Source organism: Grus americana, chromosome 1, assembly GCF_028858705.1.
Source record: "Grus americana isolate bGruAme1 chromosome 1, bGruAme1.mat, whole genome shotgun sequence".
NCBI classification, from domain to species: Eukaryota; Metazoa; Chordata; class Aves; order Gruiformes; family Gruidae; genus Grus; species Grus americana.
The window spans coordinates 185,946,706-186,068,601 of record NC_072852.1 but is presented as its reverse complement, the minus strand read 5'-3'; the positions used below and the strand labels follow the sequence as shown (position 1 = coordinate 186,068,601).

At 40.6% G+C, this 121,896-nt stretch overlaps 2 protein-coding genes across 6 annotated transcripts; one reads left to right on the top strand and one right to left on the bottom strand.

Moving 5' to 3' along the window:
• Positions 1–8,166: 8,166 nt before the first annotated feature.
• Positions 8,167–39,391, bottom strand: DNAJC15 (DnaJ heat shock protein family (Hsp40) member C15). Of its 4 annotated transcripts, none has more exons than XR_008578995.1 (8): positions 39,218–39,391; positions 32,060–32,111; positions 29,926–29,999; positions 23,221–23,297; positions 18,682–18,752; positions 14,814–15,548; positions 12,960–13,138; positions 8,167–9,921 (listed from the first exon to the last, which is right to left on the bottom strand). XR_008578995.1 is itself a non-coding variant. In XM_054839589.1 (6 exons), exons 1-6 carry the CDS (start codon positions 39,317–39,319, stop codon positions 15,478–15,480), a joined length of 447 nt encoding a protein of 148 aa, XP_054695564.1. In that variant the 5' UTR covers positions 39,320–39,391; the 3' UTR covers positions 11,042–15,477. The 4 variants fall into 4 exon arrangements, 1 of the variants encoding a protein (XP_054695564.1); XR_008578996.1 differs by having other exon boundaries at positions 12,960–13,133; XR_008578993.1 differs by lacking the exon at positions 8,167–9,921 and having other exon boundaries at positions 11,042–13,138.
• A 10,794-nt stretch (positions 39,392–50,185) lies between these two features.
• Positions 50,186–101,494, top strand: EPSTI1 (epithelial stromal interaction 1). 2 transcript variants are annotated; one of them, XM_054839564.1, is made up of 12 exons: positions 50,186–50,423; positions 60,823–60,881; positions 63,721–63,804; positions 67,543–67,616; positions 68,252–68,335; positions 74,906–74,979; positions 85,750–85,843; positions 89,092–89,175; positions 91,977–92,050; positions 93,573–93,678; positions 99,413–99,445; positions 100,905–101,494. In XM_054839564.1, exons 1-11 carry the CDS (start codon positions 50,227–50,229, stop codon positions 99,431–99,433), a joined length of 951 nt encoding a protein of 316 aa, XP_054695539.1. In that variant the 5' UTR covers positions 50,186–50,226; the 3' UTR covers positions 99,434–99,445; positions 100,905–101,494. The 2 variants fall into 2 exon arrangements, with proteins under 2 accessions (XP_054695539.1, XP_054695547.1); XM_054839572.1 differs by lacking the exons at positions 74,906–74,979; positions 85,750–85,843.
• The last annotated feature ends 20,402 nt before the right edge of the window (positions 101,495–121,896 follow it).

Here is a 121,896-nt window from a genome sequence, read left to right as displayed (position 1 = left end):
CAGCCCTGTATCTGGATTTTCTAGAGGATTTTCCCTTTCCTTACAGGTGACAGAGCAGAGAGGAGGTCTCAAATCACTTGCAGAGGGGGCAGCATGACAGCAGATGCAAGGTCAGTTGTGGGGAAAGAGGGGAAGGTTAGAGGCCACCCATTGCTCTTCCCGCTGACCAGCTGGTGCTGGCCCGTGATGCTCTGCCAGGGCATAGGTGATTCTAGTTGCATGTGGATGAAGCATCTCCAGCACCAGAGGCCTTCAGTGCTGGAAACCCACCGCATGCAGCCTCCTTGTGCCAGTTGCAGAGAGGGCAGCAGTGGAGAGGATGTTTCTAGGACCTAGAGACCTAGGTCTCAATGCCATTCAATGTATCCATATGGTAGATACAGACCTTTGCTCACATTTAAATCAGCAGTAGCCTTGTGGGATTTTCAGTGCATTGTACGAACTACAATGTCCTTCCTACCCACCTGTCTTATCTGGGAGGGAAGAGCTCTTCTCTTGAGTATGATACACCTGATCTTTCCCAACAGCTATTGATTACATTTTTGTCTTCCTTCAAACAGTCACATGCCAGCTGATGCCTGTGCTCTTTCAGTTAAGCAACAACAGGCTCTGTTGTAAGCTTGGTGACCTGAGAATATTAAAATATGTACTGGCAAACGGTAAGTTGCAATGTGTTGCCACCAAGAGCTTTATGATACTTATTTCCAGAGAAAAACTAGGTCTCCCACAGTCTTCATCAATACAGTGATACTTGCTCTTTTTATGCCTAAAGCTGTCTTAACACGTACTCACAACTCCCCAGTTAGGAGTTGCTGAGGGCACGGAACATGAGTGACTTTCTCAAAGTCAAAGAACATGCATATCAGGCTCATGATGGCTACACTTACCTCAGCTTTCTTTCCTAAATATAAAATCATCTTTGCAAGACAGTGTATGTAGAAGCCACACCACACGAGGTAATTAGAAGTTTACAACCCATATTTCAGCCTGTTTCTAATCCAAGACTGTGGATAATACTTCAGTCTCTGAAAATAAACCATCCTTTTTTACCTTTGTCTTTAGCTTGCCAAGTACAGCAAGTGTTTGAATTCAGAAAGCCACCTCCTTTACCTCTTGTGCTCTGCTTCTCTGGATCCCTAAATCTTGCAAATGAAAAGCTACAGTTTTCTTCTCCATCTGAACAGTTCTGCAGGAAAGGATAAGGAGGTTAAAATTCACAAGATAACCATTTCATACCTGAAGCCTTGAAAAAGACTGCAGCATCAGGTTTGGGGAGCAGGGAAGAGAAGGCTCTGGAGAGTGATATTTCCTAAAGATTCATCTTAGCAGTTGCAATTAACTTCCTCAATACCCTTTTGGATAAAAGTTATCAGATAAGAGATCAAGAGAGAGAACATGATTTAGCTCTAGCAAGTCTCGATTTACAATCTGTCTTCCCTGATCTGAGTTCATTTTGTGCAACTCCCGTGTCATGTTCCTCTCTTGCAGAGATGGAAGAAAGAGTTTAAGTCAAAATAGATAAGTGTAGAGCCTCCGGAGGCCAAAATGAAATGTCTCTTAATGGCATCTTTATGGCACTCCCAGGATATCACCATATCCTACAGGGCTATTATGAGGGGAATTTCATCTGCTTTACTCAAAAAAGCTTTGGTGACATTCTGAAAAAATGCATAATGCAGCAATTTAAAAAAGCTAAAATATTTTGTTCAAGTTTCCTGGATTTCAGCCCTGCCTGAGCAAAGACTGTGTGTGGAGGGAGGTGCAGAAGGCAAAGGAGAGAATTAGAAATAACCCTCCCTCCCTTTCTCCTTTTTGCTCTCTTTTCCCACCGCTCTCCGACGTTCAAAATCAACGTGAGGATGGAGGGGGAGGATGCTGCTGTTGAAGAGCACTCTCTGCCAGGCTTCTCTGTGCAGAGGTCTGATTTTCATGAGCATGAACAGGAGACCTCTCCCTGATCATGTTTCCAGGCCTGGATTATTAATGGTTGTATTTCCAGCCCTTTAATTGCTTCCTCTTCTGGCGATGTCTTTTTTAGTCCTACTTCAGTTAATACACGCTCAGTACGTATTAAGTAATGAAAATGCACAATCAAGGCGCACATGCCTTGCAACTGCTGTTTATACTCAAGGATTTAAAACTGGCAACAAGGGAGGTTAATGTTATTCTTAGGAGATAACACGCGTTGCTATGGTGAACACGTCTTCTGTCACTCACTGTTGGGAAGATGGCGCCGGTGCTATGAATGCTTGATGGTATTTTTGCTTTTGAGAAGAGCCATGGTAATTATTCCAACACAGATACTAGCCCGTCTGCTCCTGTGCGGATTCTCATATAGATGCTTTGTATCTGAACAGGCTCCCCTCTGCCTTCTCGGTGGGCTCAACATGCCGGTATTGATAGGGTTTTTCAGTGCCCGAAGAAACAATGGAAAACAGCAATAGCTTGTGTCTGAAGATAACAACAGTCTTGCAAAAAAAAAAAAAAAGTATCAGGCAATTTAATTTTTTTTATTTTTTAATGTACGTTACCTTTTGCGTCATATTCTGGAGATCCTTCAGCTTTTTAAAATATATAAAATTTCATTAGGCCTGATCTGCTGATCACAACTTCATGATCTGCACTTCCTACTAAAATTTATTCAGGCAATAATCCACAAGAAATTGGTTGTTTTCAGCAGTTTATGACTTGTTATTTAACATTTAACAGAATGGCAGTTTATTTTGGAAACAACCAATACTGAGAGGTTTATTGCCATTGTAAACCACAATCAACTGTTTGTATCATTACTAGTTTTTCAAGATATAAAAATGGCCAGCTGCATTGGAAAATTGTTTAGCAGCTATAAACATTTGCACTGAAGATTATGTATGGGGTTATTACACCTTAAAGGTCAAAAGTATTTAGAGAAAGCACTCACTTCAGTGGAAATTATTCAACAGATTGGTAAAACCCAATCCCAGAAAGACAATACTGAAGCAATTCCCAGTAATTTTTTCAATTATGATCATGAAAAAGGAATCTGTGGGAGATGGACAATACAGAAGATTGCACTTTCTTTATCACAGCATCAGGCCAGAACGTAAGGCTTGTTGCCTTTATAGATGTTGCAACTGTTTTGTTGAATAATTTATTGTACTGTACTCACAAATAGCTTAATCATCAAGGTTTCCCATTTCTCTCTTAGCATCAGGCAATTGGCCACAGATTTCATAACTGACATGTTTACAAAAATTCAAAATACTTCCATTTTGATTGGAATAGGTTTCAAATGAGAGCACGTGTTTTATAACAATATATCACTTCTTCATCTTAATACATTATAGTGGGCCAAATCTAAGTGAGTAATTCACAATGAATGATTCAACTGTGCAAATTAGTTTCTATTTTTGCTCTCAAAAATACATCTACAAGCAGACTGCAATTTCCTTTCTTCTACTTATTTCACTAATATTTCTTCTTACTCTAGTTGCACAAGTAGTTACTGCAGAATATTTGAGCTGAGTTTAATCACAATAGATCTTCTATTGCCATTATCTCAGTGGATATAGACGTTTGCACAGTTCATGCAAATTTTCACTTATGAATAAGAAAAATTGTTTCCTCTTAACGCTTGTGCTTGGCTGTAAAGTTCATTTTTCCAAACCGTTTGTGCTAGTAAAACTTTCAGTAAGCAAAGCCACCACACAGAGAGGAAAAATGGATGAAAAACTTCCATTTAAACCTTTGAGCAGGTAAGAGGAAGGTTGGGGTTTTTTAAAAAAAATTATATTTAGTGGTATTCATTCACCTCTTCAACGCTGATTGGAATTTCTGGCAGAAAGCTTTAACTCATTTTTTCCCCTCCAGTCTTCCAACGTTATGAAGCAAATTAATCCCTACTATAACTCCAGTGAATGTGAGGACATTATAGCAGAGATGACTTTGGCACTATATTTCCTGTTTAAAGTGCTTACCTGCTCATGCACCCTTTTTATACAGTCAAGAGTGATGGTTGCTGGTTTTCATTATTCACATTCAAATGATATAAAATACGTGAGATGCCACAGCTTTAATTTTCAGATAATTTTTGTGGGGTTTGCCTTCTGTAACTTGGAGTGGGTTTTTAGGATTTCCAGATATATGCAGCTGTTGCCACACTGCTTAACTGGAAAAAGAAGTTTTCTGAACCTCCACAGAGGTGCGCAGCAGGCTGATGAAGAAAAGAAAACTGAAGAGACATCCCCTAGGAAGCGTGGTTCACCATGTCAATCCCTTTTGAAGGGAGAAGAGAATGTCTCTTTAAAAAGAAATATCAAAAGAACAACAAACACTTATTTTTGCCTCCCTCCCAAGCCTAGAAATAATATATGACATGAAAGAAAGTGAAACAAAGTCCTCAGGAAAAAAAAAAAAAATCCAAACCAAAATCTACCACCTAGTCATATTCAGCCTGTCTTTCATGCTGTTTAAAATTCTCTTCAGCCCTGGGCATGGGTAGCAGAACTGCAGCAATGAGGATCAGGCAATCCTGCCTGCCAGTCGGAGGCATTAGCAATTTGCTGGTTGCAGAAAAACTAAAAATAAAAACAGAGTATTTCATAAAGCAACAGAAGCAAGGCAGCCTTCTTTCTCCCAGGCTGCTACGGTACAGCTATAGGCTACCAGGTATCAGAGATGAAGAGCATTTAGGCCTGGTCAATGCTTTTTCACACGTGCAGGCGGGGATACAAAAGCAGGCACAAAGGTTGATGGAAAAAAAAAATCTGCATTCTTCAGTTTACCTTTACTGACTAAAGTAAAACTAGATATTTGCAACCAGAATCATTACCAACCTCTGCTGGATTGATAGAGGAAAACGTGAATCAGAGGCTTTTCCAGGCATGGATGAGTTATTTAATTGAAATGGTGCCTTTGTATTTTATGAAGTCATTTTCTCCTCCATAATTTTATGAAACCCTCCGCCCCATTTTTAAGCAGTCACTTGCTATGGCTTTCTTCTTCTTTGGTCCAGTATCACACAAGCTAGCCACTGGCATCATTAATAGCTTTCCAGTTTTGAACTTTTAAATTGGGCTTTAAAAGATTATGCTTGCATATTTATTAAGGGCTATTGGTAATATCAGCTTGTATCAGAAGGTTCATTGTCCGGGATGTAAAGTTATCTGCTTACAAGTTCAGCATCCTCATCTGGGGACATCCCGAAACCATGAGCTCACCAGGCAGCAAGGACACCTCAGCAATCTCTGCTTTTTCTGTTCCCTTGTCATCCATGAAAAGGCTTTTGAAATAAGACTTTAACGATACAGAACCAAATTATGTGCCCTCCCCACCTCCACTCCCAATCTAACAAAAAAATGGGTCTTTTTTCAGCTAAGCTTCAAGTCAACTTGAATAAACAGGTCAACTTTCCCAAGCACTGGCTGCTCAGCAGCTAACGCTGAAGTAGCATAAGCTAATTTATATTCTGTAGGGTCACTTAAACTCTCGAGTGTTAAGCAAAAGTGTCAGCCAGGTCCCAGTGGGGCAAGTCTCTGCAGCTCCAGGAGCACTTTTTCTTAGGAGGAGAGTTTTGTCCCTCATTAGAATTCGTTTCGTATTATGGATTCCTTCCTTCCTTCCTCCCAGAAGTGGAAGGACTAATTAGGAATAGTTGTCACTGCTGACATTCAAAGCATTATTAGAATTGCAGCCCACTGAAACAAAAAGGGAATTCATATCTGTTGTAGGAGAATCTGACAATTCAAGCATTGTTAGACTCTAGTAGGGTCACCTTTAAAGCTTTTCTCAGCTTCAGCTCCGGCAACCAGGCTTTCGTTACAAACCAGTGAGACTGGAGTACCATTGATGCTGTCTGGACCTCTGGATTGGGTTTTTTTTTGGGGGGTGGGGCAGAAAGCTGTTTAAATGAGTAGAAAAAGCCCTGGCAAGCTTCTGTGCTTCAGAGCCTAACCCCTCATGCTATTCTCACTACTGCTGCCGCATTGACAGCTGCAGAGGTTCTTCATTTGCTTCGGTTACGTGGCTTTTGTAAGGTGCTACCTACCTCAAGTTTTGTCATGTAAAAATTCCAAATTTCAGCAGAGTGTAAATAGGCACGCATCCATTGCTCTGGTGGAGGACTCAAGTTCCTACGCTAGCCAAAGCGCTGTCACGAAGCAGAGGGAGGATGCCAGTTTGTGATTGGCATAAGCAGATCTAAGAGCCACTGCCAAAGGCTGCTCCTCTCCAGCACCTGTGCGTGCCCCTATTCATTCACATCCGCGCAAGCCAGAGACCGCGTGGTTACATGGCTCGTTGAAATTACAGCCCCATCACAAGTGCCAAGGCAAGGGGGGGACCACGTGAGAGCCAAGGGGACCTTCAGACTTTATGTGACATTAAAGTGGTATAAGCAGGTCGCACTGCTGCAACCTGTGTCCACAGAAAATCTGACAGAGATTCCTAGTCATTTAGGAAGAGGTCAGCTGTTTTCATTCTGCCTTCAGCCTCTGACTGTGCCAAAAGCGTCTAGCTTCACGCCTTTTACGCCATATTCCTTTTGGGGTGGGGGTGTTGCTGAGGGGAAGAAGAAAGCCTTTTCCTATTTAATTCTCAACGGCTGGTAATCTAATCAACTTGCTAACCAGCTTTACATATGCAACTTCAGTGCCTAGCAGTAGATAGATTCATAAGTGTGATGAAGGAAAAAAAAAAACCCAAAACTGAAATAAATCACATTTAGAGATTCCAGGCAGATACTAGTATCAAAATGGAAACACAGTTAAAGTGTCCAGAAGCTTAGGAGGAAAAAAAAAAAATCCCTCTGAGTGTTGCTGAAAAAGATTTGCAAAGTCTACAGAAGTCTTCATTAGAGTGTAATCTTTCCTTCCATCCTCCTGAATGTTTTTAAGTTATCTTTGTTCGTGATTGTCTTTATATTGTCATTGACATTGCGTTGCATTAACTCAGTCTCTAATATTAGATGCAATTATGATACGTGACATTGAAATCGTGCTTAAAGTAAGATTCCACTTGAAGGAGTCACCTTAGATCTATGCCTTTGTAAGGCTGTTTATTGCTTTTGTGATTGCGCTATCAAGTATTCTTTGTACACAAGTTCCAAGGTGCTAACAGCCAGATCCAAAATAGATAAAAGAAGCCAAACATTTGAGTAACTTGAATTCTGATGTCTGCAGTCAGATTTGTACTCTAGAAACCCCTCCACAGCTGCTGCTTCACCTCAATTTTGAAAAGTACTGCAGCTATATTTTCACCTGATTTAACCTCTGGTTCCCCATAACTATGTTTTGCCAGTGCACATTGGTAGGATTAAGTCTATCAGTGCTAACTGCCCCCATGCCCAACAGAAATTAGACGAGCTGCAGATGCTGTTGGAGTCGAGATGATTCTGAACCCACCACTGGGTATGCTGGCACCTACAGTTATGTCCAGTGGAAATTAAGAGTTTAAGACATTTTGTGGATTTATCTCAGTATTCTCAGTTAACATTTTTTTCCCAGACTTACAAATCTGGACCACAGCCTGATCTTTTCATCTGAAACAACACACTCAAAAAGTTTCTGAGGTCAGATCGTGCCATGGGTGACAAAGACTGGTGCGTTCTGTCTTGAACAAATGCCTGTAGCACTGCCTCATCGGTGGCAACACACATGTGTAACTCACTGGCAATTAACTTCACTGGGACTAGGATCCAGCTACCTCATGGTTAAAATCATGACAGCAATACAGTTAATAGCAGAAAACAAATTTAGAAGGAGAAGAAAAAAAATCAACAAAAATAAGATGTGACAAGTGCTTATTTACGTAGTCATTTTTCAGGAGTTGAGCTGCACTTTAATACATAAATGCATTGTACCTTTAGTGAAACCTTCCTCCTGAATAGCTAATAAGTTATGTTTAAGTGCTTTCACCAGTGAACTGACTTACTTTAGTTACTGTGAAATCATTTTTATTATCCTTCTGTCCAAAAAAGTTGGAGGTAGCTAAAATCATTTTGGTGCACCTCCTGCAAGCTTATGAATTATTGAAGACTGGAGGTAGAGTGGCTGCATGGAGGAAAAGATGGATAGCTAGTGCATTTTCACCGTCACTGAGAAGGTGGCTTGAAGGGAAGGCAGGAGCCTCAGAAACATCTGCAGGATTGTATTCTTAACGAAGGAGGTGGTGGAAAAGACTGAAGCTGACTCATGAAACATTGAAATGTTTAATTGTGTAATACCAGCATCTGGAGATGCCAACCGAGCATGTAAGCACGTTGCAGATGTTGCTCTGTGGCACAGCACCTGGCTCCCAGCTCACTCTCCAGGTATTTAAGGCCCCTGAAGAAATGGTATCTATGCACTGTTGAGAACGATGTCAGCTGACGGTTAAATAACACGCTAAGATCAGGAGAAACATAACAAACAAGAGCTTGCAAAGGACTCTTTTCCCAAAGGGGAATCCCACTGCTTCTTCCCAGCTGTGAGTAAAGAAAACCTAACTGGGAATCTTGTAGCCCTCTACTTAGTTCGGGAAACCTGAACTGCTGTCAGTAACTTCAGCACTCAGATCTTTAAGCCTCTCTTAGCTGATCAATTTGTCCCCTACAGCAATTCCTACCGCAGTTAATTCCCACTGACGCCAGCGAGGGAAGCACTAAACAATTACGGGCTGGCCGGCTGCTGAACCCGCTAACTAGGTGCTCATGATTTGAGGAGATATTTCTGTCTGTTTAGGCCACTGGCAGTTTTACAAGGCAGAATGTCTTTGCTCTCGGCCCAGTGGCGACTAGAAGGCTTCCCACCACCTGGTGTTAAGAACAAAGGCCTGACCTGACCAGTGACACCAAGACTGGAGTCAGAGTCTTCTGGAGCGTCAGCTCCAGGACACCACCATGGAGCAGTACTAAAACACCAATATTTTGTTTTGTGCAGCTCTCCAAACATTCAAGACTACTTTAGCTATGCTTCTAAGTTCAGCTGAGGCCACAAATGTTGTACTTTGGACTTTATAAAAAGCAAGCAAACAAAAGCCACTTAAAGAAACTATTACAGGATACTTCCCCGATACAACTATTCTGCTGTTATACCTCTGCCATCTGACTTTCCTACTGAATCTCACAGCACAGGACAACACAGCTTGGGAGGGACCTCAGGAGGTCTCTAGTTGTACCTGCTGCTCAAAGCAGGGCCACCAGTGGGGTCAGAGCAGGTTACTCAGGACTTTATCCAGAGGGTCTTGAAAGACTCCCAGGGATGGAGAATGCACATTGTCTCCAGGCAACCTGTGTCACTGCTGGACTGTCTTTGCGGTGAAAAAGTAGTATATCCAGCCTGCACCTCCCTTCTCAATTTTTGTCCGTTTTCTCCCAACCGCCCACCACGCATGAGTGTGGAGAGCCTGGACCCATATTCTTTATGACCTCCCTGTAGATGGTAGGGAGGCTGTTGCGAGGTCTCCTGGCAGCCCTCTCTTCTCCAGGCTGAACAAGCCCTGCTCCCTCAGCCTCTCCTCAAAGGGTGAGTGCTCCAGCCCCCAACCATTGCGGTGGCCTTTGCTGGACGTGTTGTGGTTGGCCAACGTCTTTCCTGTACGGATATCCCAATACTGGTTGCAGCAGCTAGATGTGGCTGGCCAAGCAGAGAAGAGCAGCCGTTTCTGTTGACCTATGACCATGCTCCCGTTCATTTAGCCTGGGAGGTCCTTCTCTGCTGCCAGAGCATGTGGCTGGCGCTTGTTCTTGCTGTAGTGCTGCAAGGGGCTCTTCCTTCCCAGGCGTCACGCTCTGCGTCCGTCCTCATTGAATTTCGTGAAGGGTTCCTGTCACCCCACTCGTGCAGCCTCCCCAGGTCCCCCTGAAAGTCAGTCCTGTCCTCCAGCATATTTGCAGGTGCTTGCCATTTGGCATCATCGGTAAGCCTGATGAGAGTGCTCTCTGTCTCCTCCAGGTCACTAACAACACTGTTAAAGAGAGGTCCCAGGACAGATCAGTCTCTGGGTTGAGTACAACCCTTAATCACCACCTCCTGATCCCAGCCACCCAACCTTTCACCTTGCCCACTAGATTTTTTTGGACTTGTCCACTGGATTTTTTTTAAGGTTTCTCTCATGATATTGTACTCACTGCAGTGCTTATCATCTCTACTATTCTTTGTAACACAAACTGTTCACTCACCAGCCAGATGTGAGGAACATCCAAGTTGCCCACAGCAATTCCAACGGAGAAATCACTACATCCAGATCCAGGCTCTATGCAGTGTTTAAGTCATACAACTGAGAGGAACCATTTTGGAGCAAAACTTTGCCACTGTTTAAAACTAGAGATTATTAGATGCAATATCTGCTATATTAAAAAAAAACCCAAAAAACAAACAGAAAAAACCAACCCAAAACAACTAATTGACCTCTCCTTCTGTAAGGTAGTATGTAAATAAGGAAACTGTAATAGCACAGTAGGGGTGTTTTAATGTCACAATGTACAGCAATTATTCTGCGTACCATGACTAACTCTTGAAAAATCTTATCGGATGATGCTACCTTTGTCAAAATGGTATTTCTCTTTCTAAGTATAGTTTCGTGATTTCTTAATATTAAAGGAAGTAGGTGTATTGCTATCTAGGCCAATAATTCAAGTTATTCATGAAAGGAGTTTCTTACCCCATGGTTCATGGATCACCAGCAGTCAGTAAGACAGCAGAGAATGATCTAAAATTCCCTCCCTCCTACCCAATGCCCTGAGCAAGTGAATAAACTTACAAAACAGGAGAAAGTAAAATACAAAAGCGTATGTTAAATGTAGCTGAAATTTTAATCATTTGCAAATAGAAAATTTTATTTGGGCAACAACCCAAAAAGCTCTAGCATTTGTTTTCCAGGAAGTTTTATATTCTCCTCATTTCAAAAAAGTTGGGAATGTGGATCTTAAAAAAATAGCTTGTACAAATACAGTGCAATGGTGGCAGAAGTACAGTGCCACTATTTCTTTAAAATACTCATAACTATGTTGTATGTACTCATATCAGAGCAAAACTGGGTATAAAGAAACTCAACAAAGAGCATAAATTGGAAATGTTTTGGATGGTGTGTGTTTTTTTTTTAAATTGGCTTCCTATTTATGCAACAATAATTAAATTAAGACCTGTAATTTAATTTGGCATTATTTTTTCTGTCTTTAAAGTATGTCACTAATTGCATACATCCATGAAGAGGAAAGCTTTTCTCACTCTCAAATTGTAATTTGGAAAATTAATGTTAAGTCAAAAAATTTAAGAAAAAACATTATTTCAAAAGTGTGCCCCAGTACAGATACAAAATTCCTCACAGGATCCTGAAAAGCAATGTGAGTGTGTATAAACACGTGTGCTTATACACACATGTGCATACACATACCTTCTGTTGCTTGAGAGCAATCGTTCAAATGACAAAACTCAAAAGTCCCAAGATTGTGCTGGCATCACTGATGATGCTGACTGGCAAACAAGGATGTCTTAGCAACCTACATGCCAAATGCTGCTGTTGATGACACAAGGAAAATGTTTTATCACCATTCAGCTAAAAAATTCTGGAAGCTGTAGCTGGGAATTTAGTGCCAGTCTACCGTGCTGCCGGTCAAAGACAGAGACACGGACAGACAGACGCACACTCATAGAAGAGCGTGAATGAAAGGAAAGACTCTAAAGCCCAACATGAAGAAAGCGATGCTCCTAAAGAAGTCAGCAATACTTTCGACGGTGGACTTGTTGTTTTGACAACATTTAATCTTTTAAACTGATCCAGAAGTGGGGACCAGAGCTCAGTACTCAGGCCCTTAGATCTCACAGGCTTTATGAACCTTCCATTCTGCAGCCAGGCACAACTTCAGCAAGAAGCAGGACAAGTGCCATTGCCCCCTCAGCCCAGCTTCATCACCAGCCTGATTTGAGTACCAGGACAGATAACAAGGATTTTCACACCATGGCTGCAGATGCGTTGGCCTGTATGAGGCACCCTACAACCACAGCTACCGGACACCAGACACCTAATCTGTGGACTTATGGATGAGAAAAGTGTTAAAGCAAGTGGAGACCTGGCAAGAAGGAGGCAGTTTTGCACCTATGCAGAAATCTAAGTACACAGGAAAGTAAATTTTTAACTTTTAAGTTACCTAGGCGATCAGACAAAGGTTTTGGGAATTGCACCCTTGTATTTACGTGTCTCAATTCTACCCAAGTCCCATTCTAGACCAGCAAAGGTTTTGCAAGTTGCACTTGTGCAGGCTGATAACCAGACTTCACTGGGACTTTTGGTGGACCTGTGCCTAAATCTGCTGTGGTTAGGGTAAAGAATGAAATTCAGAGAAAACTCCCACAGCCTAAGAGCAAAAACCAGGCAGATGAGCAAGGTGTGGTTCATTAAATAAAGTGGGAATCGCCCACAGCAATGCCAAACAAACGCACTCAGTCTTGCCTGACATCTGAAGTTAGAGAAGATACCTGGGCCTGGTTATCATGTGAGTAGGAAACTACCTGGGAATTCCCGAGCTAAGAAGTTACAGATGAATGCTTTCTGAACGTTAAAGCACACACACACACAAAAATGACTTTGTTTATTGCTGCTGTTATGGGTGGACAGAAATTGCACCAGAATAAATCAACCTCTCTGCAGTTTTCTTAAAACAAAAAAAGTTCTGCATCTGACAAGTAAAGAAAATAATCTCAAGAACCTAAATATTTATAAGGTTAAATTAACAGGCTATGCTATTAAAAAAGTAGTATCCTGGTCTTCCCGGTCCGGCTGAGCACCAAACCAGGTGCTGCTCTGCGAGGAAGTCTCCAAGGACATTGCTCAGCCTGCAACGCTGACTACCAGCGACAACAATTTGAGCAGTATTTACATGACTTGCTTGATGCCATCTTTCCTTTCACTATCCTATCTTCATCCTTCCAAAGATCAGTTAGTGGGTAAAGCAAGCTTTGCCAGTAAACACATGAGAAAAATTAGTTGCTTCCACGGATACATACTTCTGCTGTTGTACGTGTGGTTACAGCACCAGATATACAATAATGATGTTTTCACAACTGCTACTCATTAGCTTCACTCATTTTACAGATTTTTCCAGAGATCCTGATGGCCAAAGTTAACTTGTTGAATTTTTTAATTTGTTAATTTGTCAAATTTGTGAACTGGTCAGTAGTCTGCTCTGAAAAAGATGGGAGAAAGCAGAAATAGAACTTGGTTTTATTTCTTTTTATTAAGAACAATTTCTCTCATAGCTGAAAGCAACACAAAACCTGTTTCTTCCAAAATAATCAGATATAAATAGTTAGATCAGGAAGAAAATTAACACAATCTCACAAAAATAAAACCCGTATTTCCTTCAAAGGTGTGGGAAGTTAATTTTTAAGAAGAGAACAAGTAGCCATTTTTAATGCATTTGTTTCAACTGATACTTTAGAACAGCTATTTTTGCCTCATTTTACTCAGGAAAAAAAAAAGGCAATCATATGACAATAGCCAGTCAGTTCAAAATCATTAGAGGGAACATTTTTGCTACCTACCATACACATCAATTTTGCTTTTGAACGACAATTCAGATCGCTTACAGACTCCACTTAAGAAAATTAAGGACAACCCCACCACCCTGCTTCTCTCATCCCAACATAAAATCATGAAGGTTTTTTTATTTTGTTTTGGTCTGGTTTTGGCTAACACTTAAATGTACATTAGTTGCTGGCTACTCCTTTAACAAAACCCAATTAAGACTATTCCTATGAATAAAGTCCATTGTCTTTAAATTAAACATTTTCTTGTATTAGAGCATTAGTTAAGTGACACAAGCATGTAGTACCCCTATAGCGTATGCCCCTTCCCAGGCAGATTTTTCCCTGCAGCCTTTTTTGCTTTATCCAGTCGTGTCCTATGTCCTGCCACTCTAATTGTCAACAAGTCTCCAAACTACCTAAAGTTTGTATTTCCTTTCGGGATCAACTTTTTAAAATCTCTCTTTAATGAAAGTAGGGGAATTGTGACAAAGTGGGAAGAACGTGATAAATATATATATATATTTTCATATTTCTTCCTTTCAAGGAAAAAATCCATATAATCTGGACATCTACCACTGGATGAACAGACAAATGCACATTCTGATGGATAACATGAGGTTGGATGCTTTAATTATTTAACTGCTCTTAGCCACTTTCCTCTGGTTAAATAACCTAGGAAATGGGATATCTAAATATTATATTTGTAGCACTTCAAGTTGTTTCTTGTACCTCAAATTATATGAGTTTGAATGGATACTAGAAAGCTTTTCAGTCTCGCACTGAATCCACTATGTCTCATGTCATCCTTATCCTCCTCTCAGGAGAGTTGATTCATCTACAGTCAACTTGGTAGGAATTTGCAGCAGCCAATTGCCCCAAATAGCATCTACTCACATCTACTGTCAATTAAAACTTGTTCACTTTAAAGTCGGAGACCCATGGCTTCAGCATTCCCCAAAGCAAGTTAACAACCTAGTGCTGGCTGCACAAGGAGGTACGTATGATACTGTAGGAATGTGAGACTCACTGGAGAACTAACCCAGTAAGTCCATCCAGAGTCATAAGCAAAGCAACTGTCATTAGGGGTAGTCATGTTTGTTCCCTGCTATATCAGTCTTACATCAGGCTGACGTGACTGGACTGACCATAAAGTCCTATATAAATCCATCTGACTCCATGCCACAATGGACCTAGCTTCTTCAGTTCCACTGCCATGAAAACCCCTGCACCACCCCAGTTTCTACAGAGTAACGTACTCTGTGACTAAGTAAAAGTGTGTCCAAATAACCATTTGACAATTTCAGAGATCTTTTAATATGCAAAAGAACTAACCAAAACCAAGACTCTTCCTTTGTATCTCCAAGTCTTGCAGATACAGCTAATGGAAACTGCAGTCTGTAGCCCGTCAGTCATTTTGTTCTGAGTTGCACCTCTCAAACTGCATTCATGATCATAAATGAAGAGATTAAAGTGGAAGGTGATACTGAAAACTTGCTGTACAGGGTCTGCCATACTTCCTGTGACACAATACATTGTCACAGATTTTCTGACGATGGTTAAGTCTTCATCAATGAAGAAAAAAGTCTATATTTAAGACTATTTTTTATATTTTAAAAAGCTCCAAAAGTTACCAAAAGAAGCAACTACTTCTGAAGAAAAACACAGACAGTAAGAGAACATTTTCAAAGCTTGGAATAGATCATAATTCAGTAAAAATACACTAAAAGTGAGACATAGAATCATAGAGTATCTCGAGTTGGAAGGGACCGATAAGGATCATCGAGTCCAACTCCCTGCTCCTCACAGGAGCATAACTGTACATAACTTTACATAACTGTAAAAGATTTCAGTTTGTTTTTAAATAACCTTAAACTTTTAATTAAAACAATAAATAGGAACAGTCAATGCAGTTGTAACAAACTGTGCAGAGCAAGTAGAGACGAAAGCTGTTGCACAACGTATCTGCTGAATCTCCCATGACCCAAGGCTTCGGATTTCAATTTTTGGTACTGGATTCCAACAAGTCTTTTGCTTCATTAATTTTTGTTGCTAAGTAAGGTGATCCACCTGAGAACAAAAAGGGGAAAGGAATACCATTTACACATCAGTATGAAGTACCCAACTACTTCACTTGCAGCATTCCCTATAACTCACTTTTACTAGCTCTTCCTTCCTAAATAGATCCTTTTTATGTAACTGCTTAAAAAAGACATTGATAGGAATTAAACTAATTGATAAGGAAACGTGAGAAATGTAATCAAAACTGAAGTCGCTGAAGAACAACGCTGAACAATTTGCCTCAGAGAGAAGACTGAAATCACTTTACATCAGTGTGATTTAGACTTGCAGTGCAATGCTGCAGCCAACGTATGCAAGGTCAGCTGTCTTGAACATTCATCCACAGCTAATAGCTATTATTTCCACCTACCCCAAAAACTATGAGGTAAAATTTTATAAATAATTTTGACAAAGAATCATTAAGCACATGCACACACCCCCACCCCCCAAGCCTCTCCTGTGCTAGATGCCTGGAATTACCAGCCAGAAACCATCACATTAAAGTTATTTAAACATGGTATGCCTTCTAACTTCTAGTCCTGAACACTGTCATTGCTTTACGCTCCATCTAACAATCTGATTACAGTTCAGTGGTCTTTTTGTGTTCAGGTTTTTTTTTTACTCTCCCCTTGAGTGCCAACCATCTGCCTACAGTCACCAAAAACAACATCACAAGGTCTGTATCAGTAACTTACCGCTTACTATAATACACATATTTTTTACATGAAAATGTGATTCCAGCAGTACTGTGCACTGAAAAGCCTTTTCCAAGGCATTTGTTCAATTGTAATTTTTCATTCATCATTTCATTCATTCTATTCATCAGAAAATATAATGACAGAAGAAACACGCAGAACTAGTTGTAGACATACGTAAATAAAAACAAAAAGGCAAGGCTTGCTTAAAGACTTCTTTATGACATTCCTGCAGGAATCCAAATAATTTTTAAGTCATTTCATAGTGTAATAAAGCAACTGGAAAAAGTAATGGAGTTCTCTTGTTCACGTTTTGGTTTTGTTTGAATGTAGCCCCAACAAGCAAGACACACTGGAGGAAAGTGAGGCAGTGCAGGGGAAGGGTAGCGAATTGGCTACTGGAAAATGAATTATTTTCTTTATTTAAACCAATTGGCTTTTTAGCAAGGAATAGTATTTACTACATTGAGTACCGCTTCTTTCAAACAGTAGACAAGAGGATCAAACAAACAGTAAAGACTACAAACTGCAATAAACAATGCATTCCAAGTAATTTTTAAATGTGCGTTGATTTTATACATGTCTAGAGTGCAGGATCTTAAAGTAAATTCCAATCTGCTGGAAGTGTTTTCACTACATTTACATCCTTAAGTGCCATATTAATTTTGTAGCCCTCCAATAAGAGAAAATTCAATCTCATGATTGCTTAAGTGTTTGTTTATAATTAGGTCAAGTCCAAAATGCTTCTCTTCCTTGTTTTCTGTGAGCAAGTATTCTTTCATAAAATTAGTAACTGATAAATTAACATAGAATGTATCAATATAAAAACACCTGAAAACTGAATTGTAAAGATTAATAAGCAACCATTTTAGCAGTGCTCACTGGGGATGTTGTTATGCAGATTTCTATGTATTATTTAATTATTTATAATAATTCTCTTTTCAAAATTTTGGATCTCAGATAACATATATAACTTTTAAAATCTGTAATTATTGCCCTTTCTTCTATCAGCTCCAGCTGGTAAAATATTATTTTAAAATAACATTCGAATGTTGAATATTATTTTAAAAGCACATCTGTGCTACCCACAGCCAGAAGAAATCAAGATATATACATAAGCAAACAAGTCTCTCTGTGACGCCACATGTTCAAGATTACTCCAGGCCCTCGCTCTGCAGCTGAAGACATTACACAAGGTTGGGTTTTCTTTTTTTCCATGGCCATGCCAGAAGAGCTGCAGGGGCAGCACAGAGGCACAAATCCCTTCAACTGGTGTTCCTACTGAGAAAATGCTCCATCTTAATAGCACACAGGAGGGCTCACTACATCCATCCAAACCTACACCATGCCCAGCTGCAGGTGCATTACAGCTGTAAGAGCGAGTCATTAAAATGTACGATCTTCATCTTCGTAAGGGGAACTGCCTCTTTAGGTCTACTCAACATCCACGTGGAGATTCACTGTTCTGGCTCATGACTCTAAGTACTGCTACAATAAACTTTGAAGTTCATTATTAAAAACATTTGACCTAATAGGTACTCTAGTGGTTAAGAGGCCTTTGACCATCATAATATATTAGGAATGCAGAAGAGAGTTTATTTTCTATGTCTCTGCAGCTTATACATTATAAAAAGTATAAACAATGAGAGAGTGAAGTCGTATAAGCAGGACAACTTTAGAATTAAACTGAGGGGTGAAGACAGAAAAGTATCGACTAAACACTTCCCGTAGCCAGCGGTCACAGTTATTTTTTCATTTTCTTAAAATGGGGTGCCAGCAGGGAGCCCTGTAATTCTGTCAAAAAGATATAAAAACCCTCCGATTTCCCCTTTTGACTTCTGAAATACAGTGCAACTCTTCACCATCTGTTATTTTAAAGTAGAAACAGCAATGAACATATGGGCTTTCTTTCTCAACCAGCTGTAGTGTAGTTAAAGTTATAATAATAGCCTTTCTGTAAGATAAATTTACATTAAAAACCTGGCCAGTAAAGCAACAGTGCCTAGCATTCCATTTTCTCCAGGAAGTCTGAAATTCGTCAATGATGTACTTAGTGACTGCAGAACCTTTCCCCACAGAAAGTTACTGTCATACATGTGACTGTCCATCTCAGTTCAAAACAGGAATATCAGTTTAATGTAAAAATGTTATAGCCAATTTTTTAAAAAACTTATTCAAAAATAAGAAAAGTGTGGAACATTAGTGCCTGAGCTCGTAGTTTTAACTGAAGCTGCACAAGTCTAGAAAACAACATTAAAGAAAGACGGGTAAAACTGTGGTTCATAAAGCCTAGTTTATCTGAGAGAAGACACACAGAAGCTCAAGTCTATAAATAAACAACATATATTTGCAATCAGTGTGGTTATTTACACAATCAGTACACTTAAAGGAGCTCATTTAAGATTCTTCCTATCCAGCTCTGGTTAAGAAAAGTAATGATTATTTACCTTTATCAGGATGATTCAAAATCATGATTCTTCTATGGGCTGTTCTGATTTTGGCCTTGCCAGCAGATGGACTGCAAAAATAAAAAGAAGTGCTTACCATAAATGCCACTGCACTCAGGCTATAAATTAACAGTTCATACCAGCTTCAAAAATAATTAAAACTTGAGATTTTCACCATCTTGTGGACAAAACATAAAACTGCATCTCTGAGGAAATAACAATAAAGGCATGTAAGACACACTGAGGAGGACACCTTTAAAAGCCTGCGTATTTGACACATACAAATATCTTTCGGATTTTTTTAAAATGCAATACATCCACTCATTTAAAATAAACAATTTTGGAACAAAAACCCCCAAATAAACCCAGCAGCTCTAGGGTGTATCTAGCTGGTTATTCTTACTATTAAATGCAGAAAACATATTGTTTTCCTCCTAGAAAATAAGTATTTATATGACCAGTGACAAAACAAAAATTATTTAATATTATCACATTTTCTTCTACTCTAAGTATTTTTATAGCTGTTATAAATAATTCTTCTTTCTGCTGGGACCGGAAAAAAACCCCTGTATTTGTTATTTTTGCAAAGCTGTTCAATGTGTTGCATTCAGGGACATGCTGATTTACAAGTGCTACATAATGTTGTTTCCTTCAATGACAGATGCATAAAATATGTACTTGGCCTAAATTAAATATGTACCTTACCAAACAAATAACCACTTATGGATGCAGTATGCCAACACAATAAGGCTATCGTATGCAAAAGGACAGTTTGAATAGTTTAGTTTTTCATAATTTGTTAGCATGCAGAAATGAAGCGGTGTTTTCCACTTCAGGTGACTTCTTAGTCAGTGATGATTCAATTAATTAATCTTTTTGAAGATACAGTTTGAGCACAAGGTATCAGCCTAACTATATTCCCGAGGTAAACAACCTCTAATTATTATTCTGTCACAGGGAAATTAGGGTATGTTGCAAAAATAGTTCACAGAACTGCATAAGAAAAGAATACTTCAATGGAACAGAAGTAACCCAGAGAGGTGAAAGGCCTTAAACTATATAAATACAAAAATAAAATGATTTGTTATCAGACAGCTAAAAATAACAATCATCTTGATTTTGATTTGTAAAGCTGCTGTTTAATAATAAAAAGGAAAGTTGATAGACCACATTTAGAAACTCAGATGGCCAAAGCGTAACAGGAAAAGTTGCAGATGCATATTATGGCAAATCATGCAGTTCTACTCTAGGAAGCAACTGTACAAATGGTGTTTACATCACATTTGGTTAGTTTATGAGATATTGCTTATCCCACAGTCACACTGGTCCCTAAAGATTCTTAATCACTACCAAAAAAAGCCCTTAATGTGAAAATAACATTTTTGTTGAACTGGTACAGCCTCACAACCTGAGTTACACCAACATCATGCTGCCATCTAACATCACGAACTGGCCGAGAAGTCTATCACCTTGGCGGGAACAGTCGATATGCTGGAGGTCAGGACTGACTTTCAGGGGGACCTGGGGAGGCTGCAGGAGTGGGGTGACAGGAACCCTTCACGAAATTCAATGAGGACGGACGCAGAGCGTGACGCCTGGGAAGGAAGAGCCCCTTGCAGCACTACAGCAAGAACAAGCGCCAGCCACATGCTCTGGCAGCAGAGAAGGACCTCCCAGGCTAAATGAACGGGAGCATGGTCATAGGTCAACAGAAACGGCTGCTCTTCTCTGCTTGGCCAGCTACATCTAGCTGCTGCAACCAGTATTGGGATATCCGTACAGGAAAGACGTTGGCCAACCGCAACACGTCCAGCAAAGGCCACCGCAATGGTTGAGGAGAGGCTGAGGGAGCAGGGCTTGTTCAGCCTGGAGAAGAGAGGGCTGCCAGGGGACCTCGCAACAGCCTCCCTACCATCTACGGGGAGGTCATAAAGAATATGGGTCCAGGCTCTCCACACTTATGCGTGGTGGGCAGTTGGGAGAAAACGGACAAAAATTGAGAAGGGAGGTGCAGGCTGGATATACTACTTTTTCACCGCAAAGACAGTCCAGCAGTGACACAGGTTGCCTGGAGACAATGTGCATTCTCCATCCCTGGGAGTCTTTCAAGACCCTCTGGATAAAGTCCTGAGTAACCTGCTCTGACCCCACTGGTGGCCCTGCTTTGAGCAGCAGGTACAACTAGAGACCTCCTGAGGTCCCTCCCAACTGGAGCGGTCTTATGATAATATGATATACTTGTGCAGTAAGCTGTGTTTAAAAATAAAATAAAATAAAATAAATTAAAATGAAAAAAAAAAAAGCAAAAGCCACAATGATTAAACCTTAAATACATTTGTGTTCGTACACTTATACAACACACTGCATGTTTTTTAATGTAATAGCCTAATTTTTTTTGTTATATCACTTATGTTTTAAGAATAATGATTTAAACATTTTTAAGTAGTGCATATATATATTTTGTACATAAACAAACAAATATTTCCTATGGGAAGAAAAAGTATACATCCTGTTTCACGGAGGAAGGTACCATACACAAAATTTTATTCATTTTTATCTAGACTCTTAACTTATGATTTTCAGTCGTATTTTCTAACTTCAGAAGTTCAGCATTAGGGATTGATAGTCATCAACCACTATACTTAGGACAGTTATATTTTGCTAGCATCTATTTTGTCTAATGTTTGGAAAACATTCCTAACATTTTCACCTCCCATGTCATCTCAGACATTCCCCCATCTCTCCCATCAGCAGTTCCCTCTCCAGAGTGCACAGTTGTTAAAATTACTGCTATGTTTACACTGAATTTCAGTAATCAGTGCTGCTTCGTAACAACTAATGCAAGAGCAATAAAACTTAAAATCAATCAATATTTCCAATACAGTACTTTATAGCTTTTACATAGTTTAAATACGAATAACACACATGCATGTTTCTACAAGAACCCCCACAATCTTACAAGATGGTTATTAGCCAATAACATGTCGAATGTGTAATGGGCCAATATATTTGAAATTTAAAAGCTACCATTAAATGCTCACCTTTATCATGGCTTGTCTTTATTATTTATACTGCCCATGCATACTCAGCACTTGAAATAATGAAGAAAATCTTTGCCTCAAAATTTAATATGACTTGGAAGTGATGACACAGAGGACAAGTGTTATAATAATAAGATCAGGGCCTAGACAGATCTAGTTTGTGCATTTGTGCGTACCCTGGCATTTTCCATAACACTTTCAAATTCACTTTTTTTTTTTCCTCGTGGCATCTATCTATCTATAAAAATACATTAAGCAGTGAGTTAAAACTGGTCTATATAAGTGTTTTTAAACAATGCAAAAATTTCCTATAAACTTGTTAGCCATGCTTCCATACAATTAAAGGCTCAATCCTTTCAACATTAAGAAGAACCTTCCTCAAATCTGATCAAGAATGATATTTGCAAGACTGAGTCCAAACACACGAAGCAGTGTCACTGTTCCCATTGCAGACTCAAGCTATTAAAAATTAAAAGGGGATGATTTCAGATGTGATAAAACTTCAGATATGTGCACGAGCAGTGTTCAGGCTAGACACTGCCATTCTAAACACACTTTAATAAGCTGCAGTGTGCTACTCTGGAATATCACTGAATTTGCTCTTATAAAGTGAAAGTGTTAATACATTATCAAACTTAAAGGTCAAAGGAAATATTTCTGAAGAGCACTCCTACAAATCTCCTCTTAAGTGTGTAAATATGAAACATTGCAAATAAATGTAAGGGTTTATTTTACAATTTCTTAAAATGAATTCTAAATCTGCATAATTTCCATTATGTTAGAAGTAAACACAAATAGCACACTGAAACAGGATTTTAAATCCCAGTTGTCACCATCTGAAATAGTTTCTTTTGGGAATATTTAAAGCCATCCTCCTTTTTTTTTTTTTTTTTAAATCTTGAGATTCGGAACTGATGTAAACTATAAAGAAGAAAACTACTACCTAAGGTCATATCTCTTCCTTTCATCTGGAAAGCCCTCAAACTCACCACCTGCTTTACTGAAAACACTAAAGTGTGTGCTACCATTGGCCATCCAAATGCTTTTGAAAAAATCCACTGGAAAATCTGTCAATTACTCAGCCTGGAAATTATTTCCATACCTACTCTATTACTGACTTATGAAAAAAAATGAGCAAAATTGATTTGTTTTCCTCATTTATTAATCTACAATATTACTTATCTCAAGGGGTTTTTTGGAGACCTGGACATGTGATCGCACTAATTAGCACAGTATGTGCTATTCTGATTATTTCTAGAGCACCAATTCTCTACTGCAATATGTTACCATGCCTTCAAGCCAAACACAAGTTGCATGTTTTATTAGCATTTTATTGTTTGCTTTTTAGCCTAAGCAGAATATTAAAATGGTTTATAAACCATTAGAAGTCTTTTTAAAGAAAAGTTACGTTTTGGCAAGAGTATTCCACATCCTCACAATATGCATTTTCTTCATTCGATACTTACCAAACAAAAACATATTAATGCAACACACCTACCTCACACCTAAAATAAGACTAGCTTCTCGCCTACTCATTTTCTGTTCAAATCCTCCTTTATAGTACGATGAAAGACTCTAAAAAGAAGAAAGGAAAAACAAGCAATAATTAGTTTCATGTACAAGGTGCCAGGACCTAAATCGTATTTATATGACCTCGTTCAGAGCATTACATTCATCTATAATTTGTTTCGAAGGCATGGAATGACTACAAACCAAGTGGTATGAAAGGACTTCTCCCGAGTGTTAACACATACCAAAAAAACCTTAAAAATAACTATCTGGCTTTTTACAATCATCTACTAAGATGAGTGCTAATAAGAGATATTAATAGCTACAACCACTAAAATCTTGCCTTCAGGCAAAAGAGTCCAGAATCAAAGTACACACGAGCATAGAGTGGTACAGCGTGTGTGTTGGGGAGGGCTGCGGAGGGAAAGGGGGAAACTTGTTTGGAACAGCTTTGGTACCACCACACTGGAAAATGGCAAAAGTCATATTTTTGCAACCAAGGAATTATGGACAATCACTCTGAAGTCCAGATATTTCTACAAAGGAACTAGGTAAAAACAACAATAAAAGGATAAGAACAGATATAAATATAATATATTGATGAAGAGTCAATATGGTTTTTCAAATAAAGAAATGTTACTTCAAAAAATATATTAAGAGTTCTTTGAAGGAACCCTGAAAAATAAACAAAAAGGAACAAAACCAAGGCTTAGCACGAAGCCACAACCTCTGTTTCAGGAAATCACTGAGCTGGAGAACACTGGAAAGTAGCAGAGTATACAGCGAAATCCTAACCAACTTTCGCCTTTACATCCTTCCCTAGACACTGATGACTCATGAAGATTAGATACAGGATCACTGGCATGTGAGACCTTAGCCACTGTTTTAAGAAGGGCAGAAAAAAACATGAGTGGAAAAAGAACATTAAAAAGAAGATGGAGAGTAAATTGTTACAACAATTAATTGTCGTAGGGAATGGGTTGAAAGTATACTTGTCAACCATAAATATATTTTAAATAAAAACAAAAATCAGAGTTACTGAACCACCACTGATGGTTAGCAGTGATCTCCTCAATGTAAATGTTTCTATAAAAATAATTAGGGACTAGGCCGTTGCTACACAAATAATAGTCTAAGCTGTACAAGTCTCAGAGGTGGCAGATGTAGCTCCAAGACAGCCTGCCTTTGGGAACCGGCACACAGAAATCACTCAAGAAGACTGAAGTTTTCTCCTCAATGCAAAACCTATCCACTAGGGAAAAATAGGCTTCTTTTGTTGCTATCAAAGGGAAGTCTGGCCCGAGAGCTGAGATTATTTTTAAGTGTTCCTTTTACCCCCAAGTAAAAAATGTGCCTGGCCCTTAATAAAACACTTCTCTCACTAAATATATCCATTCTTATTCAGTGAGAATTTTGCCTTATGTTTACACAAACTCTCTCATTTAATTTCAAAAGCATTAGAGCATTTAAAGGGCTCTGTTTATGATATCTAAGCAAAGGCTCTAATTAAGCTTAGGAGTGACATTCACCCAAAAGCGTGGTTCAGAAATACTTTACCTATTGCTACCATGAAGTCACACACAGCCACAGAAAAGATTTTTTTTGGTGTACTGCTATGATCTGAAACTAATTTTATCTTTCTTTTTCCCACCCCAAACCATACACAAAATAACCACTACTGTAACATTACAGGCATTAAAGCTGAAGCAACTGTGGACGTGTCATGCCTACAACAGAAATCTGTTGAGAAACCGCTGCTATAGCTACAGGGTAACACAAAGCAGGTCTGTAATAGTGCACACCGACATTACAGGTTAGAATATGTAACACTAAGGGAACAGACAGGCTTCTCCAGTCCTCTGAGAGGAATTTATGCTAATGATTTAATGGCTACCAGATAACACCCTTGAGGAGGCAGAACTGCACAGAAATTTGCAGTGATGCCGAACAATTACTACAGCCAGGAGAGAAAAGCACACTTTAATGTCCTCTGAAAGATTTTCCAGAATTTCTCCCAAAGCAGCTTAGGTGCAGATGGATTTCTGAAAAGGTTAATTCTTTTCTGCCCCTCAACCCTGGCATACAACTCTAATACAAGAGGACACTGGTTCACTGTTCATGTAAAGAAGAGCAATATTTGAATTCTCTCTAACACAGCTCATCTCTGTTCTTGGTAGATTTCATCTAAAATACTATTTCAAATAAGAGAATAGAGAAGGATGGCTGTAGGCTTAAATTCAGAAATACTTTTTCATATTTTTAAAGCCTACTTCCTTGATGCTGTTCTAACCTTGGGAAGCCTTGATTCGGTTCATTTCCAAGAGGAATGGAAAAAGAAATTCTGTTGGCTGTGTCCTTTGGCACACAGGCAAAAACAGTTTGTTGAATCGGTCATCAAGAAAAAACATTTCCTTCTCAGAAGTGAAGCACATAGCAAGAATTATCAATTTGTAAATTAAGATCCTGATCCTAAACAGAATTTAAAGCTAAAGGAAATTAGACATAAAAGCCATTCTTCCCATTGGTTAGAATAAGGGGAAGAAACATTGAGTCTTCATTTTAGGAAGCATCTCGGCAAATTTCTAGTTCCCTAATGAATTAACTTTTGCATGCTATTCAAATGAAAGCAATTTTTTTTTTCCTAGTTGTAAACCCTAAGCAATGGCTGCAATGAAATGAAACAATACTCCAGATATTTTTGTTATGAGAACTCCTCAATGAGCAGGCAGTTCTAGACACTTGATGATTTATTAACCCTGGCTATTGCAACCAAATTCTATACCAGAAGAAATCATCGAAATGAGCTCTCCATTTCTTCGTACTATTTGGGTTGGGGAGAGGGACTACCATTTAATTTACTTAATTTCCTTGCATGTTGTTACTGCAACTTCTGTAAGAAAATTCTGCTTCCTCAACAAATGCTATTAAGAGGTTGGGGGGGGAAGGATGACAGACCAGAAAATGGCTGGACTTGCCCTGCAAATGTCTATTCACTCTTGGAAATTTTCACAAAAGCACTTAGCTAAAAAAATCCAGTCCATTTGGATACTGACATCTTCAAGATACTTTCCCTGGAATAGCACGGGGAAAGCGTAATCACTGTTTCCATGCCAGGTAAGAGAGATTCAAAACCCCATAACCAAGACCATGTATCATATTATATGAAGCAGTGAATTTTTCTGAAAACTTTATGTGTTGTTCCACTACCAATACAGTCCTCCACTGAAAATGTAACAAACACTGGAAGAAAGTAATAATTCCAATAACAAACTATTTAGAAGCTGTATTATAACCTACAATTTGCTAAGATCAACTTTAACTTCCTTAACTTTAGTTAGAAAAAACATTTATAAAATGGACTTCAAATTCTCTTATTCTCTGGAATTTTTATTTTCAATGAAGGACAAAAGAGATGGTCACCACCTTTACCTCAATTCAGAACTCTATGAGCCTGAGCAGAATCAGATCCAATAAGGGAAACAGTGCAAAAATCTCTAATGAAGTTCTACAGAAGACACCCTTATTTTCCGGAACACAGAATTTTCAGGATTGTGGGATTTGAGCATTTAGATAGAAACAGCAATTCTAGGCAAAATGAACTATCTTCAATATCTTCTATCTATCTTTCAACCTTTGATATCATTGATTCAACAAAGAAAAGTAATGAATGTTATTGAAATACTTCCTTTTCTTAATTTCACATTTTAAGGAAATATTAGCATTATAATTAACAGCATAAGATCTGAGGAAGAAACACCAAATGACTACTTGGCCGTGTGCCCCTTCTACTGGCAATGGACTCTTATCACTACACACAGAAACAAAACAGTGTCACTGACATTTGTGACACCAGTAACAAAACTAGGCTCAAACTAAAAAAGCGTTTCTCTGGAAACGAGCATTATAACTTGTCATAGAGGGGAAATGACAATGTTTCCTCCTGTGTCTTTCTCCACTGAGAAGAAGACGGTAGAAAACTTCAGGACTAAATTACAGTAGCATTGACACTTCATATTTAAGAATACGTATTTAACTGCAGTAAGTTAAATGAGAAGTAGACATTCAGAACAAAAAATAACACTTTTATTTGCCTTTACTTACTATTTTTGACTAAAAGATGAGTGTAGTTGTTCTCTGTACATGTTATTTGTTTAGATAAGTAAATAGAAAGTGTCAAATACTCAAGATCCAGCAAGCAGGCATTTTAAATGATCGCTTCATAATTGCTCAACTTGACCTTACACAAATCATTTATTAGTGAGCAGGAAGAAAGGATAAACAGCATCTGGATTACCTTGTGTGACTGCAACCAACAGGAATTGTTATTGCCACTGCAAATGGAAGGAGGAAGAGTGGAGGCTTACAGAGAGAACAAGCTAGCTTTTAAATCGGCAGCTGCTTCACAGTCTCAAAAAAAGGAGGTGATGAGGGACAGGGGTTGATTCTAGAAATCTAGAGTAACCACTGAAAATTATAGTGCCCAAGCTAGGCATCTCCAAACATCACAGGAAGCCAGCAAAGTAACACTAAGCCTAGACACTAAACGTCACCTGAGATGCTTTTTCCAGTAAGCATAGGTAGAAGTACTAATTGCTTATGTTCTTTGTCAGCGTAGAGGGCAATACACATAAAGAAACATGATGAAAGTCTAATCCACAGATTACACTCAGTAGCTTCAAATTCTCCCCCCAAAATAATGTAAAGCCACTAAAATAAGAAATCTGGATGATAAGCACTTACATAGGATCTTTGTACCTAATGTTTTCTCTATTGTTTTAAAGAAAAATTATAAGTAGGAAATAATTGATTGTTAAGGGAAGAAGAAAAAAAACTTGGAAAAAATGCAATCCAAGAAAGTAGTAGTTGTAGAGTAGTAAAGAACAAATAATCTAGGCTAACAATTATGCAAGGGTCTTAAATTTGGACTATGATTGTAGAAGAAAAATATTATCACTACCCTCTCAAATGTAAAGTTGAGAAATACATAGACTTAACGGCAAACCAGAAGAGAGAGTTTTTACTGACTTCAGCAGATCTCGTGTTACACTGAAAACCTGCATTTTCAAATTCAGAAATAGAATAAGAGAAGGGAGACACTCTACTGGAGATCCACATACAATTCTGGGCTGTAAGGCAGGATGTGAAAGCAGAGAGGGGATGCAGCTCCAGGGATTAGGAACACTGAGAATGCAGAAGCTTCTGGGCTGCTCTTTATGGTTCTTCATGAATTCTGCAGGACTCTGAAAGTTACTGTGGTAAAAATTAAAGAGACCTGTAATGACCTTGGCTCAGCCAGTATACTGGTACTGAGGGGTACAGTTTCCCAGGAACAGACACCTCTCTGTGCAGTAGCATGTCATATTTCAATGTGTTAAGAAGAGTCACTGCTTGCTTTCTTACATGAACATGTCTGAATTTAGATTCTCTAGCCTGTATCTACAAATGGATAGATCGAGAAATGCTGGAGTAAAACTGCTGGGGATGGAGGGTGACGACTGAAGCACTCCCTACTCTGAAGCCACATGTCCTTATTGCTAGCTACTTTAAGCAAGCCTACAAGTGAGACTGTATCCGCAGCACATGAAAGCTATTTAATTCGCAGTATTTCAAGTCCCCTCTGCTGTTTTGGCATGCAACTTGGGAATCTCTCAAAAAATTACTTTGAAAAGAAAAAAAAAAAAAAAGAACATGAACACGAAGTACAGATGGCAAATGAATTTGGACCCCAGCGTCCTGTTCTTGTCTATATACTGTATAGGCAGTATATAGACAAGCTCTGTGTTGCAACTGGCCTCACAAAAATAGGTGCAATGCTAATGATCACTTTTCAAAAAACACCCTACCTTTAATATATTTTTACGGAAGTAATAATCTGCAACTACTCCCTCAACACACACTCACCCATCAGCATCAAGAGGGGAATTGTATTCCTTCCACTGTGGGTAAGTGTTCACAGACTATGAACTCTGAAAGAATGCACTGCCGCAAGCAGTCATCTACCTCACTGGGAATTCCTTTAATTAAACAGGAACAGAACATATTTATTTATTTAGCAGAGGACAGTGTAGTCACTGAATCAAAAAGTAAATGCTCTTGAGTATTCCTACATATGCTCCTCTCACAACACCCTACCTCTGATTTTTTACCTCATTACTATATTTTTAAATAGGTAGGGCAAAACAAAGAACAAAAACTTGGTTATAACTTCAAAACAAGTTCACATGTGAAGAAGAAAACAAGCTCCCCCATCTCTATTGCAACATTTCCTAGAAGTTTATCAATTTGTATTCCTGATTTTTAACACTGAATCTGAAAGAAAAATGACTAAATTCTTTCATTTTAGCTTCTTGAAATGAAACTGCATGTCATCACTTTATAATCTCTAGGAATTTGCTATTTTCTCATAGCACATTTCGACAATTTATCGTACACTTACTGCAAAGGGTTCTGAAACATGGAACATCACCAGGAAAATCAGAACTGTTTATCAAGCTCACAAACATATTTTGATATAGCTTCATCTACAGGGATTTAAAATAAACCAGATAATACACCAGAACATACGCAGGAAGGAGTATCCTGGGAAAAAAGATAATTTAACTGGCACTTACCATATTTAACATAAAAAGTCTCCTTTCTAAATATTTGAAAACATAAAATCATAAATTTAGCATAAAGTAGCCTCTAAACTTACAGAAGTTGAAATCCTCTTTGCTGTCTCTGTAATTGCCTGCTCCAATGGTTTCCAAAGGTGGAAAGCATAACGACCTGAAAAAAATTGAACTTAAATGAAATTGTAACCAACATTCACTAAAAGGAGAAAAAAAAAAGTCTCCAACTTAAGTTCATCAGCTTGCAGCAGAAAAATTTTTGGTTTAAAAATAAAAAAATCAAAATCCTTCCTTGATAATCTTTTGTCTTATTCATTTGCTGTACAGCACCGCTGCACTTTACTGCTTTTCAAGATGTTCCCTCAACAGCTGTTTTTGGATCCTGCCCAGTTGTAGTTCCACAGTAAACTTGCTATGGTTTACATTTTTCAGTCTTTCTACTATTGGGGGAGGGAGGAGGAGAAGTTTAATATACTTCATTAAAAAGCTAGTCATGGACTGCAAAGATCCATTATGTTTGCTCACAAAATAAACAGATTTAAATGCATTTCAATATGATAAATGAAGATATCTGCCTTGTGAACTTTAAGAAAAAGGGCAGTATGAAACATTAGCTTTGGATATACATTATTTATTAAATACTGTTCAAAGGTTATGTCTTCAAAGAAAGTAATCTATGTACTACATGTTTCTTGCTGTGATGTTGTATGCTTAATCACACATTTTGTAAGTACTGCATTTTTTATTTTGTTACAAAGAGAGGATCTTCTGGGATTCAGAGCCATTCAACTCCCCACTGGCAGTGAACATCTACAGCTAGGAAAGGCTAGAGGTAACTCTACTAGCCTGTGTTCTTTAGAAGCACAAAGCAGGTCTATCAACTTAAGAATCAAGATTTGTGCCATGTTACTGGAGGATTTTCCCTGTAAGTCCCCTCTCCCCAATTACTGTTTTGATTAACTATTCATTAGCAGTGTAACTTACTATTATACACAATGGAAAAGTGTTTTATAAAATGTGGCTCTGCTTCATTCAAATAGCATCTTGCCTTCATTCTTAAAAATAGTGATGTGTCCATAGATTTTTAGTCATCTAAACCTGTGCCTATGTTAACACAGAAGTTAAAACCACCGCTAGTATCACTGCTGAAATGCTGTGATGTACTTAATACCTCACCTTCTTCATAATGCTTTCTGTTACCACTTCTTTGCTAGCTGTCATTAATTCTTCAGCTCAACCAGCAGAAGAAATTCTAAGAGCATTCCTCCTCTGCTTATATACAAACACATAGATAAACCAACTGCTTAATGGGGGTACATGGGTGTACATTGCCAAAGATCTTGTCTTTCCTTCCCCTAATCAAAAAAACAACACAACTGTACCCCCCAAACACCTGCTGAACTTGTTCATCTATTGCATCTATTCTTGGTGTATGCATTTGCACATAGCTGACCATGATTGTTTTCATATGCTCAAAATGAGCATAAATATATAATAATGAGGCTTTGGCCAACATGGTCTAGTGGAGGGTGTCCCTGCCCATAGTAGGGGGGTTGGAACTAGATGATCTTTAAGGTCCCTTCCAACCCAAACCTTTCTATGATTCTATGAAAATAATGGAGATTGAATACACAAATCAAAACCAGAGTAGACCACGGTTATCTCTTCTGAGTAACCCAGAGTGTAAATCATGTTAAACCCATACCTTGTGTTGAGACTAGAACCTATTTTTCAGATTATACAGTTCAGTTGCAAAGACTTCAGGTAACAAAATGTACTACGGGAACAGTTTAGTAAGATGAATCACTGCGGCCACTAAAACCTTCTGTTTTTCTCTAGCTGAATTTGTCAAGCATCACCTTCATATCATAAGATCCTGTTGCACTCTTCTGTACTGAAAAGGCTCCACCTTGCAATATGCTATTAAATAAACACAGTAAACTTTTCACATTACATTTTGCAGACAAAAAGGAGACAGAACCTTCTAGCTTCCACCCATAAAACTAGTTTCTCCAGTTGTGACTTTTCAAAAAGAATTTTGGAAAATGCGTCAAGGATTTTGAAGGGACAGGAACTATAACTGGACGTGATTCTCCATAGCACTCTCAAGCAACCTTTCCACTTTCCACTATTTAAATTCATAAAAATGCCATTAATCCTTTTGGAAACAGCAGCTGACAAGTGGCAGTTCCACACTCAACCAGTAATTTAGCTTACCTGCAAATGCAACAGTTGCAACGCCAAGTCCAACTGCTATCATAGTTCTAGCCTAAAGCAGAAAAACAGGTATCAGAGTAATGTACAAATTCTAATTTTAAATACATTCACTTTTTACTTCAACAGCAAGTATTTCTGATGTCTGACTTGGACATTTCATGTATCATTTATATGAAAGATAAAAGAAAGTTCTGTATTCCACCACCTATGTCAGATTTTATAGTTCAGTCCCATTCACCCATGCCAATGCATCAGGTTGAACTTGGAATTATCCATCAGTAAATCAGTGAATAAACACTGACTAAGCAGCTCACAGTACGTAATGATAAAAACACAAGGCAGACAACTATTCAGGATTAGCCAAAATTATTTCTGCAGAGTAGTTCAATGCAGTCTGAAACAATGCTTGCTGTTAACAGAAAGTATCAGTTTATTACAAAAACATGAAGAGCTAAAAAAAAAAAAAAAAGAGACATTGATATTGCTTTGCAAAGTCCTTCACTAGGAATCTCATCATGATGTTGCTTGAAAATGGCACTGGAATATTAATTTAAACACCGTACTTCGGCTCACCCAACTAAGACAGACCCCTGATCCCAGCTGACTCCTGGCACTCCTTCAGAGGACTCAGCCCCATCCCACAGCTACAGCCACAAAGGTGCACTACTGTCTTTCATCTTTCACACTTTGACTCATGGAAGCCCCAGTAAAAACACACAGCCCAGTAACATCCTTTCATTATACAGTGCCACTCATTGGCTGGACTCTATCTTATAATACATAAGATATCTGTAAACAGACAGACTTCTGACGGATTTCAGGCAGCATTCATTATTGGCTAAAATTTGCTTTAAGTCTAACCGGGCTCTTGGAACCAAACGCACAAAGACACCTGAATATCTGATTTAGGCAACAGTAACTCCTACCTTTTGTTAATTCCACCCCCTTCACCCCCGATTAGGTGTATTTTCCTACACAGTGCTTGAAAAAAGTCAGGCATCTCAAGAAGGGCAATAAGAAGTATCTCCATGTTGAACAAGAAGCTGCTGAAAGATAGATAGTAAACCTTGAAGAAGGGACTGACGTCTCACACATTTGCAGAATTCGAGAAGGGTAATAAGCATTGCAAGTATGTGTGTGTTGGGGGCATCTATCTACTTCTGAAAAGCCTACATATAATCTTGGAAACAAATGAAATAAAGTCATCTGTGGTGCTACCCATCTTATCACATGATAATTCAATAATGCCTTGAACTTTCCCCCAGGAAATATGAGAAATCAGGTTAGGCCTATTTAGCTTGAATTCAAAACATAACTACAGTGAAAACACTTTTATCACCAGACCAACTGTTCTATATATTACTTCCTTCTGCACTTATCCAATAACTGGTTTATACATTTTCTACAAACAAGCCTGGCAGCAGGACTTAAAGCCCAAATTTCAATGTGAATGCCCTAATAATTGGATTTGGAGCCAAGTTGCCTTTGCTACTAAGATTCCTGGGGCTAAAATTCTCTGTCTTTGATAGTACCCAATCTCATCTCTAGACAGAGAGGGAGTAGGGGAAGAGCTGGAAAACACTGGTTTTGAAGTCTTCTAGAGCTGGCTTAGTAGGGACTATAACACAGTTCAACAACTTTCCCAGCAAACAGGCTACTGTACAAGACATAGGCATTGCCAATCACGCCCAGTGGCTCCTATGGCTACGGATGATTGCTGCCTGTAGTACTGAGCTCAGCACAGAAAAAGTGGTAGCCTGCTCTGAGCTCATCTATACAAAGATGTATTCCTCTATATCTACCTTCTGGATCCTATCAGTTTCAATTAAGTACCTACTTCCCACTTACTGGTATGGGGCTATCCTAACTATTTGCATAACATAACATTGCAGTTGCCTAGAGGTTTCTAGTAGAAAAAAAAAAAAAATCATTAAACATACTGAAAGTGGAGCTCCAAAGTTAAGACTAGGGGAGTTTTGGCCTTACAATCTGCCTCTCTATCCCATTTTTATAACCCAACTCTTTCATCTCAGTGTAATCTTCAGTCTCGGCATTAGCATTCACTTCTGAATGTAAAAATAATGTAAGAGTTTTATGTCTGTTGTTCCTTTCAGTTCCACAAAATTTCCCTTCATCTTTAGACCATGAAAAAAATGTAAGTACATTACCTTAAATGGTAGAGGATATAAAATAGCAAAGCATACTGTTCATCTCCTCACTAAACCAAAAATCTTTCCACCTCTTCTCACAAATCAGTTTTCCCAGGCTCTCAACATTCAAAACCTTCTAAAAACTTATTCTAATTCCTCTGTTTACATACTAACCAGAATCAGCCACAACATCTCTGAAAAGATCATAACCCTATAGAAATTCCATACTATTCTGTTCTGTGGTTTATGATGACAGGTTTATATTCAATACTTTCCTTGACTTGTTCAGAGTGACAGTGAGATTCTTTTACTAAGTGGTTACAGTCAATTAAGAGCTCAACAATGTGTGCAATAGATCATACTGGCAAAAAAAAAAAAATATTTATTAGCTTGTGCTTGTCCAATTTAAGTTATACCTGCTTTGCCACCAAAAAGGTGGTTTAAGTCAGCAGTTTACAACAAAGTATGCAGGTTAAAACAAGGCATTAGCAGCAGACACCTCATCATAGGTAAGGGCAAGCACAGAGACCAGGCTAATAAGTAAAAGCCGGACTCTGTCTGTTCAGTGCAGAAATAGCTTAAGTGTTTTTGTACAGTAGTTTGGGATCACAATGTAGAGATCCCTGAGAGCCTTCAACAGAGTCAGCTGTGTCCACTGGGATGCATTATTTCAATCTCAGTGGAAAGCACTAGCAGTTAGTGAAAGCTAGTAGAAAACAGCAGGTAAAAAAGCAGCACAGCAGCAGCTCTAGAATAGGAGCGGTATGCAGGATCACCAGGAATATGAAGACAAGCCAGAAAACTAGTAAAAGTGATGGGAAGCTCAAGCCAGAGAGGCATGAAAGACTGCCCACATTTTCAAGTGAGGTACAACCATAAGAAACGTTACCTTGGTTTAGGGTAATTCACCTTATTTGCATTATGAGCAGGTTAGAGAAGAGCCACTTGCCACTTATTAGCCAAGAAGCGGTAGCTTGTCATGCCAAAGCACCTTGAATGTTTTCCATGGTGTGAATGTATTCTAACTATATGTGTGCAATAAAAACTGAATTTGAAACAACATAAGAAAGATTGCAGGGTTTGTCTTTTACTGGCACAGCCTCTCTCATAAAATTAGTGGCAACTTCAAGCACTAACCAGTAAGTCCTTTAAGTCCAGCTTGACTCAATTTCCTTTTCCACGCTCACTTAACTCAGTTGATTATTTAGAAGAATAAGTTGAGGTTAGTCTGGTGCTTTGAAATGCAGAGTATAAAGTGCAAAGATTTAATTAAATGCATTCCTTTCATGTCAATATTAAATGAAAGCAACTCACTATCACTGTGGAAGGGATCAGTTAATTTACGGCATGCTAATACAACTACCACCACAAACATTTTCGGCTCCTGTTGCTTCAAAATGCATTTTATCTCAGACTCATAAAGGCTAAAAAAAAAATAAAAATAAATACTTACTGACTTTCAATTATGGCAGAATTGACCTTTCCCTCCCCCTCCAAAAAAAGCCATTAAGAAATTTCTAAGATGTAGGTTTTAAATGAAAGCATTCTGTTAAGATCCAAGAGGGAAAAACAAAGGAATAAAAGATTAAAAAGTAACATCTGTCCCTTTCTTTATTCAATGAATCAGCTCCCAAAGGTTAGTCATCAACCCTATGCTGTTCTGCTGATCTCAGTATTTTAATTTTATTATATAGTTCAGTTTTCAGTAACAAATCCTCCTAGATACATAAAACAATGTTACAAAATTTTGCCAATTTTTTTTCTAATTCTTTTCAGAAATGTGTATAAATACCCACACACATTAGAAAGGCAACTGCAAGAACTGACTTACCAAAGTGTTTAGCAAACAGGATAAAGCATATTAATTAACATACAGTATACATCATATACTATTATTAGAGCGAGCTGTGGCCTAATCCATAATTTCCCAGTAGCCTTAATTTTTTAGCAGAAGAAACAGGGAAGAATGAGATATTCTTTCTGCAAATTTGTAATCCGCAGTCTCTGACAACTTAATCATACGAAAAAAAACAACCCACCACTTCTGTAATTCCTAGCATTTCAGTTTCTCCTTCAGTGGAGTAGAAAAAAGTTAAAACTTATAAATATAAAAAGAATTTCAAATGCATTATTTTAAAATGTCAGCGCAACATTATTACATCTGACCACAGGCTACAAGAACCATTTTTGCGAATGTTGAAAAATACCTGCTTGCATACGATTTTTATTTTATACACTGGTTCTTCCAACACAACCAGTAAAAACACTCTTCTTGGTAAAATGGAAAATATTTTGCTCTTCTCACAACTAGCTTTCAGACACACAGCGTGAGCTCTACTGCCTTTGCCTCAGAAAGCTACAGTGTAATGGAATAAAAAGCACAGAGAAAATAATAATTTGTTCTCATATGTTGGATAGCATTTTGTTATTAGTCCATGCTTAATCATGGATCAGTAAAACAGGAAGTATATACTTACATTGAAATAAGTACACAAGTGTAAACTGCTTGCTTAACTAAAAACTTTGTTTTAAGAAGGTTTGGTTTGTTGTTGTTGTAACTGTCCTATGTCATTAAGAAGTAGGATACACAAGTATATTAACCAAATGTACAACTATATTTCTGAAACTACTTTTTCCCTTAAATAAAAATTCTTGATCTGAAATAAATGATTGTTTGGTATAGAAGCTAGAATAAGGCTTCTAATCCTTAGAAGAGTAGGTACTGCAGCTTATTGGAATACTGTTTCACAGCAAACCACCTAATTAACTCTATATGGAGCCAGACCGATTTTGAAGTGGGATTATATCATAAACTATCTGCAACAGATTTGATTTCATAATCTAATGTTTTCCTTCCAGTCCTACCTTCCTATGAAATTTAATTTACTTTCCAATAGCGTATTAAAAGTAATTGCAGCTATATGTTGTTCCCCATACTCACCCAATTCTCACATCAATTTGTATCATTTATTTTACAGCAACTTTTTTTGTTTATATATAAAACTACACTTAAAGTTTCTGACAGTTTTTCATAGGAAATGGTACCTGAGCAACAGATTCACTAATAGAAGTTACCATAAGGCATTTAAATCAATCTTCTTGACTATACATTAATTAACAAAAGCTTCTTCTAGGTATGTTTGAGAACAGACTCTTTATACTTCTGTTGTTCTTCTGTCACTCCAAATGCTTTTGTAAAACAACTACGAGAGGGAAAACGGCCAAGATCAAGTGGCTACAGCTAACATCCAGGACATCTCACAACCAAGATTCAAAGTAGGATATTGAACAGAGCTCCTTCAGCCCTGAGAGATGGATGCTGCTGTTAGACTTTGCTTCTCCTACTATTCCTTCCTTCCACTGTGGCAAGAAGGCCTCATTAACCCTGTACGACATCAGAGGAACAGATGCACAGCACTACAGTTGATTTTGCTATTTTTCTCTGGCACAATTTTAGAATTTGGTTATACACAACTCAACTTCCTTCTGAACTCCTCAGTCAGGAATTCAATAAGCATGGGTACTGTCCCTTTTTCCACTAACTATCTATATAATATCATCTAGAGAAACTCTGAAATAGCTTCTACTGCCAGCCATATGCTGAGAGTCTACAATGTATATATACCTGAAAAATACTGTATTCTCCACTGAAAGGCGTGGCTAAAGAATAAATTTCAATAGAAAATTGCTGCAATCCAGACTCTAGTCCTTTAAAAACCTACCACAGTCTCTGGACCTTAGTAAGAACCTGACAAAACAACTCACATGAACAAAGCAAGCCATTCTAACCCCAGATGCAATTTTTATCCCAGACAGGTAAGAAGACCCAAAGACTCCACAAAATTCACTAGGAATTTATCTGCAAGCATTCCATGGGGAAAGTACACGGATGTGACAATAATGAGTTTCAGAGTAAACTTATTAAGATGACACAGCTTGCTGTTAAATACATAGACTCTCCTGGGGGGAAAGATAAAAAAAAAATAATTCCTTGACTGTAGTAACAATAAGTAACTTAGAAAAATATGATTTTAGAAATTGTATTTGTAAAAAAGGAAATGTTGTAGAGGCAACAGCATGCACACAATGAAGTGTGGGAAATACGTATTTAAAGCCATTTTAAAACTGTGAAGTCTTCACCATCCAGTGCTTTAAGCAGTCATCGATCTAGTCTTCCCAACTTTTTTCCAAAGAGAACTCACTGTCCCATGAACTAGTCCAAGCGACCAGAACGAAGGAATGGGATGTAGTTACAGCACCCTTCCCATTAGAGCATGCTATCGCATCAGAACCTTTAAGGCATTTTGCCTCTGCACGAGGCTCATCCCGCCTCTCCCACACAATGAACTGTGAGGTGAGAATTTACTTTTCTGAAACGGAGCTCTACAAAACCATTATCACTCTGGCCTGTGGTACTAAAACTTGCACGGTACGTGAAAATTTCACAGGTATCACCTCTTTACGGCAGGGGAATGAAACTTTAGGCCTTGTGCGCTCGTGCCTGGAGCAGCACTGGGCTTTACACGGGGGCTGAAGCGCTCCCGTGTATCCCGCTGCCCACGCTGCGGCTCCACCCGCGCCACCAGGGCCAGGCACGGCCCGAGGCGGGGGGACACCACCACCCCGACCTCCCTGCCCACGCCCACGGGAGATGAGGAACGCCTGCCCCCCGCAGCCCCATCCCCCGACCCGCTGCCCTGGAGCTCACACACGTTACCCCGCGGGGGTGTGAAAGCCGTGGGCCGGGAAGCGGGGCAGGTGGAAGCCTCACAGCCCGGGGGCGGGGAGCTCAACCGCCACCCGGCCCCGCGGCGGGGAGGGCCCTCGGCGGCACCAGGCCGAGGGGGAGGAGAGACCCCCGCCCCGGCTCTGCGGGCAGCAGCAGCAGGAGAAGGAGGAGGAGGAGCAGAGCCGGCTGATGCCCTCCCCCCTCCTCGGCCGCTACTCGCGGGATGCACTACCGCTGCCTCCCCCCTCCCCGCCCCTAGCCAGCCCCCGGCGCGCTCACCAGCCCTCGGTCCAGCTCGGCCTGGCCCTTGCCGGCGCCCGTAGGGACCCTGGCGTACTCGGCATAGCGCAGGCCCTCGGAGGAGGCCGCGGCTCCTTCCATGATGGCGGGAGGGGAAAGCGCTACAGGTCGTCCGGAGGGACAAACCAGTTGGAAGGAGTGACTCCGAAGCTCGTCCCCTCGCCAATCTTCCGTGCGAGAGGTGGGGCCTACGCTAGCGCGTCACACGCCCTGCCCCGCCGTTACCTCCCTGCGTCACGGTCTCGCTGCGACAGGGGACAGTGGTTGCGCGGAGGCGGCCTCGGCGGCGCTGGGGTGGAATCGGTCACCGGCGAGGCGAGGCCCTCACGGCGGGGGAGGCCCTTCTCGCCCCCCGGCCTGACGCTGGGTCGGAGAGCGGTGTTTCCATCATTTGTCCTCCTTCCTGGTTTGAGGAGCTGGGGGACCGGAGGTGGCTTCTTATTCTCAATCCCAAGACAACCAAGAAAAGAGTAGGGGGGAGATGAAGGGATAAGAGGTAATTTATGCGTTACAAAAATAGGATAAGAAGGAGAGAAAACATTTGGGAGAAGGAAAGGCCACACAGAAATGAGTTATGTCCATCTTTGGAATACAGGGGTTTAGAAGGGGGAAAACATAAGGATAAAGAAAAATTTATCTGCAAAACCATTAAAAATGTTTTTTAATGTTTATATGTTTGTCCCTTAGTTGATGTCTGTATATGTTTCCGTATATTTATATTTTGATTTCCTGAAAATGCTGACACTTAAGGTCATAGTTCATCTTTCTGAAAATCATCTTCAAGCGATGCCTCATACACAGAAGTTGTCAGTCACCATTAGTCCCATACCACAAAAGGTAAAATGCTCAATCTCGTTTAAGTACAGCAGTGTAACTGCTCTTCTTTTGCCCTTAATGCTAATTTTCCTTTCTCTCCTACCTGGTAGTACTGGCAGTGGAGTTGAATTGTCTGCAGATTGCTAAGCGGTGTGACTCAACAAAGAGAATTATTCTTCTTATCTCCTATTTCAAACAAGGATTGCTCTTCTGAGGCATTGTTCCCAAGCGCATGTCGTGGTGGTGTATATCTGATTGATGCTTATCAATCCTCTAACACTGAAAGGCCACTGTTTTAATTTATCTCTAAGTATCTTTTTAAAAATCACCATAAAGGTGAGTTGACCATATATAACATTTCATTAATCTTAGATGCATAAATTTAGCTTTCTACAGCACAGAAGTCATTGGAAGTTGTTTGATGATCCATTTGGGAAGAAATAACATTCCTTTTTACTTCTTCATTGAACATATACAATTATATATGATTAATTTGTTAAACCTTCAGTGGAACTGAATTTCTGGTAATCTTAAAACCTATTTTAAAATCAATAAAAATGTCCCCAACTAATCATTATTTATTCATTGATTTCCACAGAAGTAATCCAGAATAGCATGTCACTTACTATTATTTTGATCAGGAAACCCATTTTAAAAAATAATAAATTGAAAATATTGGAATTCAGGGTTTTTTCTTGATTTTCCTCTTCCACATTTTATTGCAAATTGTTTTAAAAAATCTAGGTCTCTCCTGATGATGTAATGCTCTTTGTTAAAAGATAATCAGCCATAAGAGAAGAAACATTGTTTTAGGGAGGAAACTGAAATGGCAGGAAATAAAAAGAAACCAAACAAATAAGACTAGAAGAAAGTAAGAGGCAAATCTATGAAGTGAAAGACTGCAGAAAACAGTATCTATTTTTTTTTCCAGCTTCTGCAACATTTACTCATATTGAAAAGTACATACTCCTAGAAGTAGCATCTTTGAGTCCCATGGGACAGTAAAGTGAATGAGAGTTACTCATTTTAGCCACCATGTGTGTTTGGCGAGGCAACTGTAGGAAATACACGAGTGGCTCTAAACCAGAATAGCTGCATTGCTTTGAACAACTTGAAAGACTCAGTGGACAAAAATCAGCAGAACATCAACAATAATGAATTTTAACAGTGCAATTCTGGACCACCAAAAACCAAAGTAGTTTAGAAGAATGTCTCTAATATCCAGGTATACAACCATAATTTACAAAATCTACCAAAGTGGTACCGCATAAAATCCATGTGAAATACAGCAACGTGAGGAATCGCAAATGTTTTGCTGGCTTATGGTCAGTTTGTCCACCAGGAATTATTTGCTTCACCACCTCCCGTGGGATTGAGGTGAGACTGAACAATCTGTATTTCCCTAGATCCTCCTTGTACGTTCAGATAGTGGCTCAGTATTCTTCTGGTGTCACCTGCCCCTGCTCCCGCCTTTTGTACATTTTTTATATTTGAGTTTAGTCAAGAGCAGCTTGTTCATCCATGCAGGCTTCCTGCCACTCCTGTTTGACTTCCTGCTGTCAGGATGGACCATTCTTAAGATTTTAGGTAGGGATCCTTGAAAAGCAAACAACTCTCCTGGACTTATCTCCAGTACTATATCCCATGGTCAAAGTCTGCTCTTATTAAGTCCAGGGTTGTGATGATGCTATTTTTTCCTGATTTTACTGTCTCATGGTGTATTGGGTTTGCATGGCAAGATTTTGGTAGCAGGGGGGCTACAGGGGTGGCTTCTGCTAGAAGCTTCCCCCATGTCCAATAGAGCCAATGCCAGCTGGCTCCAAGACAGACCCACTGCTGGCTAAGGCCGAGCACATCAGTGACAGTGGTAGTGCCTCTGGGATAACAGAGTTAAGGAGGGGGGAAAACAACCAGGAGCAATTGCAGCCAGAGAGAGGAGTGAGAATACATGAGAGGAACAACTCTGCAGACACCAAGGTCACTGAAGAAGGAGGGGGAGGAGGTGCTCCAGGCACCAGAGCAGACATTCCCCTGCAGCCCATGGAGAAGACCATGGTGAGGCAGGCTGTCCCCCTGCAGCCCATGGAGGTCCATGGTGGAGCAGATATCCACCTCAGCCCATGGAGGACCCCATGTGAGAGCAGGTGGAGACACCTGAAGGAGGCTGTGACCTCGTGGGTCCCCGTGGGAGCAGGGGAGGATTGTGAGGAGTCCTCAACTGACCACAATCCCTGTTCCCCGTCCCCCTGTGCTGCTGGGGGGGAGGAGGGAGAGAAATTGGAAGTGATGTTGAGCCCAGGAAGAGGGAGGGGTCAGGGGAAGGTGATTTTAAGATTTGGTTTTATTTCTCATTATCCTATTCTCATTCAATCGGTAATAATTTTTCCTGCGTTGAGTCTGTTTTGCCCGTGATGGTAATTGGTGAGTGATCTCTCCCTGTCCTTATCTCAACCCACAAGCCTTTTGTTCTATTTTCTCTCCCCTGTGCAGCTAAGGAGGGGAGTGACAGAGCAGCTTTGGGGGGCACCTGGCCTCCAGTCAGGGTCAACCCACCACACATGGTCACTGCAGCTAACTTCTTTCCCATTTCTAAGTACCAGATCCAGAAGAGCATCTCTCCTTGTCAGCTCCTTGATCACCTTTGCAAGGAAGTTATCAATGTACTCAGGAAACTTACATCATTGTAAGGGTAGCAAAATTTGACCTTTAAAGACACTGGGTCACACTGTGGTCCATCCAGATATATCCAGGCAAGCTCTGAGATGGAAAACAGTGCTCTGAATGTCTTCCTGGTGAATATCACCAGCTATACTACTACTACTACTTTCTGGACAGTGAAACTCCGGAAGCATATAGGCTAAGCAGGGCAAACGAGATAATCAACACAAGGAAAATACATCTTTTGCTAGGAATGGAACACTGTAAGTTGTTTTCCTGGGAAGCAAGGAAGGGAGGAATGAAAGCAGCTGGGTCTTTGGTTGTGGTTCCCTCCTGAAGCTCCTCTCAACATGGCACAGCTGTGTGCTATGCTATGCACAGGATGGTGCTGGTAAGGACAATCTGTCCATTACTATTTTAATTTAATCCTAAACACTGGTATGTTTCAGCATATTGTCACTATTAATATGTAGCAATGTTGTCCATATTTAATATGCCATTTAAGTTAATTGTCTGCATACTTTTCCTGTAAATGACTTTCCTAAACAGTCTGTGCTACAGTATTCCATGTTGCAGTCAGGATCAATGCTGTCAAGAATCTCTGTCAGGAATGAAGGAGAATCTAGAAGCAGATACCAGATTAAAGCTTCTGAAATTGAAAACAAGGAGTGGGGGGGCTTTTGCATTTACTCTTTACTGCTGGGAATTTCTAAAGTACCTGTAAGTGTAGCACCTGACCAGTGACATTAGAATGCAAGGGACTAAAGTTTCATGCAGAAGATAAAAGTTTCTGAGGTCAGGCAGAGAAGAGAGCATAATTGAGAGTTATCAAGGAAATCATAAGGCGTATCATATAAAACTGGTAGAGTCAGTACTTGAGCCTTGCTGAATTATCATGTGCATACAAATGAAGAAAGAATAAATCTTCGCAGCCGCTGCACCAGGATTAGAGGTTGGAAGAGTTCATTGCTCCTAAAAGCATTTGTATTAATTACTGCAATATACTATAAAAGCCAGAAGAGGCATGAGCTGTGGACTTCTACTAATTTCTTTAAGTAATGTATTCTGAAACATTAAACAATAAAGAATATGATGTTCTTTCCAGATACTACAGTAATTGTCTGTATGACACCTTCGGTTGACTAGGTACCACAGGGTAGTATATTATACACAGTTCTAAGATGGAACTAATCATGGCCTTCAGGAATTACAAGAGTACAATTATTCCTTGAAGAAAATGGTATATATGGCAAAAGGCTCGGGTATCTTTTGTGAATAAGAATGTTAAAATAATTAAAGCAGAGATTTACTTGTGCATAAAAAACTGTTAAAAACACACATTCAGGAATTTTACAAAGAGTATTTTAATACTGCCAGAGTTCTCAAGGACTTTTTCCTTCTGGTCACAATGCTGGAGCATTAGCTGTAAAAGTTCTTTGTTTCTGATAGCATTTGTGTAGTTTACCAGTTTGTGTAGCCTTTTCCAATAGGATTGTAGGCATTTTTGGAATAGAATAGAATAGAATAGGCATTTTTAAAGCATTCATTTGTAGTCCTGATTGTAACATCAGACCTTTAAAATAGCCCTGCTATATTATTTAGTATTATTTATATAGCAATATAGATATGCATAGCACTCTCCAGGCATAAGAATACTCCTAAAATGTAGCAGTAATTTTCAGGCACTACTTCAGGACCTCAATATAGCAAGTTCTGGACATCAGGTCAATTATATTTTCAATCTCCACTTCCTTTTACTGAAGTAGTATTAGCTAAAGGCAAGGTGGACCTGCTCTAATGCTGAAGGATACTGTAGAGAAAGCAAGGGTCAATTTTCTTTTAGAGAGTGGAAGATGATAGTTTTTGACAGGTACCGTCAATTTCAGCTTTTTGCAATAAAATGGGAAGTGTGTGCAGCATTTTACATCTAAATAGATTACCCAACACAGACACACACACGCACTTGTCAAAGCTAATGGCGTTCTTTCTGCTGAGCCTGATAAATTCCAGTCCTAAATCTAAACAAGAATAAATCTTGGCCAAATGTTGACATTTCACCCTCCTTCTGGGGCTACCTCTCCAGGGGAGAGAGAAATTTCTCTTCTCCAGCATCCCGAGCTGTAACAATTAGTGCTATCAGCCCTGCAGAACTCGCTGTCCTCACAACAGAGCAATCTTGCTCCTAACGAAACATTTTCTGTGAAGTACACAAAACTAAACGTGATACTACAGCATTCATTCATATTAATGTTGTGTGGGTTTGCTCAAATATTTTGCTTGCCATAAGCATGTTTCAAGTATTTTAAAAGTCGAGCGGAGCATTACTTGTTGTCCCGTTTAAGGTTTTCTGTTCACAACTAATTGTACAACAAGCTGGAATACTCAGCCAGAAAAACCTTGGTAAAGTAAAATGCATCTTTAAAAATTCAATTTTTTAATTTGTCATCATGGTATAAAAACACTATGTGCAGTGCTAATTATAGATATGCTTCTAGGTATATTTACCATCCCTTGTCATTGCCCTAAAATACGGGGAGATGTTCCCAATGATCAATTACACGTATCTGCTCTGTAGTTTATTCAGCTGTGTGTCTTACCTACTTAGCCAAAACATCCAGGGGAAAAAAACTATGTACGTGAACCCTTGAGCATCGTACTCAGCTGTAGGGCTAAGTATTTTAGCTAGCGGCAAAGGAGAAAGCAGTTCTGCAGCAGTCAAGGCCTTCTGATACCATTTGCTGGCTCCTGGGAAAAACAGAGTGGGCTGTAGGAAAGCTAGCCTGTCCTGGCTGTCTTTCTCAAAAGTCTCCTACAGTTTGATGCTTTTCTTCAGGCTTTAGGCTTCTAGTCTCCTTGGATTAAATAAAAATCTTAGCTTTTAATGAAAAGTGTCTGTGGTTGTGGAAAAAACTTAAAAATGCAAAACCTTGAAATCCATAAACCAACAGTGAAATAATGAAGAATGAACAGGTGTTTTCAGGGAAGGAAAGATAAGGGACATTACATTGTTTTAAATACTTTTTTTTTTTTAAGTACTATTTCATAGAAGAGAATTTTATCCCTTCTGACACTCCCAAAGAAAGGATGAGGTGGCTGACTGAGATTCTGAGTATCCTTTATAAAGTGAGAAAGGATCTCTCATATCTCTCATTTTTTTTATAGTTCATGGTGCTGCTGAGTGGGAAATAAAGGTTCAATATAGAATGTTCCTCTACAGAAGTTATTTTGTTTTATTGTTGTAATTTAATGAAAAACACAGGTAAGGGAGAAATTATGGTGATTCTTAATATTTCACATGTGCACTGAAAGATTTTCTCAAAGCAAAAGATCATTTTCTATCTTTCTATCTCCCACAAAAATAAAAAAAAAATATTGTTAATAGCTGGAGGCAACAGAGCTTTACTGACAAAAAAGCTGTATTTTGACAGATGAATTTTCTCACTCTTTCTCCCGTTTTCTCCCGTCCCACTGGCAGGGAGGGAGGGAACCACCCGCTGTGTGGGTGCTTGCCTGCTAGCAAGGGCCAATGCACCACAGCATTGGGCACAGGTAGGGATGTAAGACAGCTGTAAACATAAACCATCAGATAGAATAGGCAGCCAGTATTTGGTGGGTCTAGAAAAATATAAATACTGAGTTAAAATTCTTATGGAGGATTTGGCAAAAGTTGAGATTTGGTGAGGGGTTGCATGTTTCAGGAGGCTGAATACATTGACATTCTGATACTTAGGAAGCATGGACTTTTTAGCATCTATTTAACATCTACAATGCAAAATAAAATAGGGCCGGAGGCTGAGCCTTTGTCCTAAATCCAGCTGGCACAAACTTGCTCATATGTATGCTGCCTAAGACTGGCCTCCACTAGACTAGGAGGAGCCTAAGTGCCTAGGAGGAGCCTAGTGGAGGCAATACGCATGTCCCTACTACAAAGCACTTAAGCTCCAAGTGTCCTGAGAGCCCCAGGTGGTACTGCTGTGACCCTAAAACTTTATTATTATTTTGGGGGATATCTCAGCTCAGTGTGTCTGAAACAATATGAAGGGTGTGTTGCAGCCCTTCAAAAGCTGTAGCATGTTGTTTCATGTTTAGTAGCATGAAAGCGAAGGGCAGATGAATGATGTACTGTGGAGTATGACACAGGTACATTGGGTATGTTTGAGATGCAGAGATTGCTGGGACACCACTGGAGGGATGTTTAGGGTGGAGGAAACTACATCTGGTGCAGTCAAATCTATACTGACTTTCTGGAGGTCGTGTCTGGCATGAACCATCCTCAGAGCCAGGCCTGAATGTTGTCCTGCAGAGTTAGTTTGGATTGTTCAAAATACAGCTAAGAAATAAACTATCATTGAAGTGATGTAAGTGATTGAGCTTCTAGTGCTTGGGTTCATTTTACATGCCTCTTTTTTGAGCTATACAGATGTAAACAACTTAGATTCTACACTTACTGTTTGCAGGCAAAACGATCTAAATTTCAACAGGAAGCAGATACTAGATTTGAATTTTACAGAACAATGTGGGATTGAAGATACAGCAGCAGTGGCTGCATTAATTATAATCAGTTTTCATAATTAAGTTTGGGTTATTAAGACATCAGTCTGCATGGGTTAAGAAGAATCCAGATGTCCAGTTGGATTTTTACCAAATAGCTGGATTTTTACCTGTAGGCACAGCAGATATCCCACAAATTTTTGCAGTCCTCAGACATGACTTTACTATAATTTTGTGCTGCGTCTAGTCTCTCTACACCTCATGTATTTACCCCACAGTCCTACATAAGGGACTCAGCTTGATGCTTACTTTCATTTTCCAGCACCTTGTACATAAAAAAAAATATATATATTTGTGAAGAGGAGGGGCAACCTGGGTTAAGAGATCTTCCCCAGTGCCTGCCTTTAGCTGTGCCTGGCAGCTCACAAGAAGCAGGACAGCAAGCCTCGAGCCTTCTGGCCTACCTGAACACTTTCTTGGACAACTTAAGGGATGACTGAGATTGTCAAGTGCCGTGCATTTGATTTCTGGTAAGGGCCCACTCGCTGTCCAGGACAAAATGTATGTGTTCTCTGCAGAGACCAGAGTAAGTCCACACAACTGCTCCAAGGCTGTGAGGCCCTTTGCTCTTTTAGCAATTCCTGAAGACATCTGGCAGAGGAGACATTCTTTTCCAAACCAACCTGGAACACCCTTAAACAAGAAACCTGCCTATGTTGGCTATTGGCCATATCAAGGGTTGCCTTGGAGCTATGACCCAGCAATGTCCTCCTGGGCAGTTTCCAAACCAAGACAGAGGCTGTGCGAGCAAGCACTCAGATCAATGGCTCAGGCAACTAATAGGCAACTGGCATCCACCCCCTCCCTCCAACTGAGCCAGCTCCTTAAAAAATGTCCCAGAGACCAGTTCTTCCCCTAAGAAACCAAAAAGATAGACCACTGCCAATCTGGGTTGGCTTCTGCATATGTCTCAATGCATGCCGCATCATTATCTCAAAAGAGGTTGGGATCAGAGAGATCAGGGTTTGGCAGAAGGTAAGGAGAGGGCCTCTGGGTGGCTTCTGCTACCTGTCTCCAAGAACTGACTATACTAGACCCTCCCACAGCGTTACTGTGTGTTCATAGACCAGGCTAGACTCATCATGGCCCAAAAGCAAGACAGTTCTGGGAGAGGTGCAAGGCACTATTCACCAGCTCATCCCTTTGCACCGGGCAGCCATTGCACTCCAAAGTCTGTGCAGAACGAGTCGTGTACAAATGAAGACCATCCCTGCTGCAGAGCGTGTTAGGAGGGATGGTGGGAGGGAGAGACCATTGGTGCTGCCGTCATCGGGCAGCCCTAGGAGATACGTGCTGCCGGATGTGGCAGCTCTGGGAAGTGTACTGCTGGTGATGGGGTCCCATACAGCACGAACACCAAGCAGCCTGTGGCTCTCCATGTGGCATTTTATCTTGCCACTTTCCCAGCATGTGTGGGGTGTTCTGTAAGACCTAGACAATCTGGACAGTCAGGAAACCTGGCCACAAAAGCATCCCTTCAGCAATGTGGTTTTAGTGCAGCTGAGGACAAAAAGGGACAGGATCTGCAGGTGTGGAGCTGCATTTCCCTAGCTCTGCTGCATAAAGCCTGAGTAGCTGTCCTGGTTTCAGCTGAGAGAGAGTTAGTTTTCTTCATAGTAGCTAGTATGGGGCTATGGATTTGTGTTGGAAGCAGTGTTGATAATATAGAGATGTTTTTGTTACATGGACCTATTGTTGTTGAGCAGTGCTTACACAGAGCCAAGGCCTTTTCTGCTCCTCACACCGCCCTGCCAGCGGGATGGCTGGGGGTGCACAAGGAGTTGGGAGGGGACACAGCCGGGACAGGTGACCCAAACTGACCAAATGGATATTCCATACCATATGATGTCATGCTCACTTTATAAGGCACTTGGGGAAGAGGAAGTGGGGGACATTTGGAGTGATGGCATTTGTCTTCCCAAGTCACTGTTACGTGTGACGGAACCCTGCTTTCCTGGAGATGGCTGAACACCTGCCTGCCCATGGGAAGTGGTGAATGAATTCCTTGTCTTGTTTTGCTTGTGCACAGCTTTTGCTTTACCTATTAAACTGTCCTTATCTCAACCCACAAGTTCTCTCAATTTCACTCTTCCAATTCTCTCCCCTATCCGGACAGGGGGGAGTGAGTGAGCAGCTGCATGGTGCTCAGCTGCCGGCTGGGGTAAAACCATGACAGTAGCATTACTAGTTCTCTTTTTCTTGGGTTAGGAGCTGCCAAACATCTTTACTTTGCTAGTGGTATTAAGAAAGTTGCTGGTTTTCCCCTGCCTTGCAGATGCCACAGTACCAAATCCCATAGATACAATACCAGTGGTCAGATGTGTTCACTGAAGGGATCTGCATTTTTGCTGAAGAGAATCGTGTATTTGTCCTCTATTCATGAGGTAGAAGTAGGAAAGTCAAAATAAAAAAAGTTTTCTGGTTGAGCAGAATTGAAAGGCACAATTGGAGTTGTGCAGGACCATTGCCTTAGGATTTATCTGAGGGTTAGTTTTTAGTTTCACTTTCATCTTTCTTTGTACATTCCTGCAAATTAGAAACTAGCAAACTCCTTAGAGTTGTTCTGCTCCATCATAGGCAAGTTTGAAGTGCTGGGATAAAAAATTGTCAGAAATACGGCTTTCAGACAGAGCTCACTGTGCTTATGCTGAAGCAGTCTATTCCAAGACCGCACAAAGTGTCATTGACTGTTTTATTAGTATAGAAAAGCTTTGCTGTCACCTCGTGACTCCAGTCTGCCTGGGTGCTGTGGTTGAGATGATCAAACTGAGCTTCAGCATGACCATGAACTCTGGATGACTCAGAAACCAGCGTGTGGATTTGTGTGTATTACAGCTGAGAGTCCAGGCAGGGGCAGGTCTTACAGGGAATTGAAACCAATTTGTAAGAACTGAAAGTTTTGTGTCTTTCCCTAGCTTTAGCTGCAATAATCCTTTCTGACAAGGCAAGGTACTCCTGAAGCAATGTCTGGGGCCGGAGGATGGAGGGAAGGCAGCAGGTACAGGATGGCTGCTGCCTCCAGTACCCCATTTTCCTCTCAGGGCTACCTCAGGGATCACAACAGTACAAGAGAGGAGGCTGAAAACCCTCAGAAGCTGACAACATCTGAAGAGGAGCAAAGGGGCCAAGCATCAGTCTACCAACAACAGCAAGAGCAGTAGTAAGTAGCAAAGGAGCCTGGCTGAGATGGTGCGTGTAGCTGTGTGCCTGTTCTCCACCTTACTCGAGGTGTGAACCTTCGAAGGCAGAAATACTTTATAGAGAGCCTGTGAATGGGTCTGGGCACACAAGCAGCTTGTCCTTGTGCTCTCAGAGCCACCTGCAGTCAGCCTGAAGCCTACCTATGAAAGACAATTCCTTCATGGGACCTGAGTTGTTCTGGCAGGCTTCGTGATGGCATAGCTTACACCTCATGTGATAACGGCGGCCGGTTCTGTACGTTTGATATTGCTGTATGTAGTGTCGGTTTCTTGGCATCTTTTTTCAAAGTGAAATTTCAAATCTGATTCTAGCTCCCCGTTTTCTGTCTCCTAATATTACATCCTGGAAAGTCTAAAAATACTTCCTTTGGCTTAAGAGATGGATATAGGCTGCGTTCCAGCACTGATCTGAATGCAGTCCAGGACACAGAATAGCTTCCAACAACTTCATGCTGACAAAAGTAAAGTGAAAGCTTCAGCCCTCAATTTTATTTTAGGTTTTATTGAGATCTATGTTCAGTCCATCTCTGGTTTTCCAGTGACAATTCTTAGATAGCTTGTATAAGCCCTAATTTGCAGATATAATACAGAAAAGAAACTGACAGTAGTACGCGTGTATTTTATGCACATGTGCTTAATACATATATGCTTAGCTGACCAAAGCGAATTGTTTACAGTCTTTTTCCCCAAATGTGCTTTTTCTGAGCTGTTAGTTACGGTGCATGTAATGCTATTATTATTATTATTATGTGCTGAGTTTGCTTAGCTTGCTTCCCCCTGCTCTGCCTTTCAAAGTGAAGCTGACAGAAACTGAGGGCTGTTTCAGTTTCCTTTCCCTTCTTTCTGGACGAAGAAGGTGGAGCTGTGCTGGGAAAGAGGTGGCAGGCTGCTGATCGCAAGCAGCAGTCGGCAGCTTTCCATTGTAACCCATGAATGCCTGCCTACTAGGTAGTAATGATACAGGGACTCTTAAGAGCTGGGTACCTTTGAAATCCATCAGCGCTTTAATGGCTGACTTTCAGGAGAGCAACCAACCATTCCTGAGTTACAGTTTATGTTTATTTTCTGCCACTTCCAAATATGAAAGACCTTCTGTCTTGCCTGCCCTCACACTGGCATATATCCACAGTAGAGTGAGAGCAGCCCTAGTTAGCTAACGCATTTGTGCTATGTGCATTTTTTTGCTGGGTTTTTTTTTTTTTTGGGGGGGGGTGGGGAGGGGAGGCGGGGATAGTGGGAGTTTTCCCATTGGTATAACTGTCTTTGCCCAGATTTGGTCTGGGATAAACCCCCCTGGTATAGGTTAGGTAAATAATCAGTTTGTTAGCCTGAGCTCCCTCCAGAATTTAAGGCTACAGCAAATATATTCACAGTGTGGTGGGTTGACCCTGGCAGGAGGCCAGGTGCCCCCCCAAGCCGCTTTGTCACTGCCCTCCTCAGCTGGGCAGGGGAGAGAAAATATAACGAAAGGCTCCTGGGTCGAGATAAGGACAGGGAGAGATCACTCACCAGTTACCATCTGGCAAAACAGACTTGACTCAGGAAAATTTAATTTATTACCAATCGAATGAGAATAGGATAATGAGAAATAAAACCAGATTTTAAAACACCTTCGCCTCACACCACCCTTCTTCCCAGGCTCAACATCACTCCCGAATTCTCTCCCTCCTCCCCCCCAGCGGCACAGGGGGATGGGGAATGGGGGTTGTGGTCAGTTCATCACACATTGTCTCTGCCGCTCCTTCCTCCTCAGGGGAGGACTCACACTCTGCCCCTGCTCCAGCCTGGGGTCCCTCCCACAGCGCACAGACCTTCAGGACCAGATTGCTCCAGTGTGCGTCCCCCACAGGGCCACAGGTCCTGCCAGGAGGCTGCTCCAGCGCGGGCTTCCCATGGGGTCACAGCCTCTTTTGGGTGTCTCCACCTGCTCTGGTGTGGGGTCCTCCATGGGCTGCAGGGGAATCTCTGCTCTGGCACCTGGAGCACCTCCTGCCCCTCCTTCTGCACTGACCTTGGTGTCTGCAGAGTTGTTCCTCTCACGTATTCTCACTCCTCTCTCTGGCTGCAATTGCTCCTGGTTGTTTTCCCCTCTCCTTAACTGTTATCCCAGAGGCACTACCACTGTCACTGATGTGCTCGGCCTTGGCCAGCAGCGGGTCCATCTTGGAGCCAGCTGGCATTGGCTCTATCTGACATGGGGGAAGCTTCTAGCAGCTGCTCACAGAAGCCACCCCTGTAGCCCCCCCAGCTACCAAAACCTTGCCACGCAAACCCAATACAGTGGAGTGTACAAATTAAGTCTGCATTAGTATGTAGTCAATGAGGAGGAGGGACAAGGGAAAGGCAGGTTCAAACAGAAACCATGTAATATGAGTGGGAAACAAATACTCCAACAAAGAAGTGAACAGGACTGGGGGTTTGCTCCTGTCCCTCAAGGAGGGGATGCCAGCAGTCAGTTTGAATGGGATGAAGCCGTTTAAACTGTGATTTCCTTAACTAACCCAGATTAAAGTAGTAGATAGTATCCGAAATACTGAAGCAGACAAGGGGAGATCTTTATTCTTTAAACAAAAAATCACTATTTCATTCCTTGTTATTATCTTTGTTTTGTTATCTCAAGTTATGTTTTAAGAAAGATCTCAGATTAAAATATCATTTCAGCAGTGATAAAGCTGACTCAACTTTTTAGCCATCAGTCCTTTTGAACGTGATCTTTCAAACTCAAATACTAGGACACCCTCAGAATAGTCCAGGTTTTCAGGCTCTGAGATAACCAGGGGTTGAACAGAGCAGTCAGAGAACTGAAGTCATAGGATGTCAGTAGAAGAAAGAATGCACAGACTAGCATTAACCTAGAAGGCTTTCTGGAATATGTGTAGCAGAGGGAACATGCGGGGCCCAAGTAGGATACCTCTGTGCCAAGGAGTGGCTCTGTTCCAACCTCTGTGCTGCTTGCTATTTTCTGGAAACAGCCAGAATATGGTTTTGCTGCCAGCAAAGCAGGAGTCGGAGTCTCTGTTGAAGCCTCTGTGTACGCGCGTGAGTTACTTCCACACAAACTCTCAGTCTTGGGCTGTGCTTCAGAGGAGTTGGGAGTGGGAAGACAGCAGCATCTTAGGGTGGGATCAGATGACCTTTCACGTAGACTGGACACATGAAATACATGTGGGACGTGGCATGTTGTAGCCTCATCCACTAGTTGATATTCTAACTGGACTCTCGGAAAAAAGCACAAGGTGGGCAACTGATATTAGAGGGTAATTTTTCTCTTGCTTTGGAAAAGTCCTTATATGGTACGTCAAGGATGAGAAGTGATAATAAAATGGTCCTAATTAAGCAAAATACTTGTTCAAATGCAAAATTGAAATGAAACTTTGTACATCCCCCTCCAGTTCTGTATAGGATGTGGTTTCAGGCTATGGAGGAAAAATCACCAGGATGACAAGTGCTTGAAACTGCTTATAATAATAAGCTTGTATTTAAGTTACTTCACTTTGTCTGCTAAGTGCCATGAAATTAACTTGTAGAAAGTGAATTCCCAAATTGCCCCTGTTCATATCTATTCAGAAACAAAAGTCTGTACAGAAGAAAAGATGGAGGAAAGTGGGGAAATTGGAGGCTGAACTATAGCTAGTGCCTGAAAAAGAAAATGCTGCCCCCATTCAGCAGTCTGTCCTTGGCACCTTTAAAGCTGGCAAGAATAATACTGGTTCTTGTAAAATCCATTAAAAAAAACAAATTCAAAATAATAAAATCTGAAGATATATTGTCGCACAGCTGGCAACAGTCCCTCATCATTTTGTGTGAAAGGAGAGCAGAGTTACTAGGGCTTTTAACTCGCAAAATAGTATTCTTTGACTGCAGGAGCCAAATCCATCAGGGCTTTCTTTCCTTCCTTTTCCAGTCCTCATCCTGAATTAAAAAAAAATAAATAAATCTATAGTGTTATAAGACCTCTCAATCTTTTGCTGATAGACTATACTTAGTTCTGAAAATTTTATTTTCTTTCATGATCTGAAATTTCTTTTTGAAAACACTGAATTAGTCTATGAAACTGGAGACAGATGCTTAGCAAAATGCTTGTTTTGCCCACTGCCCTGCCACTGGTGGGAGTGCTAGAAAGGTAATTTGAATTATGGATGATTTGTTTAGAGTTGAGCTCTGCATTTGCTGCACAGGAGAAATCTCCCAACTCTCTATCTTTCAGGCTGATGGACTAACCTTTACAGCCCAGTGGGGCGATTCAGAGATACCTAGCTTCAATGTGATCAGTAGCCATCCTTATCTCCAGCCAAGCATTTGGTGGCTGAGTCCATATAAGAAGATAACTATGCAGTAAGATTTCTGTTGGTCTGGATGATGGGGGTTGCTGCGTTCCTCATAATGTGGGAGGGGAAGGAAGTCCTTTTAACTGCTGTATTAGAAGGCTTTTTCAGAAGAGCAGAGTTTGTACAAGCCCTGGCACGTTCCCTTGATGCACAGCTTGATGAGGAGCTGCGGTGAGACAATGAATAAGGAACATACGGGAGGATATTGTGTTTGGGCAGGGGCAATAAAAGAACAACAAATACTGTGGTGCAGAGGCAGAGGAGGAGGAAATATATTGTTGAAAAGAAAGTGGGGGAAGCAGAGATGAACATGCCGCTAGCTTAGGTCTTAATCTTCATGTGATACAGCATCTGACCTGCTCAGCTCTCCAGGCATGCTGGCAAGTGTGACTCGCAACATACGGGCGCCTCTGCGGGGGGTAGCTCGGCTCAGTGCTGGTGTTGCCAATCCCAAGGCCTGGCCTGCCCAAGTATGGATGCTCCCTGCTCCTCACGGCTAGTGATTACCAGGTGCTCCAGCTGGCTCTGGCACACTCGCTGCATCCCTGGCACTGTGCTGAGGTGACTGAGCTGCTTTGGGACCTGGGGACAGCAGAAACACGGCCGCATCTGATTTCATAGACTTTGCTGGGTCTGATGTTAGTCTGCCACACTGCCACAGCGAACTCTCTCCCGTTGGTGTAGTCTGCCCACGAGTGTATGCTGACTAATGGCACGTTAGCGTTTTCAGGGAAGAGAGAAAGCTGTGCTGCGAACCGAGTTTGGGCTGAGAGCTATCCCTTGGCTCCCTGGTTTGATCCATCACTGTGACAATTTCCTTGGAGCTTTAGACGGCGGTTGAGATCGTCTTCTAGCACCGATGTGTTTGCTGCACCAAATGGGTGCTGGCTGAAACACCCGCTGTTCTTTCCACCGTATTGTGTGCTGAGCCCAAACCACGCTGCTGAATCTGAGCCCCATCTTAACTCTGGGAAATTCAGTTCTGAGTTTCAGTTTTACTCCTTGGACTAAATTTGAACTTCAGGAATTTCTCTACAAGCTTGTGGGTACCAAAGAACTGAGATTTCGTGCCAACAGCAGAACTGCAGGTCTGTTGTTTTACTGCTTGTTTCTGACTCATACCTTATCTGCTGCTGTGTTCCTTCTTGCTCTTTCCCCATGCAAGTTCACTTCTGCAGGGTTTAACTCTTTGTTTTATCCTGAGACCTCACCATGGCCGTTTTAGTGAAAGCTTTAGCTAACCAGAGGGACCAGATACAGAAGTGAGTTACTCTGGCTTATTAAGCTTCCAGACATCAGCTGAACTGTGGTAATTAAGTGCACTCCTAGCCTGTGGCAAACACAGGACAAAATCCGTGAACGTAGACTTTTGATGATAAACATTTTCTGCTAATGCAGTTTATTTTCTGTCTCTTGTGTTAAGAGTGCACACACAGCAAGATGAATCAGTGTATGATGTTAAGCCCCAGTAATTCACTCTGAGCTGTAAACTGGTGAGATGCTGCCGGTGATAAAGATGGAAAGCCAGAGCCCCAAGCCTGCACACAAGGTTCGTACACCCTCCCCGAGCCCTGCTTATGGCACCGCCAGGGCACAGAGCATATCGCTCGACTGAGGACTAGAACCGTGGCTGTTGGTTATCGTTAGCGTCTGGCCGTGTGTGTGTTGCGAAATAGGGATACCCACAGGACAGTTGTCTGCTTGCTGGGATTTGGCATCTTGTAGCCTTCTGATTTGGCAACTTCCGTGGTGCTTAGCAGCATATGGCTGCTCCATCAGGCGTGGGAGCCTTGGTGAAAATACTTTGTGGTGATGTGGACTTGACTGCTCTTAAAGCAATTCCTGATGATTGAATGCAAAGTACAGCTTAGCGTATCTTTGAAGGAGATTCAACAATTGTCTTTGGCAGTTTGGTCCCTTTTCTCTTTTAAATTCAGTCTTAACATATTATTTAATGCAATATTTCACCTATATCTTCCCTTGAGTCCTTTCTCCAGACAGAACCTGCCCAGGTCTTTTCCTCAAGTTTTAGTTATTTGTGTTGCTCTCACTACATTCTCCGTGGTTTCTGTCTCTTACAGAGAGCACATTGCCCAGCAGAGCGAAATATTTAGCTTTCAGCTTTGTGGCATTCATGTACCGATGCACCCGCAGTATAAAACACAGTGGAACTGGAAATAGTTTATAACAGCCATTACTTTTGTAACTCTTTAAACTATTTCACACTTCATTTGGAAGGCTCCCCAGTGGTAGGTGGCTGGAGCAAGCTTGAGGAAAAACTGAAGGGCACAGCTCTGCAAAAAACATCAATGGTGAACGGCAGTTCTCATGTGTTTATTCAATTCTAGAAATAAACTGTTTTATACAAATCAAAAAGAAAGTAGAACAAAGCTTTCTATGGTCTGTACCCTGAAAGCATTGAAAGCGTTACCCTCCAGCAGTGCTAGTTAGATAGGCAGTTACACACAGGCTTAAGAATTTAAGATTGCAGACATGGTGTTCTCTGTGTTGCTGATCATTCAAACTGTAAACTATCTTTGCAGATTTTCTATGACTGTATTACATGTTTCTCCTGACTGAAAGATTTCTATATCTATCTATTTATGTATATTGTTAGATGGGTATTTGTATTCCCACTACTGTGGTATTCGATGTCTGTCGTTTGAAAAATCGTATGAGGTTGCTTTTTGTTTTTATTTCAATACAAATACATTCTCTTATTGGGTTTTAACTTTCTTACTCTCGTTAATGTCTGTTCAGTCTGTGTAATTAGTCAATACATTCCCATTTTCTATGGAGAAAATAAACCAAAAAAGGTCTTATCAAGATTAATATGATCTATAAAGGTAGAAGATGATTTGTTTCTCATTTTTGAAGAGCTATGATCTGGATAAGATGTTCTTCCCCCCCCCTCCTTCAGTGAGTTCTGTATTTTTATTTATAAACAACCCTACCTCAAAGATAGGCTTAAGTCATATAACAGTAAGAATCATTATTAGGCCTGAAAAGTTAAATTCTTCAGCATATTTTCTGATTGTGCATTTTTAAGCACTTTGTATATTGGTATAAAGTACAAAAAGTCTGCACATCACTGATAGCTTCAAATCTTCACATTTCCTTAATTGCTACCCAGGTAAGTAGGATAATTTGCTCCAGACTTATGGCTACTGTGGCAACTCAGAAACTGACTGGAATATTAAATTGACAGGCTGTAGCGGGTTTTATAGGCTTTACTGGATCAGAGGTTTTGTGTGAACAAAGAAATGACATGCAATATCCTGCAAACTGGCTAAAACACAAGGTGAAAGCTGATGGTGGGGTTTTGCATTAACTTTCTTTCCTTGAAAAAAAGAAATCTCAAGAAAATGAGAGATGTTAGGTGTGGATTTTAATTTTAGCATTAGAACTGGTAGGGCAGATGGAGTCTCTCAGGCAACAGCTCATCTGGCTCCTCTCGTGCTGTAGGCTTGAAAAGCAAGGACCAGTTTATACCCAGCTTTTCACCCACCCCACAAGTTTACCATGGGTTCACTCTTCCTCCCCCCGATCCCAGTACCCAAAGCTACACTCTTACATGTCTATTTTTCCAGAGACCCAGGTGAACACCATACAATTAGATAAACTCAATAATGCTCTTTTTTTTTTTTTTTTAAACTTGGACTAAAACAAAGCATGCAGTTCCTGTTCTTCCTTTCCCTCCCCCACTGTAGACTTGAAATCCTCATTTTATTTTAATTTTTCCTTTATTTCAATAACATGGAAACCAAACTGACCTTTAAGTAAGCACTCTTTTAACCACAATGAATCTTAACGTTGCTCTTTGGAAGACAGAGCAGAGATTTCCCTGATGGTAAGTGTAATGTCACCTCTACCCCTTTCATAAACTGATTGCTATATTTCATGTGCCGTCCTTCAGAGCTCCTGGATAATGACCATGGTCAGATATCAGAAGAGTGGCCCCCAGCTGGCCTGCTGGACTCAAAGCCTTCCAGCCAAAAAGCAAAAGCAGATAAAGGAAGTGATTCATAGCATAAGGGCTGGATTTGATATCGTGATTTCTCATACATGTGCAGATCCGCAGAGGTTCCCTGCTTTCTTTATAATTTGATTCCTAATTTAAAAAAAAAAACAGAACCAAACAAAACCTGAACTCATCAAAGTACATCTAATGATATAAAAACTCTTCTGCCCTCTAGTGCTGTGAAGCAGTGGGATGTCTGAGCCGCACTGATGGTTTTTTTGGGGGAAAAATACGTAGTCTTGCAACTTACAATTCCAGCCATTTTTTTAACTGAAAAAGGGAGGGGAGTGTAAAAGGTACTTAATAATTTTTATGAGTGAACTTGAGAGAAATATGATTTTAATACCTGAAACAGCCAAGAAGAACTACTAAAAAAATTCTTGAAACGGATAAACTGTACAGCACCTTGTCAAAGGCAGTTTGGGATAAATTGTAAATGCTGCTACTCAGTCAAATAAAGAAAAATCTGAAAACCCATCGGTGTTGGGGAATGTTGTGCTATAAGCAAGATGAATTGTCAAAACTTCTTCTAAGCAGCTGTTGCAGTTGTGCCCTGAATGTTGGAGGGTCTGGGATTCGGTGGAGAGGTGAAGAACAGTCTCACGGGCACCAGAGTAAGCTGGCTTGAAGGGAAAGGATCATATTAAATGGCACCATTAAAGCTCACAGCTCTATCTTTACTAGTTTAATCTCATAAATTAATCCACATCCTCCTAGAATAGGTCTTCAAAGAGAAAGAGGTAATTGGATATAAATACTTTCCTTCTCAAACCTTGAATTACAGTGATAATAAAGCAGGCAGCTTTTTGCACTTTGATCTCTTTGCATTATTTTCATTCCCCTTTTTAGCCTTAGTCTCAGGCCTCATTCTCTCATTACTTTTTCACAGCCAACTGTGCTGTCTCTGCTTCCTAACTTGTCCTGTAGCCACCCCCTGTGGCCCTTTCTTCTTTTAAGAGGCTCAGTCTTTGCCCCTCATTATTCTTTGTTTTCTGCTCTTCTCCTTGGGCCTTCCCTGCGATGAAGTCAGATGAAATATTTGTGCCCATGTGTGCAGATAAAACCCTGCTGAGTGCTGCAGAGAGATGTGAGCTTACTCTGATATGTGGAGCCAACTACTACTTAGTGCATTTCTGGTAAACCTGCACCCCGGTGGCTTAACTTCTGCTGAGCGGGAGCAGCGTAAACTCATGCCCAGACAATACACCGTGTAGATAAAATCCTTTGTTTTCTCCAAGTGGAACTGACATGTTTTCATCACTCTTTTGATCACCTCAAGTCTCTAATACACTCTCAACCCTGTCCTGCTTCTTTGCTGTCATGTTAGATTGATAGCTCCTTGAGACAGCAACCACATTTTGAATTAAGTCTAGCAAAACAGGGCCTTTGTCCTGATTCACTGAGTGGCACCTTAGGCATGACAGCAAGATAAATATGCCCAAGGAATTCCTGGTGCCTGACAAATGCAAGGCTGACAAGGAAACTGAAGCTCGGGCTGAGAGCAAGTCACAAACTGTACAATGTTGCATGCTCCTTGGACAACTCTTGGGTAGGCTGCCTAAATCCACAAGGCACTTGGTGCCTTCGAGGTATGGGGTGGGACTGCCAGCACTAGTGCTCTTCCCAGTAGACAATGGTCTTCCACTGTGCTTGAGCAAGCTTGGAAGTAGTTGTCTACCACATGGAACATTTTGATTCAAGGAAGTGATTTGAAATGGCTGAGACTTTAGGTCAGCAGTCTAGAGCGAGACTTGTATAAGAAAAGTGAAGACTATGCTAAAAAATTCTGAAAATGTTATCCTTGGTATTTGTAGCCAACTCCAAATATAACAAGTATTTCTAGACTATTTTCCAAAAATTCCTGAAGACCTGAATCAAAATAAATACCAGTGTTGATATGAAGTTATTTGCTACTACAGCAGAAAACTGACCTTGCTGATGAAGGAACCCCCTTCTAGTCCTGGTTTTCTGTAGACAGAAAAAATAAGAGAATGTTTTCTTTCATTTTAGTGTTCGCCCATATGTCTTGATAACTCCAAACGAAACCAGAAGAAACCAGTTGCAGCAAAGTAAGTCGAGTTGTCTAATATGGCAATACATTATTTCTACTTGAATAAGTTTAGGGGTTTGTGTACTTTATCGCCCTTGCAACTTTTATCCTCATTTTTACAATGCTTTTATATGTGCAGCTGTGACAGTAAAGTCAGTGCTATGAGGATTCTCCATCATCGTGTAGGCTTTTCTTAAGATTAACTTCTCATCTAGCTAAACTTCATGCAGAATAAGTCTTGTTGCGGAAAAGATTTTTGGTAGTTTCAGTGCTGGAGCTATTCTACCTGACTTCTACAAGACTCAGCTGGAATTGGCTCTATCCCACTTTTACAGGATTGAATTCAGATTGGACAACCCAACTTTGAATGCTCTCTGGGTCAGGGGGAAAAAGAAGAAAAATATAAGAAATATTTTTCAAAATACTCTCATGTGGAGACTAAAGCAACTAGAACCACTGTTGGTTCTTGAATCTCTGTTTAATGATTGTGAGTGGATCTTTTAATCATAGAATCATATAATCATAGAATGGTTTGGGTTGGAAGGGACCTTAAAGATCATCTAGTTCCAACCCCCCTGCCATGGGCAGGGACACCCTCCACCAGACCAGGTTGCCCAAAGCCCCATCCAACCTGGCCTTGAACACTTCCAGGGAGGGGGCAGCCACAGCTTCTCTGGGCAACCTGTTCCAGTGCCTCACCACCCTCACAGTAAAGAATTTCTTTCTAACATTTAATCTAAATTGACCCTCCTTCAGCTTAAACCCATTACCCCTTGTCTAATCAATACACTCCCTCATAAACAGTCCCTCTCCAGCTTTCCCGTAGGCCCCTTCAGGTACTGGAAGGCCGCAATTAGATCTCCCCAAAGCCGCCTCTTCTCCAGGCTGAACAACCCCAACTCTCTCAACCTGTCCTCATAGGAGAGGTGCTCCAGCCCTCTGATCAGCTTCGTGGCCCTCCTCTGGACTTGCTCCAACAGCTCAATGTTTCTCTTGTACTGGGGCCCCCAGAGCTGGACGCAGTACTCCAGGTGGGGTCTCATAAGAGCAGAGTAGAGGGGCAGGATCACCTCCCTCGACCTGCTGGTCACACTGCTTTTGATGCAGCCCAGGACACGGTTGGCTTTCTGGGCTGCAAGCGCACACTGCCGGCTCATGTTGAGCTTCTCATCAATCAATACCCCCAAGTCCTTCTCCTCAGGGCTGCTCTCAATCCATTCTCCGCCCAGCCTATAGTTGTGCTTGGGATTGTGCCGCCCCACATGCAGGACCTTGCACTTGGCCTTGTTGAACTTCATGCGGTTCGCACGGGCCCAACTCTCCAGCCTGTCAAGGTCCCTCTGGATGGCAAATGAAGATGGGAAAGATCATTTTAGATGGAAAGTGTCTTCACTTTTCCTTGGCTTCAAGTCTTGCTGGTGCAAGTAGCTAAGCAGGAACACCCTGAACTTCTACCAGAAATATTAGATGTGTTAAAGCTTTCATTGCCAAAAATTACAACAAAAGAGCTGTGAAATAAATTCTGTATGCAGAGGTGACCAAGCACTGCAGTCGTGCACTCCTGACTGTTTATTTGTACAAGATATGAAAGCTGAAGGAGCGTCAGTCAGCACTCTTCACGTTTTGAGCCCCCAAGGAAACAGTGCAATAAAAACATTTCTTCTCAAACATCAGGAGTTTGGCTGAAATGCTTCACCAGCAGGCTGGTGTAGGGTTGCGTTACCTTTGGTTGCAAGAAAGAACATGGACTTCTGAACCAAACCGTAATCTTCTGGAAGGAGGAATAAAAGCAAATCATCTTGCAGCTGACTCTGACGCTAACAACAAAGGTGTTAGCAGCTCTGCTGCTCTAATAAAGATCTGCTTTCACTTTGTGCCACCAGCATGCAAGGTCTGAAGCATGCCAAGTTACTTCTGCCTTGGATACTGGCAGAAATAGGGTCTCACCAAATCCAGTCTCTGTCTAAGCGCTTGTTTTAAAGGTGAAATAACAAGCTGTAGTCTGTCTTGGGCCTCTTTAGAGACTTGCCCAGGAACAGGCTTTATCTTGTTAGAGGAGAGCCAGTGTTAGCGTCTGATAGCCATAGCCTGCCATTAGAAAATATGGTTCATGTTGGATTTAGTAAGTGAACTGAGCTCTTAGAGCAACTGAGGTACTACTCTTAAACACAACTCCTCTTTCCATAGGCTTTGTGCATCTTGTTATTGAAAGGAATTTTTTTTTCCTATGTCAGTTGATTCCAGAGAGCAGTTTAATCAACCAGCCATCCTAGAGCATATGGCTGGCAGCCCTGGCTGTATTGACTAGACTGACTACACCGAGAGCTTGCCACCCATCTCGCATGTGGACACCTATGTTGAAGTGTCTTAATCTGAAGCTGAATCGTGCATTCCTCCTGTTTTTACTTAGGGAGCATGGAGCGGGGAGGGAAAATTACTTATTCTTCATTTCCCTGCTGAGGAGCGTTACACCACAAGCATTTCCCTCCGTGCAGCAATAGCATCTTAATTGTAACAACGTCTGCTTTACCTGTAGGAGTAAATGCTGTGGAATTTACCTACAGGTTCTCAGTGATTAAAAAGCAGTCTATTAGCAGTCCCTTAGCTGTTTTTTGTTTTGCTTTTAGGGTTGAGTCCTAGGGTTTGCTCACCATACAGTCTCGAGTTAGGCAAATGATTGCCTTGTTAGTTGATCATTGCAGTGACTGTGTAACCTCCTGAGGGTTATCTGCGCCGCTTCAGAAAAACTTTGTCTTTTCCTGGATGGGTCTTCAAGGCTACATACAATTAATGATACTACCTGCTTTTTAGTGCTGCCTCTAACATCAACATATTTGTTTCTTTTTGCACCTGCTCAGTTGCTAAGAAAGAGCTAGATGACCTGGAGCGGTGGAAGGAAGAGCACAGGCCTGGGCCAATTAAGTTGGCTCCACAGAGACTGGGTAAGACCTGTAAATCAGCTATTATGAATTGCAAAATTTTATTTTCCAGGACATGTTACATTTTTCACTTTTTCTCACATGCTACTTATTGAAGAGATTCAGTGTCAATAAAGGTTAACATGAGCTTACTGTGCTCTGTGCTCTTTGATGGTCGTGGCAATGAAGATGTTTCTGAAATGAAACAGCATAGATATTGTCACTCAAGAAACCTGTCAGGATCAGTACAGAAAATCTGTGCTAACATTTGGGAAAAAGAAGTGGATTATCCCTCCTTCTGGTGACGTTGTCTGTGGTTAATGTCTCTCAGAGGATGCACACTTGGCATTAGTGTGTAGATGGACAGCATGTGTCAGAGACCCTCCAGGTACCCATAAAAAAATTCCTCTGTGTTAGGGGCCAGTACGCGTGCTTTCCTGATGTCTGGCTCCTGAAGAGGCAGAAGTGATCCCTGCAGCTTCAGGGATTTGCAGGCTAAATGTGCATGTGTATTACCAATTTTATAAGAATAGCAACAGAGATGGGTTAATGAAAAACAGGATAAAAAGCTACAGTAACTTAGGTCACCTTGAACGGATGTGTTTGATAATATGACCAACTTTTTTTCTAGACAGGTGAGAGAAACCGTAGCAGATCTCTTCAATTGTAACCACCACAAAGCATTTAATATAGATCTATTTGGAAATTAGGGGTTTTTTTTTAAAAAAAAAGACCCCCCAAAAAACCCCAGTCCACCCTCAATCTTGTACAGAGAATAGGACTACAGGTTGTGCTGAAGCAAGGGGAAGGTTATTAGAAGTGCCTTTCAAGTACAAGTCTTCAGACCTATCTTGTTTTAGTATCTTTCTTTAATGTCTTTGGCACAAAAAATAGGAGAGAGCTGATGAAACTTGCTGACAAGACAAAACTTGAAAGCGTCATCTATATAGAACATGATGAGGGTACTGCACAGTAAAATGGGATGACCTTGAGGAACTGCACTAATAGAAATGGGACAAAATTCATTCTGACAAAATGAATGATTATAATGATGCCTTTAATAGCTTTGTAAATCTAGACCCCCCCTTCCTTCTCTGGGCTGTCATAGGAGAATTTGGGGTGCACAGTGCAGGCTATTGTCTCTCTTGACTTGGGAACTATTCTTTCTTTGCCATGCTACACAAGATAAGTTTGGGGTGGTGTACTGTGTATAAAAATAGATACCAGGTGGGAGATAGAGGAATTTGAACTGACTCCAACCCAGATTTGTTTCTGTGGTCAAGGTGATACGGGTCCCTCATGTTTGTTTTGCCCTGCAGCCTGAGTCCCAGTTGTTTGCAGTGGTGAATCTACCTCTGCAAGTTGGTGCAATGCCCTATATCCCCACCATCGTGTGCAGTCATGTGGCTAGACCTGCTCTTTGTGAGTTCATACATACTAGCTGTTTCTTGCCTGTGAGCAGTTCCTGGAAGACATACTTCTGTCTCAAGAGGACCACAGAGCTTTTTGCTGAAGAAAATGAAATCTGAAAACAGAATTTTGGTGTGTGGCGTCTATACAGAATGTGTGCAGGCTGGCTGCGTGATGGGGCACATGGTGGCAAACCCACAGTGACTGAGTGCGGGGAGTCTTAACTTGTTTGGTCCCATGGCATTTAAAAACTTTCTTGGGAAAGAAGCAAATTAAGAGAAATAATAAAAAAAAAAAAAGCAAGAAAAAGCTGAAAGAATTCAAGGAGGTTATATGAGCTCTTCAGTCACTGTCTAGCTGCCACTTAGAAAGACCCCTGGAGACTGAGACACATGCACTATGTTCAGTGCCTCTGAAAAGAGGTAAGGTGCAAAGATTATTAGATCTTATAATTCCCACAGGAACAAATTTGGAACAGAAGAGAGCTCAAGGAAGGAGAAAAAAATATAAGTGGCATCTCTAATTTCACAACTGTAGGTACTCATTAAGGTAAAAAAAGTATCCCATGTTATTTTCTTAGAGTGATTTTAAGAGACTGCACATCTAGTCCAAATCACCAGAGAATTCTTAAAGTTGAGAGTTTTTAACGTTCATACTTTCCATAGGGAAATAAGTAATCTGGATTTCAACTCTAATACTTGGCTGGCAAACTTTCAGGTACCACAGAGGGATGAGAGCAATGAAGGATGCAAGTTCCACCCGCCTCCATAAGCAATGAGTGGAGAAACAAATCATGCCTGATAAATGCAATGGACTCTTTTTTGATCGTATTATATTAAGCCAGTCATGACATACTCTGACTTCAGTGAAATATCCGACACATGACAGCCAAGCCAACTTGAATGAATTAAACCTGGCCAAAAGGCTGTAGGCAATGGCTAATAATGATCAGTAAAGTACTTATTTGGAGCTGATGTCCAGCAGTACATGCAGAAAAGTACAGTGAACACAAGAGTGTTAAATGTTGCCAATAAAAGGCTAGAAAGAAAGAGAGATCAAGCATCCAAATGGTTTCAAAACTTGTTTAGTAGCAATTTTATTTCCTAGACCTGGGGAGGAGCCACCCTCATAAGATGACAGCTGTATGCTTATGGCTACTGCAGGCTTATTGCTTGTATACCGTATGGTCAGTCTTTCTTGAGAGCTTAATCTTATGGAGTTACTTGTGTGCAAAGAAATGTTTCCACACTTAGGGAATTGATCTCCCATTCACCGAACCTCACAAAGGCACCTAAAGATTAGTTACCTTCCATTTGTAAGTGGAGAAAGCTGCTTTTAGTGAAGGGTGATCTGTCCTGAAGGATCTGGTAGAGTTGTCTGACATTTCAGGCACTTCAGGTAGCACAGATCGGTCCAGCTGCTTCTGTAGAATTAACAGTCACATAGTGGGGAACTTCTCAGAAAATCAGTGGGTGAAAATACAGCCCTCATGCTCACAATGGGGTGGGAGCTGCTGTTGGTTTTTTTGCAACAAGCGAGGGAATGAATTATTTGCTTTCCCAAAGCAAGAAAATACTTTGGAAAATAGTACAGCAAAATAATAGAATCAAACCCACTCCCTCCATCCCTTAAGACCCATTATCACCTTCTGTGTGTGCTTGGGGTTTTTTTTCATTTGTTTTGTTTGTGGTTTTGTTTTGTTTTAATTGAAGGCTGAACATTATGGCCAGAGCTTTGGATGCTCTCAAAAGAGACCCTGTGCGTTTGGAAAGGGCTCTTTCTGCTACCTGGATATAAATATAAGGTCTGTGGGAAAAGGTGTTGATTTCCATTTCAGAAAGGGGATTCTTCTTTGACCCCCAAGACATTACTTAGAAGATATTCAAATGATAGCATCCCATTAGAGCTGGCAGAGACTCCAAGCTCCTAAATTTCATAAAAGAGAGACTTTTTGGCAATAAAATTTCTGACTCTTTATATGTGTGTGACAAACTGAGCAAAGGTGGGGAGAGCTGGATCTGAAAATGAAGACTCATCTGCAAAGCATGACTGATTTTCTGAAAATGGAATAGTTCCTCAGTAAACTGATCATATACTGTAGGACATATTTGCTGGTAGAGTGGATGATACAGTGGATGCTCTGTAAATAACAAGCTAGTGCTTTTGACGGATGGATAAAATTATCAAAAAGGTCTCTTGTCTATTCTCTTTAATGTCAGACAGCTACTGTAATTATGAAAAATTTCCTGTATATGCATACATCCAATCTGTTATATTGCTCGGTTCTGAAATGACTGGCATTTGAACTTAAAACACTCATGTAAAATGTAATTTATACTTTTTTTTTTTAAGGTGGAAAGGAATCAGAGGCTCAAGCAAGGCAAAAACAGCAAATGATGCTCATACAATCTAAATACCAGCAAAAGGTCAGGAGGAATAAATTTGTTTGTTTATTTTAAGAACTCAAAAAAATTTTCATCAAGTGTTTCATATGGCTATAAAATGAACTCACAGCTGCTTGACAAAAGAAAGTCATGAAACCTGAAGGAAGCAGCAGAAAACTAGAAATAGATGTTCCGCACCAAAGAAAATGAGAAATCTGGCTATAAATATGTAGTAACAAATATGTATTGCAGATCATATCTAAAATGATAACCACTACAATTGCAAAGCCACTTATATGCCTCACTGTATCTTCCTGCATGCTGCCTACACTTCGACTAATTGATCAATGTACCACCCCATCCAGTGCTTATGTAGAAATGTTGTTCTTGTTATAAAAGGTATAAATGCCTGTAAGTTATCAATCAGCTGTGTGATTCCTTGCATGGATGCCTATTTATCAGTCCTAGATTTCTCAGCCTTCACAAAGCCGATGTTGCAGTAGCTGATGCACAGCCTGCTTTATTCACTGCCTCATTTTAAGACTAAATTCTGGAAACTTTCCTCAAACACACTTTAGGTTTGAAAGATGTGGAGTACAGGAGTCAAGTCCTATTACCTTATGTGTTCTTTGTATACATACATATGTACAATAATTTTCTATGTTTATGTCATACAGCACAAGAGAGAAGAATACGTAAATGCAAAAAAGGCAGCTGAAGAAGCTAAAATCCTGAAACAGAAAGCAATTCAGAGAGAAAAGGTAAACATGGTTACTGCAGAGTTGGAGCCATACAGCAAAGTTCATGTCTCGATGCTTGATTTTGCTGAACTACCTGGAACAGGCTAATTAAATTAAATGGTAGCCCTGGACTACATCAATACCCCCAAGTCCTTCTCCTTGGGGCTGCTTTCAATCCATTCTCCACCCAGCCTGTAGTTGTGCTTGGGATTGCCCTAACCTATGTGCAGGACCTTGCACTTGGCCTTGTTGAACTTGTTTGCACAGGCCCACCTCTCAAGCCAACAAAGATGTTAAACAGTGCCGGTCCCAGTACCAACCCCTGAGGAACACCACTCGTCACTAATCTCTGCTTGGACATCGAACCATTGACCACAACTCTTTGAGTGCAACTATCCAGCCAATTTCTCATCCACCTGGTGGTCCATCTGTCAAATCCATGTCTCTCCAATTTAGACACAAGGATGTCGTGCGGGACAGTGTCAAATGCTTTGCACAAGTCCAAGTAGATGACGTCAGTTGCCCTTCACTTATCCACCAATGCTGTAACCCCATCATAGAAGGCCACCAAATTTGTCAGGCACAATTTGCCCTTAGTGAAGCCGTGTTGGCTGTCACCAAAATCACCTCCTTATTTTCCATGTGCCTGAGCACAGTTTCCAGGAGGATCAGCTCCATGACCGTGCCAGGCACAGAGGTGAGACTGACTGGCCTATAGTTCCTTGGGTCTTCCTTTTTTCCTTTTTTAAAGCTGGGGGTTATGTTTCCCCTTTTCCAGTCAGTGGGAACTTCACTGGACTACCACGACTTCTCAAATACGATGGAGAGTGGCATAGTCACTTCATCCACCAGTTCCCTCAGGACTTGTGGATGCATCTCATCAGGTCCCATGGACTTGTGCACCTTCAGGTTCCTTAGAAGGTCTCGAACCTGATCTTCTCCTACTGTGGGTGGTTCTGCATTCTCCCAGTCCCTGCCTTTGCCTTCTGTGACCTGGGCAGTGTGGTTCAAGCACTTGCCAGTGAAGACTGAGGCAAAGCCAATGCTTTATCTGCATTGTGCTGAGTGCACCCTGAAATTCAGATGCCACTCCAGCCCCTCTTGGGGGGTACACCCAGATGAATCACTAATATGTAAGATCACTTTATCTTCTAGTATTGGCCATATATTGACACCAACAATAGCTCACTTTCAAATCTTCAGTTTTATTTTGCGTGCTTGTTTGTTTTTTTTCTAGTAATTCTCACAAAGCATCTTCTCATCCTGTGTGCTGCATAAACCTTTGTAAAAGTTCATTCATGTCTCCTTAGTGGAAACGAAGTAGCACTCGGTTGAGATTATAATGTGGAATTTAAATGAGAAAAGAAAGAGGGGGAGCATGATACTGATGTGCACCGTAGTAATGAGAGAAAGGGAGATTTCAGGTTTGCAAGTTTTGTCTCCACAACAATAAAAACGATTTTCTGTGCAGAAGCTGAATGCTGGGAATTAATTAAAAAATCAGCACTACTGGATAATGTACAAGGACATGCATAAACAAAAATAGCCTTAATTGCCTCTAGGTAAGGGTTAGTCTGTTCCCAGTCTTTCAGTGGTTAGCATTAGTCTTTGGGGATAAGCCCATACACGGTAGCTCACCGATGAAATAAATATTATCATGTGAAAATATCATTAACAGTTACCAGCTCATGTATAGCTCCAGTAGCAGTGATGATAGCAATGGTAGAAAGGGGATTAATTATATTTTATTCACCTATTAAATATATGTTGTTTGCCCAGGGGCATTGGACAAGAGAAATGTTGCAAGACTGCTATAATTTATAGTTACATCTAGAAAATATATTGATGTATCAGTTTTGTTTTCATGCTCTTTAATTTCCTTACCTTCACTCCCACAGATTATAAAATCTTTATAGATGTTGTAGATAGTAAAATTGTAACTATCAGTTTCTTCTAAAGGAGAATGCAACATCATGGCAAACATCTTTGCCAAACAGACTGTTTAATTTGAATAAACAAACATATACCCACAAAACAAATAAACAAACAAAACAGAGGAGCATGCAAGGGAACTCTTAATTTGAGTTTGTTTATTCGGGTTGTCTTCCACAATAGTGATTGAGCTGATGAAGATTCCTGCTTGGAAGATGTTTACTCAACTTTGCATTTAAGAAAAGCATGCTGGAAAGCCACTAAAAGGTGTTGATTTGGCTATCTCACCCTGCCTGCAGATGAAAGGCTCCTGAAAGCTAGGGATGACAGGAAAAGGATCCTAAAAAACTACTACTGTAGGGTCAACATTGGGCCCTCGTTACTGCAGGAGAGGAACTTTTTTTTTTTATTTTGAAGTGCTAGGTTTGTAGGCAACTGCGCCTGCAGGTCATCAGCTGAAAGCATGTCTTTCTGCAAATTCAGAAGCCACCTTTTCTTGCTGGCCAGTCCTTCTTTTGATCAAGGTTATTATTCATTCAATAAAAGATGAATTGTCTGACGGTCTGAAAGGAGATAATGGCTAGCTGGCTTTATCAGCAGAGGCTCTGAAACTTTAGGAGCTGGAGAGCTACTTTGCCAACAAACATGAATGATGAAGCCCTACAGACTAATGTGTCATGACTATAATGGGTGCTGGTACTCAGCTCAGTTCTTCCTCAATTGCAAGGATAATGTACTGTAAGCTAGTGCTTACATCTGTTTATGTTACTGCTTTAATGCTTATTCTAAAGAGAAAAGCAGTATCCGTTCTTCCATTATCTTTGTGACCAAGAGAAAACTGGGTGTCTGCCAAAGCAGTACCCAAATGTGGAAGGTCTGCCTTACCATCTGTATGAGTCCACCTGCTTGTCTCTGTCATTCTTTAATTAACCATGAGGTTATGTACTGGAATACCAACGCTCTTGGCACCTACATTGTCTCTCTCCAGCTCCCAGAGAGAGGAGAGGTGGATCCTCCCCCCTCATCCTGTGTTCCACAGGACCAGTTTGTTTGAACTGGTACTCGGGTCTCCATGTGTAGTAGTTGAATGCGATTTGGGATCACGTATGCTCTATGTCAGGCAGTTTGAACTGGGGCTGCTTCGATTTGTTCATGTGATAACCCTGGGGTGCATGAGTTTGGATATACTTCAAATCTAGTGATCACTGAGTGCTCACTGAAATAATTTTGGAGAGACTTTGTAACGTTAGCAGGGGAGTCCCTATTTCTGTATTTGTCCCTAGTGCTGAGATGTGTAGGAAAAAGTGTGGGAGTTCATGGGAAGTAGCATTATTATTATTATTTGCTAATTAGTAGCAGGCATCTGCAGTTTAGTATCTTTTGTGCAGCCTTTCACAGATTTTGCCCAGACTGAACCATAACTTCCTTTGAGTCTCTTGGATGAAAGGACTGTCAAAGTTCCCAAGAAAATAAACAAGTGCCTGATAGTTGACTTCTTCTGGATAGTTGGCTTCTGGATAGTTGTGGGTGTTGGTCTCTTCTCCCAAGTAACTAGCGAAAGGACAAGAGGAAATGGTCTCAAGTTGTATCAGGGGAGGTTTAGATTGGATATTAGGAAAAAATTCTTCACCAAAAGAGTGGTCAGGCATTGGAACAGGCTTCCCAGAGAGGTGGTGGAGTCACCATGCCTGGAGGTGTTCAAAAAACGTGTAGATGTGGCACTTCAGGACATGGTTCAGTGGACATGGTGGTGTTGGGTTGACAGTTGGACTTGATGATCTCAGAGGTCTTTTCCAACATTTAAGATTCTATGATTCTATGATTCTTGTATTTTAAGCTTTCTGCATTTGTGCTGTGCACAAAATAGCATAACTTCAGTGCACTGGATATTTCTGTTTCCTGTCATTCAATGGTTGTGCCTGTTATCCTGTCTTTAGCCTTTTCTTCTGTATTCCAAATCTTGACTAAATATTGAAAGATTTGAAAGATTTGAAGTCAAAAGGCTCAGTGTAATTCTACCATGTGCAACTTACTTCCTTTTGCTCTTACATTACACAGTAACAATCCTGCCATCTTTAGAAACTGTCCTATTTCGAATAAACTGTAATTTCATTTTATTCTTTATCAAATCATGTGCTCTTTAATTTGACTGTGTTAATCAGCATGAATGGCCTTGTTCAGGAATTTGTTAAAACCAGGCACTTTACAGACCTTCTGCTGATGCTTTTCAACATGTTTACCTTCAATATCACAGCTGTTCCACTCTTGGCTTTGTTTTTGAAGGCAGTGCCAAATGTGGAGTGCTTTGGCAATGCCTATTGATAGATTGTCATTAGTTAGAGAAAGTGCCAGTCCCGTTGCCTGTCATTTGTATGTGCCCTAAGCAGGGGTCCCTGGGTAAACCTCCAGAGTAGAAAGCAGTCACACCAGCCGTAAGTAAATAATTTCAATATGCTGGAGTTTTCTTCAGGCACCATTCTGGTGGTAGAATAGCTGTAGGATATTTCCTTCTTTTTTATCTAGTGGGAGACAGGGGTGATATTGATGGATTGTATTTATCAAAGTTAATATAACCATGTTGTTCTAGCTAGGAGCTACACCACAGCAACTCTGGTGAGCTTTGGATTTGAACTTTCAGGATCCTTGCAATATGATTGTGGATCCCACGTCAAATGCTTTTTCAGAGGTGAAGGCATCAGCTTTCAGTGTTGAGCAGTGGTGGAGAAAAGTCTGGGAGCTATTACTGGTGTCTTGAGGGTATCAGCATCAACTTTGACAATAATAGATGCCATCAGATTTCCTTTCTTCCTCTTTCCTTTCTTTCCCTGTAAATTGTTAAGTTGCACAGATGGGTGGGAGTCGTCTGCCTGAAAAATCATCTGTCTCTGGGTGGAGGGGTTAGGAGCAAACAAGATATCCCTCGAGCACTATCAAAATTTACCTATACTGTGAGGTGATATCCCTTACTTGAGTTTGATTATTTTTTTTAGTTGCATCAGTACTTCATACTTTCTACCACTGTCTCATCGTATCAAATGACTGAGTAACGGGACACCTTATTCAGAGATTCATCTTTGTTTATTTTCCCATTGCCTTTTTCCAAAAAACTTGTAAGTCATTTGCCTTCCAACAGTTTATATCATTACACAACATAGTGGCTCTTTTCCTATCTACAGACATCTGACAGGATTTTTTTTTTTTAATCCAATCCATGCCGAGAAGGAATTTGCACTTGTTTTGCAAATCTCTTCCAGACAGTCATTCTTTATCCAGTTAAAAAATACTCACCCTGAAATCACTGAAGGCAAAGTAATTGAGTAACTGCCAGTAGAATTGTAATTTTTCTGAAATGTCATTGATTGCAGGACAGGAAGAAAACGATGAGAGTGGGGGTTACAGCCCTGTTCTTAACACCACTTTCCCCCTTACACACACCCACCCCCATTCTATCTGGTCTTGCACAATCCTTCCACTCAGGTACAGTGTCCTCTCCCTGATTTGGGGCTCTGACCAAATGTGCCATTCCTAGTTACAGCTCCCTTCTCGTCTTTGCAAGGTATTGTCTGAAATTCCCAGGGCACTTCGTTTAGAGCAATATCTGGTTGCTGGGTTACCAAACACTTTTTTTCATTTTGAGGGTGGAGGATGAGTAGAGTGACAGTCCAGGGTGGCGGGTTGCTCAATGCACTGGTCGTTGTGAAGCTTGGGTGGGAGCTCTTGTTGGAGCATGCCCCCACCAACTGCAATGTTGGAGCTTGTGTTCAAAATATAGCAGGGCTGAAATCCTGGTTTCAGCACTTGATTTGTACATTTAATACACTGAACTGCTTGTTGACTGCTTTTCCCACTGGACCTACCTACACCTACACCTGCCTGTGTGTCAAAAAAAGAGAATTGACTGGCCTCCTTTTGATTGGAATTTAGCTTGAGCTACATATTGCTGCTGCAGCAAGTTGTCTAGTTTCTGTTTTATTTTAACATTTTATCCCTCTTGAATTTGGGGAGTGGGGCAGCTTAGACAACCTTTCCACTGGAAATTATGTGCAATTTTGTGTTAAGGGACTTAATCACTTGTGTAGTATCCAGATTTCCACAGGAGTTTTGTGTGTCAAGGCTTTGGTTGACCCTTGCACTGGGCATGGTACCTGAGACAGAATCACACTGGTTAAATACCAATGCCTCTCACCTTTGTCCATCTTAATATGCATTCAGCTGGCCAGTACCGACACTCATGAAGGCCACAGGTCTATGTGCAGAGCAACATGTATGTGTATCACTGTGCTACAAGACTATCATCTGTTTTGGTGTGGTGGTTCATGTTGTCTACTTTCTTACTAGAATCAAAGCTGCATCAGTTATACTGAGAGATGACCTCAACAGTGCTGTGGTGTGAGAAATGCAAAGGCACACGAGGCTCTTTTTGAGGATAGATGGGTCTGGCAGGAGCACAGTGCGGTTTTCTCTTTCAGATGAGTTTACTAGGATCTGTTTGGTCATGCTTGAACCCTTTTAAATTTGGGATTGGGTCACTTCTGTACCTAACTGCTACTGTAGTTGTTTTGAAAAGCAGAATATTGAAATACTTGGATTGAAATAATCAATATTTTTTTCTGGCTTACTGGAAACTTCAAGTATGTTTTCCTGTTTTCAATGCTGTAGGCAGAGAGACTTGAAGTTAAAAAAAGGAAAGAAGAAATGCAAAGAAAAGAGATGTTCCTTGAAGATCAATATTAGTGAGTAAAATTTGAAACTTATTACCTAAATCCCTCATCTGCTTGTCCTTCTGTTTTGGGTTTGTTTGCTTGCTTGCTTGCTTTTGTCTGATTTGGGGCTTAGGAAGGGTTTGGCTTCTGTTGCTGTTTTTTCACATTTTGACTTGAAACTTTTGACTTCAGGGCAAGAGGCAATGGGCGCAAACTGAAACACAGGAGGTTCCTCCTGAACATCAGGAAACACTTTTTTACTGTGAGGGTGAATGACTATGGGCACAGGTTGCCCAGGGGTGTTGTGGAGTCTCCATTCTTGGAGATATTAAAAAGTTCTGGTCAACTGGCTCTAGGTGGCCCTGCTTGAGCACAGAAAGTTGGACAAGATGACCTTCAGAAGTCCCTTCCAACCAATCAACCTCAACCACTCTGTGATTCTGTGAAATACTCCAAGCTTCGTCCATTCTGTGTGCAATTTGGTTCAGTAGATTTTTCTTAGCTTCTCAAAACATACACTTCGAAATGAAAACTGTGAATTATAGAATGACTTTGTGCTTTCTTTCTCTAACTGAATCAATATGTGATCATTCAATCCAAGACTAATTATCAAAACAGGATCTAAATTACATCTCTGCCCATTTATTTTAGTGACTAGTAAAGAAATCTAACCCACATGGAAATAATGAGGACTTCCTATATTTAGCATAGTCCTGCAGCTTAAATATAGAGATCTGCTGTGAAGACCTGTTTCCCAAGAATACCTCCTTAATGTCAGATTTAGATATGGCTTAATTCCTGACATAATTAATTCCATTGGCAGTGAATTTCCTGCCATGTCAGTTCACTCTACCCTATTTATTTATTTTTAACTAATCCAAACCAATTCTATCACTTAATTAGCACACAATGCTGTTTAGTCACCTTTACCTTTTTTTATCTTTGGCTCCTGAAATTACTCACCTGTGTTCTCAGCATGATTGATTGCTCTTTCCTCCTCTGTGACCTTTAAAGGAGTCACTTTTGTCCCAGGCGAGTAGCTCCAGTTCCTTCATCATTTGTCCAGACTCTGTTCTCTAATGTATAGACATTTTACTGCTTTCTTACTGATCTCAGCCTTTCTTGTCTTTTTCCTTTTATTTTTTTCCCGTTTGGCTTTAGGTACAGCTCTTTCCTTAAATATATTGCCAACGTTTGTCTCTAGATATTGGTATTTTGCCTGCTGTTTGTCCTCTGTTTGTTCCAGTGTAGATTTCCCACAGACAAACCTTGATTCCTCAGGATTTCTGAAGACCCAGCTTTAGATCTCTGTCTGTTTCTGACAGACTAGACACCTTTATGCTCTTTGAGCCTAACTCAAGAACAACCTCATCAGATGTTTTCAGAGCAGGGTCCTCAGTTATGTGACTTGCTTTTTCCTAAGGGGATTGTCAGGGTTCTTATCTTCACACTTAATCTGTTTGGGTTTTTTTTGCCTTAAGGCTTATTCAGTTATGAACAGAGACATATCTCTTCCTTTCCCTCACCTTCCCTGTCTGTACCTTTTTTTGCTTAGGGTGAAATGAATTTTGCTGATCAGCACTTTTTCCATTAAAAGTAAGCTTGGTTCTGTCAAAAGCAGGTCCAAACCCTCTGAAACACCTTCATGTGGGCAGTCGGTTGGTCCCCAGGTGATGCAGGATCCCAGGCTACTTGGCCACTGGGAAAGAGACTGACTGGCGGATGTTCTGTCCACTGGTTTAAGAGAACTTTGTGAGCGTTCAAGTGGTGTCACCTTAGGAAACCAAAGTGACTGATGTGATTGAAGGTAAAGATGGACTGTCGAGCTGCATTGCTCGAGATTATGTTCAACTGTAAGCAGATTATTTGTGTGTACTATGTATTGAACATACACCAGGAGGGCCCTGTAGATACTGCACCTGAAGGAAGTGAGCTGAAAACCTACCCACAGTGAACTCAATATTGGTTAACCAAAAACCTCCCATGCTATACAAAGTGACACTAGTGCCCTCTCTGGACCAAAGGAATCCTCCGGTGGGCAAAGGAAGAGGAGTCTTGGGCAGTAATGGATTTACCACCAGATGTTGTTGAGGTCATATTGCTAAGATATTGCATTATGGAGCACAACATCCAGTAGTGATGGGAAGATAACTGTGCAACATCTCAGATCTTGTAAAGTAACTTTACTGATGTACTGCTGGTTATTAGAGACATGTTCACAGAAGAGTGCTTGGTATTTAAAGCCGTGCTTTTGCATACTGTGCAAAAATGAGTGACTCATTACTTCCATCATCTAAAAGGCTATGTCTAGAGGCGAAAAGAACAAATATGAGGTTGTGCCCCTTTCCTCACTGTCTCTGCTAGAGTATTTTGATCTCCTTTTCTGCTTGCTTGGAGAGAAGGAAAGGAAAGTCATGAGCTGCATACAAAGCAATGACCTCTGCAAAGTCATGGCCTGTGGAACCATTTCAAAAGATAAGCTGCCTTGTTAGTCTCTTCTCTGTAAGCATCTGTAGCTGCAACATCACAATTTTCCTGAGGAGATCAATGCCTACCAGCAGTGTCATTAGCTGGGAAACCTTTTAAAATTGATCACCACCTCTAGCTATATCTGCCTCTATGGGGTACAGCCCAATCAGTACCTCTCTTGTAAGAAGTGCAGCTTCTATTTGTTATGGAAAGGCACTTAAGGTTGTTGTGTCATTAACATACTCTGACAATAAAGTATGATGCTGCCCAGAAATTCGTTGTTCCGATTAAATCCCTGTCACTATTAAAACCAGGAAATTCTCACTGAAATACCCTTTCAAAGGGTGTAACATGAAGTAAGTGAATGCCAAAAGGAACAATTGTCTGCAGCCTTGTCCACCATCTGCAGAATAGTTATTTCCCATCTCTTGAAAGCCTTGTTAGCTTCTTTGTGTACAACTAGCCCTTGAAAGTCAACTACATTTGTTATCACAGTTGCTTGAATATGTGTTTGTGTCTTGTGAGAATGAGGTCTAGACACACATGCAGAGCTCTGTGGAAAAGTCTGTAAGTCTTTTGGGATCACCAGCTCCTCTGACCCAGGTGGACTCAAGCTCTGTTAGGTGACTAAAATGGACAAAACCCACAAGGTATCTCCTAAAGTAGCTGTGTACAAAAAGCCTGAACAGCACACAGGAGCACACTTTGGGCTGGGGGAGTTGCTGCATGGCAGGGTTGCTGTGGTTTGTACTAACAGAGGAGAAACACCTCAGGGATTTATCAGCGATAGCATTGCTGTGGTTCTGCCTCTGCAGATACCAGATCTTGAAAATAAAGTACATGTGCACTTTTCTACTGGAAACTACTTACACATGAAATGGAGTCCTTCCTTCTGAGTAATGGTGTCTTGGATACATTTTACATTGGTGGCCTGTGGTAGGGATTGTGTGTCTGTCAGAGTGCATTAAAAGATAATGAATGCTTGTGTAGTCCATACTTTGCAATTGCTAATCCTTGTGAGGAAAGGACTGAGTGTCCATCTTTCCAAATGAGAATCAAGATGATGGCTGGCTCAGGACTTTTCAGGACATCTCTCTTTAGTTAGGACACAAAAAATGTCGTTTAAACAGCAATGAGGGATGGCCACCTCATGACTTGCTTTTCTCTGTGGCATGCTGTCCAGGCTGTATGAATCTCTGCCTGAACTGTAGCATGTCTCGCCATCAGGTTTTAGCCCAGCTCCCTAGTAAGGTGCTTTTATTTGATTTGGGCTTGATTTCCCAGAAACTGTAGTGTTGGATGTGATCCACTGCGTTTCTAATAGCTATCTACCTATTTATGTAATGGGAAAAGCAGTCTGGCACATAGGGTTTCTTTTTAATAGTACATCATGCCTGTTTTATCACTTCATCTTTCCCTTTGTTACATATTCATGCCTCTGTTTTTGTGAAGGTTGTACTCCTGTAAAAATTCCTGGCACTGCTGCACTCGGGTACATGTGTGCACTCAGTATATTCTGCTCAGAATTTGGAGCTTGGAACAGAATTTGCCAGAGTGCCTCTAAGTGCATATTCCAAACATAATGCAGGAGGTTCACCAAACCAAGCAGATATACACTTGCCTGCCAAAGCGGTTTTCTCAAAAGTCCTAAAATGCAAGAAAATAAACCTGAATCAAAACAGAATTTTTATTTATTTATCTATTTTCACAGGATAAATGCGAGTGTCCTTGCCAGTTTTCAGTCCCCTATGATGTGTGGTTCAAACAGCAGGCTGGTAACAAATTTTCCCCACAGAAGTGCAAATGTAAACCTGACCAGACTTCTAATATAGGTTGCTAGAGAGAATGAAAGAGGGATCACACAAAAAAGGGTTTGCAGCCTTGAGAATCTTTTGTTTGCTTCTTTTTACCACAATGGTCTTCATTTTGTTCATTTGCTCCTGATTATTTTAAGCGTTGTCAATTATTTAGCTAACAGGCAGAAAACTAGGCTTTTATAGACATCCAAAGGGACTCTCTTGAGTGTAATAATGAAGGCAGTTTATTGAACGCCTGTGAGGTTGCTTTCTAATTGTACGCATTAATCTGCCCATGCAAGCTGGCTGAAAATATAGAAGCAGATTGCACATGCAGATGGAGCACACAGAATGGAAGATCTATGCAATAGACTTATACAAAACTGCATTTTTCTTAAAACTGGATTTATGCTTATTACTTCAGAAAATAAATGAAACTTGATGTCTAAAATAACTTCCAAGAGTATTGGATGAGTTGGTGGGAGGAAAGAATAGCCTAGCTGTATTACTTCATCCAGTCAGGAAAACAAAAAAAGCAAGCGGGTTGACAGGAAAGATTAGTTTTGGGTGTGGGTGGGAAGTGATGAAAATAATTCTGCTGAGAAAGTTGCTTCTTTTTTTTTTTAAACTATTTTTATACTTTCTTGAAGTCTTATATCTAAAATGAAATAATACCACATTTTTTGTTCTTATCCTCAAGAACAGGAACACATGTTCAAGAACTTGCAGACAAGAATGCCTACCAGCCAAAGATAGCACAGTTTTGATCACTATCATTAGATTTGTCTAAGTCCTCCTTAGTATGCTTGTGCATTACTCCCAGTGAAGTCTGTGAATACTGCATTAAGCTTGATATGTGGCTACTGGAAAGAATTGTGCTGGAAAGCAAGTAAACTAGATACCCAGAAGATGGTCTTTCTTTCCAGGAAAGGGCATTGGGGAAGAGCCATCAACATCATATAGCAATTTAATGGGTTAATTTTTTCACATTATAATCTTTCACCTTATAGCGTCCAGCAAAAGAGAAATCCACTACCCCCAGCCCCTCCCCCCCCCCCCCAAAAAAAAAAAGAATGCATAATAGTTCATGCTGACATCTTTGCACATTTGCTGTTTCTTCTTACCCCAAAGTGGACTCTGTCCTGCAGGTGTGGGTTAGAGTTGAGGTAGAGGAGGAGAACCAGAATCCGTATAAAGCTGAGGGCATGTTTGTTGCTGACAGATGGAGGTGTGTTTACTACCTTGCCCCTTGTCATGTCCCAGCTGTGGGAAGCATGGCAGTTGCTTGTAGCCTTCTGAATTTACCTAAACCTTGTAAACGTCTTGTTGCTGTGATAAATCTCTGCAAAGAGGAGTGGATGTGAGAGGAGATGTGTATAATTGTATACCAGCAAAAGCCATTGGTGTCCCCACTCAGACTATCTGCAAATTTCTTAATGGGTTAATTTTTAAATACATGCCTTTTGGTGGGATTGTTTTCACAAATGATGTTATCAGCCCTCAGCATCATTCACACTTTAGAAAATGGTTTTCATTTGTGACAATCCCAAATACACCTCCATTTGGAGTCTCTTTTTCCATCTCCCAACATAGAATCTATGGGAAGCCTGCATAAATGGACAGCAATCTCATTGACCTGTGCGTTCACTTCTGGAATTTCTTCTGTTTTATCATTTGATTTTGTTAGGGCATGTGACTGAGGAGCAGCAATGGCCCTAATACCAGCCAGCCTGGCCTGTGGGTCATAGCAAGTGCCTGACCAGGATGCATATGGCAATGTGCAAGGCAGAACCCTTGCTGAGGAAGGAACAAGGGCATGAGTAAGAACAGACCCGCCATGGACCTTACTGAAATGAAAGCCTGCTTTTCTTGTGGGTAGGCTTTGGTAGGGTTAAGCAACGGAAGTTAATGTCTGCAAAAGTAGAGGAAGTTTTTACACTTAGCCAATTAAATACGTTGAAGTGGGGAGAAGTGTAGATATGCTTGCTGGTGCTGCAAAAAGATGTGTCTTGAATGAAATTCAGGTTTGTTTTTAGGTTTTGTTTTTGAGAGGGAGAGTCCTGCTATTGTTTAAAAAAACATCGTGAAACTTCTGGGCAGATGCGTGAAACTAACATGCATGCATTATGCATGGTTCTTAGTTTTTCAGCTGAATTGGAAGAAAATGCTGAAATACCACTTTAGCATTCCTTACTGGCAAAGAATTTGGAAGCTGGCGTGTCCATGTCATTCAGCACTAGATGCTACTTTTGTTGTCTTAGTGACTAATCATGTTGTCTCCTCTCTGAAATGGCTATAACGATTTACCTGGCTTGGGATTCTGTTGGGGATTTTTTTATTCCTGTTTTTGAATGGCTCTTAGCATACTTGTGGCTGTTCATTAGAGCAGAACTGTAATGCTGGAGATCCTGCAGCTTGAGAAAAAAAGGAGTTCAGGAGCTGTCTTGTTTTCAGTAGTAATAAAAGTGGCCATTATCTTCTAACAATTGTCAAGAGAAATAAATAGATTTATGATATATGCAAAAGTATTGTGAGTTGTTTTTTATTTTTGTTTTTCAAAAGCACTGGCATAAAAGCCGGTATATTTTTCTATATCCTGGCATTTCAATATCCATCAATTAAAGCAAAAGAATTAACTGCCACTGGTTTCATTGGGAAGCAGTAATGAAGATTACAAGAAACCTTTTTAATTGATGCATTTTTAATGTTAGTCTGTAAAACAGACTTAAAGCCAAGAGCTTTATGTATAGGCAGAAAAATTCTTTTCTTTACATCTTTGTTCTGTGAGGAATACAGTCTCAAATGAAAAGCTTAGCGAGCCGTGCTGTGTGACTCTTGGGTGGAGTAAGATGCTGGGGACTGAGCCCCTGTCCTTATTCATGTCCCTAAGGATGAATCCTTTTCAGGATTGGCTCTTCTGTTTGCTTTGAAGATGTGAGAAGATTTACCCAACTAGACAACTAGACAGGAGTTAAGACCAAGTGACACATGAAGTTAAAGCATAGGATTTTACACCTCAGGTCCTTCAATGAAATCAGTTGTGGTTCTTCAGATCTTCCACAGTTGCACACTGGAGTCAACTATGGATCTTTCTGCTTCTCGGCTGTCAAGGTTGGTGACCCTGTTAGAGCATGGGAACTCCTACCTAGGCCAGACAAACTCAGGCTCACTTTGGCTTTTATATCCACCCCCTTGGCTCACCCCAGTGGGAATGTGGGCAGCACACACATTTAGTTCCAAACAATAAAAAATGCATGTGGATTCCCTGATTTACAAGTAGCTTGTGAGTGCAGGGTGCCAACTCTAAATCCCTAAATTAGACCATTCTCAGTGAAACACCTAGCAGATTCATGTTTCTGCATTTTACATGTACTTGTTGAGCTTCAAGTATATGCTTTTACATAACAGCTTTTAAGGACTCTGCCTGAAGAATAGTTGTGAAATGTAAAGCCAGGACCCACAGAAAGCATCTGCAGCATGGACTGATTTCCACAGTCACGCGCTGTCCCCTCTTAGCACGTTACTCTATCATCCTGGCAGCAGAGTCAGTATTTTCCCATGACGGCTCTTTTTTTCGGCCCCCGAATCAAGTATTGTGCTTCACTCCACCACAGCTGCAACTGTACTAGTAAATAAAACACTGTCAATCACTGTCAGTTTTGAGGCCAACAAGCCTGAGACTGCCTGCTTCCATTGCTAGCAAACTTTTTTACCTCCCAGAACAGGGTGGTTGCATCCAAAGTGGGAGTTACTTGTGGTTGATATTCATTCCCGGACAGCAGCCAGGAGTTATTTGTGAAAGTGCTATTTGAAACAGGTCAAAACTATTCCTGGAACTGTTACCACAATATAGATGGCTGAGTTCCCATGCTAAGAGTATTTCCTGGTGCTAGTAAACATATCAGCATGGGAGTCACCTATTTTAATTAGCAGAGCAAAAGGCTTGTTCCCAATGGTGTAATGGGAAACAGGGCTACGAAGAACGACAAAATACCCTCACAAGCTCCTCCAGTTTAGCCAGTGCTTCTGAATGGCTCTCTTCCCTTCAGCCTGATGCTTAGGGGTAGTCAGAGCTCAGGTTAGCAACCTGTTTGGAGGGTGCCATCTTCTTGGTTTGTCTAAATTTTGAATCTCCTTTTGCCTAGCTATTTTTGAAGGGTATCAGGATGCTACTGTATTCACATCACTTTCTTCAGCTCATGCTCTTCTTTCCTTAATATTAATTAGTTTAAGGGAACACATTGTATTAGCATCTTTGATTAGCCCTTGAAGTTTTAGCAAACGAGTGAGATGTTGCTCCAACTGTCTGAATGTGGAATACCTGTGGACACTTTGATATGCTGATTTCCTTCTGGAGATAATACTTTCCTCTCTGGAACGTTAATTGAACTGTCATCTCTCTGATGACTTCCCCCTTTCTTTGCAGCATGGCTTATGCTATGCTCTGCATTGTAATGACTTTAGGTTTAATGTTATGAAAAATACCATTCAGACAATATTTTGACAGTCTGGAAACTCCAGAAGCATTACTGCGTTTCCACAGAAATGATACACAAGGAATTAACATATATGACTGACTTGACTGAGTTTGTCTTTAGTCAGATTTGGAAACCTGAGTCCCTTTCTTGTGACAGGGAGACTTCATTAATGTATTACTTAATTTAGTGTGGTAGGGTGTTTTCTATACTCAAAGGCAGTGCACAGTCTTGCTGAGAATCTTTGTTTGCTTCCCCTCTTGTAATCATCTTTTCTAATACCAAAACTGAGTTAGCTTTTCATCTATCGGCGTGCTGATCTGGGAAATGCAGTGTCTTAACCATCCACCCCATTTTTATGCAAATAATGAGAACTTCCACATACCCCATGTCATTCTTTTGCCATCCATAATGAATAAGGACAGCCAGGTATAAACCCAAGTTGTCAGATGTTTCTTTGCAGAGCTTCAACCTTCTCAAATATATTCCAGACTTTCTGTAGGAGTTCGTAGTCTTTCTTGTGTACAAATAAATTGTTAATTTAGCAGTTTTAGCATAGGTAGAGAAACACAAAATCTGCAATTTAAAACTTCAAATTCCCAAAATTATTCTGTGCAATCTCACCACTCAACCACTCATCTTTCATGGAAAAAGTGTGTGTGCTTAACTCTTGGGTAAGAAGACTATTAATTTGTTTAACCTTGGTATAAAGGTGCTTTGTAGATGAGGGAATCTTATGTTTCACTTGGTTTTTTCTGTATGGTGCGTTGTCTGAGGTCCATGTTAACTGCCCAGATAATGGAGGAAGGAGAGTGAACTGCTGAACTAGGAATACTGAGACTCTAAAAGCGTGGCTTGCTACGGCTTGAGCAAGTACTCTGTACCTGAAGTGGTAACATGGTTTTGTATTGTGTAGAGTAGCACAGAAGAACTTGTAAGTTCTTGTTCTTTTTCCCCACTTCTCAATATACCTACTGACCAGCAGGACATTTTCCAAAAATGCATCTACTCACCATTTCAAATCATGGAGTGAAAGATAAAAACACACTTGGTAGTCTGTTTCAGCAGTTAGTCATCATCACTCTTTGGCAGCCAAGACTTTTTCTTCAAGGTAATGTAACTGTCTTTGGTAGTAGCATCTTCTCCCCCACAGAGCTAGCTGGCTGCCCTGTTAGCAGAGTAAATCTTTGTGTTGAATGCCTCTTGAAGCACTCTTTCTGCTCTCACTTCAGTCCTTTCACACTTTCCAAAGCTGTATACAGAAATAAAGTTGCCTCTTTCCTCTGATTCTATTCCTTTGAGTGAGCGAAGACTTGAATAGATATGACTTCATCTGCAGGTTAGGAAACTGATTCCTGATCATGGCACTGAAACTCCTATTTTCAGCATTTGTTTATGTTGTTGCTTGTGACTTTGTTTAGCTGTACTTCTTAGTTGAAACTGGGAGCAAAGCAATGCTACTTTGAATCTTGTTGAAAAGGGATGCAATTGGAAAAATAAATTTGCCCTTGCCAGAATAAGAAATGACAATGTTGTGCAATTCTGCTTCAACTAAAGACAAACATTTTTTTTTTCAATGCTAGAAAATGCTTCAAAGTCTTGCTGCTTGATTAAGTAATCTGTTGTAAGGCTGCATTGTATTAACCATGAAGGAAAACTCCTTAAAATAATCTTTTAAATTACTTATCTGAGATTTATGGATCTGGTAGAAGGATTTGCAACAATTTAGTGAAGCAGTTCCATTCTGATCAAGTTCAATGGTATGTAAGTCTGTGTTTTATAATGACGAAAGCATAACCACTGTAGACCCCAAATATGCAAATGACAATAATTGTTTGCTTAAAAATTCCACCCAGCAAGTGTCTTACCCACAGTATCGGTTCTGTATCCTCCATCCCATTTCATTCTGTTTGTCTCCATAACCTTTTGTTCCACCTGTGATTTTTTTTTCAGCAGTCACATGATAAAATGTCTAGGCTAGATTCCAAGGGTGGAATAAAAAGCTGTATTTATTTTTATGGAAGCACTAACAATTCTATTTGGATTGGATTTCTTCATAGCAAAACCAATGAATTATTGAACAGATTGGACTTGGGTTTGCCAAAGAGTGATTCCTGTCAGATTGCTAATCATGGCCCAGAATCTACAGCATGGGTAAGCAAAACCATGGCATGTGCTATATTTTCTGTCAGTTTCCAGGTGCTGTCAATAGTGTAATATTAGAATATTCTAATTGAGCTTAATTGCCTAGACATAACTCAGTGAGTACCAAGGAGTCTTTCTGGGTGAATGAGATTGCCTATGTTGCCTCTTATACACTGGCAGAGTATCCTACACAGTAGGGGACTGCCTTTATTGGTTACAAATCACTCTCTGATAAACGGGAGCCAGATTTATATTCTAAGGTCAGATCAGAATCTTAAACGTGCTCTGTACCCATGAGTTGGTGGCAAGCTTTTGTGAAATCTCAACTAGTTCATGTCAATGGATGCTTTACTGCATTGAAAATCTAGACAGAGGAGAAGCTTATTTCTCACTGCATCCTAAAAGTGATTCCATAGACTGCTAGGGGACTTTGTCCCAGTCTGAATGAGCCTGGTAAGTATCAATGTAATTAGGAAATAGGTAAAGTATTGCATAAATTTCCTTATTCTAATTGCCTCAAAAAGGCTTTTTCACATATGATTAGTATCTTTATATCTAACCCAAGTTTTCTACTGATGTAAAAGCTTGCAGTGAGGAATATTAACCCTGAGACAGAAATATTTCTCCTTTAGGGAGGTTTGTAATTGAGGGAAGACAGAGAGCAGGCAGCCAAGTGAACAGAAATTGTTGTTACAAACAATGGTCCTTAGTCAGCAGAAACTTGGAAGTATCTAATCTGGACAACCCTCTGTTTGTTATGTACAACCTTGGACACCAACAGTTGAGTAAAGAGAGGGAAAGATTTACCTCCATATTTCCTCAGAAGCCTTGGAAATGTGCAAGACCCTCCTGTTACAGAAATTCCTGCAAACAGAATATATGACAGCTCTGTCTTGCCTCTAGTATCTCTTCCTACTTTTCAGTTGCATGAAAAAGGAAGGTGATACTCAACATAGGTTCCTTTTCCCTTTGATTCCTCAGGTCATTTTGTGTCTCTGAAAACCACAAAGATGTCTTAGCATGTATAGGCAGATTTATAGCTTGAAGGAGCCAACTTCTGCCCAGCATTGCTGGACAGAAGGTCAATTGCAGGAGAGTGGCTTTCAGACTGTCTTTTGTAGTCCTGGGCAGACAAGCAAGATGAAGGACTATGGGAAGGGAAAAAAAGATGTCTTGAAACCACTTCTACCTCCCTCTTGAAGCATCTGATGCTCCAAACAGTAGGGAGCTTGTTCTTTGATAGGGAAGACCCAGCTCTGCAGCCTTTTCTATGGTATGAACATGGAATTGCGAAGACAAGAGAGTTCATGTTCCCAGGACTGAGATTTCAGCACTTTGGTGTGGTGTCTTCGTATCTATACAGAAGTGGATAGAATGCTGAATTCTTTCAGGCATACAGGTCCTACTTTTAGCCTTTGCCTTCTACTTCATCTACCTGTGTGTGCTTTTCTTGTTCCAGTTTTTGTGTGGTTTCTTAATAGGTTAAACCAAATTACATACTCTAGTTCATCTTTGACTTCACCAATATCCAAGCAGACAGAATATATAGTTTATCTGTACTGGTTCTTATTAATATCAGCTGATGTTATACATGTCTTTTGTGTGGCAGCATTTCTATAACTTTGTGAATCAATTATTCACTTGCTTATAATGCAGCAATGCAGTTAGAAAAATGTCTTCCCGACCGGCTTGGATGAGGTACAGCCTATAGGCACAGCCTCCATGCTCTGTGTAAGGAATCTGAAGCACATAACCAATGAGTTGTTAACCAAACGTGGTGTTGTACCAAAATGCTAAAGCAGTGAGAAAATTTGAACTCTAATTTTTGTGTTATCTTGGACTTGTCCTTCGTCTAGAGTAATTGAAAGATTCAGGAACAATGTATTTGAAATTGTGAAGTGTTTTAATCTTAGGAAGTGCCTGACATGCATGTTAAAGAGTAGTCATATATATGTATATATATGTATGTGATTTTTTAAATTTTAAATTCATGTTCTAAAAAAAAGTTGGGACAATGTAACATTGATAATTTTTTTCCCCTCAAATCATTTCTTTGATAGTGATATTAATTTAGCACACCTAGTTCAAATATCAGGGTGAAATATTGCTTGATGTGCATGAACAAATTTGACTTCTTCAGAGTGACTCTGTCATTGGTGACTTTTTTGGCCCACTTATTTAATCAGACTCATAATTAATTTTAATCCTGTCTTTCAAAGTGTTACCAATCCTGTGTAGACATTTATTGTCTTCCAACTTGATTAACATACACTCCACACAATTTTCCAAGCCATTATGGAGAGTAATGAATAATATTGGACCCAGAATGAGTCTCCCTGGACACATGTAACAACTCCTCCCAACTCAAAATTGAGCTATTAATAATTGCTTTCTCTATTCAGTCTTTTTAGCAAATTATGTGCCTGTCGTTTTAATGGTGTCATTCTGCATGCGTATATCAAGTTTCAGGAACATCGTGTAGACCTGTAACAAATTCCTCACTAAAATCAAACCTGCACACTTCTTGTATTAAAATATACTGGCTTATTATTTACTGTGCTACACTCTGTCCCTGCTCAAAGACTTTGCAGTGTAAGTTCCCATGTATAAGATCCTAAGGATCCTATAAGATCCTAATGGTAGGCTGGCTCTTTGCTAAGAACTACATCTTGTGAAAGACCAGGACTAGTTATTGTAATGAAAACCCACACAGTTGAATACTTTATTCATGATGTGTAGTTCAGATTTTGAGTTCTCTTGACTGCCCCACAAATAATATAGCAGACTTGATCTCTCAGCTTCTGTTGCCCTACCTCCACAAATGCCTTTCCAACACTCCTGTGGAAATAATCATGGGTTCCTCTCTGTTACCACAGCTCCCTTCTGCTTTGTTATCTTGGTAATATTTTCAGTACTTTTCTTTCTTCCCGGAATACCCCATCTCACTGTCATATATCCTGATTGTGTTTTCTGACTGCTCGGGGTATCTTTATGCTTGCCACTGGGACACAGACTAGTATATGCTGTGGCTGCCTTGTTGTGATGTGCAGGTGGACATTCGGCCAAACCGAAGAACGGAGAGGCTTTAGACCACTTCTTGTTTAAATTCTGGTCTTGAGACTAATCTAGTTTTTAAGTAAATGGGATCATTCAACTGTTTCTGTTAATTACCTGTATAAAGATTTGGGAATAAGGTTTGGGATTTTGGTCCCCCCTCTCCCCACACCAATATGTTTATATCCTCTGCTGAACAACAGACTAGGAGCCATACTTACAAGCAAGCTCTTCGAGAGGATGAAAACAGAAGATTGGAGGAAATGAAGCAAGAACAACGGAGGAAGGTAATTATACATTAACAGTTTGCATATTGTATCATTTTTGCATGCTGTGAAACCGATTAGATACATTGATTACTTGTAGCCTACGCACAGAGCTTCTCTTTAGCAAAAGTGATTTAGTCACTGTTTTCAAATATTGTGAGAGATGAGGCAAGCTGTAAAATTTGGACAGGGACAGGACAGTTATCTTCTGGGTTCAAGGCTATTTGCATCTGGATGACTAGCTCCTGTTTGCCTCTCCATTTGAACAATTGTGCGGAGCATTTTTTGACCACAGCACCCAATTTCTTAGGCTAAGGAAACCAATTTCCTCTCTTTCAGGCAGAAGTAATCTTACTGAGATATTCATGATGATCTCAGACTCTGAATAGTGTCTTTCTAGAGAACGGAGGCCTGTGTGCCCTGCCTTCCAAAATTGGGATGTGGAAGCACTCAGATTTGCTGTTAAGTCTGTATGCTTCTCTGCTCCTTTGCTAGCCACTTAAATGAAGAGTTTTGAATCATCTAAAAAGCAGGCATGCCATAACCGCGAGTTTGAACTCCATCTTCTGCATATGCAGCACACATTGCCTGAAATGCGTCTGAACCGCTGTAGTCCCTCTGGCACAGATCTGGGTACCATATCCACATAAAGTTCATTTACGCAAGGCAATGGCACTGTACTAAGGTACTAAGTTGTCTGTCTTGTCGCCGGCTCTGACTGTGCAAGTAAGGGGAGGGCAGCATTTGAAAATCATATTAGCAAATCAGCTGAAAACATATTAGCAAATACTCAGCCTCTTGTTACGCCTCTGCTGGTACTAATACCCAAATTAATGTTAGACTGCTTCCCCAGTAGCATATTCTTAAGTAGCACAACAAATTCCATGCGGTGAGTTTCTAATAGAGCTGGACAAGTGACTCAGCCCCCCTCAAGGATATCTTTATTTAAATGTTGGGGATAAGTGTCCTTATTTCATAGTATTCTAGCAACCAGGATACTGGAAACAAAAAGGTCGGGGAAAAGGAGGCTTTTAATTGCTTTCCCATTAGGTATATGCTGATTCCCAGGAATTATACAGAGGAAAAATGTTTGAAAGCTACTCCTGACACATGTAGGGCCTGTAGCTCTTGTATTCTTCACGTTTATTCCTCCATAGAGAAAATAACTATAGATGTGAATTAGCATGCACCTACTTTATGAATTTGGTTTAAGGGACTCATGTAGAGCTTTAGACTCTTTACCGATTTCCAGAGATTGCTAAGAAGATGATGGCTGCTTCTAAGGCTGCTCTTTCTTGGTGCATGGTTCCAAGTGCTCCTCGCCTTCACAGCCGCTGCTACCTATTGCGCAGAGTAATGCACTACTTACAAACCTACTGTAAATAATATGTATTTTAAAGGCTCCAATAATTGTCCCTCAGATATATGTTGGCTCGTTTCTACTTCAAACTGATATTTATTAAAGTAATTGTGAATTCTGTCTTGTGTGTACCTCCTAGCACAGTGTAGCTATAAAACGTATAGGTATTGTCAGTTTCTTTTTTTTTCCAGAACAGGTTTTAGTATGTATTGCTTGATTTAGAAATTTTCAGTACGCTTTGAACACTGCAATATACACACAATATATTTCAGAATGTTACTCCAAGAGAGGACTCAGCATATTGGAAAGTCAGATACTGGGTTTTAATTTTCAGGTTGAATAGTTATTTAAAACAGTGAAAATTAAGGTTGGCTTTTTTATTTCTTAATCCTGTTTCTTCTTTTAGGGCTAGACAAATATTGATACACAACACATTCGCAGTTATTGATTTTCTTCATACATTTATTGCATAGTTTTTATTTAATGTTCCACTTAAATTGATTTTTTTAAAAAAAACTTTTGTGGTTCCATTCAGTTATTGAAGCTTTTATCTAACCGCATCATTTTATTTTAGTTTCTATTCCTACTGCTGCTCAGTTGCTATGGAAAATATGAAAGATGGGTCTGTTCCTATCCCTTCCCCCCCACCCTGCAAGCCAAATTTTCTTTGCAGAAAAATCTGCCTCTTCCATTCTTGGGTGCATTGCAGGGAGGAAGAGCCAGACAAACAAGCACGCATGCAGAGCAGAGTCATACAAGCTGTGTTTCTTTGCAGTCCTGACTAAAATTGCATAAGTAAACCCTCCTCTGAAAAGAATTCCCTTTGACACTGTTTATATACCTTAATATTACATAATGTAAGGACAGCAGGCTGCTGCAACGCTGGGAGCTGGCGCACGCTTTCCCCACACCAACAGGTGCCATTTGCCCTTCCCTCACCCTTTGGGGAGCCCCAGGGAGCTGGAGGTGACACACCATGCCACATACCCCCGATCTTGTCTTCTCCTCACGCCCCACGGAGGCAGGAGGTGAAGGACATGACTCCTTCGTACCCTATGGGCGTGATGGCTGCGTCTGCTCCTGCTAGATGACTTCGGCTTTCTTTCCCCTTGGACCCACAGGGAGATTCAAACCCGTGGGTTGGGGCAAGGGGAGGCAGATTGGTGTCTGGCTTTTACCCCTTTAAATGTAGGACTGTAAATGTCTGAATCCTGTAACTTCCCACTTTTTAGGACACAAACAAAACTCATTCAGCGCAACAGTGAATGGAGAAATGAGCTCAGTTTTTGACATAGTGCTATCACATAAATAAAATGCTGTTGAGAGAAGTTCTGGGAATGACATATGGCTCTAGATGAAATTAACACCATGTGCAATTAATTGGGTTTGCAACATAGGTATGTTAATTAAAATTAAGTTTGTTGTTTGGTTGGTTGTTTTTTTTCACTTTTATCATTCCCAGGCTGAATTAATGGAATTTAAACAAAAGCAAGAAGAGGAAGCCAGGATGAGAGCACATCAAAACGAACAGAGGAGGTATGATGCAAAAATGCAGAATACACATTAATTGAATTCCTACCTGGAAAGAGTCTCAAAATTGCAGGCATTCATGCTTTAGAAGGCAATTGCAGTGAGGATCTCTGACCTCGCCTCTGGTTTAACTTTCCCTTCAAATCAGCTGCTAATATCCATCATTGCAACTGCTCACTGTAATGCAGTATGACCCAGAGTTCCTTTTTCACTTTATTTATCCTATCAGAGTAGGATACGGCATAGGGTAGAAACTATTAGTAGTTTCATGGGTAACTACTGGTACAGTAGTTTCAAATGAGAAACATTTTATTAATTTACTTCATTTTACTTTATTCGAGAATGAGCTACTTTGTCCATGCCACGTTTTGCAGTTGACTGTCGCTGAAGTTGACAGATCTAAAGGTGGGATTAGATACGGATCCAGGTCGAAGCTGTGGTGCAACAAGGCTTTCTGCAGCCGCATTGCTGCTCGCCCCAGGCTGTGCCCCACTGCTGTGCCCTCTCTGTGCTCAGCGGTTCTAATCTTGCACTTCTGTCACTTAACTGACTTTACGTTATCTTGAAGCACAGCTTTATTCTCAGGTTTGTTTTCTGCTGGTAAAAAGAAGCAATGTTCAGGCTCAAAAATAAAAACACCATTTGTTTCTTTTTTTTATACCATTAGGGAAATATTAAAAAAAAAAATTACTTCCATAGGCAACCACTCTCCATACTGTTTTCATTTCCTTTTTTTTCTCTAGCAAAGATACTGAGATAATTACCCATAGAAGTTAATGAGGGATTTTTGATTCAGTCCATCTCACATCCCTAGACAGAAATAATCCAGTATCTTGCATTTTACATCATTCTTACCAATAGCATTGTAAAACATTAAAACAACAGTCATGTCTAAGTATGTGTGTCAGTCCTAAGCATTAATAGGGGGGAAAAAGAAACAGTTTTTAGAAGGTTTTATAATATTTAAAACAGATTGAGGACAAGTGTATTTGTATGTTTGCATGCTTTCCAGACTGATAAAGCAGTACAAGAAAATGCTAGAGTTGATTTCAGAGCTGGATGGTAAGGAAAGTTGTCAGCTACACAAATTGTCTCTATTAGTAACAAGCTTAAGTGGTTTTTTTCACTGGCATTCGGAAATCAGTATTTCTAGAAACTCTTCTTGAGAACTGAAGGCAGAAAGACTACCTAAGCTGAATTGTTGCAATAACTCACCTCCCTGATAAGGTGGGTGGCAGTATGCAGGTCGTCTTTCTACAGAGAATTTTGATGCATTTCTCACAGCAGCCGAGGTATGCCTTTTAATCACAACAGACTGATCACAGGATAAGGATGCACCTAGTGAACTGAAGATGAAATCCATCCTATCTCATGCCAGCCCATGGTTATTCAGCACAGGCTTGAAAAACATAGGAAGATGGGTATTGAACTGAGAATAGGGAAAGCCACTCACAGAATGTTAAAATTCAAAAGTTTTTGAACTCCTCAGCTACCTTCAGTCATTATGCATTTTTTGTTGTATTTTAAGGGTAAATAATGCTTTCCTGGACCGACTCCAGAACAAAACACAACCAAATAGCATCAACCAACCTGGATATTCTGGGAGTCTGGACTACCTCAGTAACGGCGCCTGGGTAAGTTCTTTGGGCACAGAAAGTGAAAGCAATGGGATTGTTTAAAAGCTTGGTTTTTTCCCCAGATACTATTATGCGTCTGTGTGCATTTAGCCTGCCTGACAGAACTTACTGTCCTGGCTTGCTGCCTACAATAGCCTTTAAGAAGTGCAAGGTCCTGCACATGGGTTGGGGCAACCCCCAGTATCAATACAGGCTGGGGGATTACGGGATTGAGAGCAGCCCTGAGGAGAAGGACTTGGGGCTGTTGGTGGATGAAAAACTGGACATGAGCCAGCAGTGTGCACTCACAGCCCAGAAAGCCAACTGTATCCTGGGCTACATCAAAAGCACCGTGACCAGCAGGTCGAGGGAGGTGACCCTGCCCCTATGCTCTGCTCTTGTGAGACCCCACCTGGAGTACTGCATCCAGCTCTGGGGGCCCCAGTACAGGAGAGACATGGAGCTGTTGGAACAAGTCCAGAGGAGGGCCACGAAGCTGATCAGAGGGCTGGAGCACCTCTCCTATGAAGACGGGCTGAGAAAGTTGGGGTTGTTCAGCCTGGAGAAGAGAAGGCTCTGGGGAGACATAGCGACCTTTCAGTACCTGAAGGAGGTCTGCAGGAAATCTGGAGAGGGACTGTTTACAAGGGCATGGAGTGACAGGACAAGGGGTAATGCCTTTAAACTGGAAGAGGGTAGATTTAGATGAGATATTATGAAGAAATTCTTTACTGTGAGGGTGGTGAGGCACTGGCACAGGTTGCCCAGAGAAGCTGTGGCTGCCCCTGGATCCCTGGAAGTGTTCAAGGCCAGGTTGGATGGGGGTAACCTGGTCTAGTGGAGGGTGTCCCTGCCCATGGCAGGGGGGTTGGAACTAGATGATCTTTAAGGTCGCTTCCAACCCAAACCAGTGTATGATTCTATGATTCTATGAAATCCTGTCTTAAATATAGAAGCTATTCAAATGGGAGGAGGGAGGAACAGCTGCTCTTGCAGCAGAACTCAGTTGCTTTGCATGCAAGATACCTACTGCAAGGAACTGAATGCAAGGTACTTTATTAAGTTCAGAACAAGGATAGTGAAATCATAAGGGATTTTTTGAAAGTCTTTAAATGAAACATGTTTGGAAATGCTGTAAATATTTTAACATGATATTGAAAGTGGAGGGGAAAAAAACGTGAAAGGTACATCTGTTATTTTTCTACCCATATGAAATTATGACAGACCCAACCGTATCCAATTTAAAATGCATAGTATTTGTAAGGATTCTTTGAAGCACAGATATTTTGACTGTAGCGTATTAAACATCCATTAAATCTTTTCAGCTGTCCTAATGAGGCAGTAATATGACTGTTGTTTAGAATTGCACTCTTCAGTGTTAAAAAAATATTGTATTCCCATCATGGAAATTTCCATTAGGTTGAAATTCCATTGCTGAGAGGACCACAGTGCCAAAATGGAAGATTTACAAAGACTGAGCAGCAAAAGGAGGAGAGTCTAAGAGAATTCAGTGAATGTGCCAGTATAGAGAAAGATGTTTAGTTGATAATCAGCTTGAATTGGATTAGTTGGACTGTCTGGTGCAGATATGTATCTTGGCAGATGAATGCCGGGAAGACTTGGGTTCAAGCATCTACGAAGTCAAGGCATGATAAAGAAGCAGCTATTCTTGGTGCTGGAGTTTGCCAGATACTGGAACTGGAAAAAAAAAAGAGTGTCTTAATCACTACAAGCTTTGGGCAAGCCCTAGGCCATGGTGGAGGGTTTGGGAACCTGGGGCTGAGGCGGCCTTTGTGCGTAGCAGTTCTCTTGGTCTTGCTAAAAGGAAGCAGGACCTGCCAGCTCGACCTCCCATAAGGTCTGCAGACAGCTGCTCAGAGAACTAGTTGGTTAGGGGCTTTACTGGTAGGGCCTGTATCATGTGCCAGGAAATCCAGGAGCTGTTGGAAGCCAAACTACAGATGTCCAGGGTAGTAAAAGAGTATGAGTAAGAGAGCACTCTGTAAGGCAGACCTGAACCATCTCCTGAAGGATGGCATGTCTGCAGATAGGAGAATTAGAGACTTCAGGAAGGATAGAGCCAACCGATACCTAGTAAGGGGCAAAAAATAATGTCTGTTGGATGGGGTGTGATTAACAAAGGCAGCAAGGGCAGAAATTATTCTTTTTATTTCACTTTGTGTCCTTTATTCCAATTTGTAAACTGTTTCCTAATAAACTCGAAAGCAAGCCTGTGACACAGCCAAGATCCCTGATATCTATACTCAAGCATCTCCATCAGAGTGCCTGCTGTCACCACTGAAAACCATGTCATCGTGTGCAGAGGGAGCAAGGTTTTGCCTTTAGCCAGATGCCATATGTCCTCTTCCACAGCACAGGTGTTGGTACCACCAAACAAGTGCGCTCAGCCCAGACACAGTTTTAACAACAGACAGCTCTGTGATGTATGCAGTCAATCTATGCTTTTTTTAAAATGTATATATTCAACAAATGCATCAACACAAATGCAATAAAACCCTGTATGTAGAAGTGATAAATTTCCTACTCTAATGTTTACTTAATGGCTCCCAAGGAGCCTGCCTTCTGTTGGGTAATACTAGATTATCCATTTTTCCTTTATGCTATGATGTGAGATTAGAAGACTAAACAAAGAATAAACTATGAAAGAATATGTCATCATGGAGGGGAATTAAAAATGGGTATTGGTAACAAGAGCAAGAAAAAAAAACACCTCTCAAAAGAGAGGCTGGAGGCTGCAACCTCAGTGTCTTTGATTATACCGAGATTCTTCTCCCTTCCTTTGGGATTTTCAGCAAAAAAAGCTGAACTCCAGGTGGGGCTTATGAGTCACATAGTCTGCAGTGTGGTGTTTTACATTACAAGGGAGCTAACAGAAGCAGGTCAGACTATATACTAAGATTAAAAGAAATGAAAAAGGTTCTCAAAGTTAACACCTGCAGGTAATTTTTGAGCCTGCTCCATCTGTGCAGTGACACTGAAGAGGAAATATTTGTTCTCTTTGCCACTTCTTTTTGTCCTGATTGAACTCTTTATAGTCACAAGGGTTTCACACTTACAGAAACTGAACATCGTGCTGTGTTATCAATCTATCTGCTGTATTTTTCATTATTATTTCTATTAGCCTGGTTTCCCAAGGAAATGAAGTTTGTATGATCATGCTGTCTGTCTACATGTAATAAGGTTTTCAACCTGCTGGCCAATCTTAGTCAAATTTAAAAGGGATTTTAAGTCTCAAAGATAATTAAGTTTCTACGCATTTCATGAGAGGCAATGGCTGGGGAGAGGAGAGACACCAAAACAGTGCCCCACTCCAAGGGGTGGTGGGAAGGACCTGGGCAATCCACACATCGACCGGCTGCAGCCCTCTGGCCGATCAGTGTGGGCACAGCTCCAGAGCAGCTGCAGCTCTGCCTTGCTTTCCTGGGGGCTAGGAGAGGCAAAAGGGGACGTGGATATCCCAGGGGACATGGAGAGGAGAAGGGGAAGGCAAATTTATTGTGTGTGTCTGGGCAGGGGGGGAGAAGAACAGTTGCATTGCCCAATTGTCCCCTAATCAATAGGAAACTAGTTTTCATTAATTCATCTGCCCTCCAGACATCTTCTGTTTTATTAGGAATATTTATAAGCTATTATTTCAAGAAGCATCTTCATGAAAGTAATCTTTTCTCTCTTTTTGGTTATAAATGCGAGGGCACTCTCTGGGTGGTTGTGTGGTTTCCTTTTTTAATGGGAAGACAAATTAATGAATTTCCACTTCTCTCTGTGAGCTACTGCACCCTTGAGGGAGCATCAAGTCTTGTATATTATCAAGAAAGTTTTTATGTCCTTTGGGCTGCCATTGTCTCTAACATAAGGATAAACCTTTTAGGATAGGAGGGTAAAAAAATAACAGTTGTCATTTTGACATCAAGGTTTAATCACTAAGATTTAATCCTTACTTAGCTGGGATGTATGACTGAGTATCTGTTCACTGTAATGGCACAAATGATTAGTTTTCGTTAAATATTAAAACACTTCTATGTTTACAGAAGAATAACTTTAAAACAGTTGCACATTTGTATATTCACTCCCTTACGAGATTTGTCCATGTTCAATTACAGAGGGATTTGCAGAGGCCAAGTGCTAATGCATGGCAAGCCTGTAACAAAGCCCTTGTTTATTTTTGACGTGGAAATGGAGCACTGTCAAGGACCCTTTTGTCTATTCTATTAATGGGGAGAGGTCACATGGTGAATAGATGATATTTATATGTCTACTCTTCTTTAATGAAATACTAGTTGTCTTGTTGAAACTCTCTGAGCTATAGTAGCTATAGTTGCAGAAAGCAATATGACATTACACCTTCCCGTTTCATGTCCCCATTACACCTGGTGTCATGCATAAGAATGAGAAATGCTCTTTTGGACGCTGACTCTGCTCTTTTAGTGGATGCGTAATTCTAGATATTTGTTGTGGGAAGCAACTATACCCTGAATACACAGGTGCAGTGTGACAGGAAGCCACATTCTGTTCCTTTCCCATATGCAGAACAGGAACTGCATGGATGCTGGGTAAATCTGTTTTGAGGAAACATGATTTATAGATAAAAATATTTCAAATAAACATGGTTCATGGGTTAGCGCTTGGTTTACTTTTTGTAGCATGATCCATGGCAATGTTTCTTTTGAGTCTCAACCAACACTTGATTTATGCTATTTGCTACCAATTTGAGAGGGAGAATGTCATGAAGTTTACTGTTGAACCACAGCTCAAAGGTCCCTGAAGCTACAAGGCCAGCATGCATGCCTTGGTTTTCCATACAAATCCGTCTTTAATGAAGACTTTAATGAGCTTTTAGATGGGTGAGGCTGAACTAAAAATGCTGGTTTCCCATCGCAAAGAAAAAGCTTTTATTTAACATAGGAATATTGGGAATAGAATATTTGTGTAAGAAGGATCCAGAGTGCAATCTACAATGGTTATGTTTTTTTTAAATGAAGAATGTGGTTTGCTATCTTAGCTTTAACCAGGTTAGTCTATGTACAATCTCAGTTGGAAAGACTATTAAATATTTTCCTAAAACTGTTTTGTCATTTGGGGTTTTTTGTTTTTGTTTTTATTTTCCTTTAAATTGAGAGTAATGTGATTGTCTTTCCTGGCAGAATGATGGCAGAAAATAAACAAACTACTCAGCAGAAGTATCAGCATCAATATAGGGACCTCAGATGAGTAGGTCCAGGCATGCTGTAGCTGAGTTTAATGACTTACCTCTGACAAGGCAGTCAAACAGCATATGCAGATGTGTTCTGCCTGGTTTGAGTTGGAGCTCAATCATTCTTTCCTTTGCAAATCTCATCCTAAAAGAGAATAGTGGGAGTCTGGGGAAGAGTGGAAGAAACTTTTCATTCCTTCAAATTGTGTGAGATCAAGAAAGGATTGAGGCATCTGAAGATATTTGTAACACTTCTAGATTGATTTTTTCCAGCAAAAACAAGATATGTTTATCTCTTGAGTCGATACATCCTGCTATTCATATTGAGTTCAAATCGAAGAAATATTTATTGCTAGGACTGGAATCTTACAGAAGGTTTTACTTGGTTTTTTTAAAGTAGAGCTTCAAAAGACAGGAAAGGGCACCAAGTAATCAAGAAAGTTTCACACAACTGGATAACCATAATTCCTTGCATAAACATGTAATTGTACTGTACCTTGTACATTGTACTGTACAAATTTATTTTTTTCTTTAATCCAGGGGCCAAACTACTTGGAATAAAGGAGGAGAAAGGTAAGAATAATGAATTTTTTCATTCTTTTTAGTACCGATGCTGGTGTCAATGTAGCTTCATATTTGACATTTCATTATGACAGCTTATGTGGCTCAATTCTCAAGTAATATGAGAGGGAATCTTAAAATAAATGCTTTTCAGCTCTGTGTTTGGGGACACGCAATGGCGCATAGATATTCTGAAACAGATTCTGGTGAAGAACTGCAGAACCTGTATTTCAAGTCAGAGGAAGTGCTAACGGCATGGAAGGCATCTGCTCAGGGCGCAGTGCATTTGGTGCTAAAACCTCAATACAGCCACGTTCTCTGTGTCATGGACTGAATGAGTAGAATGTGGCTGGAAATGCAGGAGGTGACTCTGCAAATTTTCAGTGGTCTTAAGTGAAAGAGGATGACTTTTTCGTGGGCTGCGTTCTTCCTGCAATTTCCCATGAGCAAAAAGGGAGACTATTTGTATCAGTGGAGGCTGTCGGTAAAATACCACTATTGAATCGGTGAAATCTGGACCTTTGTTTTCAAATGACCTTTTCATAAGGCTCACTGCACCTATGTTCTTTTCTGAAAGGGGTTCCCTACCCTAATTCCCAGTTCCGATATAAAGATTTGTGCAGATCCTTTACTTCTAAGCTTGGAGAGATTTGAAGCAAGTTCAGGTACTGACACACATTATTCTTGCCTGAGGAGATGGCTTTGACATAATTCTTTTTTTGAAAGCTAGGATTTTATAAAGAGGAATTTAAAAAAATCAAACTTTAAAAAACACCTTGCTTTCAACCCTTCTCCCACAAATGCAGATATTCTTCTGCGAATTTCTTCCTCATTTTCTGCTCCAAGAGTTATTTTAGTATTTTTGCAGCAGGGTTGTATTCTGAAGGTGGTATCTAAATAATATTGTTGGCCTCCTATGAGTCGTCTTTTCAGTTTTATGAGGAGCAAAATTACTATTAAAAATTAACTCAAATTCACTAAAGAAATAACAATGAGTAGATAAAGGCAATTCCCCACAGGGCAAGAAATGACCGTCTTTTACAGCCCACAATGCTATTAGGTTTTGTAAACTGTGGGCAGCTGAAGGAGTTCAATGCATTGGATTCTTTGTTATTTCTCACAATATCTACAATACCAATAATATATTTACATATGAACTGTACAGGAATTATGGATGGGTGTACTTTTTTAAGCCTTGTTTTACTGTTGTTTTGAAAACACATTTCAGCTTGCTACATTAATATATTGTTCAAAGAGTTATTAATATGTCTGCAGATAATTAGGACATTTTGTGAATTAAATTTACGAAAAGATAGAAATCCCTTCATGAAGGCTTTACATAATTAAAAGCTAAAACCTGTCAGAAGAAAAGGGAGACTTTATTTTCCAGTAGAATTAATCCTAGAGAAGCTGATTTTTGTTTATGCTGCAAAAGATAATTTTTAATTCTGTTTTCTCCCTCTTGTTACAGGGTATTGGAGAAATATTAACTTTTATCCGGCCTTGGCCAAATGACCTTGTAAAAGCTCCAAGAAAGCGCTCTTTTATCATTGTGATTTTTTTTCTTACCCTGACTTCAGCTTCACACCCACTTCATGAGCAATCTGCAGAGACTGGTTTCTAGCTGTCATTATTCACGCATATTTGAAACAGCTGATTATGAAAGTCCTATTTAATTTTTAATAAGAGAATGTCATTTTTTTTTCATAAATTGTTTTGCCTTTTGCAGAATGTAATTATACCAGTCTTTGGGATCTCAGAAAAAGAAGACATTAGTGGCTGCAGAAGCTGCAGTAATATCTGTGTTTACTTGCTGCTCTATACCCAGCAAAAAAGGTCTCAGAGATTTGAACTAAAGAAGTAGGTAGGGGGTTTTCTTTTGGGATGGGAAGGAGAAGTGTCGCTGGTTTCAGGTTTTGTTTTGTTTTGGTGGGAATTTTGTGGAATTGTTTTACTATTGTATTCAACAGCAGACACTCAAGAAGAAACAGATGTATTGTAGACAGGATCTTTTAAATATGTTCTTAGAAAAATACAACACATGAAATAAATAAAACTTGAAATAACACTGAAATTTATTCGATCTCTCCCACATCTTTTGTAATCCATCAGTTTTTCACTTTGCCTATTTTACCTTGGTAACTTCTGTTACATGAGTGGGGAAAACTACTGCAAGGTTAGCTTTAGTTTCTTGCTTTTCTTTGTTCCTCTAGTCTAATGGAATTTAATTTATATCTCCCTGTTTCTGCAGACGACAACATTTAATGCTTTCCAGAAGTCAGATGCATGACTGAGATACTTCTAATGGAAAAGAAGGGTCCACAGTACATGTTAGATAAACCATGCAGAGAAGAAAAAGCATTCGTGGCATTTACAAGTACATCTTAGGCAAAGTTAAACGTTTCCTGAGTAGTTTTTTCAGTGTGCAGGCATGCCACGATATTGCAATATCAAAATTTCATAATAGATCACCTGAAGTTTTCTTTTGAACCATGGATGTTGCTATGTTTTTGCTTTCCCCTCTCTGATTCGCTGCAGTTGCCCTTGGCTCTCTTTGCCTCAGAGAATTACTCAAATCTCTCATACTACTGAGAGCTGGCTGATGTTAATAGGAAATGCTTGGTAATGCTCTGTGGTTTAGCCTTTCTTTTAAGTATCTGACACTGGGAAAATTTTGTGGGAAGACTTTTGCGTACCTACGCAATGGCACTGTATTCCAAGTGGTTCTTGGCTGTGCTATCGGACTGCTGCTTTGGAAATTAAATTCACATCTCTCTCCAAGAACTGCCTCACCCAGCCTACTGTAGTAGATATCAGGGCTGGGGCTAAATGTCTGCAGAGTGGGATATATGTACATGCAGGCACATATATTTTAAAGGAAATGTCTTTGCTTTAATCAGATCCTTGTATTGTACTCTAATCAGACTAAGACTTGTAGGTGGTCTTTTTGAAGCGGTGAACCTGCAGCCTCTCCGCACTTGACGTACAATACGCCTAGACCCCGCTGACAAAGGCTGAGTGGGAGGGAAAGTCACCATGGTCACCGACAAGTTAAAATTCAATGTGATCGTGTTGCTGTGTTTCTATATCCAAAGAAAAAGAAGAACTTTTTATTAACCTGCCACTTTCACATTCAGGAACAGTGATGGCAAGTCACCTTGAGTAACCTCTTCCATTAAGCTTGTCTACTTTCTTTTGGTTCTCTTCAGAGATGAAACTTGATCACAATCTTCAAAGTGCTTCCCCTTATCCAGCATTTCAATCTCTTATTTGAAATGCTCTCTACAAACTATTTCAGACATTAACTATTCCAGCCCTTTTTAATGGCGAAGTGTCTGAATTTTCTTTCTCTGATCTTTCTGAACGGAACAAACAAATCTATATGAACAGCAGCCCAGGAAGTGTCTTTGAGAGCCATAGCCTGCAATGGAGATGATAAGAAGTTACATGCATCCATGAATTGATGTTAGTAGGATGTATGGAAAACGCTGTTCTTATCCTGTTGGAAAGCTTCCAGTATCTCAGAATTATCACGTCCCCACACACACATGCTGCCAAAACTTTAAGCTTGAAAAAAAAAGGATGTTATGACATCTCCTTAAAGGGGTTATAATGAAATAAACTGGTGATAGACTGGGAAAACGGCTTCATGTCTGTCAAGAGTTAGGAACTGATAGTTGGGTGTTGTTATCTACCTGTTAAAGTAAACCTTTGATAAAGGTTTTCAAATGCAGATAGGTTCCTCTACTTATAACTTACACTGACTGAATTAATTATCTATTGTGCAGTGGCATAAACCTAGATTTTATTACTATATAACAGTAAATGGAGGTTCATCTTTTTGTTTTGAAAATTATTGTTGTCGCAGTATAATCTGCACTGATGATCTCCTTGTTATTTCAGAAACAAACCTTTCAACAGGGAGTGGTATGGGGCTGGAAGTTACTAGAGGAAACCCCCTTTCTTTTTCATTGCTGAGACAAATTAATTTTAACAAACTGACTAAACCATTATGATCAGCTATTCTGAATTCCAGTATAACTTGACAGCAAGATTCCTATGTTTAGATTTTATGGTCTGCCTAAATCAGAAACTACCTTCCTATGAAGAAATGCAATGTTCATTTAAGGACTTACAAGACTGATTCTCCATTATGTACCTAAAAGTTTTTCCAATGGTTTAACTACCCCTGCTTTTAAAAATATCTGCCTGACTTCTAGTTCAAACTTGCCAAGTTTCAGGTATCTGTCATTGTGCTTTCTTAACCACTTGCATAGTAAATTAAAGAGTTTTCTGCTCTTGGGACTCTTATTTTTTTCAGTGTGCGTATTTGGACAGCTCCATTCAATTTGTTCAGCTTTTATTCTTAAAAATATCCCAGATTTACAGAAAGCCTTAGAGGCGATAGGATTCAGTATCAGTGTATCTTCTTTTTGGTATGTGCCCCACTACCAGACACTGCAGCAGAATATTATTAGCTACTAGAAAGGGAGCTAATCTGTAGCTTACATTTTATGGTGCTTTATCCATGTTCAGTTCACGCCTCTGCTTCAAGAAATCCAAATCCCTGTCTCCTGTCTTTGAGAGTATCTTAACCACTGGGCTCTCTAGGGTAGTTCTCAACACCCAGACTGTGATGGCTCTTCTGCTTTATGCAAAAGAATAGAAATTCATGTGAAGTGAGAAGGCACATGCCTTTAGCCCAAGAGCTGGATGTTCCTGCTGTGACCCATGCTATGACTCTGCTCCTCATCACAGTCTTCCTTAAGGGCTACCTCACGTAGCATACTCACTCTTTTACACTTCCAGATACTTGTTTTCTCTAGTCCTGGTCTTGGAGTACAGACTGTCTGGCAGAAATCCCTTTCATTGCCTCTGGTCAGCATTCCTCCTCCTTTCCCTTCAGTCATGCTCCCTTTCTTGTTAAATTCCTCTACTTCACCAGCTGAATTGAATCAGGTGCCTGTAATCCATGAATTCTTCTTTAGCACTCTTGACTCTCTCATCAACAGACTCTTTCTCTGCTATATCTTATCAAAGAACAAATGGGAAAAATACTATTGCTTTTTGCTGCTTCGACTTAACTTTTTTCTTTTCCAATCATTTCTCTCTCCTTTCTGAAAGGCAGATGTGTTTTCCTAACTCCTCTCACTGTCCCCTACTTATCCCATCCTTTCCCATCTGGGAATGGGGCTGCATTAGGAAGAACATTGCCAATGGGTCAAGGGAGGTGATGCTTCCCCTCTACTCAGCACTGGTGAGACACATCTGGATTTCTGGGTCCAGTAATGGGCTCCCCAGTACAAGAAAGAAATGGACGTGCTGGAGTGAGTCCAGCAAAGGGCCAAGAAGATGATGAAGGGACTGGATCATCTTTGGTATGAGGAAAGATTGAGAGCTGGGACTGTTCAGCCTGAAGAATATAAGGCTCAGAGAGATCTTGTGCATAAATATTGGAAGAGGGGGAGTACAGGAGATGGAGCCAGGCTCTTCTTGGTGTGCAATGACAGGTCATGAGGCAGTGGGCACAAGTTAATACACAGAAAATTCTGCCTAAACACACAATCCCGTTGTTTTTTTTGTTTTTTGTTTGTTTTTTTTTTTTTACTGTGAGGGTGATCAGGCACTGGCACAGGTTGCCTGAGAGGCTGCTGAGTCCCCACCCTTGGAGATACTCAAAACCAAACTGGACAGTCCTGAGCAACCTGCTGTAGGTGACCCTACTCTGAGCAGGAAGATTGGACTAGATGACCTCACCTGTCCTGCAGTGATCTCCTACTCTGTCCATAGCTATTTTCCTCTTCTGCTATCACTCATTTCTTCCCTCAGCCTGCATTTTCCACTTTCAGCTCACAATCCAAGAAAGAGTTGATGTTTCATACTGCAGATATAAATGAAAATTTTTATGCCCCAATTAATTTTAGCTGCTTCCAAGCTTCTTTTTTTAAAAAAAAATTGTAGCTTGTTTACAGTAATTCTACACTTTTAAAATTAATTCTTAAGAAGTAGTTTAAATCAATATCTCAAATTATTTCTTTTTATCTGAACCTTGGACTCAACCCTTTGTCTTCGTCCTCCTTTCTTGTTAGCAACAGCCATTCCTGGTCCTCCTGAGCTCTGGCCATGGTGAATCTCCTCCAGCTCTCTGCTGGGCAGCTCTGGATAGCTCTGCAGGACCCTGGACGCCAGCTTCAGTGCATCTGAGGTCTGAACTGCTCACTTCCCTCCCTCCCCTGTGGAGGAGGAACCTGAAAGTGTCTCATGTTATCTGGAATAAATGCTTTCTCTTGTCTTGGCCTTAAAGGAGTCACCTCAGTCCCAGTAATCATGGGCAGGCACTCACTCGGCAGATGCTGACACTGTTAGTAGAGGGGAAGCGTTTGCTGTGACTGGGGCTGGATAGAAATGCAAGCTTGAAGCTGAGAGAAAATTCACTTGATCTTCTTCAGTCTCTCATCAAAGGCTTTCCAATTTTCAAACCGTTCTAGGGATGTCATCTGAGCTCTCTCCAGTCTGCTCACATTAAAAAAGGGTGGGTTTTTTCTTGCCAACATTAATTCATTTTTTTTATTTCACTTACAGCCCACATTCCTTGTTCCTAGCTGTTTGATCTTTGCACCTAGCTCTTTAATTAAAAGAAGGCAAGCCCAGATTTTCCTGCTGTCTGGACCTCTCTCTAGAAGCTGTCTCTCATTCAGTTAGTGCCAACCACAGCATTTACCACCAATTTCTCTTGCCTTCCCTCCCAATCCATGAACTCCCCTGAACTACATTTAGATAAGAAAACCCTACGAGAAAAGTTATTTTTGAAAGATCATTCCCATTAAGTATTTTCTTTTAAAATTTCTCTGGTAAATTTTTAATTTGCTTACCTAGACTTTGAATAGTTCGGGTTTTTTTAAACGAGAAAGTCGTATGGCCTTATATAATTCTGATATTTTAACAAGTGCACATTTTGTCAGACTAGTAATCCCACCAAAAATACAATTTATTTATCTTTAAAGTTTTATCATTCATTAAACCATGTTGTCTGGTATTAATTATGCTGTTCACCCTTAATTCTTTATTGAGCATATCCTATTTCGCCTTCCTGAGATTTTGCCCTGGGTAAGCATTAAATTGACAGACCTATAGTTACATTTTCAGCACATTATCCTTTGGAAATATTGAAAAACTTGTTTCCTGTCTTCTCAGTTCAATCTTTTGGACAGTCACCATATCTCAGAGGATGTACCCGGTATCCTGCTTTGAAAACAGCAATATAACAATCTCGTCAGTCAATACGTCTACAGCCAATGGTCCAAGTTTTCTGCTTTGTTTATATTTAGTAACCCTCTGGTTTACTAAAAGAATAAAAATATATATATTTCCCTATTCTAATCTGGAAATAATCATCCGTCTGTTTCCAAAAAATAAACAAGAATTTATGTCATTACCAGAAGTGAGGATTTTGCACTTTTGCGTCCTCTTTGGCACAGTGTTTGTTACTGAGTTAATCTGTGGGGGTGGCAGAGTTTCTTTGCTGGTGCTCCTTATCTTTAATACTTTGGTCCCTGCCTGGAGTCGGGTATTTCCCTGGAGGTAGGCATGTAGTAACAGTAGCCCGCAAAATCATAGAATCATAGAATCAATCACAGAATCATAGAATAGTTTGAGTGGGAAGGGACCTTTAAAGGTCATCTAGTCCATCCTCCCTGCAATGAGCAGGGACATCTTCAACTAGATCAGGTTTCTCAGAGCCCCGTCCAACCTGACCTTGAATGTTTCTAGGGATGGGGCATCTACCACCACTCTGGGCAACCTGTGCCAGTGTTTCACCACCCTCATTGTAAAAATATTATTCCTTATACCTAGTCTAAATCTACCCTCTTTTTGTTCAAAACCATTACCCCTTGTCCTATCACTACAAGCCCTACTAAAAGGTTTGTCTTTCTCATAAGCCCTCTTTAAGTATTGAAAGGCTGCAATAAGCCTGGAGCCTTCTCTTCTCCAGGCTGAACAACCCCAGCTCTCTCAGCCTGTCTTCATAGGAGAGGTGCTCCAGCCCTCTGATCAGCTTCGTGGCCCTCCTCTGGACTCGCTCCACCAGCTCCATGTCCTTCTTATGTTGGGGTCCCCAGAGCTGGACGCAGTACTCCAGGTGGGGTCTCATGAGAGCAGAGTAGAGGGGCAGGATCACCTCCCTCGACCTGCTGGTCACGCTGCTTTTGATGCAGCCCAGGATACAGTTGGCTTACTGGGCTGCGAGCACACATTGCGGCTCATGTCCAGTTTTTCATCCACCAACAGCCCCAAGTCCTTCTCCTCAGGGCTGCTCTCAATCCCATAATCCCCCAGCCCCTATTGATACTGGGGGTTGCCCCAACCCATGTGCAGGACCTTGCACTTGGTCTTGTTGAACCTCATGAGGTTCACATTGGTCCAATTCTGGAGCTTGTCCAGGTCCCTCTGGATGGCATCCCTTCCCTTCAGCATATCATTATCGAAAAATCCAATATTGTGATGGTGACACTAGCCACAGAGCCATGTATTTATAGACTGATCCCATCTGTTTCTTCTAATGTCACTGCTTGCAACTGGAAGGAGAGAGGAAAAAATAACCCTTACCAACCATCCCAAAGCCCTGAAGTCTCTTTTGATCGCCCTTGGACTATGCATTGCGGCTTCATCGCCACCCACATGGAAGAGCATGTGGGTGACCCTGGCCCCTTAACAGGAAACAGACTCCAGTTCCAGTGATTACCAAACTCCTCTTGGGTTACAGATGTGCCTAGAGGCTCTCTTTTCACAAGCCATGGTACATGACCAGTGACTACTGGAGAAGCAGGGTATCTCATTTTTGTAAAATTTGATCCTCAGAGCAGGTAAGCTTTTAGTAGCCACCCTCCATATTTACTCCACCAAGGAAAAGGTTAAGTCTTGGGTTACAAAGGTGAAAACACTTATAAAAAGAGGAAAATAACAAACACAGTCTTGGTGTATCCCTGATACCAAAGCTCTCATCTAACTGTCACTCCAAAGCTTTGAGTAATATTATGGTCCAGCAGCCAAGAGGAAAACAGCCAGGTCTACTCTTCTACTCTTACTTAAAGCCAAAAGTTTTCTGGTTTGTTGAATTGCATTTATTCATCGCAAAACCAGAAAAAAGCATTTCTTACCTTGAGAATCTACAATTTCATCCTTAATGTAGAGTACCCTATGCTATTTCAGTTTTGCTCTGCTTTTGTGGAGACACTCTATAGCTATTGACTCTCTCTCTTTTTTTAAAAAAGAAAAAGGTGCAAAAGGCTTGTTGGAATGCTTGTCTCTTGATTTGTATTTGTTTTGTTGATCTACACAACTGAATTGCCTCCTCCTTCTTCGTGGAGAGTCTGGGAAACAGATGTTGTGCTGTTGTAGCACGTCTTGAAGGTCAACAATTGCTAGCACAGCAAAGCAGAGACTAGAGCCTTCATTCCTAGAAATTGAACTACTCTGTATTCACATACCTGATCCAACCCCATTTAAATAAATCAACAAGACTTGCTGCAATGAACAAATCTGTACCTTTTACTGGAGGTTAAGGTAAGTGAATTGCAACTGCAAGTTGAGGAAAGTTTCTTAGGTAAATTTCACCTATTTATTTTTAACCTGAATAAAATGGCAAAAAAACCCAAACCAAAACAAAACAAAAAAAAAGCCAAAACAAATAAAAAAACCAACACCCCAAGCCCAAATCACAAAAGCAAACCAAACCAAAACAAACTCCTTTTTCCCATTTCCTCCAGAGAGAAGAAATGGTTGAATTTGATAGGCTGGATTTTTTTTTTTTTTTTTAATTAGACTTGGCTTTACATGACTTTTCAGAAGTTCTGCAGTACCTTGTCACACTGGACCAATTCTGATGAATTCTCTGTTCTCTTGAACTTTTATGTTTTCTATATGTGAGATCAAAACTCCAAGTGCCAATTACTTTACTCTTTAAATCAATGTCTCTCTTGGCTCTCCTTCAAAAAAAGACTGTATGAAGCAGTGATTCATTCTGCTTTCTCTGTTTAATCTGGGAAAATGCATTGCTTGCTCTTTGTACCCTGGCAATCATCTCCAGCAGAAGGCAAGGGGAAATATTGGAATTGAAATAGGTTAAACTGATAGGAAAGAAACCCAACCATAAAGATAAAATAACTTAATAAACAGATTCAATGTAATTATTGCCTTACGAGTTGCAGCTCTTTTCGACTTCAAGTGGGATAGCCAGCACTTGGGTCTCCTGCATGTTAGCTCTCTGCTGTCACAAAATGGACATGCAAAATGGACAGCTTTTAAGACTTGGGAGTGGGTATGTGAGCTCATGAACAAGTACTGAAAGTAAATGCTACTGTGTTAGCATTTTGCAAAATCTATGATTCATAGATGCTATCTTTCTTACTGGTTCTATTTTCAATGTAACATAGGTAATGGTAATCTTTATAGAGGTCTTTTAATGTTGTGAGGCAGAATAAACTGAAAAGGTAGGTGGAATACAAATATGGAGGTAATACAAATAGACCACATATTAGGTTTGGAGAAGCAAACACAAATTGGTCCTGCAGGAGCAGCTTATTTTGTGTTCCAAGGAGTTTCTTTACTGAGAGAAGGATTCAGTTTTCTGAACTGTGTGGAGAGCAGATCTGTGGAGCCATCTGGTAGGGGATCTTTGACACCTAAGATGAATCAGCCTCTGAGGACATCTGTCTGTCTTTGCTGTCTATGGAAAGAACACAAATGATCACCACAGACTATGTTTCTAATTTTTGGGTGATGTGAATCCCAACTATAACAGCCTAAGCACCAAGAAAAGTGATTTACTTGCAGCATATTCCCATAGTTGCAACTATATGGGTAGTCCTGGGGCCTTTTTAAAAAATTGCTTTCACAAATAAACACAAGGGTTTTCCACGAGGTTGCAGTACTCCACGCTTCAGCCTGTCAGTTATCACAAATTGGTCTTTCAGGCAAATACAGGGATCACCGTTTAAAATGGAGGCCTCGGTACTCATTGATATTTATTAGCTGAAATTATATGTTGATATTTGTGTCAGTCTAAGCTTAAGGGTTGTTGAAGGGTCAACTGAGATTAGAAGCCTATTGTGTGAACACACAGCGCTGTGCATTCACTGAGAGTCCCGGACCAAAAAAGGCTTTGTTTAAACAGGCAAGGCAGAGAGTAGGGGAAAAAGGAATATAACATATGAACCAAGCGGTGGCTGACAAACAACAAATGAATTCTCAGATGCATTTTTTAATTATTTAATTCCTCAGGAGTTCATTAGAGGGGATTAACTAAGCAAAGGAAATAAGGGAAGATGATCAGTGTGGGGCAGATGAGAGCAGAGGAGCCTGTAGCTGAAGCGAGATGGTTGTGGAGACAGTATACGAGCAGCCAGCCAGCTTAAAAGTTCTGTGGTCTCAGGAAGGTGTCATGTCCCTAGAACTGCCTTCCATCAAGTCCACATGGCTTGAGGGGCAGAAAGAAATTACTCCGGGGACAAAATGCTTTGAGAGAAATGGCTTGAGGTATTATGGCTGTGCAAGAGTTGGAGGGGCACTATTCAGTATCTCTGGAGTGGGATTGCCAGGAGGAAGCTCTGACTGTGGCTAACTGGCATCTTTCTGTTTCATAGAATGGTTTGGGTTGGAAGGGACCTCAAAGACAACCTCCACTACACCAGGTTGCCAAAGCCCCTTCCAACCTGGCCTTGAACACTTCCAGGGATGGAGCCTCCACAACCTCTCTGGGCAACCTGTTCCAGTGCCACACCACACTTACAGTAAAGAATTTCTTCCCTATATCTATTTTAAACCTACCCTCCTTCAGCTTAAACCCACCCTCCTTCAGCTTAAAGCCATTACCCCTTGTCCTATCACTACATTCCCTGATAGACAGTCCCTCACCATCTTTCCTGTAGGCCCCTTCAGGTACTGGAAGGCCACAGTAAGGTCCCCCTGGAGCCTTCTCTTCTCCAGGATGAACAATCCCAACTCTCTCAGCCTGTCAGCCTGTGTCTTCCCTTTCTATGGCCTGCAGAGGTGCCCCTGTCATTGGTGGGCTTTCATTCACACCCCAACTTGGAGGCACCTACGCAGAGTCAGGCCTTGAGGAGATGATGCGCTATGACTTTATTGTTGCTAAAAAAACTTTTCATCCCTGAGCCACCTTGCTTCACTTGGCTGCTGTTAGTCAGGCATCCGTTTGAAGGGGATGACAACACCCATAAATACCTAGTACTGGTACTGAGGTTTATGTCACTTGATACACTATTTCATCCTAAAGGCAATATAGACCACACAGGCCTCTAAGATACCTTGAATCTGACAGCATTTTAAATAAATATGTATGGTCAGATCATAAAGAGGGGTAAATCAGCATAGCCTCGGTGAAATTGGGTCCTTTAAACTGCACATGAATTACATATCTCAGTGTGAGCAATCCTGAGCAGCTGAGTCTCATGCAGTGTGAAGGAGCTGCGCAGCTGGCTCCGGGCAGGCTGGGGGGATTTGCAGACACCCCCTGTGGCAGATTGGTCTGGCAACAGATTTAATCCTGGGAATCCTTTCAGCAAGCTGCAGCCTATTGCTACTGCACCTCCTTGCACCTCCTAAACACACCAACTGTGCATCTGCTGCGGGTGCCAAAGCAGTGCGGTCGTGCACATCAGTAAAGGAGATGCTGGAGATGCCTGGGCAGGGTCAGCGATACGCCAAGCCACTGCCTGATCTCAGTTCCAGCTAAAGCCCACAGATGACGGCAGAACCAGCTCACTGTGTTTAATTGCAAAAGGGCATTAATTGCAGAGCTGTGAGGCCAAAGATTTGGCTGTTGTGTTCAACCCTTCCACATGTCAGGGAAAAAGGCCAGTAGTACTCTGTGCTAATAGCTCCCAGTAGTGACGAGTTAGTCTTTTCCTTGGACACTTCCTTGCTAACATTTCTATGAGGTGTTTTCCTACCCTAATAAGGTACAGCTAGCCTGTCAAAGGTGGTCCTCTGTGCCAAAGCCTATTCAAACAGGTTCTACAAATATTTTGTTCAACGATTTCCCCAAGGTCCCAGCAAATGGTTAATCATTCATTCACCAAAGGTTGCATTCCTCAAGTATTAAGGGGCCAGTAAAAGTCTACCATAAACTTTTATAACGAGCTACTGTATGGAGTATCCAGCAGTCTCACTTTCTCTGTTACCTGGCCTTGCATGTATATGGATCAGACCCAGCCTATTCTGGGGTGCCCATGTCTGTCACTAGGAATAGATCATGCTGGAATTTATTAATCCACTTTTCTCAGCTCTGCCACCCCGGTCGGCACTGCAGCATTAGTTGTGTTCGCTCAGTTCTTCCACTTCTTATTGAGTGATGATTACATCTGAGCAGCAGGGACCAGTGAGTCATCAAAGGGTATAAATTCCAGGCTCTGTTTAAATGTTAAAAAGGTGGTAAATGCATGATATATGAACTGCTAAACTCTTCTGCAGTTGGGAAAGCAGTATGCTATAAACAGGATTTATTTTCAATATATTAAAAATTTCTTGAGTATTCCACTGATAAATATCACAAGGGCCTGTATTCTTATTGTGCTGTAATTAAAATGAATGTTTCAAAACTGCCTGCCCCCAGGTTGACAATAATGACAGTGGAAACAGGTGAGGAAAATAAAAGTTAATGAAACTGGACCAGAGTTAAGAGATGTCACAAAACTGACTTTATTCCATATGTGCACAAGTTCCATTTAGAAATATTTAATAGTAAGCATATAACTATTACCATACTCATAAATTAATCTTTGCTGACAGTGAATGGTTCATTATTGGTTACTCAAGTCAGAGTTTAACACCAAGCATTCAGCTTGCCAAAACCTTTCAGTTGAGGGACAGCAATATTCAAAAGATGACAGTGACAAATATCCCACACATTTAATCCAAAAGGTCTTCGGCTGCAGCTCTGTGATCTTCCGAGGGGCACCTCCAGACAGCTTTCCGGTGGAAGCGCAGGCCTGGGTGCCCTGCAGGGCTCCCCCCGTAGCACAGGGAAGGCTGTGTGATCAAGAGTGCTTATGGCATTGGCATTAAGTCTGTTGCCAGCCCGCTTTGCCATCGGGGTGGCTGGAAGGCATCCATATGTCTGGGAACTGAGCAAGTCAGGGGGCACCGTATGTTCCTGCCTGCTCTTTAAAAACAAAAAAAAAAAAAAAAGAAAAAAAAAAAGAAAAAAAGGAAAAAAAAAGAAAAAAGAAGAAAACACGAAAACACAACCAAAAAAGTGTCGATTCACTCTTTGGGCAGGGATTACCTTTTAGTATTAATTCTTAGTTTGATCACTAGCAGAAGAAAAGGGCCTATTTGTCTTTCTTGTGTGGCTCTGCAAAAATGCAAGAAGGTAGCAGAATAAAGAATGCTTAACCTAAGCTAGCACAAGGAGCAATTCTGTCTTAAAACTATGAAAAAGAGGCACTGAATGTATGATCAAGAAAACCAAGAAATCATCTTTGTCTTGGAATAAAATGGCCAGCTGGGAACAATACCAGAAAAGACATAAAAAATAATTTAAAAAGAACAAACAACCTCCAACCAAACTAAAAACTCACTGGATTAGCTACATAATTAGGGTGCAAAACCACCTGAAATAATGAAATAATCAGATTCTTATGTTCTATAGTCTAAATAAAATGATTACGAGAAACAAACGCACTTCCAACCTAATAACAGAATGAGAAGGAGATAAGGAAGGAGTGTATTGAATTTATCAAGGAAGTCCTGAAAGGAAACAAAGAACTGAAAGTCATAAGAAGGTAAAGGAAAGAGAAAAGAGCCAATGTGAACGGCTAGATAGAGATGGAAATTAAGTGCCAGTCAAGCCCTTAATAGCAAGATCTATGAGCAGGATTGAGGTATGATGTACAGCTCAGAGCTATTGCAAGTCTTTCTTCCGCATCCCTGGGAGATAAAACTATGTTCCGAGGCCCATCTTTGGAAGAAACAATTGCACTAAAAAGAAGTTGGTCAAAAAGCCTACGTACTTTCACAAGGCATTTATCCATCTTGTTTTACTGACCCATAGCATCAACTAGCAGAAGTGCAGTTGTCTGCTAAGTGCCGTGATATGGTTTTAAAATGCTATAGAAAGCTTTACAAACTCTACTGATTTCTATATGACTTATGGGAGGGCAAAAGTCAAAGAATACGGGAAGAAAGACCTACCTGGAAGACACAGAACCAGCATTTATACTGGTAGCAAAGGACTGATACCCAAGTACAGTATGGAAAGTATATCACTTCACCTGGGACAACGAAGCAGAGGGATTTTTCTCTATGAAGAAATCTTAAATGTCCTCATTTACTTTTACTAGTGTGTCAATCCAATACAATCTGTATTGCAGAATAATGTGGAACAGGCTGCAGGACTTACTAGTTTTAATGAATTGTGATGACATCCAGAAATCCCAGTCCAATTACATGAATTATCCTCGTTTCTTCACTCTGTAACAGAAATGCTTGCATAAGAAGAAGGGGATGGAGTTACTTTGATATTGCCAAGTAAAGCAGCAGTGCAGGCAAAAGCGAGAGCTATAAGGCATGAAATAGATAAAATACCGCCAGGAAAACAAATGACAAATGCCTTATCCTTACCATGAAAGAGAAAAGGTAAAAGAAAAGAACTCACTGATTTGACATGACCAGCAAGGTGAAACTCAGCTTGAGACAATGATACTAAGCAGCAATCCTAGATATGCTTTTTTTATAATGAGCCTGGGGAGCAGAGCTCTGAAGTGATAATTGCTTATTGCATACATGTTATTCTGATTGTGGACAATACTTCTATCTCAGCTAAACTCTTCTGTGGAAACAGCACACTGTCCCCCTGACCTGTCACTTGAAGAACTTTTCATCGTTGTGGGCATTTTTTTTTTTTGTTATGCTGAGATTTTTAATGGTTTCAATAGAAAATGTAAATTTCAATTTTCTATTTCTCCAAAATCTTAATCTTCTAACTGGTCATCTTTTTCTAACTAGTCCACAGATAGGATTCATCTGCTTCTAAAACCAAAACACATAGATCTGACACAGTTACCTGTGGCTAAATTTGGTGTAGTACAGAAGGTATCTCTGTTGGGTGATGAATCTTATCCTAAGGTAAGTTTCTAATGTAGGTAATTTTAAATTATTTTTGGAGGTCTATCTCTCTTCATTGGCTACAGAAGGAGCCTCCTGGGATTAGCTCATCTTTAGATGACCACTGGTGGACGATGAAAATTGTGAGACCTTGATATTCCTCTGTGTGATGTGGGTCAATGGAGCATGATGAAAATGCATCAGAAATCAGTGGACAGCACCTAGAAGTCCAGATGCTCCTAGTCCTATCAGGTCCTCTGCTCAGTTCTGAGTGACACCAAGATAATGAATCTAAACTGATACATGTAAAGGTCAGATCAGACCACAGGGAACCTGTCTTTGTGAAAACCAAGAATCCTGCCTGGGGGTGGTAATGGAATTGCTGGAAAAAATTTTCATAGAGTAGGTAATAATAATAAAGACCAGCAAGGATATTGCTTGAGAAATTGTGTGCATTCAAATATATACTTTTGTTAGGTTGGCTGGGATACAATGGCTATATAGTGGGTTTTGCTCAATAGGATCAGATTTGTATAGCAAAACTCTTGTTGTTGAGGAACCAAGGCCCACACTATCTTTATTTTCAGTGGTTTGACTATGGACTAACTCTACAGATTGAAGGCCCGTTAGTGATCGGAGCGTGTTAGAGGCACCACAGGAATCCTTCCTATACTTTAGCTTTGTCTGGAAAGAACATGATCCAAGACTATCCTAAAATGTGAGCCCAAGTGTGGTGACTGGAACACGGAGGAGATTTGCTTCAAACGTACACTGCTGATCTGAATTAAAATACTGATGTAGACACATACAAAATTTCAGTGCCATTGAAAATCTAAAGACCTTGAAGAAAATGTCCATGCAGAGTCAGAATGAAGAGCCAAAGCATTTCCTTCCCTTCCTCCTTTCTACAGTATTTTATTTCAGAAACTCTGGGAACAATTTGTTCTTATAATGATGAATGAGCTCCCTGAATCTATGGGAGCAGAAGAGCAAGGCTTCTCTACCTACAGTGCACAGAGGACTACTTGGTTTGGGAACTTTTAAGGCAGCTTGCCTGGGAGTGCAGTCAAGCCGTAAGACAAGTCTCAGATATAAGCTTCATCACATGCAGTAAGTCCCCACCATGTCCTTCTGAGTTTATTGAATCAACATTTTTTGACATGTGTTGAATATTCTCAAATTATTTATTTAAATTTTGCTAAATATAAAGTCATCGCTCTAGAAATAAAGAACAGAGTTCAAATAGACTAGATGATTGTCTTACAAAGCAATAGCTTTGAGAAGACCTTGTATGTCTTGTTAGATGTTCTTGTTGGATAAACAACTAACCATTATCTCCTCGTGGTTTACTTCTAACTCTTGGGGGGTGTAGGAAGGTGGTACTTCCCCTTTCTCTAGAAATGGGAAAAAATATCATGGATATCTAGTTGGATCTTGTTGTAACTACTTTTGAGAAAATGACATTTAAAAAGAAAGTCAGAATTCAGAGAAAAAACACAATAGGTATGAAATCTGAAAAATGCATTTCAGCATAACAGGCTGAAGGTGTACCATCATTTATTGAGAAGCTGGGGTGATGACTTGTTGAAATTCAACAAGCTGTATTGCAAGGAGTATAGGAGAGCCAGCTAGTAAAGTATAGAAAAGAACCGAGGACTGAATGTTAAGAAAACTGGATAAAATCACACTGGAGACTAACTGTCAGGGCCAAGGAAAGGAAATCTGTGTGGAAAAAATAAGGAGAGAGACACTAGATATTGCAAGTCAGGAAGTTTTACCCTATTTCCAAGATAATACCTCCAAGGGACAACATGTTCTCAGGAATTGATTTCTTTGTGTACTCTACCTCGAGGGTGCTAGCAGGTTTTAGGCTTTTTGCCTGAAAATTACTGTCTCAGAGTGATGCCTATTGGAGTAATGCTGAAGAACCAAGTGACCAGACAAATCAGTAACCTCTCCATCATTCCAAGTCATTAAGCAAAGCTAGATGACTTTCTAAAAAAGATGCGTTTCTTATTCCCCCAAGGGAGGCAACTTTGCTCTTCACATTTGCAAAAAAGATGTCAAGACTACTGTTAACAAATTCCTACTCTTACATGTGGCAGTGCCAACTGGGAGAATTTGGGGTATGATTAATACATTCCCAGTTCTCATTGTCACCATCTACTTGAAATTATGACCCCCACAGGCCGAAAAATGTAGCCCTACTTCAACTACAAATAGCAGTATTGATGGGGGAGCAAGTTATTCAATGTAATCTTATGGTCTTTGCTGGTATATAGGAACTCACATAATCCTGTATCCCTTAAAATTAGGAATTATTCCAGGAGACACTATGGAGAACTGAGCCATGTTTGCCACTTTTCTGGATGAGTGTTAATGTGGAAAAGATAGTCATATGAATTGGAAAAGAGCAGGTGAACTAAACCATAGCTACTCTTTGATCTATGTTCCTTGCCTTCCAAATCCCTGCCTTCCTCTAACATAACTGTGGAAGGGAAATGCTAGGGTGATCCCAAATTCAGGTATTTGAATGCATTCCCTGGTATTGGCTTATGGACTGGGGATACCTCCTCTTCTCTGTTGAAGTTAGCACAGACCTATTCACCATGAACAGTGCAATAGAAATAATAAACAACATCAATAAACTCTGCAGACAGATATTCTACTGTTCTCAGCCTTGCTAAAATATATGGCACTCCCACACTGGTGCTGCACAAGTAAGTAACATTAATGTGTGCAATCTGTAGGAAAAAATTCATTAGGGTTTGAGTCTGAACTACCACATTTTCACATCCCAATACAAGGCTAAAAGACTTGGCAAGACAATTTTCTTTCTCTTTTTTTTTTTTTTTTTAATTGAATTCCTTTCTCTTCCTTGCTTTGTCTGTGCACACACCAATCCCACCTGCTCTCCTCGTGTCAGTAAATCCATTGACACAATGAGACCACTTTTGAGAGAGTACTGCCTGCTCTGGGACTCCTGGCGCAAAGCAAAGCAAATTTGACATCATTTCAATAATTTTATGACATTACAGCTGCTTTCCTCCATGCTGTTTTTGTGACTCCACAGGCTTCTATCTCCCTTCCTCGATTATCCTTGCTGGAGAGATGACTGCCATCTAGTGATCCCTTAACCACCTTGTTCTCTATTGTCACTTCACAATATGCTTGTCTTACAGCTCCAATCTTTTAGTTTATAGCCTGCCCTCTTTCTCTTTTTCCCTGGTGTTATGAGCAATATCAATTATAAAGCTTTGAAACAGAGCCTACCAATCCCAGCAAAGGACAAACTAAATGTGATATTAAGTCATAATTTTAGTCCACATATTTTTTTTTCTCCTTCTGTATTTTATAGAAGGGATATTGGATTTCTGTGTTTCACTATAATCTTGCTGTCAAATAAAATCCTTCAGCAAGGGAGAAGGTTGTTTAACCCACCAGCAATGAACCATTGATTATGGTTGAATGTATTTAGCACTTTAATACGCCCATCTACCCTGGTACATGCCGACTGCGCTTTTTGGCTGTTTCTCTAAGTGACTTGGTGCAGCTGCCAGTGTGGTAAGGGAGCAGACCGAGCTCAACTGTTTCCAGCATCATGCCAAGAAAACCTGCTCGGAGCAAACCCTAATGACTCCATGCTGCAAATGGAAGTATCCTCACTGCACAAGCCCTTAAATGTCAGCTGTCCCCCAGCAGGTACTTCCCCCAGCAGCGACAAAATGAGACACTGTATATAGAAATACAGTCCTTTTTCTGAGTTGTTCAGTCACCTAGTCCAAATTAGATGCAAACTGTCCTTAATTCATTAACATCTGAGCAAAGCTCAGAGGAGGTAAAGCGTTCTCTAGCTGCTGAGAATCATGATAATTAATTTCCGAGTCCAATCCAATTAAAAAAGAACTTCAAAGGGACTTTAAACAGGGAAATCCAAGATGTAAGTTATTTGAAATATGAGATATTAAACTCTCTTCCCATACAGTCCTAGATATTCCCACTTAAGCAAATGAAGGTCTTCCTGCCTCTTTGTCTGTGTGTCTATTTAAAATGGATGGAGGGGGAGAAGGAGGATGACAAATTAAATATTTTACAGTGGCAGGCAAATGGCGTAGTCTCCACATTGACAGGTAACCAGTCTGCATTAAAAAAAAAAAACAACAACCAACCAACAACAGCGAGACTAACGTTGAGCTGGCAAATTTTTCTATGCGTCAGAATAGCAGTCGTATGAAAAAGACAGGTGCTCAAAAACACTAGAGAAATCAGTGTGATTTATTCAATGCGTTCAGGAAATCCCAGACACATGTTGATCCTGGGAGAAGAACTAAAAGCTTAATTTTTCAGTGAGCAGAGAAAGAAGGGACAATTTCTCTGAAGACCATAAGGACTCTGGAAAATGCAAATAGTATCAAGGCATTATGAATAGATTTATTACAAGCACAAGCATCACTCACATCCTAGTACCAACCAGCCAAAACTGCATTGCAATACACCTGGCATGGCCACACTGAGAATCCAGGTCAGCTGCATAGGTCTAGGACTGATGTAAACAACATAACTAGCTTTGAAAATTACTCAGGTGAGATCCATCATTTCTTTTCTCTTAGAACAAATGACTTCCCAGAAGAACTGAAGAAGCAAACATGGGCAGATACCAGGAAATAGCGTACCTAGGGGGGGATTTTGCAAATTACCTGAATTCATTTTCAGCCTCTGCCATTGCTCTCTTGATGATCAAAGGTCCTGTCCCCCTGCCTCAGTTTTCCCATCTGGACAAGGGCATAATTGTGGCAATCTTTGTCAAGCCTCTTAATACCTATCGAGGTAAAACATTATTCAAAAAGAGTTTCCTGCAACAGAACATACTCCAGGTATGTCTATAACAAGGTCAGTGCCGGGACTGCAGGTCATGGTCATGTCCCTAGTTCACTTTCAAGCTGTCTTCAAAATTCCTTCCTAAAAGCCAGGTGAGTGCGGTGAGCTGTACACCTCCTATTTTGCTAGCAGCACCTGGGCTGCTAGTTTGATGCTGGTTTGTCTACAAAAGCTGAAGTTGTGGGATTATGCTGTGAAGACGGCACCCTCTCGTGCTGGGCATTTGGATTGCTGGCAGAAAGCCTTCACACCTAGCAATTTGCTGCTAAACATAGCAGGGAACGGTGGAGATGTTTCAATCCGGCTGTAGCGGCAGGTGGCTTAGCAACAATTAGTCACGTTCTTCTCTCCTCACAGAAATCAATTCATTTCCGCGTTATGTCTCTGTGTCTGTCTTATTGATTAGCAGCACAACCCAGAGAAGCCATTCCTGGTCAAATAAAACTCTCCATTAATATGCAGGAAAATACGCTGTGAAAATTGACTACCCAAGCAAAGTGCCCAAGCAAAACAGAAAGCAAAGTCCCCAGGAGACAGACTGCCATGTCTGTGACTCTGTCCGCTTGTAACGGGCTACAGCCAAACTCCAAACCTAAAAGCTGCAGAGATCTACCCAAGGAAAGCGTTCACAGGGAGGTACAAGCCCCAGAAACCCAAAAGTTTATGTTCCCAGGAGCTGGGATCTCTTGCTTGTGAGGCTTGGGGTTCACCCCGGTCAGAGCTGGAGTGAGACCTTGTCCCAAGGCAACCTGAGAGACTGGTGCCAGTGAGCTGTTGCAAAAAAACCAAGCTGTCCTTGAGAGATGAAACCTGGCTCAGCAGATGTCATTAGTAGCATTGACTTCAGCAGGAGCAATACTTCACATAACGGCAGCCAGCGTCACAGAGAACCATCCAACTTGCAGATTGGACTAATTAAAGGACTGCTACTCTGCCAGCTGGACAATCAATGTCTTTTGTACTATTACGGAAACTAATCATTTCCTGGATACCTTTATGAAGTAAAATAGCTCTCAAGGCTCTCAGATTAAAAAAAAAAAAAAACACAAACAGCAAAACCTTTGATGGATGCAGAGCATGTTTCCTGTTTTCCCAGGTTAATATAGCATCAGAATTTGAGAAGTCTTGAAAATGTTGGTTTCCACATGCTCGAATGAAGGAATTAGTTCCTTTCGAACGATACCAAATATTCCACTGGGCTGCTGAGAAAGCACCAGGAATTGAATTGTAACATCAGTTGTTTCCAGTGATGATGAAGCACTTTTTTCCTATTATAAGTGAACATTTTGTAACTCGCTTGTCTTATTTGGGCTGTAAAAGATTTGCCTTGAGATGTTTATTATTTACTCAATACTTAATTGCCACACTACAATGCATTCACAGAAAAGCACATACCAATTTTTACTATCAATTGGGTGGTTCTGTTTATCTTTAAGAAGCAAGCAAACAAAATATTTCCTGTT

Coding starts and splice junctions, on each gene's coding strand:
- DNAJC15 (XM_054839589.1), bottom strand. CDS start 39,319: ATGGAAGGAGCCGCGGCCTCCTCCGAGGGCCTGCGCTATGCCGAGTAC. Junction 32,112..39,217: donor CCGAGCTGGACCGAGGGCTG/GTGAGCGCGCCG, acceptor TTTCTGCTTTAG/GCTAGAACTATGATAGCAGT. Junction 18,753..23,220: donor AGTCTTATTTTAGGTGTGAG/GTAGGTGTGTTG, acceptor TTATTTTTGCAG/TCCATCTGCTGGCAAGGCCA.
- EPSTI1 (XM_054839564.1), top strand. CDS start 50,227: ATGTCTGGGGCCGGAGGATGGAGGGAAGGCAGCAGGTACAGGATGGCT. Junction 60,882..63,720: donor AAGAAACCAGTTGCAGCAAA/GTAAGTCGAGTT, acceptor GCACCTGCTCAG/TTGCTAAGAAAGAGCTAGAT. Junction 89,176..91,976: donor AGCAAGAACAACGGAGGAAG/GTAATTATACAT, acceptor TATCATTCCCAG/GCTGAATTAATGGAATTTAA.